Source organism: Nuphar pumila, chromosome 5 (assembly GCF_984573655.1).
Source record: "Nuphar pumila chromosome 5, dmNupPumi1.hap1.1, whole genome shotgun sequence".
In the NCBI taxonomy this organism is placed as follows: Eukaryota; Viridiplantae; Streptophyta; class Magnoliopsida; order Nymphaeales; family Nymphaeaceae; genus Nuphar; species Nuphar pumila.
This window is the reverse complement of record NC_143253.1, coordinates 19,634,227-19,752,277: the sequence shown is the minus strand read 5'-3', so window position 1 is coordinate 19,752,277 and position 118,051 is coordinate 19,634,227. Positions and strand designations below refer to the sequence as shown.

General features: G+C 36.6%; 3 protein-coding genes across 4 annotated transcripts; 2 read left to right on the top strand and 1 right to left on the bottom strand.

Annotated features, from left to right (window-relative positions):
• The first annotated feature begins 8,933 nt into the window (after positions 1-8,933).
• On the top strand, positions 8,934-13,464 carry LOC149837023 (uncharacterized). The gene is made up of 7 exons (XM_090007209.1): positions 8,934-9,073; positions 9,217-9,390; positions 12,031-12,084; positions 12,176-12,256; positions 12,597-12,666; positions 12,741-12,829; positions 13,130-13,464. The coding sequence occupies exons 2-7, from the start codon at positions 9,226-9,228 to the stop codon at positions 13,262-13,264; spliced, it is 594 nt and encodes a 197-aa protein (XP_089863335.1). The 5' UTR covers positions 8,934-9,073; positions 9,217-9,225; the 3' UTR covers positions 13,265-13,464.
• Positions 13,465-46,398: 32,934 nt separating this feature from the next.
• On the top strand, positions 46,399-51,417 carry LOC149837022 (protein PHOSPHATE STARVATION RESPONSE 3-like). 2 transcript variants are annotated; one of them, XM_090005761.1, is made up of 9 exons: positions 46,399-46,602; positions 47,145-47,470; positions 47,577-48,282; positions 48,513-48,726; positions 48,819-48,895; positions 48,991-49,030; positions 50,147-50,219; positions 50,608-50,674; positions 50,903-51,417. In XM_090005761.1, the coding sequence occupies exons 3-9, from the start codon at positions 47,635-47,637 to the stop codon at positions 51,284-51,286; spliced, it is 1,503 nt and encodes a 500-aa protein (XP_089861887.1). In that variant the 5' UTR covers positions 46,399-46,602; positions 47,145-47,470; positions 47,577-47,634; the 3' UTR covers positions 51,287-51,417. The 2 variants fall into 2 exon arrangements, with proteins under 2 accessions (XP_089861887.1, XP_089861886.1); XM_090005760.1 differs by having other exon boundaries at positions 50,605-50,674.
• A 1,544-nt stretch (positions 51,418-52,961) lies between these two features.
• Positions 52,962-92,305, bottom strand: LOC149837021 (vacuolar cation/proton exchanger 2-like). Its single transcript, XM_090007951.1, has 12 exons — positions 92,252-92,305; positions 91,710-91,958; positions 91,270-91,337; positions 91,113-91,141; positions 76,012-76,208; positions 75,676-75,909; positions 74,698-74,832; positions 61,158-61,274; positions 61,035-61,088; positions 54,376-54,492; positions 53,228-53,321; positions 52,962-53,015 (listed from the first exon to the last, which is right to left on the bottom strand). Exons 1-12 carry the CDS (start codon positions 92,303-92,305, stop codon positions 52,993-52,995), a joined length of 1,371 nt encoding a protein of 456 aa, XP_089864077.1. The 3' UTR covers positions 52,962-52,992.
• Positions 92,306-118,051: the final 25,746 nt, after the last annotated feature.

Here is a 118,051-nt window from a genome sequence, read left to right as displayed (position 1 = left end):
GTGTCAGAATTGAACACTTCAAGAGTTGATCTGTATAAAATCAAGTACATAGATCAGATATGTATGGTCAGAATTTATTAAAAAAAAAATGAAAAACCCATTTAGCGCACTCATTTAGCACCTAACGTGTGAAACTCTCTCTCTCTCTCTCTCTCTCTCTCTATATATATATATATATATATATATATATATATATATATATATATATAGGGAGGTTGGGGAGGCTATCAGTTAGTGGAGTCATCTAAAACATGTCCATCGGTAGTAGGAAATGCTTGATTTCGTCCTTAACGAGGGAGGCTAATAGACCCAAGGGGTAGTGTAGTTAGAACGAGACTTTGCTATTAGATGGGCAGCTAGGGTTTGATTCTCGTGGGCATTATTTCTCTTGCGTAAGCTGAAGTCGATGGCTCCCTATGTCAAGGGTTGCATTCGGGTTTGCACCCCTCTAGGGTGGTTTCCCATTCCTATATTCCTATATGAAAAAAAAAGAAGCTAACTATGATTACCTTCAAGGTGTATATGTTGGATCCTGGTACGGATTTAATGTGGCCATTGGGTCTCACACATGAAATCCATGATTTATATGTAAGTTGGATTGAAGTATTTGATCCAAAGTAGGGATCTATGTATTGGATCTAGAGTGTATCATCGGATTCTCAGTATGTTTGGGAATTCAAGAAAACTATTAAGCCTCAGAACCGACTACCTAGGGGAGGCTACTTAACCCAGCTTCTGCCTCTACAGGATAGATGGATGTGAATTAATTTCACCCCCAACGCCAGTTGTTGGGGTTGTTGTATTCCCATTTTGTAGCATATATACCAAATTATCTCGCATGACATGCTGACCTACAACCTGAGCTAGGTTGTTCAATGTATCTATGATGGTCTTGCATCTTATAGCCCACGTCATTTGTGCATATATAAAGTAAACATAAGCACTTATGCCCTATCGTTATGTCCATTTAGTGATTGTTCCTAGAACAATTTCTAGGTTCTCAAATGCACACAAAGTTTTTTATAAAAAAATATCACAAGACATAATTGTCACACATTGAGCTAGGACCTACTTACAAAACGATAATGGATTGATGTGTGTGCCATAACCACTACTTTTATCAAATCTTTAGTCACTCTTTGATACCATATTTGTAACACTGCAAATTCTGGACCCGAAAATCCATAATTATTTTTAAACAAAGTCATTTTCTCCTGAACGCAACAAAAAGCCCCCTAAATCAAGTGGTCATCAGTCTCTGATGATCCCTGTTGTTAGTGATAGATGAATTGAAAGAGAAACCCCACCATGCGGTAGCATCACTGACGGCATCAGGGTTGGAGGAGACCCCTGTGATAGCATTGCTGTCGGAGTTAGAGCTAGACAAAACCCGCCGATCATCTGAGACCAGCAGAGTTGCCAGAGCTCGATAGAAAAAAAAGGTGGAGGAGAACCCCCTTCTGTTTAAGCTGGTCGACGTTGTCGGCCAGTTGATCTGTTTTTATCATCACATTCTGACGTTCTTGTGGCGAAAGCACTGGATTTTTACAGGCCTGGGGTCCTCATGATCATTGCCTTCCTTGACCCTGAAAACCTTAAGGGAGATCTCCAAGCCAGGGCAATTGTCGGGGACTTGCTGCTCTAGGCCACCACCACAGGGATCATCATCCAGCTACTTTCTGCCTGACTCAACGTTGCCACCGTGCAGCACCTCGCCAAGCTTTACAAGGATGAATACCCAGTGGTGATGAGGATCTTGTTGTGGCTCATGGCAAAGGTCAGGCTCATCGAAGCAGATATCAAGGAGGTCATCGGGAGCACCATTGCCATCAAGATCCTTAGCAACGGGTTCCTCCTCCTTTGAGTTGGGGTGCTCATTACTACCATTGATAAGTCGTGGTATGAACTTATCGATAGCCATGACCTGAAGACACAATGTCCATGGTTGGGAATTGATCTTTATCAAAAAGGACATCAAAGCATAACCCCCAGCTGTCGATGAGCGACAGAGGTAGCAGAGCAGCCATAACAACTTTTGAAAATTCTCACTTTCCTGTGAAAGTACTGCCAAACAAACGAAAAGAACTCTAAAGCTTAAAAATGAACCCCGAGTCTGAAAAATGTGTGTTTACTCTATTTTCTTCATTTTATTCATTTAGTTAATTTTATTATTTTAGAGTAGATACTTACACACTTTTTTTTTGCATCATCCACTGTGTGAGTTACAAAATCAAAAGGTGTGCTCCAGCTTTACCTTCCCTATGGCAAAGGGCAATCGAAGTTCGAACAACGTCCCCACATCTTTTAAATGGAATTTTTGCAATTTAAAAGGTAAGTCTCAAAATTTAACAACAGAACTTCAAGTGATTTTAAAGTTAGGTCTTCTCTAAATTCGGCTTGGTTAGATTCTAAAATCACTTTGGTTTCAATATCCATAAATCTATATGTCTTACTATATTGAGAATATCCAATGATGACACATGTTCTTGTTTTTTTATCAAGTTTGGTTAATTTTGGTTTAATAAATTTTACATAAGCAATACAACCCCAAACCTTTAAATAATTTAAAGTTGGTTTTCTACATTTCTAAAGTTCATACGATGTAGTGTTAGACTTAGAATATGAAACTCTATTTAAGATATGACATGAACAAAGTAATGCATCACTTCATAGATTATAATCTATAATAGAACTAATAAACATTGAATTAACCATATCAATCATAGTCTTATTTTTACGTTTAGCAACACCATTATCTTGAGGAGTATATGTACCAATATTTTGTTTATATATTCCATGATTCTCATAAAATTTGATGAACTTATTTTGAAAGATATTCACCACCTCTATTAGATAAAAAAATACTTTATTTTGTAATTATGAAAATTTTCAACCTCAACTTTAAATATCTTATTTTTTTTAAATGATTCATCTTTTATTTTCATAAGATAAATATAAACATATTTTGAAAAATCATCAATAAAAAATATAAAATAATTATTACCCCCATTAGTTGGAGTATTTTTCAAATCACATACATCACTATGTTTTAAGTCTAGTAGTTTGGAAGTTCTTTCGACACTTAAAAAAGGCTTTTTCGTAAACTTTGCTTGAATACAAATATCGCATTTTCTTACATATTCAGTTTTGCATTTAGAAATAAGTCCTAAGTTACCCATGTTTCTCAAAGACTTATAATTAACATGTCCTAATCTGACATATCATAAATTATATGAGTCAAGTATATAAATAAAAGTAAAATCAACTTTATTAATCAAATTGAGCTTGAACAACCCATTGGTGGAATAACCTTTGCCTACAAAGTTATGATTATTCGACAATATAATGTTGACGGATTCTAAAATAACTTTAAAACCATGAGTTGTAAGTAGATAGATAGATATAAGATTCTTCATGACAGTAGGTACATGACACATATTTTAGAGGGTTAAGCATTTTTCAGAGGTAAAATGAAGTTTCACACTCCCTTTTCTATGAACCTTAGCTTCATCTTTATCTCTTATATAAATCGTATAGTCTTTCTCCATGGTTTCATATGTTTTGAACATACTTCTATCATTGCATAAATTGATCATTGATCCTGAATTCACGTACCGCCCTTTATCTGAATTAATCATAAATATCCCACTAACTATAGCCATCAGGTCATCATCGAGTTTACTAGTTTTATTGCTTTTGAATTTCTTCTTGTGTTGGCATTCTCTCGCATAGTGATCGATTTACTGTAAGTATAGCAAAAAACAAATTTCTTTTTAGCAATGAGCTTGGATTTCTTGTTCTTATTCTTAAGTCCAAGTTTAAACTTTGGTTTACGTTCAAGCATATTTACCTTAGCACAAACTTCTTTTGCGTCATCTTTCTTATCTTGAGACCGTGCTTCCTTTTCGATTCTAAGATCTTGAAGAAGTTCTACGGTAAACTCTTTATTCTTATGTTTTAATTTATTTCGATAATCTTTTTAAGATGGTGATAATTTAACAATGATTGCAGTCACCTAAAATTATAAATCAAGATTTATACCCTCAAACTTGATATGATTAGCCAAAATTTACATCTCATGGATTTGAGGTAGCCATGTCGTGTTATTGAAGAATTTAAAACATATATACTTATTAACCAAAAACTTATGATTTCCTACATCTTCCATTTTATACTTGCTTTTAAGGGCTTTTCACAACTTCTTTGTAGTGCTCACTTCTAAGTAGAGTTCAAACAGGGTGTTAAAGAATGCATTCAATATGTGTCTACAACATATAAAGTCATCTTACATTCATTTTTGTCTCTTTTGATTTTTAGCAATGGTTTTGTCCTCTCATTCTTTAGGACATTCCTCCGTGTGCACCACATTTTCTATTATGAGAAAGATGAGCACCTTATGTTGTCATCTTTTAAAATTGGTGTTATCAAATTGAGATAAATTGGACAGCTCCTGGTTTTAAACCTTCACAATCTTCATTTTATAGAACTACCACTTAAAAACTATTGAAAATTATGCCTTAACTTAGTGTGTTAGGCAACTGAGTTTGAACTAGGTATTCTTAGAGGCACACATATGCACGCGCTATCTTTCATGCATTAGTTTCCCCAGTTAGGATTAAGTCCTCGGTGCAATGGGTACTCATTCAACTATTCTCCCAAGATACAATTGAGCTTTCACTTACTCGTGAAAAATCGGTCTACGCCCTGCATTGGGTGAGACTGATAACCTCAACACAAACTACCTTAAACAACTTATTGACTAGGATAGGATGATCTAGGTTTGAATTAGGTATGGATTTGGGGTTCAAATATGATATGTTTCCAGATTGCATGTAGGTATGGATCTAAATAACAACAAGATATGGATTTTAAGAATAGATTCAAAATACAACCAGATCTGGATCTTAGGAATAAATTCAAATTGCAATCGAATTTAGATCTCATGAATCGATCCAAACTACAACCAGATCTGGATCTCAAGAATGAATTCAAACAATAATTGGATCTGGATCTCATAAGGGATCCAAGCTCCTGGGAGAGAGATAACTTGATATATATATATATATATATATATATATATATATATATATATATATAGAGAGAGAGAGAGAGAGAGAGAGAGAGAGAGAGAGAGAGATGAGAGCTTGAGAGAGGGATGAGAGAAATGGAAGAGGGTTTGGGGTTATATAGGCCCCACCCCCCGACCAACATAAAGGGCCTTTAAGAGACCCAAAACGGCTAGCCATTATGGGTCACAACTAGCCATGAATGCCCAAACAGCTAGCCCAAGATGGGCATAAAAAATGGATAGAAACAATCCAGAGAGGTACATTATTGACTTTGATCGAGTCGGTTAAACAAGTCAAGGATAAGAGGCAGCTACTTAATCATTTGGACCTTTAATGCCCATGCAATAAAAAGATTCAAAGAGGATTAATTGCAAAGTCAAAATCAATTAATGAGTTGGTAAAAGCTTGGCTTTAGACTTGAAGATCAAATCCATCCCAAGTACTAAAAAAATCAGTCAAACGCAGGTCCAAAGTCCAAAATCTAAAGACAAAGGTCAACAGTTAAGGGTTAATGGTCAAGATCCAAAGTCTGAGGTCTAAGAATAACGAGATGCACAAACCCAAGATCTAATGCCCTTGAGGGTCTTACCCCTTGAGGCCCAAGGACAAGAGGTTCCCCAAAATCCTTCAATATGGGACAACTTTTGTAGAGAACATAACACCTGAAAAAAAGCAAATGAAGGAAAAAAATGAGGAAAACTTAGGGTAAAAGAAGAAAATTCATAATGAACTTAGGAATAGTTTTGAGACAAAATCCAACAATTCATTGGGAGGTGCCACTGTAAGCACATTTCTGCCAATTTAGAGAATCCCTCGTAAGGTACTTTAGAAGGAAACTCATGCAAAAAAGGAAGTATTACCTAATAAGTACGAATGGGCCAACCACATTCAGGATGAGCTTAATCTTGCATTTGCTTTTCATGAAATGACTAGCTTACCAACTAAACAAATACTAGATTGATTTTAGTCACATATGAGTTGATGAGATCTTGTTTGATTGATGTGGACAAATAGTCTGAAGAACTTCAAAATGAATAAAAGTAGGTCTTGTGTTTATAGCTGTTACCTATCATGATGAAAATTAGTAGTACGATGGTTAAGAGAAATCTTTTCAACGTGGAACTAGCCAAATGAAATTACAATCTTGCATTTTTCAACTTCAGCAGAAGGCAACTTTACTGGTTGGGTTCGTTTATGTTTTCTGGCCAAGTATAACTCATAAACACTTCCATTTTCTACTTATGAAAAGTTATACTTAAAGTCTTTTCCTTCATGGAAATTTGAGAATAATCTCAAATTTAATTCTCCTATTAAATCTTTTTCATATGTGAAAGGGTGCTGGCGCATCTCTTAATTCTATTGGGGGTTCGTAATTTTTTGCATCAATTTCACAAAGAACCTCAAGATAGATTATTGCACTCTCTATTGACATAGCTAGGAAATAATAAAAATAGTCATATGATAGAGGTAATTTGGCAAACTGAGATAAAACTTGTGTTATGATTATGTTTTATATTTGTCTTCTTTTCAATAGACAAAACAATTAAATTTTGAATAGTTCAAACTTTTAAAAAATCACCATGGTTTTCCTTTTCCATTAGAGTAATTAAAAATAAGAAAAGTCATGTGGTTGTGGTTTACATCTTGAGGAGAAGATATAATTACCTTCTATGTTCCTGCATGTATAATACATATCAAAACATCAAGTCATGAAAAAAATTCCTTGACTTCCAAAAACTGCTATTTGAATCAATGGGATATCTTAACTCCCTTGAGAATCTTTTGAAAATCAAATAATCAATTGGTGAACTTGGAACAACTGACTGATTCTTACTATCTAATGCCCTTGAGGTTTTGCAATAGATTTAACATCAAGGTTGCAACCCCATAAGATTTTAGGTATCAAATCTTGATTTTTATCAAGAATACCAAGGGAAGAACCCATATATATATATATATATATATATATATATATATATATATATATATTCATGACTCATATAACGACATGTATATATATTTATATATCCATCTTCTACATCATGTTTTCCTTCATTCCTTCTTTTTCCTTTCCACAAAAATATTACATAAAATTCACTTACACTATTTCATCTCATTTGAATCGAGAGAGAAACCCGTACCTTTATTGAAGTTTGAAATAAGACTGAAAAATATCAGATGATCGAAGAGGAAAAAAAGCTTTCTTCTTCTTATTCTTCTTTTCTTTTTCTCCTTCTCTTTTCTTCTCTTTCCTTCTCTTTCTTTCTCTCCCACGGTTTTTCCGTCTCTCTTTCTTTCTTTCTTTTGTTTTTAAGTTTTTATAATAGAAGAGCCCTCTAGAGGGTGACCCCCTCCCCTCGTTAGACTCCCATATGGGCTAGAAGATGGAGTTTCCCAATAAGGCACTCTATCTCGGGCCCTCATTTCTTAATCACTTTGTTGTCTTTTTTCACTTTTTACTTCTTTCTTTTTTTTAATACGTACCTTTTTTTTTGTTTACTCAACGAAATCAGGTTATTCTATCGACCTCACTATTTGCTAACTACCATATTTAACTAAAATTTAGAATTAATTAATTTTTAATAATTATTTACTTATTATTTATTAATTAAGAAATATCCAAAAAATTCTAGAGGGTGCCTTATTCCTCTAAAAATCTTTTAAGCTTCAAATTTCCTTAATTCAAACATTTATACTGAATTTAAAGCTTTACTTTTGTTGGACCTAAATTTTGGATCTAGATTTAGATTTAAGATCCAAATTCATATGGATCTTGAACTGAATCATATCTTAATTAATATGGTTCTTGGATTGAGTTAAGATCTATATTAACTTGGATCATACAGACCATATTCAGTTTGATCCAACCCAGACCCGATCCCATCGAGATGAGTTTTTTTTTTAAATGTGATTTTCGATCCAACCGTAGCCCGAATTCAAAAAACTAAAATATCATTGAATTCAACATTTTGATGTGCATCTAATGATGTATAACTTGAATATCACCTTCAAATTTCACTCGATTTTAAAGGTTAAAAATAAAAAGTTTTATCATATCTTATTTAGCTTGTTTAGGTCTTGTCGATGAGACGTGGACCAAACTCATTCAATTGACTCCACTTAAAATAGAGCATTTTATTGATTTTTTTATAATAATTAGCCAATTTTTATAAAATCTCAAAACTTAACATAATATAAAAATACGCGATATTACACTCATTGAGCTTTAAAGCTTATATTTCACATGCTAAGGGCTATATATATATAATAAGAAAAAATATGGGCTTATGATGAAATATGACTAGGGCCTTAACTTCTCTTGAGCCACCCATGTCATTGTAGGTTTTCTTGTGATGGGAAGTTGCAGGTTCAAACCCAGTGACACGTTGAATAATAACTGGTGGGGTCTGCCTAACCCAATAAAATGCGAATATTAAATCCAAATAAAATATGTAAGTGATTTCTAAAAAAAAAACACTTTATATATATATATATATATATATATATAATTCACTAAATGGAACATAAAATACTGATTGATTAAGCAAATCCAAATTCGAACCGATACATTCGAATCATGTTTTTAACAATCAGTATCCGAAAATAAAACGTGGGATTAGGATCTAAAGTTCAACTGAACCCGATCCATTTGCAAAGGAAAAGAAGAGGAGAGAGAAGAAAAAGGTCCAAAAAAACCGGGCGAAGCTTCGCGAAGCGGGCATTTTTGACCGGTTGTCTTTCCACTATAAAAGCCCCGTTCCCCACGCCCTACCAAGCGTTTCCCCCTCCACCGACTCTTCTCTCTCTAGACTACCCAACGTAGAACGGACGGTTTCCTTCTCTTCTATTCATTGATTCCTTTTATTTCGTGATTTTCGCTCACGAAATGACGATCTTAGGGGGTCTCTCTTATCGTTAATTTCTTCCCAGATCCCGGATCCTCGCCACCGTACTCTCGATCGGATCTTCTGCGTGTCTCGAGCTTCAAAAATCACCGATTTTAGGTATTCTTTTCTTTCTATCTCTGTTTTTTCCTTCAAATTCGTTTTTTTATTCACTAAGGAGAAGAAATTTGCGTTTTTTGGGGTTTTGCTTGTGATTTACTTTTCATTTTTGTGGGTTTTTTATGATTTTGTGTTATGGGTAGATTGGGATCATGGAGAGTGGAGTTGCAGAGGTATGCAAGCAGTCGTCTTCCTATAGGTATTGGGTTCGGGAAGCCACCGGCGAGGCGGCGCCAATTCCTGTCCCGCACAAGCTCTCCTCCGACGAACTGTCGAAGCAGGCGGCTCCAACGAAGCTGGGTTCTGCTTGGAATCATGTACGCCAGTGTGCTTCCTTAAAAATTCTTCTTCTTTTTTTGTCATTGCGATTGAGTTCTTTCACTTTTCTTTGGATCAAATCCTGCTAATGAGTAATGAGAACATACAAGTATCAAATTCATATAAAAATCTAAGTTATTTTTTATGGATCTGTTGAAACCAAATGAAGTTAAGGATATTTCCAGAATCTTGCGTCGATCTCTTTCTATTCGGTGAAGTAGTTTTTTCAGGTTATTTGGTTACTTTAGTGTGAGAATTTGAGGGAAAAAATTGGTTACGTTGGTATTCAAGTAATTGGGAGGGAGGGAGAGAATGGTGCGAGCCTGCTGGGCATACTTGTAGGTAGTATCTCTACAATTGATTAGAAATTACTTCAAACCCAATACCATATTAAGTACACGTACTCCAATGGTGATATGATATCAAAGTATGAAAGATTTGCAAAATGTAAGAACTAGTGCCCAAGTCATCAACTTCAGTTTCTTATTAACGTAGAACTAACGTTTTGTCACTTATTGCACATTTTTTGATAATTAACATGGAGAAACCGCCACCATAGTTTGGACGTCTTGTTACGGCTGAGAGGTGACCTGTGTCGGTGTCGGCAGTGTAAAACTCTACTGGTCCCATCGGGGATACTTTCCCATTGGCTTTGGCCTTTCAGTGCACCCTGGTATCGAACTCTAGACCTCCTTCGACTTGAAAGCCTTAAGCTGACCCATGTAGCGAGGTGTGCGGAGCCATTGCGGGCACTTATTGCAGCATATTTTTGCTTTTATATAGATATAATATACTTGTTCACATTGAGAATATGGCTGCATACTGTAACTAGGATGATATAGACATGAAGAGAAGTAAAGAATGGTAGCCGTGACCCCTGAAGTTCATCAACGGAGGGGGATGACTCCTAATATTTAGTTTATATGATAATCAACACTAAAACTGGTATAGTACATATGTTGAACAATTAATCTATTATTGCAAGCATGCTGCATTAAGTAAACAAAAGAAATAAAATAGCAGCATACACTATAATACAAGCCACACAGAATTGCATTATGCCCCTATTCATACTTGTTAACGCATATGTGAGAAAGTATTTCTACAGTTTACATGCATATCAATATGATGAAAAAAAACCCATCCATTTTCCAAGCTGGAGACCTGTTCATCTAAGGAAAAAATGCAGCGTAAACTCTGGCATCTGTTGCAAACCAACACGGATGAACTGTTTGAGATATAGAATGTAGTTCTTATTCAAAATTTCCTGTCTCTGTCTTTGTGTTGTTTCAACCAGAGTTACCAGTCGAGGAAGCGGGAGCGGGAAGCGATACGGGAAGCGGGAGCGGGAAGCGAGGCAATTTAAAAAATTTAGGAAGCGGGGAAGCGTGGGACCACTTAGAAGAAAATTCCGAACCGTCTCGGAAACGACCTAGGAAGCGAACCGGAAGCGACCTAGGAAGCGAACCGGAAGCGAGGGGAAGCGAAAAAATGAAAAAAATGGGGAAGCGAGGGGGAAGCGTGGGGGAAGCGTGGGGGAAGCGTGGGGAAGCGCGCTTCCCATTTATGGGAAGCGCGTTTCCCATAAAAGGGGGACGCGCTTCCCATAAAAGGGAAGCGCGCTTCCCAAAAAAGGGGGACGCTTCCCCTCACGCTTCGGAAGCGCGACGTTTTGCGCTTCCGAAGCGCGCTTCGGGGAAGCGCGCTTCCCCTTTTGCCTAGGCGCTTCCGGTAACTCTGGTTTCAACCCCTAGTATTAAATGTTTGAGATGGGCATAATCGTTGTATCATAGCATATGTGGCAAGTGGTTCATTAAAATAGGTCAAGGTCTTTTAGGATGCCAATCGCTGCTAAAATCTAGCCCATTCGGTACACCAATTTGAGGCTGCTAACTATGCATATTATCTCAAACTAAATCTGGATTCAATCTGAGCTGCTCTTAGCCAATTTACCAACCCTGTGGAGTTGGACTGGGCCACAATTATTGTTATGAGCCTAATCTTGGGTCTATCCTGTTTAATAAGCAGCTGGTGCAGATTAGGTCTGACCTGTTTTCTGTTGAGGGTTTTCCTTGTACTCGTTTATTACATGCAGCTCTGACGGTGGGAAATTGTGTGGAGTTAAGATTGAATATACGAAGATAGTTATTTGTGCATAGCAACTACCTTTTTCTTCCCTCTCCTTTTTCCCCTTGTGAATGGGTAGTCGTGGTACACGCATGTATGACTATATGATTGATGATATTAACATAGTATTTTTTTGTGACATAAGCATTTCTGAAGTACTTATTCAGAACTTCAGTTATTTTTTATCTGGTCTCTCATTCTACTGGTTTTCTTGACTTGTTTTATGCCTAGCATGTTTGTATAACTTCCACAAATGGTGGCTTCTTTCTTATATGCATGTTTAATCTACCACTAACTAATTCCTCTTGGGATTTTCCTAATGTGGTTTATTATATAAATCTGAATTCATGAAATCTCATCATAAATTGATTCACTAGCATGATTCTAACACTTTCAGTCAATTTTTTTCATGCTCTTGTGAAGTTTCAATTTCATTCTTCTTGGGAGTCGATGCCTCTTTTTATGTTTGCACTTCACTTGTTACATAGATGAACCATTGAAATTGTTTGCAGGCAGGAACTTGGGAAGAGAGAAATCTTAACGCATGGGCAACTGACAGGATAAAGGTTTTTATGCATAGAAAACTTCAAGCAACTTGTAGGCTAAGAATTTCTTTGATTAGGACATCTTGTTTCAGCTTTTGCTTTCTTATTGCAGGAGTTGCTTACCACATTGCACTCATTAGAGTTTTCAGGGGGCAACGCAGGCATCTCTGAAGTGTCAAAGTGCACTGGAGATGTAAGTCTTGCTTCTACATCTATTTCATTTCATGCTGGATTGTTTGCAACTTTGTATCATGCAAGTGAATATGGTATTTTGTTCTTTTTAGCATGTCATAATTTGGAGGTGCAGGCTTACTAGTCTCACTTTAAAAGTCATGCTCGTCTGCTATTCTTTTGTTAATCAATGGATATTTGACATTCATTTGGCAGTCAAATTCATTTTCTATTTTATATTCTGAGAAAGAAAAATTTTCAGGTTATCACCAATTTCTGTTGATAACTGTTCCTTTGGTCTTCTGCCTATTAGTTTTTCTCAGCTTGCTTCAAACTAAAAGTTGTAACTTGACATGTTTCAGGCATTTTTGGTGACTGTGAGAAATAAAAAACGGGTTGGTTATACCTATGAGATAACACTTAAGTTTAAAGGTAAGTTATTTTTTGTCTAAATGTTCTATGTATTTGTTGTTTTGCATGTTTCTTAACTACATGTAATAAAACAGGGGAATGGTTGGTTAAAGGGGAAAAGAAAGATATCAAGGGATACATAGATATCCATGAATTCTCCTTTGGTGAACTTGATGACTTGCAGGTATGCATTCTAAAGCTGGTGAACTTTCTGAAAAATGTTGAGTAATTTATTATTGTTGTAAGAGAAGGAAAAAGGTTATTCCAAGTGATGAGAATGTTTTTTTCCCAAGTATTTCTGTACATCGTTATCTCTGTCATATAATTGTTTGCAACTTTCTAAAGTTGATTTTTCACAAAAGATTGGTGTTCCTTCACAACGGTACAGATGCATGATCTACTCTTGCATTAATCTCAATGCCGACATACGTTGCATAAATTCCATTTAGAGCACTGTGATCTAAATATAGGGTTTTGATTGCAGATTGAAGTTAAACTAGAGGAGGAGAAAGGTCTAGGTGAAGAAGACAAGCATAGAATTTTGAAGGACATTAGATTGTTCTTGCCACACATCTGCAACAAACTATCAAAATTTGAAGAGGAGCTCAAGGACAGATGAGAAAGCCTAATTTGTCCAGCTCAAAGATTAGACGAGAAAAAGCTTAATTTATCTCTTTGGAGCCAATGTCTCTTCCTGTCATTTGCCGATATAGTGATGTATTTTGTATTTCTTATCCCAGTGATGTTAGATGACTGACTGACATCTAAATTTTAATTCGGTTGAAGGCAAAACCAAAGTGCATCAAGCGATTTCATGTTCCCTCTGCTATAATATGTTCTCGACGCGGTTAATCTTTTTCATCCCTGAAGTCACAGAATGTTTAAGCCATTTAATTGAATGTGCCTCCGATGCATGCATAAGGCGCCGGACATAATGAACTTACTAGTAATTTTTGCCTTTAAAGTGAGATTGCTATTCTTTAGAATGATCCAGTATAGTGAGATTGTCTCTTATATTATGTCCTGACTTTGTTTGATGGGAAGACAATAGTTTCCCATGTGAGCGATTCTATTGTTCTCATGGTTATGTGTAGGGCTGCAAAGGGGGATTGGATATAGTCGGATATCCAATCCAAGTCCAGCGTGTTTTTTGGGGATATGGACTCTTTAAGTAAAAGCCAAATGTGGATTCAGATAGGATTTGGATATGTTCAATCGGATCACTTTTAGATTCAGATTGGATTTGGATCAGCATTTTAAGTTGGATCTGGAGTAATGCATTTTTTGCATGTAAATATCTTGTTTTTTTTTTTTTTTTTTTCAGATTTAGTATTATCACATGTATTTCAGATTAGGATTCAATCTAACTTTCTTGGATCTTATTGGATTTTGATTTGGATCTGGTAGGATCTATCCCGAATCCAACCTGTTGCGCCCCTAGTTGTGGGTATGGTTGACTTTTATGATTTCCTATCATTCATATTTTCACATGCTCTCCTTTGTGAAAACTTCTTTTCACCCATGAAAAATGCTATTTTTTTCTCTTTTATGTATATTTTTTAAATTCTTGTTTAAAATTTTATTTTCATATATTTTTATGAGGCCCCGTACCCTTAGATTAGTTTTGGCTTGTTTATTTGTAAAACAAACAAGGGGGTGTTTGTTACTCCCCCACCCAAACGAAGCTGCTTTTCCTTGAAAGAGATGTCTTAGAGGGAAAGTTCTTTCTCACGGGGGAAGGTTTGAACCCATTTTAAGTGCCTCCTAAAAAAGAAATTCAGATGAAAAGGAAAAACTACATATGATATTATTTTCACGTTGAACAATATTCCCATGAGAAAAGTGATGCAAAACGTTCTCCCCTGAGGGGGCATTTGTTACACGCAGAGGGAGGATATCCCAGTTTGCGTTGCGATATTGAGCTCCATGTGGGAAGTTTGGTTTCATGCGAAGCCCATCGTTTTGTGTGGAATTCAGCCGGCCCCACCAAAGGTCAACAGAGGGTCTTTCACTTTAGCCCCCGCGGGAAAGAACATGGGGAGGACAAGGATAGTGTATTCTGTCCTGTCTGCAGACAGCCGGACATGTAGACACTTTTTTTGCCTGGTGTCCACATTGTCCTGTCCTCCCTGTTCCAGGGAGAGGGCACGGAGCAGCAAATCACTGTTTGTGGGATGCTCTGTCCCGCTTGTCCATGCTTCCCGTGTTTGGGTGCACGAGTGTGTGTAGGCCCCCAGAGAGCCCTGTTCCGTGAATCAAATGCTTGACGCAGCGGACATGCATCCACCGCATTCCAGGAGCGGTTTTCGTCGTCCCCCCTGTTCCAGGCGGTGGAACAAGGTGAACGGAATGGTGGTACTACTGCTTAAAAAAAATCAGACGGAGGGAAGGGGGATACTCTCTCTCTCTCTCTCTCTCTCTCTCTCTCTCTATATATATATATATATATATATATATATATATAGTGTGCGGCGACACCAAGTGCTCTCTCTCTCTCATTAGGGCTTCAAATTAGGACTTTTTGAATTATTGTTTGAATTAAATATAAAAAATAAGAATTTTCTTTTATTAGGGCTTTGAATCAAATTTTTTTAATTGGGATTTTTTTATGTTTAATTTGACTAAGGCTTTATAAATTTTCTTTAATTAGGGTTTGTGTTAGGGTTATTTATTTAATTTTATGGTTTGTTTTTTTAGCTTAGGGCTTTTAGGTTTATTTATGATTTATTTTCTTGCAATTTAAGGTATATTTATGTTTTATTTTATTACAGTTTATTTATTATCAATTAAAAAAAATATGATTTCTTATTTGAGTAAAAAAAATGCTGGACTAAGAACAATTGTTACATAACAGACAGAACATGTGTTTTGTCTGTTCTGTTCTACTGTTCTGTCCAATCTTGGACAAACAATCAAACACTCCCTAAAGGATTTCAATGAAAGCGGGTTAGATCTTGACTGAAGCCAACAAACATCGTGTATCAATAGGGTTTGGGTGAGAATACACGCCGTGAGCACTGCTCGGACCAACACCTCTAGGTTATAAAATTGATTCAGACCATGATCACTATCAGATAAAAGTATGCCTTATTGAACGTGTTGGCCAGCCCATAGCTGCATCTGTTTGTTTGACAATATAGAAAATGAGTTAGATCTTAGAATGACCCATATACGATTTTCATGTACTTGATGATGTTACTCTATCTTATCTAGGGCTGTTAACGGGTTTGGTGTCCGACCTATCAGAGTGTACCCAAAACCGCCCAAGTCTAGTTGTGAGATTTAGGTTCTGTTTTGGTTTTTTTTTTTGGTCAAGAAAATGAAATCTCATAACCGGATCCATATGATTTAAGGAGCTTATTTCATTAAATATACAAAAAAAGCTTGGGTCAAGCCAAGTTGGATATCAAACAAAAATCATAACCCAAACTTGACCTGCATTTTACCCGGGTCTCGCTTGTGTCAACCTGAATAATACTTGTTAGCATTTTTTATGCCCATACCCAGCTATCAGATGGGTCAAGTAGGGTCAGGTCAGGTACCTGATATACAAATCCAATCCAATAACAGCTCTGTGTCCATCAATCCTCTCCACTAAGATTTTTTTAATTGGGTCTTCAAGTTTCGTTTTGGTCCTTGGGTATGCTCCAGACCGACCTATTGAAAGTCCAATTGTAATTAACTTATAGAAAGCTTAATCCTTAGGTTTTAGAAATATCCAAAAAAAAAAAACTATGAAAAATAACTGTATTGTCCTTGCAAAATAGCCTCCTCTCCAAAATGCTAGTCAATTTGACAAAATCCCCCATGCATATTCAAAATCATGGATTCTCAACTATTTTAAAATATTTTTGCCCTTTACCCATGCAAACCTGTTGGGGTTCCTACGCTATAGGAAGTTTGCAATCTGTCAATAAAAAAAAATAATTTGTGAACATCCTCAAATGCAGTATGACATTCCCAAATGTAACTTTGAGGCTACACTTCAAAAGCACCACTAAATGGTATTTTTATTCAGAAAACGTGGTGAGTGTCCATCACGGCCGTGCATTTTCATTTAGTATTGAGGAGATAACGCAGCTACCACTTTATATATATATATATATATATATGTATATATATATATATGTATATATATATATATATATATATATATATATATATATATATATATATAGAGAGAGAGAGAGAGAGAGAGAGAGACTTGATGGTTGGGAGTCTAGGAATGGGTCCCACTGTCATCAGCTCTGTTTGGCATAAAATGGCCCCGCAGGCTGATTAGAGCAGGGTAATCACGGACTTAGTTCTGAATTATGGTCCTCTTTGTCAAATAAGATGCTCAGCGTATAACATTTTTGCGTGAGTGTGCTTCGTAAGTTTTTACATTGCAAGTCTGAAAGTTTCTAGTGAAAGAAGAGTACGACAAACATATCACATTGCAAAGGGAGGGTGTTGTGTGTTCTCCCCCCCCCCCCCAAGATGCACCCCCTCGAAGATGCACTGTTTGCTATAGTGTCTGTCTCGGGTCTCAATGAGTGCCACATATATAAGCACGTGGGGTTCATATTCCTGTGTATGTTAGCATCACTTAGCATCGGAGTCCGGTGCGGTTGCAAAGACTTAAGTACCTTTTTTTTATTCTCGCCATGAAATGACGGTTCAAGAAAATGACAAAAATGTCTTTCATTCAAAAAAAAGAAAAACAACGATTCGAGGAAATGACAAAAATGTCTTTCATCCAGAAAGTCGAGGATGATGTTAACTCTTCAAAGTCCAAACGTTTCATTTTTGCCCTAAGCAGTAAACTTTTGCACCATCTGCTGTAACAAGAGCTCCCTTTGACGATGCACCTTTACCGTGGTTTGCTGCTGTCGGAGCAGCCTTTGTCGTCGTCTCGAGTCCAGATTTTTGCCTTGGTTTTTAGCTTGTGTTACAACACATTGTCGCCTTCTTGTTTCTGCCTTGTGTTACAAAACATTCCAGGGTTCACGATCGACTGGTTCGATCATTGGTGGGCGTCATAGGGGCATTTGTCAGCCATCTCTTTTTACAGTCTTCTCTTCTTTTTCATTGTCATTAGGCAGTATAAAAGAAAGCAATAGTGCACAAACATTCCAACAAGTGCCATTAAGGCGTCGTGAGTACCTTTTCATGTCATCATGCTATTGTTGAAGAATGTATGTCGTTATGAGTGCCATTAAAGCTTTGTTTTGTTATTGCAGGTGGATCTTGTTCTTTTGACGGTTGAAAACTTAACAATATTTGTAGTACGCTGGGACTTGTTGACAATAATGCTTGTTTACAGATGCGAAGAAGGGCCTCTACCCCATTTGGTATCATCCATTCACTCAGTATATGCAATGTATCACAAATCACGATTATAAACATACTACTGATTTGTGAGATATTGTTTTGTTTGTTAATATTGATTTGTAAGCTATTATGCTAAATTTTCGTATCGATTTGTAATATATTATGAATTTTATAGTGTCAATTTGTAAGCTATTATGCTGAATTGTCGTATCGATTTGTAATATATTATGCGATATATATATATATATATCAATTTGTAAGATATTATGTGTTTTCTAGTATCGATTTGTAAGATATTTGTCGAAAAAATTTTAAAAGATGTAAGTGCGAAAATACATTGTTGTGTGCTTGCAGTGGCGATTTTCGTATTCAAATCACTGCTCATTTAACAATTTCTATTGAAATCGCTTTACAGTGTCGTAGATATAATTAAATCGCTGTCACGTGAATTGCTATCATCAACACACATATATGATATATTGTTTCTTTTATTGGCATGGTAAATAACAACTCGATGCATAGTATAAGCAAATAACAAATCATAGTTGCTTTTATACTGTGATTCATTTAATCATTTCTTTGACTTGCTTAACCTTATCGGTATCCGTTGTTATATGCATCTTGAATAAATCATAGTAAATGTATGCGCTGGCTAACACAAATTGATATCTTGCTTATAACAGTGGTGTGCTTATCATCTGATTGTAATGAAGATGATCTATCTCAATCATTGAAAAGTTATGGAGAAGTGAACATTTGTACTAATGACGCACCTGAAGAAGTGAACATGTGCACTAATGATGCACATGATAAGAAGGGTGCATGCATTGGATTCACTCTTGACTTGAATGTTCCAGCAGAAGAAATGCAATTCGATAATGAGGTAGACGATCATGACAATACACTTGATAAAGGTGCATGCATTGAAAATGTACATGATAGTACACCTGACTCTGTTCTCGTAGAAAGAATACAATTTAATAATGAGGATGCTACATATAAATTTTACAATGATTATGCCTTAAAATTTGGCTTCAGTGTTAAAAGGTATTCTTGGTTAAAAAATGCACAGGGTGTCATGGTGAGAAAGACATATGTTTGTTCTAAGGAAGGTTGAAAGAAGTCAAGTAGAAATCCAACAAGAAGCAAGCCAAATTCAAGATATGGACGTCCAACGAGAATGGTGTTAAGAAGACTTCCGAATGAGAAATATTAATTTGTACTTTAATCAGTGATCATAACCATGATTTATCTGCTTCATTTATAACTCCTATGTTAAGGTCACATCGTAAAGTAACTGAAGCGCATGCTACAATTGCTGAAATAGCTGATAGCACCGACATTGCACCAAGGAAGACATACAATTTGTGCGCGCACATAGATGGTGGTCGCAAGAATGCGTCATTCACACCTATGAATCTAAGAAACCACTTGAGAAGGAAAATGACAGATAACATGAAGAATGAAGAAATATGTTCTTTGGTTGATTACTTATAGAAGAAATCAAGCATTGACTCTGATTTCTTTAGTGCAATGCAACTGGATGAAGATAGATATGTTGTTAATATGTTTTGGGCAGATTCAAAGTCAAGAGTAGATTATGAATGCTTCAATGATGTGCCTATTTTTTATATGACAGTAAAGATTAATATTGAACAGTGACTATTTGCGCAGTTTGTCGGAGTGAACTATTACTCACAGAGTTGTATATTAGGTGACGCCTTTTTGTACGATCAGACCAAGGAAAGCTTTGAGTGGTTGTTCAGAGTATTTATACATGCAATGAATGGGAAGCAACCTGAAGCTATACTTATAGATGGTGATCACGTAATTACAGTTGTAGTGTCTCATGTGTGGCCAGATGCATATCATCGCCTATGTTTATGTCATATCTTTTAAAATGCAACAAAGAATATAGGACACATATTTAATCAGAAGACAGAGTTTGACAAAAAGTTTACAAGGTGTGTACTTGAGAGCGTAGACGAGGTCACCTTTATGTCTGTTTGGAAGGAAATGATTCAGATGTACGACCTTGAAGACTGTCTGTGGTTACAAAATTTATATGCAGAAAAAGAGAAGTGAGCATTGACATATGGAAGACAATACTTTTGTGCAGGTATGATAAGCACACAAAGAGCTGAATCTATGCATGCCACACTGAAGAAAACCATATATTCATGTTTAACAATGTTTCGCTTTATGGAACAATATGAATTATTTATAGATGGTCTTAGACAGAATGAGCTTGAACAAGATGTGAAATGCTTTAATACATGCCCTGTAACTTTGAGCATAAATATATTGATGTGACTTGCAAATCTGTATACACTAACTGTATTTGAATAGATTAAGAATGAGGTTATACAAGTCATTAATTACAACATAGAAGAATGCGTGCAAATCGAGAATATGCACAAATACCATATTGTATGAGAGGACAAAGAGCATCAGAAAAGACAAGAAACACATGTCACGTATAATGTTGACAATAGAACAATTGAATGTACATGCAAAAAGTATGAACTCAAAGGTATTTTATGTCATCATGCATTAAAGACACTTAATCAAGAGAAGATACAAGAAATACCTGAGTCATATTTAATGCGAAGACGGAGGAGACAAACAAAGATTGAACTGCTGGATACAGATAATGTCAGTCAATCTGGTGTTGATGAGAAGTGCTATATAGCCTCCTGTTACCAACAATTGTGTAGGTCATTTATGCATGTTGCAGATTTGGTATCGAAAAACAAAGAAGCCTATGTGTGCATGAGAAAAGCGTCATGGGAGTTACTTGAAAACGTGTAGTTAATTCACTACCAGTCTGTTGCAGCTCATAAAGACCAGTCCAAGAAAATGAGAGCGAACAACAAAGGTAAAAATCATGCTTCCCTAGACACTCATGAGAAGTTGCGCCGAAGCGTAAACATCATCTTCAACAAGTCAAGAGTGAACATTGTAGATTATGATAAAAAAATTCACCTAGCGAAGGGTATCAAAAGAAAATATGCTTCTGATCGCAGTCGTCGGAGGACAATGGGTGCACTAAAATTGGTTGACAAGAAAAGGTCTAAAAAACAACCAACCTCTAAGCAAAAGCAACTAAACCCTTCGCATGAACAAGTATGTAATATATTATATTGCTTCTCATGTAAATTGCATTATGTGCAGCTTATCAATATCTAACTTGTGTAATTTCCAACATGCAGCAATACCCTACCGACGTAATTTCCAATGTTGTAACCTTCAATCCTCCCGACCAATTTTTTCTAGAATGATAACTTCAGTTTTACAAGTCTTTTGGTATGTAATCAATGTTGGAAGAATGCTTGCATTTCTTATGAAACTTAATGTAGTGTCTTATATTGTTCTATTTCATGACAGACTCAGATCAATTCAAAAGCGAGCTATGAAACACAGGAATCATGTGTGAATTTTGTTTAAGTCTTACCATAAAGTTAGTTGTCATGCCTCTTTGCATGACCCAATTTTCATATTGTCAAATTTGTTAAGAGTTTAACAAAACAGAAGGTGAATATGCTTATACACTGGATGGTCTTATTAAGAAAGTTTTTGGATGAAGTCATTTTCATGAATTGTGAGCCACAAAATTTGAATTGTTAATAATTTTGTGGATCACCGTTCATGAAAATGACTTCATCCAAAAAAGCTATGGAACAAAGGAATTGTGTGTGAACTCTGTTTAATAATGTATTTTTCACATGTATAAATTGTTGAATATGTATCATTCACATGTATAAATTGTTGTCTCATCTAGCCTACAGAGCTACAATTTTGATATCGTAGGTAAATCGTCGTTGCTCAGTGCTTATACAATTAGTGAAAATTGTTGTCTCATCTAGCCTTCACATATACAAATCATTATACATATACTATATTGTCCATATTATATGGGAGAGCCTCTACACCATCCAGTATTGTCCATTCACTCAGTATATGCAATGTATCGTAAATCGCTGTTGTAGTAACATAATACCGATTTGTGAGATATTGTTTTGTTTGTTAATATCATTTTTTAAGTTATTATGTTGCATTTTTGTATCAATTTTTGTAATATATTATGCCATGTGTATAACGATTTGTACAACTGGATGAAAATCACAATGTGCATGAGTGCAAATCACGATAAAAGTGCACAGACAAATCATTGTATCATCTTAAAATCGACGTAAAATTCAACGAAAAAAATTACGGTAAATTCGAAGTGATTTACAACATGATACCAATTTACATTTTATACAGAAACAATATTGTAGTAACAGTTGCAAATCGATGAGTAAATCAAGATATTATATATCGATATCGTTCACAAAGACAAACAAAAATATATCGTTGTCGCGGTAGCTTCTTACATATTAGTATCTATTTACAATACATCATGACCAATGGCTGAAATGATTGATTAATAAATGGACATAAAGAAAAATAATAAGCAAAGCCGCACGATGTATAGACTTAGTAAAGAACAAATCGAGAATAATTCAACGATACAATTCGAGGTAACTTTATAAATACAAATCGATTTCGTTCAAAAAGACTAACAAAGATATATCGTTGTCGCAGTAACTTCATAAATGCAAATCGATTTTGTTCACAAAGACTAACAAAGACATATCGTTGTTGTTGTAACTTTAAAACTATAAATCAATGTGATTTACAACCGCAATCATTTATGAAAAAAACTAATCTTTTTTACCTGACCACAATGGTTTGGCTTAGATAAAATATATGACCATCATCATAAAAAAAATAGATATCATTACCAATAGGTAATTAACAAGACGTCCAATTGTATTTATGAAGTAACTGTGACAATGATATGTCTTTGTTTGTCTATGTGAACAATATCGATATATAATATAACGATTTACTCATAACATTTTGCAACTGTTACTTAAATCGATTTGTACTTTACTAAGTCTAAACAAACATCATGTCGATTTTTGTACATGTGCGTAAAACCCTGCAAAATGTAAGTCTAAACAAACATCATGTCGATTTTTGTACATGTGCGTAAAACCCTGCAAAATGTAAGATCCTAATATAGATCTATATATAAAACCCTACCTGACCCGTTGTCCACGTCTAAAACCCTAATCTATTTAACCTCTCTTTCTCTTTCTTTTCTATGGCAATGCAACTTCTTCTTCTTCTTTTTTCTCCTCCACCTTCGTCATCTTCTTCTTCTTCTTTCTTGTATTTTTCTTTCTTATTTGTTCTTCTATGTTCCTTCTACCTGTGCTTGATAGATGGGGTTTGATGCTGATAACGTAGTAGTTTCACGCTGTGAGAAAAGATTTGTATAATCTTCGATGATGATTATGATGGTTATTTGCATGATAGACAGGGGGGTGATGCTGATGTCCATCTATTTGATCTATTCTTACTGCCGGACCCTCCATTGTTTGCAAACCATACTTCACAGTTGAAAAAATATCTGCCTAATATTCGATATACTTCACGACAAATACGTAAAAGCGATTTATCACGTAGCCCCTTGGCTCCTTCAAGGAGACAGTGCCTGGGCTTAAGTTGTGAAGCTTATTGTCAAGAGCGCACCAATACTAGAGTCTCTAAGAATCGACCTCAGTCCGAGAAAAATGGTGCAGTGGGCTGCCATTACTAATGAGCTTGTTTTCATGAAGAGAATGTATCCTCAACTGCACATAGAATCGCTTTGGATCATAGAAGGACGCAACGATGAACGATACCGATGTTTTGGTGATCTCTTCTGTAAAAATGAGAGTCTCTAAAAGATAGATATGCGTTTGACGAAAATGTCCTCGCATAGATATTATAACTAAATACTAATATTTTGTTATATGAATATGGTTGTAAATCATGTAAATCATATAAATCATGTAGATTTGTAGTTACGAAGTTACAACGAGAATGATATGTCTTTGTTTGTATTTGCGAACGAAATTGATTTGTATTTAAGAATTTAACTCGTTTTGTATCATTGACGTAAAACCCAAAATCCTTAAACCTTCAACCCCAATCGCTTGTAAAAGTGATTAGGAAATATCGTTGACATAGACATAGCCCGTAAAAGCAAATCACGATATTACGTAGCCTTCATACGTCATTGTATAAATCATGATGGTATAACGATTTACACAATGACGTCTATGTCGGCCACAACTAGATGAAAATTGCACTGTGCATGAGTACAAATCGTGCTAAAAGTGCACGGTCAATGTTTGTGCAAATCGTGATCACCGTTTAAGAATGTTTGTGCAAGTCATGATCACCATTTATGAATGTTTATGCAAATCGTTTCAGCCTTATATAAACGCTTGTTCGATTTAATTTACGAAAGCCGATCATTACAACGATTTGTTCAGTGACATTTGTGTACTACACTGATTAAAATAGATTTATACCCTTATAGAATGTCATGTTAAAGAAAATAGCTCATTTCCACTATACACAACGGTAATCGCTTTTACAATTTTCATTTACGAAGGGCGAATATAACAACAATTTGCCTTTACTACACATAGGAGTCCAACTTATTGGCGTGTTTAGTAAAATTGATATTTTTTATTTGTTTCAACCAAGAGAGATTTACATAATTTGTAAGCACAATCTTACAAATTTTTTATAAAAAATCTGGTTGTACAGTCTATAAAATATGTTAGAAGTCGATGTACATCATATTACTTCTGGGGGGTCGCATCGTTCTTTGCCTTCTAGGTATTCTTACCGACTGAGTTTTTTTCTCTTCCAAAATTAGAAACTCCATCAATTTTCTGCATAGTTCTGTGCGGAATATAGGTATATCATCCTGCAACACAAATGTAATGTGACATTAATATATAAATTGAGTCCCCAATAATAGAGGATAATAAAGAACATACAATGTCGAAATCAGGTTCTCGTCTATTGTATATTGCTTCAATATACTTTTTTACAAATACGCTATAATCAACACCATTATTTTATAAATGAGTATCATGTGCTCAGCGAAACCTCCACTCGCCAATGTCGACACCCAAAACATCTTTAATGAATCCTACCTGTGGTTAATGCAAAAGAAAGTAAATTTCTAGCCACCATACATGATACGATACCGTTATAGATGAAAACTTACCAAATGTAAAATGTCACAATGTACACCACTGTGTAAGTCCAACGAATTGTAGCACCATATTAGTTTTTTCTGTAAATCCATCACGTATAAAACTCAATGCTTATAAGTTTGCCAGAGTGTTGAAATCAATATCTGCAAATCGATAGTACAAATCATGTTAGGACTGTTATGCCTGAACCTTGGACAAAAGGTTTATTCACTTACCTTTTCACTTGACCAAAAGTCTCTGCAATGATCATTACCCCAATATGGTAGTCCATCTTGAAATCCAATGGAGTATGGCAATCGACGGACGATACTTTGTTGAACAAAACAATGATAATAGTAATGTTAAAACACGAAGCAACAAGAGTAAATAAAAAAACAAAATAAACATATAAGAGAACTGATATACCATGAAATAAGAGCTGACAATGCGTCTAGTATTGGTTGTTGCGTTGCTTTGAATATACTTGACGAAATCGGATATAGTCTGTTTGCAACAAATATAAACTTGTTAACATACATACCCATGTCATATATAAATATATAACTGATAGTGGTTTCATACATACAAAATTATTGATAGTGTTCCTTTCTGCAAATTTGTTTTGCATCCGTTTGATGTTATCTTGGAGCTCTTTGCTGAGTTTTCGAGCACCGCCTTTTGTTGATGTTCCACTGACATTAGCAAAATATTCAAAAAATGATATTGAAATTCTGTTCTATAGTACACAACACAAATCGAATATATGCCATAAAAGAGACAAATTTTGAAGAAAATCGATACGAGGTTTAGATAATATACGCCTGATTCACCATCGTTGGTCGTGTAGCTGTGGTCGTCTTCTTCCTCGATATCGATACCCCCTTGTGACGAAGCAGGTTATATGTTTGATTCGCGACCACGTCATTTTTAAAGGAACTGTCAGTTTGTTTGTTCCTTATTCACAAAACAAAGCGAAACGAAGTGACACTGTCCTGAACTTATGCGACGTGTCATTCATATATAAAAGAAGCATCATTTCATAGACCGTCCTGAATTAGTCAACGTGATAGAACGTATCAATCAAATCACGATAGCATGTCTCGTGTCGATTTATTTTTCATCTTCTTTTTCGTCTTTTATCTGTCATTGTGTAAATCACAATAGGAAAATTGTTAACTTAGACAAAGTTCGTCAAAGGAAATTGCGATAGGACAAATCGTTGCAGCGAAATCGATTTGCAACTGTGACTTAAATCAATATCAAGTTGTAAATCAATTTGTATTTAAGAAGTAACCTCGATTTTTACTTTATCTATTCTGAACATCGTCTCGATTTTTTTATTATTTTCGTTTTCCGCCTTTTATTAATAAGTCATCGTGTAAATTACGATAGAATATATCGTTCACATAGACAAAGCTCATCACCCTAAACCCAAATCCCTAAACCAAAAACCCATAATCCTAAAAGACAAAGTGCATCAATCGCGATATTATATATCGATATCGTTTACAAAGACAAACAAAGCTATATTGTTGTCGCGATAACTTCTTAAATCCTAAAACCCTAAACACTAAACCCTACACCCTACACCCTAAATCCTAATCCCTTAATCCCTAAACCCTACAACCTAAACCCTAAATCCTAAAACCTAAACCCTAACCCCTAAACCCTAAAACCCTACAACCTAATCCCCAAAACCCTAAACCATACACCCTAAACCCTAAACAACCTAAACCCTACAACCTAAACCCTAAATCCTAAAACCCTAAACCTAAATCCTAAATCCTAAAACCTAACCCTAAACCCTACTACCTAAACCCTAAACCCTAAAACCTAAATCACGTCGATTTGTAGTTATGAAGTTACCATGACCTCTAACGTTGTGACCTAATAACAATGAAATCGATTTGCAACTGTTATTAAACCAGTATCAAGTTGTAAATCAATTTGTAGTTTACCAATAAACATCGTGTTGATTTGTTTTTCCTTCATCTTTTTCGTCTTTTATTAGTCATTCTGTAAATCACTATATAATATATCGTTGACATAAACAAATCCCCTAAAAGCAAATCACGATAGGACAAAAGTGTTTCAGCCTTTTATCAATGTTTGTGCAAATCGTTTCAGCCTTTTATTAGTCATTGTGTAAATCGTGATGGTACAAATCATTTCGCACATAAGAATAATAATAAAAAAGTAGGATAAGAAAACAAAACAACATAAGAAAAATAAGAAATGAGGTATATGTGCGTAATATAAGAAAAAAGGTACGACATAATGTTTGTGCAAATCGTGACAGGAAGACCATAAAAGCAATCGTGAACATTGCAACAATTTTTTCACTGGACACAACGCTAATCGCTTTTAGGATTGTCATTTGCGAAGGGCGAACATTACAATGATTTGTTCACTATATACAACGCTAATCGCTTTTACGATTTTCATTTACGAAGGGCGAACATTACAATGCTTTGTTCACTGTAAACAACGGTAATCACTTTTACGATTTTTATTTACAAAGGGTGAACATTACAATGATTTGTTACTAATACACAACGCTAATCGCTTTTACGATTTTCATTAACGAAGGGTGAATAATACATTGATTTGTTGACCGTACACATCGCTAATCCCTTTTAGGATTTTCATTTATGAAGGGTGAACATTACAATGATTTGTTCACATAGACAAAGTTCGCAAAAGCAAATCATGATAGGAGAAATACTATTTGCAAAATGACGTCTATGTCGGAGACAACAATTTTCCTTTGCTAAAAATTAAGAGTCCAACTTATTCGCGTGTTTAGTAGAATTGAAATTTTTTTAACCCAGAGAGATTTACATAATTTGTATATAGTCTTACAAAATTTGGTATACACAGTCTATAAAATCTGTTTGAAATCTCTGTACATCATATTACTTCTGGGGGGGTGGCGTTGTTCGTTGCCTTGTAAGTATTCTTGCCGACTGAGTTTTTTTCTCTTCTGCAATTAGAAACTCAGTCAATTTTTGGCATAGTATCATGCGAAATCTAGGTATATCATCCTAAAAAAAAAGTAATGTCACACTAATAGATAAATTGAGTCCCCAACAATAGAGGATAATAAAACATGCTTAAGTATAGAGCATACAACGTCGAAATCAGGTTCTCGTCCATTGTATATTGCTTCAATATACTTTATTACAAATACGTCATAATCAACGCCATAATTTTGTAAAGGATCATGGTCTGCACAACGCAAGCTCTACTCGCCAATGTCGACACCCAAAACGTCTTTGAGGAATCCCTCTTGTGGTTAATGCAGAATCAAGTAAAATTCGAGCCACCGTATAATATACGATACACTTATAGATAGAAACTTACCAAATGCATAATGTCACGCTGTACACCAGTGTGAAAGTCCAATGAGTTATAGCATCATACTTGTTTTTCCCATAAATCCATCACGTATAAGACTCAATGCTCAGCAGTTTGTCAGAGTATAGGAATCAATATATGCAAATCAATACAATATCTTACAAATCGATAGTACAAATCATGTTAAGACTGTTAGGCCTGAACCTTGGACAAGTCGTTTCTTCACTTACCTTTAAGTGGTGGCGATGCGTCTAGTATTGCTTATTGCATTGCTTTTAATATACATGACAAAATCAGATATAGTCTGTTTGCAACCAATATGAACTTGTTAACATACATACCCATGGCATACGTAAATATATAACTGATAGTGGTTTCATACGTACAAAATTATTGATAGTGTTCCCTTATGCAAATTCATCTTGCAGTTGATTGATGTTGTAACACTCCAAATATTTAACTTGAAAATTTTGGATTTTTTTTTTCTAAACAACAGCGGAGAAACTTTATTAAATCCTTAGTCAAATTATTTGGGCGGGTTACAAGTAATAGCACAGAGTCCAGGCATTAAGTAAAATAAACTCTTGCATTGATATACCACAAGTTTTAAATTACAACTTAATGAATTGTTACAAGTCAGAATTCCTCAGGACATCTGAAGAAGATATGGTCACATGGCACTGTCCGCAGCGACGACCGCAATTGCTCGCCATTCTGTTTCCTGAAAAAATATTAATCCAAAAGGAGTCAGACTACCACGTCTGAGTAAGAAGCATAATATCCATATGAATGTGCACATTATCATGTGTATAAGTATATGTGCAACATGTTTAGATAAAACTAATAACCATTTAACAATTGATAAATGTACAAGTCACTAAAGTCAAGCATTTCATGATATATTCCATCAACATCAAAGCACGATCCATCATATGCATAAACCATATTCATATAAGTAATAACAACTTTGGAACTAATGTGTATGTACACCTGACTTAACTAAAGCATTTCATGTAAGGTGTGCATAAAGCACACACACCAAACACATCGTTCATAAGTTATCACAATTTTCGTGTAAAGGAAAACCGTTTTGAATCATGCTCTACAGGAGTCACGGCTTACTCCAACAATTTCAACATCGAGCAGTGTGCATCTACTTAAAGATCTCTCTTAATGCACTAACTTTATGTTTTATCTTGTTAATTACCTTGTGGGTACGCACAAACATTCGACATCATAGCAGACCGAGACCACATGGGGGTCTATTATTTTATAACCCGTGTGACTAGCCATACGGATATCCAAAGGGGACGATTCATGACCGAGAGAGTACTCCCCAATTGCTAGAACTAGAATTAGGATGCATCTTATACTTCTGCAGAAGACTTGGATCTACCACCTAGGACGAATCGGTAGTCCTGCCCCCCTAACTCCGAGGATTGGGGACCGGGTGAGACGCCTCTCTATCACAAAAACTAAAATGTCCCACGGAGTTTGTACCATCTACCCTCTCCAAGGTAGACCATGGGTCCAGTAACATACACCATTTTTCGGGTGTACCCAGAGCCCTGGGAAACCAGTAACATATACCGTTGTCAGGTATACCCAGTATCCCGGGAAACCAGTAACATTTACCATCTTTCAGGTATACCCAGAATCCCTTTTATTATTATTTTATATATATAAGTTTCATTCTTGTTTGTTCGGGTCCAGTAACATATATCATCTTTCAAGTTTACCCAGAATCCCAAAAGAAACTGGTACCATATGCCGTCTTTCAGGTATACCCAGAATCTAAAATTTTCATTATGTCATCATATATTAATTTAGCTTTTGTTTTTGGTGCTAGGGTATACATATCGTACACCATTAGTTGTGCCGCAACATGGCATAACCTAACTTTAACAATTTATAAGTGCTTGTATGGCACTATCAGCTTTCTGCGAAGCTGAAGCTCGATTTTAAGCTCTCATATGATCATGGCATGAAAATGTCCTTTATTATGTAAGCTTTTGCAGAACACACTAGCACGTAAACCTGTTATAACATGAAATCATAATTCAAATATATGCAATTCACATAGCATCATGGGTGCCCATATGGCATCACAAGGATTTGACATGTTCAGTTTAAATTTGTACTATTGTGCCCTTTGTAGTCTTTTTTTTTCTTTTTTTCTTTTATTGGTGCCATTATAATATGTATTTAACCACAGACAATTCATGCATCACAACTTTCATATGAAAATTACATGTGTAAACCATGTTTAACATGAATATGTCATGAATATCTTATTCATATGTTACATACTCTCTTTTCACAGGCATATGATAAATTCATCATGCTATTTAAACATGTGCGCTAAAGTGAGCCTTTGCCCTAACCAATGTATGTGCGCATTGGTGCATTTCAAGACTACTCTAATCATGTGTATAATAGTGAATCTCAAATGTAGCATACATTTCATATATATGGATAATAACGAGTATGTATACGCTTGATGTTTTCAGAACTCAAGAATTTTATCATTTGTAAGATTGCACTGATCCTTTAGTCGCACATAATATTGTATCATATATATATTCTTTATACCAAAATCGAGCTGCTCTGAGTCATAGACAAATCGATGGTCGGTGGCATATTCATGTTCAACGCCTCCCATGTATGCTGCCATGCAACTAAAGTGATTTCAATATTATGCTTCAATGGATTGGATAGGTTTGCATAAGTGGTAGTGTGCTGGTCAATCAGAGGTTTGTATCTCTAGCCACTTGGCATACGCTGCCGGTTGGAGTCACGAACTCGATGGAAGCCCCATACCTATAGACGATCTACTCACGTGGCAGCATAGCTGGCCTGACTTCAATAGCAGCTCGTTTTACTAATGGATAAATCTAACTACAACCTAACTCTGCTATATGCAACGATCGTGATGGAATCCAGATGACTTTACACATGTTTCCCAAAACATTCACAAGTGATAGCCCATGGATCGAAAATCTCCAGATCCACCCTAAACTCGTACTGTAGGCATCTTATTTGTGGTCTGCACTATTTTGCCGTTGATTCAACAATGTGCATTTGGATTGCGTGATCTGATCTGCACCATCACGAGTTCCACCACCTAACACCTCGCGTAATTGGGTTATTCACGTGCTGACTTAAGAAGATTCTCCCCCCCCCCCTTTTTTTTTGAAAGTTCAGATGGGTTGTGGCAAACCCCAATTAAGACAATTATGTAATGTGACCAGGTCTGCAACATCCAGCCAGCATGTCCTACCTTGGTGGTGCGTGAGCGACAATGCAGTCCACAATCGTTGTAGGGTCAATAGACCCTGTTAGGTCAGCCAGGATGACCCGACCTGGCTGGCGCGTCAATCTAACCCCCAATAAGGATAGTTGTGAACTGGAGTTCATGCATATGGAACAACATTTTCAAAATCCAGTGGGTACAGCACATACAATTTCAAGTAACAGGAACCATCATGTTGAACAATAGGAACACATTGTGCCTATTATGAATAGGAAAACTAACGTGTTGTGTGGTGACATCACGTTATATATATTTCTTAAATAAGAACTATTATTTTGACTAATAAAATCATGTTGTACTTGGTACCAACATAAAATTTTACATGTTTTTTTTTGTAAATAGATCTTAGTGTTCATCCTAATATGAATAACAGACATATGAAATATGATGTCCAGCATCACTAGTCTGTTCAACCCTCAAAACCTTGTCATGTGAACAAAGTTCGTAGGCAGGACGTCCAGCTCACGATAATACACAAATAAAATGTGTGCTATTGATCTGGGATTCAAGGATTAGATGATGAAGTTCAAATTAGATGTTGATATCATTCTGGAAAAAATAAAGCTGAAGATAATACCTAAAGCTCCTTTTTTTTTGACAGTCTAGTTATCAAGTAAACAACGATGTCACATTTAGAACCCAACATTAATTCTAATCTAGAATCTGACGTTCTATTTTCTTTAAAGATACTAACATTAACAAATGACATTACCCAACTTTTTGTTGAAAACAAAACGTGTATAATCTCTGGTGTCTTTAAGAGAAGAAAGACATCATACAAAATAATATACTTAAGGGTAACAACTTGAAATTTTTAACCATGTACTGTGCCTACACAGGTTCTTACTGTATTTCACAAAAAACGAATACACTAAAACTAAATCATCCACCATGCTATAATATAAGTGATCATCATAAGCTTAACTATCCAACCTCCAACAATCTATTTTATGTGATTTTGTATATGCAGATTTGAAAAAAATAAAAACAAATATAGATTGTATCACATAGTAGATCGGTAATGAGCATATTGGACTATGCCCAAAAGATGCTGAAACACTAAGGTTCACCTGAATATGGATTTAGATTTTCATCTACAGAAAAATATATAGATTCAATTATTTTTTTTGTAGCTACTTGCTGAAATATATATATCATCAAAGGCGTAGCTAGGGGGGGGCGCAAGACTGGGTTGTAGCCCAGTCCTGCCTCCCGAAACAGTAAATTTTTTTTTTTTTTAAAGCCCAGTCCTAGCCCAGCTCTGACTGCAGCAAATAGTTTGATTTGTCCATATGAAATAGATTTTTATTAATAATTGTAGCCATTTTTTATTTTATCTCAAAAAAAATTTTCGGGGGCGCTGCCCCCGAATCCCCAACTATCACACAAATCATTTTTTTTTTACTACACCCCTGTTCCCCCCCCCCTCACATGAATCCTAGCTACGCCCCTGTATATCATAGTACATGTATTCGCATGGCCAATGCATATACGTGCCCCACGACACTGTGCACATGCATAGAGAAGTTATGCTCTTATTTTGTTGAAGATCGAATTCTGATTGAAAGGGTTTCCAATGGATTCCCACAACCTCTTGATTGGCTCTTTTCGGAGGTAGCAAGAGCAACTTGGTTCACGTCTCTAATGGAGGAGGATTTCTTGACATGAAGAAAATGTTGAGAGAGAAAAGTTGGGATAGGAAATGGGAGGAGCCTTCAAGGCACCTCATTTTTGTAAAGTCTAAAAAAAACAATTTTTTTCTATTATGCCTTCATTCCAGCCCTCCCAAAATGGCTGCCCATTAATACCTATTCTTGAAACTCCCTTCCATTTCAAAAAATGGAAGGGAGGCTTCCTCATGCTGGACGGTTGGGTTTCCCCTTTCTTTTAAAAAAAATGTGTTTTTCTATTAAAGTCGCCTTAATGAGGAGTTACTAAAAAAAATCGTTGGTTATAAAATATTTCCGCAAAAAGTGTCCATGACGCACTGAGGGATTTGAACTGAGGTTCTCCTCCCTATGGGGTAATGAGCCCCTCCAGTGCACCAATAGTTATTTCGTTACAGATTTTTGAATTAAAATTGTATTTATCCTCTTTTAAACGTCTGGTGGATTCTTTCAAAAATGACGTCTTGTATTTATTTCTTTGTTCTTAGCCACCATCCTCCTTAATTGAGGTCTTGTAACTCCCACTGACTTCGGAAACTGTGAGAGGCTTTATTACCTCCTTAAAGTCTTCCCCTTCCCATTCAAAAATCGTGGGAAAGGGGGTCCTTCCCATTTTGGCTGTTGGGTTTCTCATCAAGGCCATCCGTTCAGCCCCCTTCTCTTGGAAAAATGTGTTTCTCCATTTAAATCCTTAAATGAACATTAAGAGAATCTCGAATTTCAAACATTTTCTTCAAACTTTCTTTGGCAAAAATGCAATGGCGCACATGGGGATTTGAATTGGGATTCTCTTCCTTAAGGGGTAACGACAGTGCGCCAGAATTGATTTCGTTGCAAATCCTTGCAACATAATTGTCTTTAACCTCGTTATGGTGGAATGACTTTTATTGATAAAACATTTTCTTTTAGCAAAAACATTCTGACGCCCAAGGGATTTGAACCTGAGTTCTTCTCCCAGAGAGTCAACCATCCTGACCACTACATCAATTCCTCTTTAGTTGCACCTTCTTGCAACTATAAATTTTTTATCCTCTTTTGACGCAATTTACAAAATAGCGGTTTTAACAAAATTTATGGCGTACACGAGGGATTTGACTCACGTTCTCTTCTTGCTGAGGCAACCAACCATACCAGTGCGCCAACTCTTACTTGGTTGCACTTTTTTGCGGCTAAAACTACTTCAATGATGAGCGACGTTCGAAATCGCGTAAGTAAGACGTATAAAGTGGCGTGAGTACTATTTATGAGGAATCAGGTCCTAAGAATTATAAATCAAAGTCATAATACATATGACTAGTAAATCCCCGAATTTGGGACCCAAACAAAAAAAAAACTTGTTATTTTATGTGAATTACTAGAAAGCGTATATCAATCGGATATGGTCATAACAAGGGCGATATTCGCAAGAAATGAAACTTTAGAAAAGTGCTTTGCGAATTTAGTTGTAATTGAAAACAAAAATTTGGATTTTAATTGGATTTCAGATCCATCCAAGATCTGAATCCATACATCGTGTCCGAATCCAAAATTCTAGATCCATTTGATCCAGTTTGGATACAAGATCTATTTGGATCGACTCTATATCACTTTATCGTATTTATTTCCAAGAATGGTAATATTTATTTATTTTGATAATTATTAAAATTTTGCGGGTTTTACAGATGTTCTCTTTGAGATCTTTGCAGAGTTTTCGGGTACCTTTTTGTGGATGTTTCACTGACATGAGCAAAATATTCAATAAACGACATTGAAATTTCTTTCTACAGTACATAATAAAAATTGAATATACACCATAAAAGAGGCAAATATTGAAAAAACTCGTCACGAGGTTTAGACAATATATGTCTGAATTGCCATCGCTGGTCGTGTAGCTGTGGTTGTCTCCTTCGTTGCTATCACTGGCCGTGTAGTTGTCTTCGTCTTCTTTCTCAACATTGTTGGTCGTGTAGTTGTCGTCGTCTTCTTCCTCGACATCGATACCCCTTTGGCGATGAAGCATGTTATATGTTTGTTTCATGAACATGTTATTTTTAAAGGAAACACCAATTCGTTTGTTCCTTAATCATGAAGCAAAGCGAAGTGACACCTTCCTGAACTTGTGCATCATGTCATTCATATATAAAGGAAACGCCGTTTCACCTACCACCCATTTTAAAAAATCATGCACAAATTAATTGCATTGCACATTAATTAAATGAAAAAACATTGTTTCATCTGCCTTTTACAAAACTAGTCAACGTGATAGGAGGTATCAAGCAAATCACGATAGCACTTATCGTTACAGTGAAATCGATTTGCAACTAAGTCTCTATTTATAGTTTACTAAGTCTAAACATCGTATCAATTTGTTTATTATTTTTCTTTTCTAAATTTTATGAATCTGTAATTATGTAAATTGTGATAGGATAAATCGTTCACATAGACAAAGCTCGTCAACGCAAATCGTGATGGCATAAATCGATTTGCAACTCTTAAATCAATATTAAGTTATAAAATGATTTGTATTTATGAAGTTATCTCGATTTTACTTTATCTAGTCTGAACATCATCTCGATTTGTTTATTGTTTTTCTTTTCTGCCATTTATGAATCAGTCATTGTGTAAATCGTGATAGGACATATCATTCACATTGACAAAGCTCGTAACAGCAAATTGCAATAGGACAAATATTGTTAAATCATGAAACTTAAAGTATTTTGGTTGTAAGTCGATTTGTATTTATTAAGTTACCTAGATTTATAGTTTACCAATAAACATCATGGTGATTTGTAAATAAATTTGTATTTATGAAGTTACCTTAATTTTTACTTTATCTAGTCTGAACAATGTCTCGATTTGTGTGATGGGTTTAGGTGGGGGAGTGACTTGACCTGACCCGTTGTCTAGGTCTAAAACCCTAATCTATTTAACCTCTCTTCCTCTTTCTTTTTTACAGCAGAGCAACTTCTTCTTCTTCTTCTTTTTCTCCTCCGCCTTCGTCGTCTTCTTCTTCTTTTCCTTCTTCTTCTTTCTTGTATTTTTCTTTCTTCTTTGTTCTTCTGTGTTCCTTCTACCTGTGCTTGATGGATGGGGTTTGATGCTTATACTGTAGTTGTTTCATGCCGTGAGGAAAGATCTGTATAATCTTTGATGATGATTATAGTGGTTATCTTCTGTGGATACATAGATATATTCATGACATATACGATTGTAGTGTATTTATCGTGAAATATATCGAAGTTTACGCAAAATATAATAACCATAATAATCCTCAATCTTTGCTGCCATACCGGAGAAAGCACAATATTATATATGATAGACATGGGGATACTAATGACCATCTATTTGATCTATTCATACTGTCGGACCCTCAATCGTTCGCAAACCATACTTTGCAGTTGAAAAAATATCTGCCTAATCTTCGATATACTTCATGACAAATATGCTAGTCGTGTGGGCTGCATCTTCTCTGCCTGTTGGGATCCATACTTTTATCTGCTGCCAATAGACTTCATAAAAAAAACTTGCAAACAGATGAAGACCTCCATTGGTAGATAGATTTGTCTTCTATCGTTCCCAGTGACTAGCGAAGGCCACTCAGTAAACTGAAGGTGCTGATGATTATGATAATGTTGATGATGTATGTTTCGAAGCACATCACTATTTGGATATGGGGTTGATGCTGATGCTGATGTCTGTTTTCTTTGATGATGATGGTCATATATTGTATCTAAGCCAAACCATTGGTCATGATATATTGTAACTAAATACTCATGTAAATGAATGTGGTTGTAATGTATCGTTGAAGTTAACTCGATTTGTATTTATCAAGTTACCTAGATTTAAATTTCACCAATAAACATCATGTCAATTTGTTTTTTCTTTCTACTTTTCGCTTTTTGTCAATTATTATGTAAATCGTGATAAGACAAATCATTGTACATGTATTGTATCTGAATCATTATACCAGATATTGTCTCAGAGCGATATACACAATGATGTCTGTATCAGTGAAGTTAACTTGATTTGTTCTTTACTAAGTCTAAACATCGTGTCGATTTGTTTATTTTTTCTTTTTCACCATTTTCGAATGTCATTGTGTAAACCGTGATGGAACGTATCGTTCCCTAGGACAAAGCTCGTGAAGGAAAATCACAATAGGATATTCAAACAGATTTGGTTTGATTAATTGATGGGTTTAGGTGGGATGACTGTACAAATCATGATAGAACACCTTCTATAAAAAATAAATTGTGATCTCTTATATACAACTGGTTGCAAGCCAATCACGATCTCTTATAAAAAACAAATGTGATCACTTTTATTTATGAAGGCTGAACATTATAACAATCTGTTCAGTGGCACTTGTGTGTTACACTTATTAAAAAAAGAATTAAATAATTAAATAATATCACGTTACAAAAAATAAATATAGAATTACAATAAAGAATTATAGAATTACAATAAATAATTATCGAGATAAAAAGAATCACTATCGTTTATTCAGTGACACTTGGCGACTCAGATGGATTATGACGACATACAAATCGTCTCTTTCTTTTTCTTGTTGGACTCTTTATCCTCGGTGGCCTCTTGATTTCCTCGATCTTATTATAAACACTGGTCATCATCTCTACCAGTGACCGCATTTGTCTCTCTAAATTCTTCACTTGCTTTCATAAGTCCTTATTCTCCCTCTCCAACATCTCGAACATTGTGCTAGAGACTGCCTTCTCTTTTGTAAGCTGTGTTCGCTCCTCATCGTGCATTGTTACTGAGGTAATCATTGTTGTAGCCGGAGAGAGATGATGGACGCGTTTTCTATGCTGGGATGCAACATGATAGGGGACATGAGGGAGGCATGGGTTCCCAATATTCTCAATCTCCAAATTTAGACGCATGGGTTCTTAATATTTTTGGAAATAATTGGAATCATATTGACGTTCTTTATAATCATACGCTATGGCACGAACACCTTATTTGTTCCAGCTATCCAATTGTTCCATGTAGCGTTCGTGTCAATTCACGTTTGTGGCCCCACCACTATTCATCTTCTTTCTCACTTCCACAGGCTTCTTTGAGATAGACTGTCCCAAGCAAGAATGTAGGAGAACTCGACTACCATGCTGCAACTCAGCTTCATAATTACTAAACAGCCAAATATTACGGTCAGACAGTCTCACACCCTCAGCAACAAGCTCTTGGTCCTCGTCCTCCCCATCTTCATATGGTCTCCACACAACCTGTACATTGGAGATTATGGTTTAGGTATAGACAATTATTCATGCTAATGAATGCTAAATATTAAAATTATTTATAATAATGAGTGCTAAATATATTACAACGACTGTTACTAAGAATGCTAACGACTACAACGACTTACACTAACGAAAGTTAAATGCTCAAGGGATAATGATTTATACTAAGGAATATAAAATCCTGCAATGATCATTACTTAAGAATGCAAACGATTACAATGATTTATAGTACTGAAAGTTAAATGCTTAAGCTATAACGATTTGTACTATGAAATACAAAATTCTGTAATGATCATTACTTAAGAATGCAAATGATTACAACGATTTACAATATTGAAAGCTAAATGCTAAAGCGATACCGATTTGTACTAACGAAGACAAAATCTAACAACGATGATTACTTAAGAATGCTAAACATTTCAACAATTTATACTAATGAATGATACATGTTGAAATGATTGTAAATGAATTTAAGTCATTTACCTTATTTAATTGCAGACCATCTAAAATGAACTTAGCATTATCCGCCTTGACATTTATTCTAGCTCACCGACCGATCTTTGAAAAACCATAAATCGCAGGCACACATTGAGGATGCAACGCAACGATATACTCCCACGCCCAGGCCTACAAAAATAATATATTAGTAACACTACAATCTTCAACGAGCTTAGTCTACAAGTACTAAATATGTAATAAACAAATACCTGAACAAATGACCAAAACCCCGTGACGGTTTTCGCACCTTTACTCGCACGGTAAAGTTGTCTATACAAGTGTGTGAGCATAGCAACACCCCATGCCCAGTTGTTTACTTCATCTAAGTCTTCCACGAACTCCAGCCATAAGTAACTTATTCTCGAACAAGAATAATCGGAAAATAAAGTAAGTCCAAAAAAATAAAAAAGGAAGCCACACAACTCTTGGTCAGCTCTTTCAGATGCACATATAGCGGACCGGTCTTCCTATTTATTACGAAAAGAAGAAACTTTCATCGATGTGAAATTGCTTCCACCAGAAATACATTGACTCTAGTCGTCCATCGACATTCATAGAAGGGCCATACACTTTTTCCTTGTGTTATAGTTTGAATTCCGTAATAGGACAACACTTCCATGGCACTTAAGGCGAGTAATCTGCGCCATATCTTCTAGGGTCATGGTGATCTCAAAAGAATCAAATTGGAATGTGTTCGTCTGATGATTTCACTTATTTATCAGGTGGGTCATGGTGTTCCGGCATGTTTCAAAAATAATGCTGGTCCAGAAGATCGTCGAAGTACATATTTCGTAATCGATCCTTTTGATATGCACTCAGGTGACCATACTATGACAGAACTACAGGCCACTGACACCGCTCTTCGAGTTTTTCACCTGGTGCTCTACTTCTCTTCTAACCTTCCTGTAACACAAAATAACATATTAATCGTATCAATTATAAATTAGTCTCATTTGTACTTCTACACGTTATTGTACACAATAATCACACTAAATAATAATCATTACATACACGCTATCACAATAATTGCTATCACAGTAATCGCTATGCATAGTAATCGCTATCACAGTAATCGCTATCACATTAATCTTTATACATAGTAATCGCTATCACAGTAAATCGTTACAGACATGATCAATTTACGTACCTTAGTCACACTTTTCTCCTCTTCATCCCCTCCCTCCATTCTCTACCTTTCTTGTTGCTCTGCCGCCTCCCTCTACTTTTTTACTTTTTTCTTTCTTCGCTTATTCGTCTCTCTTCTCTGCTTTTTAATTTCTTTCTTCCTTTCCCTTTCCTTCTCTTCCTCCTCCTGCTTTTTCCTTTCCCTTTCCTTCTCTTCCTCCTCTTGCTTCTTCCTTTCTCTTTCCTTATCTTCCTCGTCCTCCTTCTCCTTCCTTTGCCTTTCCCTGTCTTTCTTGTTCTCCTTCTTCTTTCTTTGCCTTTCCTTCTCTTCTTCATCCTGATGCTTCTTCCTTTGTCTTTTCTCTTCCATCTTCATCATTTACCTTTTCTTCTCTTCCTCATCTTCATTCTTCTTCAATTGCTTTTTCCTCTCCTCCTCCTTCTCCTTATTCTTTTTTTTTTGCCTTTTCCTCAACTCCGCCTCCTTTTTCATTTGCCTTATCCACCTTTGCTTTTTAAAATATTCTTGCTTCATCATTTGCCTTTCATTCTCTTCTTCCTTCTTCTTTTTATTCAATTTCCTTTCCCTCTCCTCCTCTTTCTTATTCTTTTTTTTGTCTTTCCCTCTCCTCCTCCTCTTTTTTTTGCTTTTCATTCTCCTCCTCCTTCCTTTGCCTTTCTTTCTCCTCTGTCTTCTTCCTTTGCCTTTGCTTTTCATTCTCCTCCTCCTTCTTCCTTTGTTTTTTCTTCTCTTCGTCATCCTTCTTCTTCATCTTCATCTTTAGTTCTTCCTTATTCTTTCTTTGCTCTTCAGCCTCAATATCCGATGGATAATCCTTCCCATAATACAATTTCAATGTTTTGTCCATGTTTTTCTCATTCTCAATCTTTATTATATTTTGGTACCTTTTATAGTGCTCATATAGATGGGACTGACAGATAACTTCTCTAATAGTCATCACATAGAACAGAAGGGGATTTCTTGTCTGACGAGCTTTAGACATTGCTAACCTGCACAATACATAAATTTAACCGCATCATTATATGTTACAACCGCCGCCCCAAGTATATAATAATACAAATTGTCTTATTCGTTAAACAATTACCAACATTACAAATCGTCGCAATATTTGGCTTCATAAGTAAACATCATTGTAAGATTTAGCAAACTTAAGTACAAATCGAGGTAACTTCATAAATACACATCGCTAGTGCTTTAAATATATAAATCGTTGTTGCTTTAAAGTTACAAATCATTGTATAAATCACAACCTTCATAAGTACATATCGTTGTAACGTTTGACTTCATATATAAACATTGTTGTATGATTTATTAAACTTAAGTATAAATCATGGTAGTTTCATTAAGTCGTTACTGTTTCAATTGTATAAATCGCTATTGATTTAAATATATAAATCGTTCATGCTTCAAACATACAAATCGTTGTAGAAATTTAGCCTTCATAAGTACATATCGTTGAAATGTTTGGCCTTCATAAGAACAAATCATGCTAACTATTTTCCGATGCCCAAAAGGTTGATAGGTACAAATCAATTTCTTTTAGTATGAAAATAGGTGTTATTTAGCATGAACACGGTCACCCAGTTGCAAGATTTACCATTCAGATTTACAAATCGATTTGTTTGCATAACGAAACCTTGATAATCAGACAGTGAAGGAGAAACACCCAGAAGGTAGACGCAACCGATGCTGCCACTGCGCAGACAACGACAAAGGGTGATCCGGCAGCAGCAAACGACAACAAAGGGTGCTCCGACGCAGACGATGACAAAAGATGCTTCGGCAGCAGCAGACGACGACAAAGGAGGGTCCAGTGGCAGTAGACGACGACAAAGGGTGCATCGTCAAAGAGAGCTTCTGTTACAACAGATGATGCAAAAGTTTACTGCTTAGGGCGAAAACAGACCGTTTGGACTTTGAAGAGTTAACATCATTCTCGAACCAGCGTTTCACTTTTCTAGATGGAGGATCTCGAACCATTGTTTCCTTTTTTTGAATAGAGGACATTTTTGTTCTTTTCTTGAACCATCGTTTCATGGCAAAAATGGCTCGAACTGACATTTCACTTTTCTAGATAGAGGATCTTGCACTGTCGTTTCAATTTTTTAGATGGAGAATATTTTTGTCCTTTTCTTGAACCATCGTTTCATGGCAAGAATGACAGAAAAAGGTACTTAAGTCTTTGCAACCGCACCAGATTTCGATGCTAAGTGATGCTGACAGACACGGGTATTTTTATGCAGAAAACGTGGTGAGTGTCTATCTCGGCCGTGCATTTTCATTTAGTATTGAGGAGATAATGCAGCTACCACTTTATATATATATATATATATATATATATATATATATATATATATAGAGAGAGAGAGAGAGAGAGAGAGAGAGAGAGACTTGATGGTTGGGAGTCTAGGAATGGGTCCCACTGTCACCAGCTCTGTTTGGCCTAAAATGGCCCCGCAGGCTGATTAGAGTAGGGTAATCATGGACTTAGTCCTGAATTATGGTCCTCTTTGTCAAATAAGATGGTCAGCGTATAACATTTTTGCATGAGTGTGCTTCGTAAGTTTTTACATTGCAAGGCAGAAAGTTTCTAGTGAAAAAAGAGTACGACAAAACATATCACTGTGCCACCTTTTGCATGATTACGACAATGGGCGCCCTTATTCCACATCACCATAATTTTCGCTACAAGCCTGGAAAGGTAGATATTTATCACGGGCAGGTCAGGACATCAAAATCAGGTGTGCTCTTGTATTCATCTCTTCTCATTTTTGTTGGGGAGTTGGGGCATTTGGATTGCAGCCCTAAATGCAAACCAATCTTGGGAATCTTTTTTCCCTCATGAGACGCTATGATTGTGCAACTTTTCATTCTCCCAGCTTGAGCCCTTCACCAACTAGCTTGAGTATCAACTCCTGTAAAAACTTGGCCAAATACTGAAACAGTAATTGAATTGAATGAGCCTGATCAAGCCCTAGCTGATTCCCAAGTTTGGATCTAGCTTTAAGTGCAGGGCAGGGTAATTCTGAGCCAGTAGTTTGCCAGTTCAAATGTCACGGTGATACTTCAGGGGGCATTTGGTCCCGCAGACAACGCTGTCTGTGGGACACCTGCAACGTGGGGCCCATGATCCCGCAGACAAATAAGAATAGGTGAGATTTCAATATGCCATTGCTACAATGGGAGTGCTCTCACTTTATCTTTTCTTGGTGCAAATTGCAATGATGTGATGTGCTATTTGTGACATCATATTCTTATATTCTTAATTATTTGCCTGTTAGGACCAGCCATGCAGCTAACTGATGCACACTCTATTTGTCCAAGTTCTCAACCTAACTTTTACGTTAGAGTAGAATATGCAAGTATGGGTCCTATGCACATTATAAATCTAAGCAGTCACATTAGAGAAACATGCCAATCAACAGAAAATGGGGAATCTTTATCTTCTAATTGCTGTGCCTACTTTAGTGTGGAGAAAAAAAAGAAAAAAAAATGAATATTGAGATCATCTTTCAGCTGACAAAACATAGGGGCCACAATGACATTCTCTCATGGGATTGGTTTCATAGGTGATTGGGTGATTGCTGCGATCAACTGCAAAAAGGTGATCTGGGGTGTCAATAGATTGGGTTTGACTCACCTGTACCAAATCTTATAGGGTCAGGGTTTGGTGATAAACAAGGAGGTCTGATTAGAATCCAGATGAGAATCAAAGAATCCCTTTAATATATGGAGCAGGGTATGGTTTGTGAAATTTCATACAAGACCGGGCCTGAACCCACAATTTTCAATGTAAAAATGATAAAAAATAATTATTTTACTGGGTATGGTTCGGGTATAATTCATGTATTCCTTATAGGATCCAGGTATGGTTTCTCATATAGTGGGTCCGATTGAACCCAAGCCAGGACCCAGTACCAGCATCTCAAATCAGATCTAGGTTTGGTTCTACCTGAGTTTGAACTAAACCTGACCCGTTGACACCCCTAGAGACCATCATACCCTCCCAAGTCCAACTCACATTTGGGTGTCCATCTCTATACTTTTATGTGACAAAACTTGAGAAGCCTTGGATCTTAATGCAAGGCTTGCACCACATCAACATTTTTTCACGCCAGCTCAAATCATTAGATCTCATATATGAAGTTCTCAAACACCCAGGGAGTTTGTATACCTTAAATTATTCTTAATTTAAATTAAGTTATTATGATAAGAAGGACTTACAACGTTAATCTCCATATCTAAAATCTAAAGAGTTTGTATGAATCCCATTAAAATGTTGATATTTTTTAGCTACTTGGGGATATCTTTTAATGAAAAAAAAAAGTTATCCAAGGTTTGCTATACTTGGCTGGCAGACCAGCATCCGTGTGATCTATTTCAATATCCATCAAAAGGCCTCCTGATAAAACTTTTGTTTGGGTTAATAACCATTATTTAACCAGGACCTAAATAAAAATGATGAAAAATGACTGCACTGTCCTTATAAAATGGTGCAATTTTGAAAATGCCTTACACAATTTTGCTGACATTCTCCTCATGCTCAAAATTTTAATTCTCAAATTTTTAAGACATTTTTACCTTTTATGAACCTCTTGACATTCGTACTAATATGTTGTGAACCTCCCGATGTTCGCATGCAAATCTCTTAATATTTGCACAAATACGTTGTGAACTTCTTGAGATTTGCATAGATATATTGTGAACCTCCTGACGTCTTTTTAAATATTTTTGCAGACCACCTATGTTGATACAAATATGTTGTAAACCTCCGAATATAGTTAAAAATCATCGAAGAGATTTGCAACATATGTATGAGAACGTTAAGAAATTTGCAACATATTTGTGTGAACGTCAAGAGGTTCGCAACATATTTGTTCAAATATGTATTCATCACGAACTACTTAAGATATACATAAATGACATAATACTACATAAATATGTTGCAAATCTCTTCGGTAATTTAACTATATTCGGAGGTTCACAACATATTTGTATGAATATCAAGTGCAAATATATCTCGCAATATATTTGTGTGAGCATAAGAAGGTTCACACAAATATTTATGCAAACATTAAGAAGTTCACAATATATTTGTGCAAATGTCAAGAAGTTCACAACATATAACATTGCAAACATTAGGGGGTTCACAATATATTTGTGCAAACTTCAGGTGGTTCGCAACATATCTGTCTGAGTGTTAGGAGCTTCACAATATATGTGTGAACATCAAAAGGTTCGCAAAGGGTTAAAAATATCCTCAAATGTCGGAATCAAAATTTTTGGCATGAAAATGATTTCAGCAAATTGTGAGGCATTTCTTAAATCTTATCATTTTACAAGGATGGTACAATCATTTTTAGTAAAACTGAATCAATTATTGTTACACCTCAACCAAAAAAATAATTTTGCACATACTAAAAAATGAGATAAAGAACTGAATCTTTTATCCTGAATACAACTTTTTGGATGACTCCGCCATCTTTGTGTTGATTTGATATATGAGGAGTGGTAACTCTTAATTTACAGAGCAGCATGAACAAACGCCTAGGAGTTGTACAGTTTTTCAAGAGAGAGGCTTTCCAAATAGGGGAATCCGTTATTGGGCAAGTAGCCACTACATCTACACGCTCAAGTACATTTTGGTGGCAAACCAAACGAGCCTAATAGCCAATTTGCATCACTATTTCAAATCAAAACCCCACTTTTAGTACCACAAAACCAGAAGACACCTGGGAGGTGCTTGGATTGAAGAAAAACTTTCCTCCTTGAGAAAAATGGACAGAGGATTAGTGGAGATGGATTCCAATTCCATTGAATTCCATGGAACATTGGAAACCAAACAAGGGACAAAGGAACTTGACAAGAAGCATCGAGGCATTTTGGTAAATTTCCAACATATGATTCCGACACGCTGTACCGTTGAATCTAGGAAGTGAATGAGGATGACATATAATATAAGATAAGAATATAATATAATTGCAATTATTTAGTTAATCAATCAGCAGCCAATTACAGATTCACTCATTGTGTTGTTCTGGGTACGAGGGTGCGTGCGTGCGTCTCCGACTCCTCATTTCACCAATATATATATATATATATATATATATATATATATATATATATATATATAGAGAGAGAGAGAGAGAGAGAGAGAGAGAGAGAGAGAGAGACGTCTCATATTCTTCCTTCCAGTAAGTTTTTGGTGCTAGATTTCTCTTTTCACAGTTTCATGGGCTTCTTGAAAATTTGGGATTTTTCTTCCACACCATGAAATTTTGCTTTGTGTTGGGATTTTATGTTGGGTTTTGATGACAGTTCATCTATTTTTTCGGTGGTAAGTTGTTTTGTTGTTGTGGTGTTTATGATGCGTAGTCTATGGATGATTGGCTGTTAACTTGATGGGGTTTTTTGTTTCTTCCTTCAGATACAGAACTTTGTTTTTGGTATCCTTAGTTGAAGGTTTTAGGCATTCTTCACATGAACAATATTGCTTGATGGAACAGAATTCTTTGATGCTAGTATTCGTTTTTAGGTTGTGAAATGGATTTTAGTTGGCATATGTTTTTGCTCTGCTCTCTCTCTCTCTCTCAGAAAGGTTTCTAGTCTTTCTTTTATCTTTTTTTCGGTATACTAGATCACGTTATCCTTTAAATGTTTCTGTTTTCCTTGGTGATGAAGTACCACTCCGAGCCTTTTGGCTTTAATTGTTCAATCGATATGTTTTCAAGGAAAACTACCCTAGTCTAGATGAGATGATGGTTAATACTGTGGTTGTTCGTCCTTTTTTGGTTATGCTGCTTTTGCAGTGATTTACAACCGTTGCCTGTTTGCTGATGGGTTGACTGACTAAGCCATTCTATTACTTGAATTTTTCAGGTCAGTTTCCTCTCCACCATCCATATAAGTGGAGGCTCATACTGTGGATTGCATTTAGGCACCAATAACTAGTGTTCAGTTCAAGGCTCTACTGCTACGCATATAGGAGCTTATGTGTGGGTGTGGGGATAGGCCTACATGCTCAAAGTTCTTAACATAAGGAGACCTAAAATTATCACACCACTGTATCTCCTGGACAGGTTCTCCCTCAGCTGGAAAAGAAAGCAGAAAGGTTCTCATTTCCTTCTCCATGGTAGATCTAGTATGCACATAAACATTATGACCTCGTAAACTGTAGGAAATCGACAGATCCATCTCTGAAATTGGTAAAGAATTAATTTTCAGAATCTTACATTATCTCAAAATCTAGATTTCGTTTTTCTTTATTAAATTGGTAGCATATATTTAAGAGTTATTTTTTGGTGGACATAGAATTGAAACCAAGATCACTTGGTTGACAGTCAGTACAGTTAAGATCAGTCCTAAATTTATGTATGTAGAGACCATGGAGAGTCACAGTGTTGAAGCTTTAAAAAGAAGTGATTCACCTATAGGAGCTACACAACCATTTTATGCTGGTCCTATAGCTTTTCATGATCTAGCTGACACTGGGTCAGATGGTGAGAATGTTTTAGTGGACAGCTTTACATCATCTTCGCCGCCAGATATACAACCAGTCTGCCCATCTCCAGCCATAACCCATCAGAAACTTTTAATTTGTCGCAAGGATATGAACATACACCATGACCCAGCTGGTCCTACTTCGGATTCTTACTCGAAGAATCTCAACACATATTCTCCATCTTCCACCTTCTGTACCAGTTTATACTTGTCAACTTCATTCAGCTCCGAGAACTATTGGCAGCTTGGAAACCTGCCTTTCCTTCCCAATCCTACATCCCCTTCACCAGCTTCTGTGCTCCATTCTTCAAACCCTTTGGTGGCCGAGGTCAAAGTAGGAGATGATTGCATCAAGACTGACTGCTTTGAGGACACGAACAATTACCTTAATTTGCATGGGGTTGGCCCAGAGAATTTCGTGAACAACGTTGCATATGCAGAGCAGCTGGAATGGGATTTTCTCTCAGATGAGCTTGACTTAGCAATCACTGACAATGGGAAAAATCCTGGCTTGGATGTAAGTGTATTTCAACATTCACTTTTTTACTTTGATATTGAGAACCAAATCTTGTGAATATGCTTTGCTAGAAAAAGAAATTCTGTATTTTCTTATTTAACTGCATTGATATCTTTTCAATAACATGAATATTTGACAAGTAAAATTTTTCTTGGTGTTATTATGTGCATGCAGTTCCTTTAAGCATTACATAAATTTTCCATGATGAGCATAATTTTCTATATGTTCAGGAAATATACATAGAACCTCAAGCATTATCCATCAAAATAGTTGGGTCTGAATGCAACGACATGCATCAGCATCCTGCCTCTACAGTAAGTAGCCAAATTCAATCTAGCCCCTCCAGTTCTCGAACTGGGGGTATGAATAAGCCAAGATTGAGGTGGACACCAGAGCTCCATGAGCGTTTCATGGAAGCTATCAACAAGCTTGAGGGGGCTGACAGTAAGGCTTCATTTAAACAAAAATGGTCATTGGATTTTTTTCTTTTTGCAATAAAAATTTTCATATTTTAAGTGGCTGATTGTTATATGCAGAGGCTACTCCAAAGGGTATATTGAATCTCATGAATGTTGAGGGTCTGACAATCTATCATGTGAAAAGCCACCTGCAGGTGCCTACTGGGTGCTTCTTTTGGTAGTTCTGATAGTTTTATCATTTTAAATAGACCCAAAGTTCTTACATTTAGAAATGATCTTAAATATGCAGAAATACCGTTGGGCAAAATACCTGCCACAAACGAACGAAGGTAAGATTATAGGTGCAGAATGACATATATTACAATGGAAGTTGCTTATGATCCACAGCTATATTTGGCAGTATGTGAATGTGTTTGAGTTAGCAAAAATAAAACTTTTGTTGCTTATTGTTTAGAATTTTATATACATACCATTTGTTTCTAACCTTCCCCTGCCCCCTCGGAATTACTCAAGGGAGTTCCTGTCTACTTCTTTCCTTCCTTACTCCGCTTGCCCTAACAGGCTCGAGGGGCATTGTAAGGAACAAATGAGTGACTGACCAAAGGGAAGGAATGAATGACTGACTCACCGAAGGGCAAGAGTGAACGAGTGACTGACCACAGAGAAGGAATGAGGGAATGACTTATTGCCTGCACTCACCCTACTGGGCTCGGTGTCATCGCTCAGCTCGGGGCACCCTTTACCACTGCCGTCCCATTCTTGAGTGAGCTGAAGCACAGCACATTTTAAGGGCTCCTTAGTCAGAGTTCTGAACCTTCTTTTCCTTCTTCGTTCCATTTTCAATACATCACCAAATATTGTCAAATTTCTACTCATTACTTCAACTGTCTACAAGTAAAGAGAGACACTCTTTTTGTTGGCCATTGCTGCTTGCATTAGTTTTCATCCTTGCTTTCCAATATTTCCTAATATTTTCTATCCATTACCTCAACTGTGTTTATAAGTTAAGAGACACTCTCTTTGTTGGTTATCACTGCCTACATTAATTGTCATCCTTGCTTTCTGATATTTCCTAATGTGCATGTCTAAATTTTCAGGCTCCAATCATGCTCCTAAAACAACACAATCATACCTTCTGCATGCTCTTTTTTGTTCAGTAGAAAATTTAAGTTATTGCATATATGAACTGAGAGGGGGGAAGAAAGTGATGTTCCATTTAATAATATGTTTCTACCACACAACGGGCATGCACTAAAAGTAATCAGCCAGAGAATTACTGAGTAGATTAATTTTTGAAAAAGGACTACTCTGAAGTACATGCTTTATAAGCTATATTTGGAGGTTGAGTGGATCTTCTGTAGTTTATTTATGAATGTATCCCCCCTTTGATCAGTTGCTCAGTAAAGTGAGAAAACAACTGATCACTTCTTTATTTTCTTGTTAAGACAAAAAGTCAACAAGCTCAGAAGACAAGAAGAAGGCTTCAACTAGCGCAAAGGGAGAACTGGCCATCAAAAGGTATATTTCAATATCCTTCCTTTTTTCTGTTCTTAAGTCACTTAAATAAACAGCTAAATTCCAAGTTTTAGAGATAAATGCATATGAAAATCCTGTTCTTTGTTGAAGTGCTGTTTGTTTGCATTTGCCTACTGTATTGTCAACTTATGAGCTCGTAGCTATTGTTTCTTCTTCTTCTCTTAAGTTTGAAGGCACTTGAGGAATGTTATACCTCGCTCTGATTCTTCTTTCAACAAGAGGTTTATTCATTAAGTTTGTTACGTGATCCTGATCTACTGCTATTTCAATATGCAAACCACTTTTGGTTTTCTAAAATAAGTTACTCTGTCTTCCTTATTCTCATTTTAAGCACTCACTTCCTTTTGTTTCTAAACTTTTGGTACAGAAGCATGCAAGTCACAGAGGCCCTACGGATGCAAATGGAGGTTCAGAAACAGCTTCATGAACAGCTCGAGGTGCATCACTTTTTCTTTTATATTCATCATTTCATTTTATTCTTTGTTCACGCTTTTTTGTTTACTGGTTTCAAAATTGCGATTTTATCTCCTGAATTTCTGTCACTTCATTCTTGTTCAGTTGTATTGTTAAGCTTTTCTTTCGCTATTCTATATTTTTATTAGGTTCAAAGGGCTTTTTCAGTTGTATTGTTAAGCTTTTCTTTTGCTATTCTATATTTTTATTAGGTTCAAAGGGCCCTTCAGTTGAGGATAGAAGAACATGCCCAGTACTTGCAGAAGATATTGGAACAACAACAAAAAGCAGGCAACACATTTCTCTCTGCTTGCAACTTTCAACAACTCTCTGGTTCAACTGGTGAGCAACTAACAAATTCAACCCTGCAAGATGGTCATGAAGCTGACTCCAACTTGTCTCCATCAACTGTTAGTGCTCAGCCTGATGTTTCTACATCACCCAAGGGGGGAAAGGAAAAGTGTTTGGATGCAAATGAGCCAGAATCAAGGATCCAATATGAATCAGCAGCTTGTGCTAAACGGATCCGACTGGAGACCAAGTTGGAAGATGGTTGTGATGATCCAATTGTTGAAGATTCGGATCCATTGTACTGAAAGCTTCTGCACATGAACCGTCTAAATTGTCTCCTTTTAGCAATTTAAGTCATCTGATTTGTAGCAAATCTTGTAATAAATTGCTTTATCAAATGGGCATGGTGCAAATATTTTGCACTGTCTTGGCTCAATATCTCAGGTTGAAATACAGATTGAAAAAAAGGATAAGTATGGAAGGTAGCAAATATGAAGATCATTCATAAATATTTACTAATACATGTTTTTTGAAAAAAGAAAAAAGAAGCTCCAGCTTGTATGCCTGGAAGCCCATGTTGGTCACGGGCATACAATTACAATTCATAAAGCAGCTGTGTTAGAAGTTGATTCCCTCTAGAATTTCCATTCTGTTAAAACTCAGTATTACTTTCCTCTGCTCTCAAGGAAAATTGATGGCTTCTGCATACTTTTACAGAAACATTTTCCCCCAAAAATTACATTGAAGTACAAATAATGGCTTCTGCATAATTTTGCAGAAATATTTTGCCCAAAAATTTACATTGAAATGAATAAGAAATATGTACAATACTGCATCTGAGCCTTCATTGCATAAGAAAGAACTGTGGTCTAGCTTGTGTTTTGCCTGTAGCAAGACATCTTGATAATCAGATAACCATGTTACTATAAAACAAAAGCAGTATAAGAGATTCATGCTCTCTCTCTTTTGCAGCATGCATAGGCACCTAGCGTCACTGTATGCAAATTCACATCCTTCTTTTCCAATGCAGATGTTAAACAAAATGCTAAGAGACTAGAGTAACCAAGAGATGTATCAAATTTTGCTTAAAAACCAATACTAGATAATGATTATCAACAAAGTGTTTGCAATTTTGTTCTTCACGGTGTTTTAATGAGACTGGTTAGCGCAATTGGTCCAATTGCGAAACATTATATATATATAATTGAATAAAATGGATGAACCCTTTTTATACTAGGGATTGCACCTCAGTTTGTGTCATTTCAATGTAAAAACATGTTTTCTCGAGTCAATATTCTAGTGCATTGTGAGCTGTTACAATCGACCTTAAAACCATACAGTGATTTTCATTGTTCTCATCAGTCACAGATATTGATGATATTTTCAAAATATCACAGTATTATCGCTATAAAATAAAAAAACTTTTTTAAACACAAAATCTCACAACATTTTTGAAAATATCAGATATTTAAATTTATCACAATAATATTAGGATAATATTGGGCATTTATATTCATGTTTTATTGTTTCTTTGCTTAACATATATTTTTTATTGTTTATATTTACAATCATGTTTTCTTGTTTCTTTCTTCAACATATATATTTTCTTATTTCTTTGAACTTTTTTCCAAATTTTTATTTTCCGAGATTTTCCTGATATTTATAAAAAAAAACTATTATATCCTGAGATTTTTCATCACCGAAATATAGCCAAGACCAAATTTGTGTTATTGTTTTAAGGTGCTTAAATTTTTAGTCACACTATCTTAACCAAGGTGTCAGGTTTGAATCCCATCAGGGACTAATCCTAGATTGAATATAACAAAAGGGTGTGCTCTTAAATCTTTTATTTATTTCCGACCAGAGCAAGAAATCACATGCATTAGCAGCAGAAACATATTAAATGATAAACTTACATATAAGAAATAATGTAAATGCAAATAAATAGCTTATGGTTTCCAAATTTTCATAGAATACTTGCCGCGATGCTCCAGGGCTTCCACAAGCTCAATCAACCTCCATGAGACCTAGGACCTAAAAGTATTTCCCAAGACATGAGAACAGATATTAAAAAGAAACATTATAAAAGGATACTGCAGACACATAGTAAAGAGTAGATCATCAAACATCTGTATCACTGCAAGCATGAAAAAGTATTCCCAACATTTCAAGGATAACTTTCTAAATTCTAAATTGAGAGCATCATATTTATAACAGGTGACTTAGCTAGTCCCTAAAGAACTCACCGGGAGTAGGATCAACATGAAAAAAGAAGCTTGCAGACACTATAAAATAGCTTAGGAGAAGCATCAATCCCTTGAAATAGTTAGATGTGCCCTCCTACAATAAAATCATGATAAATAATAACCAACATAGCAAATAAATCATAGAGTAACTCAATATCAGGACCTAGTAATCATTTCATTTGATGAAACATTTAGAAACTATCAGTACATTGATTCAGTATACTGTGCATAGTAAGGGAAGGTAAGAAATTGATTTTGATAGTTATCGACAGCAAAAACTTAGAAACAGGCATACACAGAGTAAAATACTGCATATTTTTCCATGACCGGTTGAATCAACAAAATTGTATTGAAGAACTGAAAACCAGGAGAATATAAACTCTTTTATGAATTCTTAGAAAAACAGAAAGAATTATTCAAATGTGCTTGGGATGGCTCGGCTCGGCTTGTTAGGGAAAACATGTTCAAGCTCGGCTCAAGCTGAGCATGAACAACCACTGTCCGTGCTTGGCTCGAGTCGAGTTATGCTCGGCTCGACTCAAGCCAACTATTTTTAATTAATTTTTTTTTAGAAATCAGTGTAAAAGGATTTTGGAAACCAAAGGATTTGAACCACTCACCTCCATTAGAAAGGGCCAACGACTTACCCATCAGGGTAAGACCTCTTTTTGGCTTATTTTCTTATCAGCCAAGCTTAATTGGGCCTATCGAGCTTGTCCGAGCTCCACTACTTGTATCCGAGCCTAAACCCATGCTCAAGCTCGGCTCATTTACTTTCTCGAACAAGTTCGAGCTGAACTTAAATGGGTTGAGCCCGAGCCGAGATTGAGCTAGCTCGGCTCGTTGTGCAGCCCTATTCATGTATACATTTGTGCAAAGGTTTAAAGCACATTTAAATTTCTGTAGAAAAGGATGAAATTAGTTGCAATCCATTGACACTGAAATACCAGATAAATCATTGGCTACTTATGTTTCTCTCAATTGCAAAAATGAACCTTTTATTAGTCAAGTGTAGTTTTGTTTCTTGTAAGCTATTGATCATGTTTATTTGATATTGAACAAAACATTTGTTTGATAATTGGGAATGAAGCTTCTGCTATAAAAATTTAGTTTTTCATTTTTTGACTTATATTTTCTTTTAAACAAACCTGAAGCATGAATGCGACCACTAGAACAGTCATAAAAAGTGTAGCAGTCTCAAACAGTTGGAAATTTAAGTCCATTGGCTGTCCCATGCACCACCCGATAACTACACAGAAAGGAATCTGCAACAAAAGTAACCATATTAATAATGAAAACACATATCAATATGCAAAACCTATGTCACATAGGTGCGGGTGCGGATGTGGCACTTTAAAAAAACTTGGGTGCGGGGGTGCAGGGAGGATATATATATATAATTTTTTTCAGTTTTAAGTTAACACTAAGTGTATTTGTGTGCATTTATGTATATATATAATATTAGATAAAAATGGACTTGATTAGTGTTAACTGAATCTACTTTTGGATAGAAATGGACCTCAATGTGGTTGACTTCACCTAACACAAAGGAAGTTGTGTCCAAGTGTCGCACCCGCCTGGGTGCGGGTGCAGTGCCATGTTAGAAGAGTCCATGTGACATAGCGCAAAACCTATGTCACATGGGTGCGGGTGCAGGGGGGTGCAGCAAGGGCAAAAATGTAAAATATATATATATATATATATATATATATAGAGAGAGAGAGAGAGAAGGGGGGTCCAGGGGTTCCCCCGACGCGGGTCCCGCTGCGCGATAAGAGGACGGGGGTCAGGGGGGGCCGCCCCTGGCGGGGGGGGGGGGGGGTTATAGGGGGGCAGCCCCTCCCCTCCCTCCCCAAGAATTTTTTTTTAAAATTCCGCAGCCCATTTCATAGCGCAAATTTAAAAAAAAATCCAAACAATAGACCAAAATGATCCTGGGTGCAGTCAACGCACCCAGGGTCGAGTTGACCGCACCCGGTGTCGCACCCGCATGGACGCGAGTGTGGCACCCTGCTAGCCGAATCCCTGTTACATAGCGCAAAACAAATAAATCAAACAAGAATACCACAATTCTAGCTGGTCTAAGTCCTTGACTAAAATCTACTGCAAAAGAAACTTAAGAAATAGCTTAAAGATCATGATGATTGGAAATTTCAACCCACATATATGTTCAGGAGTTCCCAACACAAGTTCATGGAAGAAAACAATTATAAGTTGATTAAAAATGGATATCTAACTGACACCAATTATTTAAAACCATGTTCAATAGCTATAAAGTGGTGACCAATTATTTAAAACCATGTTCAATAGCTATAAAGTGGTGATTGTTAGAGCACTGACATCAGGAAATAACCGGTACAAAGATATGTGCCTGCCCCCAGGTCCCCCTTCCCTCCAGGGAGTACACCCAACTTCAGTCTCGCAGCAAGGGCTTCTACTCATCTGGTAGGGATGACTCGTGAACTTCACCAAGGTGAAGGGATGTCATGAGTTCAAAACCCATGGGTGTGCCTCCCTCGCTGTGAGGCAGAAGCTGGGTGTACTGCCTGGTGGGCAATGGGACCTGTGGTTTTTACACCAGTTTGCGAGTGAGTGAGGTGGTTTCCCGGGTTATCCAGAGAAAATATTAAACACTTTTCCAAAAGGTCATATATGCTGATGTTTTCCACAAATATACTACCATCTATGTCTAAGCATTCCGGGAAAATGTGATGTTTGTTTGCCTAATGTAAAAAACATGTCGGCAGTGTTGTGAAAAGCGTTGAGGCGTAGCGAGGTGCTACACCAAAATCTGAGGCAAGGCGTAAGCCTCAAAAAAAATTTGAAAACTTAAAAAAAACTATAAAAAATATATAAAATTACAAATAAATAAACAATGCTTTATTGATGAAGCAACAACCAACAAAAAATAAAAAATCTCAAATAAATACTAAAAAATATGAGATTAACATGTAAAAGTAACATTAATGCAACAATTTTGTTTTCTACTATGTAACCTGCAATACACAGATTTGAAACTCAATCTAATTTTGTTTTCTACTATGTGACATGCAAAATACAAGCAGTGGTCTGATCATGCATATATTTTACATTTTATTAATCATTATTTATGCATGATCCATGGTAAAATTGCCTTAAAAACCATTTTTATCGTTAGTTTTGAGAAACTGCATTGAATTGAATTTTATCAGAAAATCGTGTTTTTCAAAGCTTTCCCTGCATTTTTAGTGTTTTTATTAGATTTAGAATTTCTTAATTGTAGTTTAGTTAGCTTAGGTTTGTATTAGCTAATTTTTAATTAGTTTAGGAAGATTGATTTTCAGAAAATAAAACATGTTTTTCTAAATAGGGTCTTTTTGGAAATTATTGAAAACTTTTGGACTTGTTTTGAAAAATCTGTTTTAACCTAATATTATATTATAAATAGTATAGTCAGCAAAGAGGAGACATTTTTCCCGCCTAGGGAAACACGCCCCCTCCATCTTGCCTCTCTCTGAAAGTCGATTTCTCCTTCTCCTTTCTTCTCCCTCCTTTTCATCAAGCTTTGGATCCTCTCTTCATCGGCAGCCTCTTCTTCTTCATCGGGATCATGTGCACGTAGTTGGAATCACCACCCTCTTCTTCCCAATCCCTCTATCGGAAGCAAATCACGTTTTTTTCTCCTCTTCTCTCCATCGTAGCTAGATTGCATTGCATTCCATCATCATATTTTTTTTTTGCAACTCGCATATTGCATCTGGATCTGCATGTTAAGAGAAAAAAAGATATGTTGTTTTGATAGTTTAGCCGATTAGCAAGTTGAATAGCGTCTTCTCGTTTTTATTGCTTTATTGATTGTAGAACAGCGTTTTAATTTCTTTTTATTAGTCAAGTTTATATTCGGCATAGTATAGATGATTCATGTTTTATTAGTCAATGTTCGTTTTAGATTAATTTAAGAAATAGTTTTTAGCCGATGTGCCTGCATTGATCTCATTATCATTTTTTTTTCTAGAATAACCTAGATTTCATTCTGTGTAGTTTCTGTTATCAGTCACGTAGTTAATTTCTTTTGTTCAAAATTTTTTCCGTCAGTAGATTAAACGATAGGCATATTATTTCTAGAATTAGTTGTTTGCACTTAATTCAAATCGTTGAGTCATTTTTTTTCTGTTTTCAGCATACAACGTCTTTTTCATTCACTGCATTTTAAATTTTGTTTAGTCGGTTGACCTTTAGCCAAGCTGCATGTTATTCTTTGTATCTGTTTTCCTTCCAGTTGGTTCATCCTGTTTCTTTTTAATCTTTAGTGATAATGATGTTGTTGGGTATACATTAGTTGGGTTGTTTTTGTTTATTGTATTGACGTAGCTGCATTAATTAGTCATTGTTTAAATGTTGCATCAGTTGTTTAGTAGATTCATTATATTGATTCATCATCCAATTAGTTCCTTAGTAGTTAATGGCATTAGTATTTATTAGTTACATTGCTTCATCCTGTTGTATTAGACGTTAATATGATCAGTTACTAGCTATTTCATTTATTTCATTAGACGTTTGGTTATTTTATTAGTTGCTGATTGTCTTAGTTGTTTATTTCATTAATTATAAGCTTGAGTTATTTTAGTTCATTAGTCATAAGCTATGTCACAGGGATTCGGCTAACAGGGTGTCGCACCCGCATCGACGCGACTCGACGCGGGTGCGGGTGCGGCACCGGGTGCGGTCAACCCGATCCTGGGTGTGTTGACCGCACCCAGGATCATTTAGGTCCATTTTTTTTGATTTTTTTTTTTTAAAATTTGCCCTATGCTGCGATTTTTTTTTTTAAAAAAAATCTGTTGACAGCAGCTGTCAGCTGCTCGATTTTTTTTTTAAAAGCAACTCTGTCAGCTGGTTGACAGCAGCTGTCAGCTGCTCAAATTTTTTTTTAAAAAGCAGCTCTGTCAGCTGGCTGACAGCAGCAACTGTCAGCTGCTCGATTTTTTTTAAAAGCAGTTGTCTGTCAGCTGCTGACAGACTGCTGCTTTTTTAAAAAAAAATCGAGCAGGTCAGCTGATCTTTTTTCGTAAGGGAGGGGAACCCCGACCCCCTATATATATATATATATATATATATATATATATATATATATTGACATTTTTGCCCCTACCGCACCCCCGCACCCGGGTTTTTTGGAAGTGCCGAATCCCCGCACCCATGTGACATAGGTCATAAGCCATATAGTTTAATTTAGAATAGTCACATAGCCTACGTAGTGTATGCACATCTTTTCTTAATTACCATTAGATTACTTGTAAATTTAGTATTAGTATTTTATAGTTAGTTATGCCTTTATTTCAATCTGTTGTGATTTTTCTTCATATTTTTGTTAATTTTCTTGTAGATTTCTCGTTTTTGCTGCGTGTTGTTTTTGTGTTTTGCAGGGAAGCGTTTGGATGTGCGGGAGAACCCTTTTCGTGCTCTCAAAGTACCCTTTGAGGTCCCCTTAAGCCCTCAGAAGTATCCTCAGGGAGCCCTCAGAGGGACTACAAAGTGATATGCAAATAAGAAAAGCAAAAGAAGGGAACACACGGGAACAAGGACTCAAGCACTGAAGACACCTTTCTTTTAATTTTTAGATTAGGTTTTCATTTTTAATTCAATTCAATTATTGGGTCTGTAATAAAACCATTTATTTATTTTGTTTAAGCCCTCTGCATAGGGCTGTACTCCCTTAGTGAATTATTGAATTAATTCTTTTTATTTTGGCAATAAAGAGTAGCTTAGCTTGTGTTTGAATACAAGTATTTCCCGTTCCCTGAGATCGACCCGGACTCCACCACTCGTGTGAGCCGGTTTTTATTATTTGGTGTTTGGCTTTCACTTAGTTTTCATTAAAAATATTGTTTTAAAAATTATTTTTCAAAACTCACACCATGGTCTTTGAGTAAAGAGGCATAAATACCATGGCTTGAAGATGAGTAACATTAAAGCCACAATCAAAATTATAAGAAAATAAGGTGAAGTAGAGTAGAACTCAATCGAACTGCAGATTGCTATTTCACACAGAAAAATAACAGAAAAGAAAAATATATACAAATTTCTTTCATATCTAAATGATAAAAAAATAACAGAAAAGAAATTTTGCAAATGAAGAGGGGAAGGAGCATTACCTAAATGAAGAAGCTTGCATGGCCGAGAGAGAGACTGTGTATGAGAGATGAGAGAGAGATAATGAGTTGTGGAGCCTGATTCAGGGTTTTTGCCCTTGCAATAAGGGGGTCTAGGGGCTCCCCCCCCCCCCCCCGGCGCAGGTCCCGCTGCGTGTTCAACGGGCGGGGGTCCAAGGGGGCAGCGCCCCCCAAAAGACTTTTTTTTTGGGGCTTATGTTTGAGATCCAGTGTCTTATGGATCAGACCCGATTTGTTTAGGTTTAGGGCAATCGCCCTTGCTTTGTATAAATTCTTTCTTTTCTTTCTCTCTTGTATCTGTCGAGAAAGAGCAATAAAGTTTTTTCCTCTGGGCGGCTGTGGTTTTTTCTCCCTCTCGGATTTGAGGGGAGGTTTTTCCACGTAAATCTGTGTGTTCTTGCTGTGTTTTGTTTCCTTCGATTGTTTTTTGCTTGCGGTTTTCGTAACAAGAGAGAGAGAGACTGCATCTGAGAGAGACTGTGTGTGAGACATGAGAGAGAGACTTCGTGAGAAAAATACGAGAGAGAGAGAGACTGCGTGAAAACATATATAGGGTTGGGGACCCTTTTTTTAAACCCTGTTTTTTGGTCAAATGAGGGCTTTGACCCCTGATTTGACCAAAATTTCAAGGCGTGCGCGCCTCACCCCGAGGCGTGCGCCTCAAGGCGTATGAGGCGCACGCCTCGGGGCTTTTGCGCTTTATACATGTGCCTCAAGGCATGAAGGCCCTCGTCTTGAGGTGAGGCGCGCTTTTTGCGCCTTGAGGCATGTTTTTAATAACACTGCATGTCGGGCACTGGCATTTGCTTTCATGTCTATGCAACAGCAACAAATAAATTCGTAATGCAAACAAATATTTCTGATGAGCATATAAGTTGATAAAGCCACATAGATGGAAAATGAAAGTACAAATTGGTTCCAAATGTATAAAAATGAGATACATCCAAAATTAGCAATCAAGAAGTTTGAAATCCATGTGCAATGCTTCTTTCCAAGAACATAACTTATGCTTTTGGTTCACTTGACATGAATGTCAAGACTGCTCAAAATTCAATATTCTTGACATGGTTCCTTTTTATGGAAAGCTACGTTAGATATTCACATATAATTGCCAGAATTTCTTTATTCCTGAGTAATAAGATAAATATGAAACAGCTCATACCATGCAGTATAATTAGGCATTCGAAAATTGGGAGGATGGTTTTATTACATCTTTTGTTATTTCCATCGAAGGCTCAATGAAAAAATACTCACTTTCTTGATCGTAGATCAACTAGATGACAGGCTGAAACTTTCATGTCAATGGGACACATAAATTTGGTGCAAGATTTTAAAATACTAAAGGCATTTAGCAGAGTTGGTTAATACACTGTGATCAGAAGCCTCTACCCAAGAAAATAAAATAAAATAAGACACATAGGAAAATGACATTGTGGTTGGTTGGTTATGGTTATTCTAATCTAAACTATAGTTAGAAAATACTATTAGGTATGCAGGTCTAGCAAGGAGTACCAAAATAAACAAATTTTATTAACAGATCAGTTTATGATTTAATTACTCCATTAACAACAAAGAGAACCACTGGCACAAAAATATTGAATCACAGGAAAAAATGACTGCTAGAAAGAAGGATGAGCCAAATGTTGGATACTTACCACAAACATTGATATCTGCGTAGATGATCCAATTGCAACTCCCAAAGAAATATCCTACATTAAAAAACAAGAACATGCCATCAGCCATACCTCAAAAAAATTGGGAGAACCACATAAACTTACAAGTTTGTCTTTTATAGCAAACATAATGGCACTTGTATGCTCTGCAGCATTCCCTACAATAGGCAGCAGAATAACACTAATAAAAGAGACCGGCATTTTCAATATCTCGGAAGCTCCCTGATAAGTATTAAAATTATTAGTCTTAACATTTAGCTTTTCATATATCATATGTCAAAAGATTCATAATAAAAAATCAGGATAAACTTTGTTGCCAAATGAAAATAAATAAAGCTTGTGCACTAGTGAGGAACACACGCCATTACAGTTACTGTTGATAGGAAGAAGCATAATCTCATTCTCTGTTACCTGGACACTGATAATGGGTATGCATTGCGAAACATGAGTATGAAGTGTTGGACATGCTGAGACTTAGGATTAATAGTAACATGGACACAAACAAACACTGATCCGCACCAAAAAAACATCTTTAAATTGACTATAGATGACAGTAAATCACCATGATGCTTGTATCAAGCCAAAGGAGAAAACGAAAAGGAAGATGCAATCTTAAGATTAGAATCAAATAATCACTATTATAGCATCCTTCTTGAAAAAGAGGCAAGTCTGATAATGTCAATATGTATCTAGAAAGAGAAGGCATAAATAGAGGACAATAAAGGGACAACATGGCTGCGTAAAGCACTTGTCTAGCCATGCCACTCTCGATACTTGTCCAGCCAAGTCCAACACAGACACTTGAAGGCTTTGGCTCCAAGAACCACAGAAAAGCATAAGAGGTTCCTGCTCCAAGAACCACAAAAAAGCTGACTTTGGCTCTTTGTCAGAGCCAGTCTCTAACTCGAACTATTTATTGAAATTTTCTTTCATGAAATAACCCTTTTTGCTTTGACTAATGGAAGAATGTAGCGAGATTTTCAAAAAATGAACCTAACTTTTAGGCATGATCCAAAAATATGCCCAATGTTTTGCTTGATTCAGAAAGGAAGCTTTGGGCATAATTTCATCAGTTTGGGTATACTTGCCTTCACTTTGCACACCTGCTGATGCATCTCCAAAAGACTCACCCACGCCTCAGGCATGAGCCGCCCCCTCACACGGTTCAAATTGGGTGCCTTGGCCAATAGGCCATGATTTTTGGATTTATTAGATATTTTATTATTTAGATTTAATTGCCATTTATTTTACCTGTTTTATGGATTTGGATTTGATGTTGGAGTGGGATCCGAGGCCCAACCTGTGGTGACCGGGATCCGAATAGGAAAGTCTCTCTCTCTCTCTCTCTCTCTCTCTCTCTCTCTCTATATATATATATATATATATATATATATATATATATATAGGCCTTGAGAGAGCTCAAATCATGCATGGGAAATAAAGTAGATTTTTAGTAAGTAGCGCTCTCTCCCCTTCGACATCTCCTCCCTTCCCTCTCTCTTTCCCTCTCTCACCATCTAGATTGTGGTTGTTTTGCTCTTATGTTTCTCTTTTGTCTCTCCCATCTAATATTCTGCTGGATGTATTTTGGTAATGTTGAATGGTGAATGTTCTCTCTTTCCCTCTCTCATTCTTTCCTTTTTCACCTCTCTCTCTCTTTCTCCCTTTCACGCCCATCTCTTCCTCACACCTCCCTCACCCCCCCCCCCCTCCTAGTTGCAGCTCCCATAAGAGTTCCCAGGGGTAGAATGGAGGCGGTACTGCCCTCTCGAAGTGGCAGTAAGTCTCTGGAGGCTCCGTAGCCCACTTCGAGTGAAATGTAGCCACTGCAACCCCCATTCATCGATAGGAAGGCCAGATCTGTCCCGGTAATGTGTGAGAGCCTTCCACACCTCGTAGCAGACATCCAAGGGCAAATCTGAATTCCTAGCAAACCCCTAAGGGCCGGATTGGATTGTTTGAGGTCTTGACACTCTATTAGAGAAATAGTAAGCCTCTCGGGGTTCCGTCGTGTGCGTTGAACGTACCAAAAGCACGTTCTCCCTTGTTATTTCTTCTGTTGTGGGTGACATCTAGAGGTCACCCCTATGCTTTGAGACCCTCCATACTGTTTGAGAGGCTTCGGGACCCGAATGTGCAGTGGATGTCCCGCCGCAAGCGCCGAGTTCAACCCCAGGTGACTCGATCGCGCAAATACATGTCGGATTTTGACGTAGAGAGCGTGGGCTGCACCAGCAAGAGGTGCTCGGCACCCTCGCAGCCTGCCAAGGTAGTCCCTCCCCCGATTTAGGTGTCCTTATGCATGCGTTGGAGGAAATGCGCATAACTATGGAACAACGCTTCTACTGGCAAGAGCAACACACCATGGATCTCGAAAGATCGCGTGTGCAGCATGAGAAGAGGCCGCAGAACGACCACATGGGGGTCATACCTACCCCTACCCATCCGGTGTTCGAAGAGAGGCCCAAACAAGGAGACGCCAGCTCCCAATGGCGCCCGAAGTCGTCCCGAACCGCGATTCTTGGGGCGGTTCCACAAGGCCTTGTTGGGGCTTTTCATGGACGATCAGACATCCCCACATGGTCTGGGTTGCGCTGATATACCCTTCTGTCAGGCTGAGACACACTTTCGAGGCCATGACATACCTGGCCACAGCTCGTTCGTCTAAACCGCTTTACCCAAGAGGGTATGTACGCGGGCAGTCCTGCCCAAATTTGTGAGCAGAGGTATAATTTTCCTAAACTCAATGGTGTGGATGTTTATGATTGGTTGTTTAAGGCCCAAAACTTTTTCACAGGTCAATCAGTACCCGAGGAGTATCAAATAGAGTGGGTGATTATGAACGTCGAAAGTGAGGCTTCCTGGTGGTTGCATTGGCAAATCCAAGTGCACGGAAAGCTCACATGGAATGAGTTCATGGAGCTGGTTGTGCAGAGGTTTGGTCCAACTCCTAATGACAACTTTGATGTGAAGTTGAAGCAATTGAGGAAGCGAGGGTCCATGAAAGAATTCCAAGCAAACTCAAAGATTTGACAAGTATGGTGCACGGTTGGCCGGAGCAAGCACTCATGGGTGCCTACGTAGGTACACTTAAGGAAGATATACAAGTTGAATTATTGTTCCAAAACTCCCATACACTTAGTGAGTGCTTCACCCTCTCTCTATGCATCGAGGAGAGGAATAATCAACTCACGACTTTGTGAAAGCCTGTTAGACCCCCTGACACCTCCGTAGAGCCTTTCCCTTGCGTTTGAGCTGGGCTACCATGGAGGAAAAGAGGCAAAAGAGGTTTCGTTTCACATGTGACGAGAAGTGGGAGTTGGGGCACAAGTGCAAGACCATGCACATGTTCATGGTCGTTGATAAAGAGGAAGAAGAGGAGACTGATAAGGGCAATGAGGAGACCGAATTCAAGGGGATTGAAGATTCAAATTAGAGGATCTCCCACCATACCTTATCTGGTGCGACAACCCCATATTCCATGAGGCTTGACGGGGTTATGAACGGGCAACGTATCAACATACTCATAAATACAGGTTTAACTCATAACTTCATTCGTGATGAGTTGGTGCACATATTGGGTTGCCGGGTGAAGGAGCACCCAATTTTTTAATGTGAAGACTAATTTGAAGTGTGGTGAGGTGTGCCATAATATCATGATGAGGCTCCAAGGGGCTGAATTCGAAGTGGACTTGTATGTGCTTCGAATACAGGGGTGCATACGTAGTTCTTGGCATGTGTTGGCTTAGTTCCTTGATAAAGATGACTTGGGATTTTAGCAAAATGCACATGTTTTTAAGGGGGCAATTCCACGGTCACTTTAAGGGCTCATAATCTGCCTACTACAAGAGAGGTTCTAGCCAGAGTTGCCAGTCTGGAAAGGAGCAGGAAGCGAGAAGCACGAAACAAGGCAATTCCAAAATTTTAGGAAACGAAAAGCGTGGGACGACTTAGAAGCTAACCATGAACCGTCTTGTAAGCGAGAAGAGAAGTGAACCGGAAGTGACCTAGGTAACAAACCAAAAATGACTTAGGAAGAGAGGTGAAAGCGAGGGAGAAGCAAAAAAAATGAAAAAGAAAGAAAGAAAAAGAAAAAGAAAAAGAAGAGAAAGTGCGCTTTCCAATTAATTTTAGCGCTTCTCAGCATATTTCGAAAGTGCCACGTTTCGTGCTTCCGAAATATGCTTCGGGGAAGCGCACTTCCCGGGTCCTATGGTGTTTTAGGTAACCCTGGTTCCAGCCAAGGGGGGCCTTAAGTTATTCAAGGGGTCAGGTGAGGCCGCTTCGGTGTTGATGCATGCAGTTGACCAAACCAGTCGAGGTGTGCATGAGGAGTCGGTTGGACCCGAACTCCAATCCGTGTTGGACCACTTTGTTGATGTGTTTAGTGAGCCACAGGGGCTGCCACCTTGTGTAGGACCACCATGTGGTGTTGATATTAAAATTATACATGTATAATTATGTATTATATATATACATATATATGTATATATTTTATTTTTATATTTAGTTATTTCGGGGACATATTTGGACTTAGGCCTTCTCAGTTTTCAACTATGTCACACAGACTCGGTTAGGGAGGCACCGCACCCGAGTCGACACGCCCCGGCACGGGTGCGGCTTCAGACACGGCCCGAACTCGGTCAACGTTGAGTCAGACTCGGTCAACGAGTCAAAGCCGAGTCTATCATTGTTTTGGACTTGGTCAACGTTGACTGAGTCCAAAAATATTCATTTTTAGGGCAAAAAATGATCTTTTTATATATTTTTAAAATATATATATATAGCATGAGTCTCAAACATAAGCCCCTAGAAAAAAATATATCTATATATAGCCGAGTCCCCGTGTCCAAAATTTTTAAAATTGCGCCGCACCCGTGTCGCACCCGCACCCATGTGACATAGGTTTTCAGCCCCCAACAGATAAAAATCTAGCCGTTGAGAATATGACTGCTCTCTTTTCTTTTTTGTCTTTTTTCCTCTAACTCCCCTGCATAATGTGTATTATAATGTATGTTTTGGCATAATCTCTCCATTGAATAAAATATACATTTTTATATTGTCGTTTGTATATCCCCTATATGGGGTTTGTGAGTGTGTTCTTTTAGAATATTTTGTGGTTTTCTTTGTGGGTGTTGAAAGTGTGTTCCTTAGATAACACTTTTGTTGTCTACACAAGTTGAAGATTGGTGGAATTTTGGTTAGTAATTGAAGTCTCCTTAAATCTTTACATAGTATCAGAGCTTGAAAGTATTAAAGCTCATTTGAAGACCCTTCTTCAAAGTGTTGGTGATCTTGCAAGTATTCAAGTGATTGTGTGAATCATTGTTGGAGGAGTGCTTGTGTTCATTCTCTCCTTTCTCCTCCTCTTCACTCTTCTCTCTATCTTTCTCTTTCTTTTCTCCTCTCTTAGTCCTTATAAAAATGGATGACAATGATAATGTCACCATTAAACCCATAAAATTCAATAATTTCAATTATGTAACATGAGCTTCTATTATGAAACACCTTATTTGGGAAAAAGGGTTGTGAGGACTAATAGATGGATCTGATCCAGAACTCAAGCTAGTTCTCACTAAGGTAGAGGGTGAAAAAGAGGTACCTCTAACCGAAAATGAGAAAACTAAGGCTATAACCACTTATGAGAAGAAGTTAAAGGAATAGATGATGGAACGTGCCAAAATCATGTCTTGGCTTATTAGCAGTGTGGATGTGAAAATTGTTCAAGCCTTACTAAATTTGAGCATACTGACAAGGCTTGAGATTATCTTAAGAGAATGTATTCTCTTAAAAATATTGCGCATACATGCAATGTGTAAGATAAAGTTCAGACAATGGTTCAAGGAAATAAAACTATTGGAGAATACTATAATGACATATCCAAACTTTGAAAAGAATTGACTTTTTAGAGTCAAAATGGCATTGTCCCAAAGATATTGAACTCCGCCAAAAACAAATAGATGCAAAGCACTTTTACCAATTTATTAACAATCTAAGACCAGAATTTGAATCTACAAAGTCTATTCTTTTTCATAAAAGAAAAGTTCTCTCTATTGAAGATACTATAGAAGAGTTGAGTATGGAAGAAAATAGATTGAAAAAGCATGTAAGCAAAAGTGAAGATGACTCAATTTTAGCCATTTTTAGACTGAAAAAACTATGTTCGTACATATAGGTCACCTCACTATAGAAGACAAGAAAATGATTATGAGAGAAAGAAAATCATTTGTCATAAACCGGGTCACACTAAGCTCTAATGTCCTAAACTAAAAGAGACATTTGAAAAGAAGGTTGCTTCGGTTGACTCTCAAGAGTCAAAAGGCAAGGACATTATCACTTCTCAATCATCTATTGGAAGCATGTCTCTAACTCAATTAGTTAAAGCTCTTCAACCTCTTCTTAAAGGATCATCTTCCTCAGCTGGGGTTGTGATATCATCTTATTCAAACCCAGGTAAGATCCCTTGGCTTCTTGATTCTAGTGCATCTTTTCACATGATCCCAAATAGTGATATTTTATCTGAATGTTATAGCAACTCAACTATGTCAAAAGTTTTTACGATCGATGGTACACCTCTTGAAACCAAAGGAATAGAAAGTTTTGAAAAGGATCTTTCAAACTCTAAAAAATTTCTTGTTTCAAAAATTAGATATGTTCCTAAATTAAATTTAAATATCTTATTCGTGTCTCAAATATCAAATTATTATTGTAATATCTTCTTTTCTTCAAATGAATGTTTGATGCATGATCGCCAATCAGGGAAGTTGACTAGGCAAGGTCATAAAGAGGGAGGTCTCTACTATATGGATTCTTTAGAGATACTGAAAGATTTTTTTTGTTGTGATGTCCAAAAAATGAATTTAAAATTATGGCATAGAGGATTAGGACATCCTAATGTATCAAAAATTCAATATTTTTCAAGTTTGAATTTTTTTTGTAATATTAATGATTTTACTTGTGAAGAATGTGTTCTTGGAAAAATAAAAAGATTGTCATTTAAAGATAAAACTTTTGTTTCATCTAGACCATTTAAGTTGGTTCATTCGGATGTTTGGGGTTCAACACTTGTTGTGTCTAAAGGTGGATATGTATATTATATTATTTTTGTAGATGACTTTACTAGATATACTTCGATTTACTTCTTTAAGCATAAATCTGAAGTATTTTTTTATTTTTAAAGTTGTCATAAGATGGTCAAAAATAGATTTGAAAATGATATTTTCATATATCATGCTGATTCAGGGGAAGAATTTTTATACACATCACAACAAAATAGCTTAGCTAAGAGAAAACATAGGCACCTTATTGAAACTTCATGGACTTTACTTTTTGCTAGCTATATGCCTAAGGTTTTTTATACAGAAGTTATCCTGACTGTTGTTTATCTTATAAACAAAATGTCATCTTCTTCTTTACACAATATTTCATCAGTTAAAAAACTCTTTAAACTCAACCTTGCTTATTCAAGATTATGAACTTTTGGTTGCAAATATTTTATTTTCACCAATAAGAATGACAAATTTTCTCCTCGAGCTATTGCTTGTGCCTTTTTTTGTTATGCCGATAACGAAAAAAGGATATAAGTGTTATGATTTTAAAAATAAGAAATTATATATCTCTCGAAATGTAACCTTCTTGGAAAAAAAATCTTTGATAAGGATCAATCAGAGGAAGTAATCGAGTACTCTTTTCTGTTTGATCTTGTTTCAAAACAACTTCGATTGCGAGCATGATTTGGAGAATGTTATTGAATCTTTCAACTTTGAATCAATTGATGAATTGTCTCACAATGATCAAACTTGTATTCAATATTCTAGGCAGAGAAATCAAACCTCTGGATGTGCACTTGAAAAGTTTTCTAACCTTAATAAAGATGAACCGCAAATTAGGAAATCATCTAGAGTATCAAACCCCCCATCAAAATATGTATCTTATGATTCTTTTTCTTCAAAATACCAAGCGTGCATAGCCCTAATTCACTCATATGTAGAACCCCCATCTTACGCTCAAGCCAATGAAAAACCTGAATGGGTTAAAGCTACGAGGGTAGAACTTAAGCTTTGAAAAAAGCTCAAACTTGGTCTATGAAGAAACCCATAGGTTGTAGATGGGTACATAAAATAAAAACTAAGACTGATAGAACCTTGAGCGATATAAAGCTAGGCTAGTTGTAAAGGAATATTTGCAGGAACATAGCATTGATTATGAAGAAACTTTTGAACCGATAACCTGCATAACCACGATTAGAACTCTTATTGCAGTAGCTTCAATTAAGAAATGATCTATATACCAAATGGATATTAAAAATGTCTTTTTAAATGAAAATCTTATGGAAGAAGTGTACATGGAGACGCCCCTGGTATGAGTCTTCCTCAAGAAAAGACTCTTCGCCTACAAAAGGCATTATATAGATTGAAACAAATACCTAAAGCCTAGTATGATAGATTCAACAAAATTATGTTTGATATTGGTTTTAGATCTTACTTGATTGACACTGCCTTGTTTGTTAAGGATTCTAATGCAGTTACTGTTATTTTGTTGCTTTATATAGATGATATGATAATCACTTGAGGCGACAAATAGGGAGTTCAAAATATTAAAAGGATTCTTAAAACTAATTTTGAAATGATTGGCTTGGGTTTTTTACGATATTTTTTAGGCATAGAAGTCACTTATTCCCTTAGAGGATACCTATTATCTCAATCTAAATTTGTATCTGGTATTATTCTCAGGTCTGGAATCATGGATAACAAGAAGGTTGACACTCTAATAATGACAAATGTCAAGATGAAGATCGATGATAGAGAGCCTCTGGATGATCAAATCCCTTATTGATAACTTATTGGAGTTCTTTCTTATCTATTACGAGACCTGATATAACACATGTTATTCACACAGCTAGTCAGTTTCATCACGCTCTCACATCTGTTCAGATGGGAGTTGTTTTGTGTATTATTAGATATCTTACTAATTTTATTTCTATAGGCCTTTTTATGTCATCTACGTCTGCACTAACCTTGCTTGCATATACCGATGCAGATTGGAGAGGAGATCCCAATAATAGACACTCAACCATGGTTTTCTGTGTTTTTTTAGGTGAATCGTTAATCTTGTAGAGTTGCAAAAAGTAGCAGAAGGTCTCTCTTTCTTCAGCTGAAGTTGAATATCGGGCTATGACCACAACCATAATAGAGGTGGTTTGGTTAAGAAGACTATTTGCTAACATGAGAGTCACTATACTAGGAGCGTCAAAGATGTGTTGCGACAACAAGAGCACTATATAAATTATCATCAACAACACTTTTCATGAAAGAACAAAGCACATCGAGATGGATTGTTATTATGTGCAAGAGGAATACCTTCAAGGGATCATTGATTTGCCTTATATCAAATTAGAGTACCAATTGGCAGACTTCACCAAACCTCGCTTTGCTCCTAGATTTCACTTCCTTCTACACAAACTTTCAGTTATCCTACAATAAGTTTGAGGGGGAGTGTTAAAATTGTACATGTATAATTATGTACTATATATATACAAGAATATGTATATATTTTATTTTTATATTTAATTATTTTTTGGGACATATTTGGACTTGTCAAACTAAGTTTGACTAAGCCTTCTCAGCTCCCAACAGTTAGATTTCTAGCCATTGGGCTCTCCCAACAGTTAGAAAGCTAGTCATTGGGAATGGGCCTGCTCTTTTCCTTTTTTTTCTTGCCTCTAACTCCCCTTAATAATGCATATATATGGGGATCTACGCCTCCTTGTAATGTATGCTTTTGCACAATCTCTCCATTGAATTTTTTTTATATTGTCATTTGTATATCCCCTATGTGGGGTTTGTGAGTTTGTTCTTTTAGAAAACTTTGTGGTTCCCTTTATGGGTGTTGAAAGTATGTTCCTTAGAGAACATTTTTGTTGTCTACTCAAGTTGAATATTGGTGGGCTTTTGGTTCGTGATTGAAGTCTCCTTAAATCTTTACAAACTTGTCGGGGGAGATGCTACAAGACGTCATCATTCACCCTAACTCTAGCCCCTTCTCCTCACTGGTGCCTCTTATGAAGAAGGATGGAACGTGGTGATTTTGTGTTGATTATCGAGCACTCAACTCAATTACAGTTAAGGATAAGCATCTTGTACTAGTGATCGACGAGTTGCTAGATGAGCTTTATGGTGCCACCATATTCACCAAGTTGGATCTATGTGCCCGGTACCATCAAATCCGGATGGCAGGCCATGATGTGGAGAAGACGATCTTTCGCATATATGACAACCACTTTGACTTTCTTGTCATGCCCTTTGGCTTGACCAATGCCCCCGCTACATTCCAACACCTTATGAATGATCTCTTCTGACCGGTCCTACGTAAATTTGTGCTTGTATTCTTCAATGATATCTTGGGGTATTCTAGGAGCTTAGAAGATCACATGGGGCATGTGTCTTATGTACTTGGGGTGTTGAGGGACAAAAATTTGTATGCCAAATGGTCAAAATGCAATTTCGGGCAAGGGCGTGTATCATATTTGGGTCATATTATAAATCGGGAAGGTCTCTCTACCGATCCCGATAAGGTGGGAGTCATGTTGGGGTGGCCCAAGCCACAATCGATTAGGTCCCTTAAGGAGTTCTTGGGGCTTATGAGATATTATAAGAGGTTTGTAAGGTCCCGTGGTTGTATTGCAGGCCCCCTTACCGCCATGTTGAAGAAGGGATCTTTCGCTTGTACCCCCAAGCTGAACGAGCTTTCGAATAGCTAAATCGGGTCATGTGCGAGGCCCCCGTCCTTGCTTTGTCGGACTTCTCTAAGGAGTTCGAGGTTGAAACAAACACATGTGATGCTGGTATTGAGGTTGTACTCAGTCAAGAGGACCACCCTATTGCCTTTATGAGTAAGGTCATCCCAAGCACGAGGAAGGGTTTGTTCACTTACGACAAAGAGATGATGGCTATTGTGCACACTATTGAGAAATAATGGCTCTACCTCTTGGGAGGTTACTTTGTGGTCAAGACGGACCATAGGAGCCTCAAGTACTTGTTGGAACAATATATATCGACCCCCATGCAGCAAAAGTGGTTGGCCAAGTTACTCAGTTATGATTTTGAGCTCCACTACAAGAAGGGCAAGGAGAACGTGCTAGCCAATGCTCTTTCTCTGTACCACGAGGCAGATGGATTTTTGTTTTCCATTTTTTTATTTCTTCGAATGTAATGCATAAGGCATGAACAAGGAAATAGTGAAATAATGGAAGAGAGAAAGGGCCTTAGAAGAGGACCTAGCTGGCACCCGCACCATTAGGTGTGCAAGGAGACCTTGTTCTCCATAAGATGTAAGTATTTAGAGAATGTACCTCACTCTCATGGGGAGAAAGATATACTACAACTCGGCCAATCATCCCTAAACGATGGTCACCAACCGCACGTTGGAAACATACTTGTGGTGCTATGCTAGTAAGCACCCCAACAAATGGAGCAAGTATTTGGCTTGGGCGCACTATGCCTACAACATGAGTCACCACTCCACTCTTGTTGTGTCCACGTATGAAGCTCTCTATGGGTAGCCGGCCCTAGTTGGCTCACCTACGAGCATGAGAGTGTTACGATCAATGTACTCTTATGTGTGTGTGTATATATATATATATTATTTATTATAAATATATATAGAAAACTAAGTCAAACAAGTTGACTTAGTCCCAACGGCCAAAATTCTAGCCATTGGGAGGTCTCTCCCTTTGGTTATTTGATAGGGCTTCCTCCCTCTCTTCCTCTAATTTTTCTCCTTCTATATAAAGAGGGATGTGTGTGCATGTGTAAGGGTGAGAGAGTGATGGGTAGTATTAGGTTTGTGTGTTTAGTGTATTTGTAGTGAGGTTTATATGTATTTTTTCCTTTTTAATTTTAGTGTCCATTATGACTAGAGTTATTCATTCACCAATATAATTTTTCGTTGTACTTTTAATGTCCATTATGAATAGAGTTATCCATTTACTTTTTCATGTATCATTTTAGTTCTTATATTTTTATCCAAATGTATTATGTTCTTGGAGTCCATTATAGAGTATATTGGTATGTGTGCCATTTCGTGATATGATATCAGAGCCTTGGCATCATGGTCTTAGAAAGGATTCATATTTATAAATGATATGGACTCAAAGATTTTGCATTCCGTTATGTATCTTTATCTTTCTACCTTTATATGTATGGTAGGTGGTTATTCTAAATGGGATATGTTAATATTACATGTTTTTTTTTTAAATTAAAACGCGTAGAAATTGTTATCTTTTGATATATGAAATATATGTTTTTGAATATATAGTGAAAAACTATATTTTTGCAAAGATATGCGATTTCTTAAAATCCTATATGTGTTCATGTTTTGCAAAATATTAAATTTCATGTTTGAATGTTCCTTAATGTATATGTATACAATGACTATCTTGGAATTGTTAATATATTATGATGTTTCTTTAGGTTATTTTTAATTATGAGACCAAAATATTATGCTCCTATGAGGTCTTTTCTATCATCATATGAATGTGTTATTTCATGTACGTGTGAATGATATGGCTCTATCATTATACAACTTATTAAGTAAGATTATTTTCAAATTAATGACTTGTGAAATCTCTTGGTATATGCCTCAAGTAATTTTTATGAGTATTAAGCATGACTTATTATCATATACTCTAATGCATATTTTAAAATATTAAATGTGTTTCTATATTGTGGGTTGTATCCTTCTCTTAGGTGGATTATTGTGTTTATGCTTCCTCTTGAGCATTGTTAAAACTTATTTTTTCCTTTATACTTATCATTTAGTACTTAGTGGCTTTATGTGTTTTTGTCCAATGGTGATTTATTGATTCGGGTACTTGTGCACTGTTGCAACTCCTAGTGGTTTCTCTCTTATGCTTTGATATTTTATATCATGCTTCTTAGAAATTTCATATTTGTTGTATGACATATGCGGGTTCATGATTAGAGTTCATTATATTTACGAATTTCTACATGTTTGCTTTCAATTGTCTCATAGTAGACTTATGATTTAGCTCTAACCTTTTATCATATGTGCTATTATCTTTTTAATGAGACTTATTAACCTTTGTATGTGATGTACTTATTGCACTTGTTTTTTGTTGGTAGATTTATGATCTTTTCCCTATGTAGAGTGCCTATATTGGGCATGACTCGTTCAAAATACAGATGAGCCACCTAAGCTTCTTGGACAAACCAAATTTAAGAATGCTTTAACCCAACTGCCTAGATAAGGTTTGAATCACATACTAGGGGCAGACCCTTAACTTGGATTCAAAAGAAAAAATGTAGACAAGACAATAATTAGCTTTGTAACATCAAATAATTAATTTAAAGTATCTAGAGGATGCAATATACTTCGAAATTGATGAAATACTCGTATAAAACATTCATGGGATATGTTCTTTAATTTCACAAGAGAAGCAAAAATGAATTTGATTAACATGAAAAGGTGCCCATAATGTCATCGTTGAAAATAGCCACCTCAAAGCCAGTTATTAAATCTGGCCCATTCCAAGTTTCACAATTCACTGAAGAGTACCAATAGCACAATTGTGAAAAAATGCATCAATGCCACCAAGAAAAGGAAACTTGTAGCGTGATGGACTTACCTCTATGGCATCAACAAGGTATCCTGAGAGGAAAGAAACCCAAACAGTCAAAATTGCGAGCCAAATGAGAGCTTCAGTTTGTGATATCTCTGGAACTTCTTCCTCATCCGATCCTCCTTCACTTTGACTTCCACCCTAAGATTTGCAGTCACAAAAAACTTATAAATCACAACAAATCTAATGTAAAAAAACTTACATTTTTAAATGTTAATCAAATAAATATAACAAACAATGCAAGTATCTTTTTCCACAAAGCTTGAATGTGAAAAGGTGTTTGTATTCTACTTTGAAAAAGGAGTAAGATTGCAATTTCTTCATATTATTTGTATGGTGAAAATGACTTCTAAAAGGGGGCTCTCTTCATAAACTGCACATGGCTCTTGGTCCATTTATGGAAGAAGATTTTAAAGAGATTTCGAGCATCCACACCAGTATTTAACTTTATCGAAAGGAGTAAGATTGCAATTTCTTCATATTATTTGTATGGAGAAAATGACTTCTAAAAGGGGTCTCTCTTTATAAACAGTAGCACATGGCTCTTGGTCCATTTATGGAAGAAGATTTTAAAGAGATTTCGAGCATCCACACCAGCTTTTAACTTTATCGAAGCAGATTTAGTTACAACTCCCACAAATTTATGATCCATAAAAACAAAAATAACAGAATAACCACTAAAGCTTATTGTATACTGGGTAGACAAATAACGTTCTAATAGTCCTATTTATGTGCTTCTAATCTTTCACATAAAAACATGTTTAACGCTAAAAAGGGAAAAGTTGCATAAATAAAAACATGTTACAGGATAACGTGGATCCCCATCAGCTTTGTGGTGCTAACCACAAGGAGAATGCTTATATGGAGACTGGGGAAATGTAATAAGCATGTAATTCAGTTTGAACATGAACCTGCTTGAATGGGTTATATCAATAATGGAAAAGAAGGTTCAGAAAACCAAATTTCTGCAGAAATGTGGAAGACAGAAAAATGAAAGATATTTACCTCATCGACAGGAGCATAAAGATTCTTGTGACTCTTAAGCTGAAAAACGAGATTGCAAGCATATGCCAAAAGCATAATGCAGCTACTAAACCTTGAAAGAGCCATCTCTGACTTCCCGAACTGCAACTCGGTGCGAGTAGAATGAAGAACTGCTGGGAAAAGTAGACCCATTACAGCCATCAGCAGCAATGCTGAGTTCACTAAAGCAGCTGCCTGATATTCAAGGAACATACACAAAATCATGGTAAAAATGTATGTGATAAAAGGCAACCACATCAAAATTCAGGAGAAGATTCCAAAGGCTATATGATCCACCTTGTTAAAAACCTGATCCTTCTTAAAGTGAAATATCCCACCACAGAAGAAAGCACAGCCAAGCACCAGCAACATATTTGATAAGATAGAACCAAGTAGTGACTGTTGAACAACACGTACCATTCCATGTTCTAATGCATATATTGATATTATCATCTCCGTCGCATTGCCGAATGTGGCATTTAAAAGGCCACCAACTGACAATGTAGGTCCACAACCCAAAAGCGTGTACATGTAGTTAAAATCATCGATTTATAAGCACAAATTAATTGATAAATAATTATCTACAGGTAACTATGAGACTGTTTCCTTGTAAAACAGAATACAGTTCTTGTTTGCAGAAATAACTCAACATATTGGGACAGACAAGCCAATGTAACAGTTTCTTTTCTATTTAAAAGGTAAAAGTTGCAAACAATATAGGTCCTATAGGAAAAAAGACATGGAAATAAGAAGCAACTTCTTAAAAGGGGAAACAAAAGACAAAAACGGCAGCCATGAAACTGCAGTGAAAATAGTCAAATGACAACACAAATTGAATCCACATACATAGACCAAAGCCTACTACAAGTTGATCAGGATGGTTTTCCAATTGAACAACATAAGACGATGTTTGGGTAATTGGAGTTTGAATTTTTAATGATTAGCTGTGGTATTTTGACAGCTTCCCCATTGTTCAATCAAATCAAGATCTGGATCCTCCAGATAGGCAAGATGGAGGGAATCCCTCTGCCTCTCCCTCCTTCCCTCCCTTCTAGACCCAACCACTGTTAAATATTGGCATGTACCTATATATATGTGTGTGTGTGTGTGTGTGTATTATTTATAATGTAAAATACATTTTATTGTATTTACTTTTTTATTACTTTTGGGAACTAGCTGTTAGGCAAGCCTAACGGCTAGTTGTTTTCCACTTGTTCTCCCTTCTTTGTGTGTGTGTGTGTGTTGGGGGGGGGGGGGGGGGGGTATCTTGTCCATTGTGATGTATGCTTGTTAAGAGCATTGTATTAATAAAAATTATATTTTTTATGTGCTCTCTCTTGTGGCTGTTAACCTGGTGTTTTAATGCTTTTGTGTGCCCTTAGTGTCTTGTAGTATTGCTCTTAGTGCCTTTGTATTTGGCTTAGTGCTTTTGTGATCTCTTGTGCCTTTTGAAGGTCATTTCATTACATGGCATCAAAGTCATAGGCTCTTTGATCCTATTGTGCTATTTCCAATTCGTGGTGGTGCTGTTATTCTTGCTTGTGGTTCATGATTGTAGAACATACTGCATCTTTGTTTGTGGTTCAAGTTTTCCTTCTTCATCATGACCGAGAAATAATCCATGTCTGTTATCTCCTTAAAGCTCAATGACTCCAATTATCTAATGTGGGGTACTATCATGAAAAATCACCTCTAGGGCAAAAAGCTTTGGGGTCATATTAGTGGTACCATTATGGAACGGCAACTAAAGCTCACAAAGAAAGATGGAGATCAAGTGAAATCACTTGACGATAATAAAAGGGAGAAGGTCTTTCAAGAATATCAAAGCAAGATGGAGGGTTGGTAGCCAAAAAATACCCAAATATTATTTTGGTTTATGAATAGCATGGAATTCAAGATTGCCATCAACATTGTCAAATTCAAAAAGGCTTGTGACACATAGGTCTTTCTCAAAGGGATGTATGTTCAAAGGGACTTGGCACAACAATATTTCCTATAAATGAAATTCGCACCACCAAACAAGGAGACAAGAGTGTGAAAGATTATTATTATGGCACTCTATCCCCTTTGCAGGATGAGTTGGCACTTCTCGAACCTAAGTGAGAAGGTTCGGCCATTGAAATGAATCAATAACAAATGGAGATGTACCCTCTTTAAGTTGTACATATGTTTATTGTTGAGGGTTATTTCTGTAGGCATTACAGTCAACTATTTTTGTCTTCTTGTGTAACCCTAAATCCCCTTTTACGTTGTAGCCTCTCATTCTTTTGACACTAATGAAGTTTTTCATCCTATTCTTGCTTCTTGAGTTCATCTTGCTGAATATGGTATCAGAGCTATACAAGCAAGCAAGGGGTTTCAGCATGCTGGTGTGAGGAAGAAGAAGGCTTCATCTAGGGTCAAACACGGTCATTGCTATCCATTGGGTGTCAACCTGTATGGTCAGCTAAGATTTCTGAGGTTTGATTTGGGGATTCATAACCTTATATATTTAGAAGATTAGTGAATAAAAAAACTTGGCAATCGGATGCATGTGATTTTCTATAATTTTTATTGTATTTTCTGGATGTGAAGAATAGTAGTGTACAGTTTTGAAAAATCTGTTTGGTATGATTGCATTGGGGGTTTTTGGGACCTCTTATGAGGTGTATTTTGGTCATTTTTGTGTAAGAATTTGATTAGATGTGTTGTTAGTAGTGGATATTGGGTTTTGATGGAGTTTTGATAGCTCTTTTGTATTAGAATATGGATCAGATATGGATCCAATAGAAGATCCATATCCCATAGCCATTCACGTGTTTTATATGTTTTATATTCTAACGTAATATGTATTACTAATACAGGGCATTTTCGTCCATGTAAAAAGTATTATAACCCTATTAAGTTTAATGATGGATTACCGCAGCCCATTAAGAAAATACAGAGGCTGCTGATTCCCAAGAAGGCTCTATCCTCCTTCCCTAAGTCACAGGGACTCGGCAAAACAGGTGCCGCACCCGCGTCGACGCGACGCGACGCGGGTGCGCGTGCGGCACCGGGTGCGGTCAACACGACCCTGGGTGCGGTCAACGCACCTAGGGTCATTTTTGTCCACTTTTTGGCGTTAAAAAAAATTCCCCGATGAAAAGGAGGATTAGGGCAAAAAAAAATTGCCCCTAATCTCTCCTCTCCTCTCCCCCTGAGCTCGAGCTCTCTCCTACTGACGCCCCAGCTCCACCTCCCAGGCTCCTCCTCTCCTTTCACAGGTACGTACACTCTCTCACTCTCTTCTTGTGTCGGCAGGGGAGGGGTCGAGCCCCCCCTGCACCCTCTCGCTCTCTTGTTGGGTCAGTAGGGGAGGGGCCGAGCCCCCCCTCTCGCTCCCTCTGTTTTCAACAGGTGAGGGGCATCTCCGCCACCGCCCTCATCAACCTCGGCCAGCCCCTCAAGATCCCCCTCCCCTGCGCCTGCTTCAACTCCTCCGATAACGGCCTCCTCGCCATCTACCTGTCCTATATCATCCAGCCTCCCGACACCCTCCCGGCCATCGCTGCCAGGTACAACACCACCCTCTCCAACCTCATGGCTGTCAATGCCATGGGCTCCCCCGCCATCGTCCCCGGAGACATCCTCGTCGTCCCCTTGGCAGGTTCCAGTCGCTCTCGTTTTGTTTTCCTTGATTTCTTTCTCGTTTTTCCTGAGAGAGTATAGTCCTTTCTGTGTATTCTCTCGGTGAAAATTTTGGGGTTTGGATTGAATGTAGCTTGTACTTCTAGATTTCTGAGATACGCTTCCGACGCCGGATTGATCGTCACGAACGGGAGCTACGCCATTACTGCTAGCCATTGCGTTCAATGCAGTTGCGGACCTGCCACTATGAAGTAAAAACTCATCCCCTTCCCTCCCCCCTCCTCCTCTTTTAGTATGTTCTTTCTTTGATTGTTTAATATTCAAGCTTTATGCTTAGCTCTTTTATGAATGTGGGGTGCATGTGGTGATTTGCTGGTTATATTATGGGATGTTGAATTTGTTTAGAGTTTTGACCGCTTTGTTTATTTGTTCCGTTGAGCTATTTTTGGTAATCGGCTTATAGTAATGTGTTTATTTGTTGCATTGAGAACTATATCTGGTATTCGGCTTATAGGATATGTTTATTTGTTCCATTCAGCTATATTTGGTATTCGCTTTATGGGGTCTGTTTATTTGTTCCATTGAAGCTATATTTGGTATTCGGCTTGCAGGATCAACGTGAGCAAAAAATGAGGAAAACAGAGGTGGGAGCATTTACTTATTTGATTGATAATTTGATATTCAGGTTGATATACTGCATGCATGATGAATGATATTATGACAATGTTAACTGTTAAATGTTAAACTGTTAAAACTTCTAAATTATATATATATATATAATTTTTTATATATATTTTTGCCCCTGCCGCACCCCCGCACCCGGTTTTTTTGGAAGTGCCGCATCCTCGCACCCGCACCCATGTGGCATAGCTCCTTCCTTATTCTTTCTTGATTTCTTCAACAAAACACATCAACACAACAACAATTTTATCATGGTATCAGAGCAGTCAATACCCTGATCGATTGGGATTCTTTGTTTTTCGCCAGCCGCATAGCTCGGCCTTCTTCATCAACCTGTGTTTGTTCTGACACCCAACTTCTGTTCTGAATCGGGATACAACCTTTGCACAACTGCTTTTGTGTTGTGTGCAGACGTCTCTACACTACATCTTTGTTGTGTGCAGCTTATCGCTTCTGCTTCCACTCTCATCTCAACAACAACAAGGATCGTCCAAGGTTGTTGTTTCTCTTATGTTCCAGACTTCCTACATCCTCTTCTACGGTATAGAAAACTTTGTTCTGCAGCTGATATTCCTCTAGAGCGTTTGTGGCTTATGTTGCAAAGCAGACTACACATCTGCGTATTCCCTAGACCGTCTCGTCCAGATTCAGTTCCATCCTCATGCTGACAAGGTTTGGAGTCGTCTATCAAGTCGATCTGTAGGCGAGTTTATTTGTGTCTTTCAGTTTCCTTCTTCCTGTTTCTTTTCAACCTATCCTTGTCGTCAACAGCTCATGTGAATATGCTCAAGGCTCACCATTCATATCGCAGATCTGAACGCATTCAGATCTATTGTGTGTCTTCAACTGATCTGAAACAAAATTCAGATCAACTGTCGTTCTCCTCTTCACTGTTTTCCCTTTTAAACCCTGTCGTGACCTCCTCTATTTTCTCTTTAAGCCCTAAAATAAACTTTATATCTCTGCATCTTTTAAATCCTCTGTCCACCATCTCCACAGATTTCTACTTTTCTTCGAACTGAGCCCTACAATCAGCAACTGATTTTCTGTTCTTGTTCTTGATTCTTCTTAATATCAAAAAAAAAAATCCAAGATCTGTAAATGGATACTTCAGCCAACTCTGGTCTTTCTTCCAATTTCCTGGGGCAGCTAGTTTCTGAAAAACTAAATACAAATAACTATCTAACTTGGAAAAGGCAGATTACTCATTTCATTCGAAGTCAAGATCTTTCAGGTCACTTGGATAGCTCAACTCCAACGCCTCCAGAGTTTATCACACAAGACGCAAAAGAGGAAGGCTGATTGCCAAACATCATTCGCAACCCTGCATTTGTTGCTTGGATGAAGCGCGATCAGGCCCTCGTCGCGTACATCACTTTCACATTGTCACAAGAAGTACTAGTTTTTATTCCTGATGATTGCACAACTAAAGTATTGTGGGAGACTCTAGCTCAGACCTACTCTCAGATATCAGAGGCTAAGGTGTTATTTCTCAAGCATGAATTACAGCTTTTAAAAAAGGGGGCAATAACTATTATTGAATTTTTAAATTAAGTCAAAAGCATTACAAATCAATTAGCTATTGTCGGTTACCCAGTGTCAGACAAAAAAAAAGTGCAGCAGACGCTGAGTGCCCTAAGATCAGAGTATCATGTTCTTGTCACTTCTTTATTATGCTTGCCTACGTTACCCAGTTTTGAGGATTTACGTGCTAAACTGTTCCAGTACGAGATGTCTTTGAAAAGCATGTTTGGTGCTTCAGCAAGGCAATCATCTACGCATGATGCTCTTGCCACAAGCATGACTGTTGATCGTGCACAAAGAGATCCCTCCTTTAGAAGGAGGCATGAGAGAGGCAGAGGAGCACAAATCCAGGGTGGACGTGGGTTGCTACCTATGCCAAATTTCATTGTCGGCCTTTCGAAGAGTGCTCCCACATGCTACCAGTGCAACAAACGTGGTCACATCAAAGCTAACTGCTGGTTTAACCCACAAAATCGTAACAGAATGCAAAACCATAGAAACATTGCTACATCGGGAACTGCAAGTACCTTTCGGGTCAGTGATGATGCTAAGGATCTTCTCCTGTCTGCAATGGCCAACTTGAACTTGAAACAAAATGATGATGGAATATGGTATGTAGACTCTGGGGCAGCAGTTCATGTCACTGGCAATGCAGGTAAGTTCTCTACTTTGATCCCATATTTTGGTAAATCTAATATTGTAACTGGATATGGGACTCACCACCCTATTTCAAACGTAGGCAATGTCCTCATTTCTTTGTCTGAGTCTTCATCCATTCCTTTATCTAATGTTGTTCATGCACCAAATATAAAGAAAAACATTGTCTCTGTTTCTAAGCTTGTTGACTCTACCAATTCATCTGTGGAATTTACTCCTACTGTTTTTGTCAAGGATCTTCAAACGAAAGAGACGTTCGCTAAAGGAGAGCGATATGAAAACATGTATATCTTCAATGAAGATCCAGCCTCCAGTGTCCTGAAGCCAAAGTCCGATTATGTATCTAAAAGCGTTCTAAGTATATCCAAATGTAATAAGCCAGATGTTTGGCATTCTCGTCTTGGTCATTGTAGTAGAGTCTTTATTGAAAAATTAGTGTTCAATGGTTTTCTTTCAGAGTCTATTTCATCTTCCTTACTGAAGGACAAAATGTGTCCCAGTTGCCAGGTCTGCAAAAGTCATGTACTTCCTTTTCATCAAATAAATAAGAGAGCTTCCATGCCTTTTGAAATAATATGTTCTGATGTTTGGGGCCCAGCCCCCAATCCTTCCTCTTCTGGAAGTAAATACTATGTATCTTTTATTGACAGTTTATCTCGCTTCACTTGGATATTCTTCATGAAACCTAAATCAGAAGTTTATCTTATTTTCCGTCACTTTCATGCCTACGTTAAAACTCAATTCTCCCAAAATATTCAAAGTCTCCAATGTGATGGAGGTGGTGAGTATTCCTCCAAAGAATTTTTAGATTTCCTCCAAGATAATGGGATACATCGTAGAGTTTCTTGCTCGTACACTCCACAACAAAATGGAATTGCCGAACGTAAACATAGACATATTGTGAAAAGCGCAATGAGTATGATGCATGGTTGTAACTTGCCTATCAATCTTTGGATAGAAGCTTTTCATACTGCTACTCATGTGATAAATCGTCTTTCTATGCCTATTCTTGAAAATCAGTCCCCCTATTATGTTCTCTTTGGTGTGCATCCTGATTATGATGAGTTACGAGTTTTTGGATGCACATGTTATGTATATATCGATAAATCCACGAGAACTAAATTTCAGGACAAAGCCTCCATATGCCAATTTGTAGGCTATGCGGATGAACACAAGGGTTACAGGTGCTATAATCCTACCAATAAGAAGATTAGAATCTCCAAAAATGTTGTTTTTGATGAAAATAGTTTTCTGGGAAATAAAGCAGACCACAATCATGAACATACCAACGCAGTTGCTAATTGGTATGATCCATGGCTTAGTGTTAAACTTATTTCACATGCCGAAAAACATACTACTTTGGCTCCTGAAAGCATACATGGTGAGACGGTTTCAGATGAGGCATCACAAACAGAATGTCTGAGATACAAAGGAAATGTCTATACCAGGAGACCCAGAGAGCAAACAGATGTACCTGCTAGAGAACACGAGGCATTGTCTAATAACAGAGAGGCACCAAGAAGATCAGGCAGGATAAGGCACCCTATTGAAAAATGTGTTAGTTATGATAACTTTTCTATGGATTTTCAGTTTTTTCTATCCAAAATTGAAAAACACAAGGAACCACTTGGTTTTTGTCAAGCTATTCAATCTAACAAATGGATTGAAACGATGAATGAGGAGATCGAGGCACTTCATGAGTGTCAAACATGAGAGATAGTTGGTTGTCCTCTAGATAAAAATATTGTTGGTTCAAAGTGGGTATATAAGATTAAATATAAACCGGATGATAGCATTGAACGGTACAAGGCACGACTTGTTGCCAAAGGTTTCACTCAAGAATACGGTTAAGATTATGATGAGACATTCAGCCCAGTGGTGAAAATGGGAACCATTCGCATTATACTTGGCCGGGCAATTGAACATGGGTGGACCCTTAGTCAGTTTGATGTTAAAAATGCATTTCTTCATGGGGATTTAAAGAAAGAGGTCTACATGGAGCAACCTCAAGGTTATGCAAAGAGAGATCCAAAAGAATATGTATGCAAATTAACCAGAGCTTTGTATGGTTTGAAGCAAGCCTCCAGGTCATGGTTTGAAAGCTTCTCCTTAGAGATTCAGAACCACGGTTTCTTTCGTTCCCAACTAGATCATTCTCTGTTTATATACAGGGACAATACTACTATGGTTTTCTTACTTATATATGTTGATGATATTGTGATCACTGGTAATGCTTGAGACCACATTCAACTAATTAAAGTTCTATTAAGTGTGCGATTCAAAATGAAAGATCATGCGGAATTGAGATATTTTCTTCGTGTAGAGGTAGACAGACAGGATGGAAAAATGTCATTAACTCAGCACAAATACACTCTTGATCTTCTGGCCAAAGCAGGAATGACATATTGCAAACCTCTGCCTACCCCCAGTGTTGTCAATCAAAAGCTCAATATTTGTGATGGTGAGTTATATCCTGATGCAAGCAAGTATCACAGTTTAGTGGGCATGTTGCAGTACCTTACTTTTACTAGACCAGACATTGTATATTTTGTTAATCAAGTATCCCAGTTCATGCATGAACCGAAGACTGGTCACATGAATGTCGTCAAACGTATTCTCTGTTATCTAAAAGGCACGGTGGGCGATGGACTCACATATATACAATCTTCGTGGGGAACACCAAAACATAACATATTGGCCTATATAAATGTCGACTGGGCAGGGAATCTAGATGAGAGAAGGTCTGTTTCAAGATACTGTGTTTTTATTGGGAGAAATCTTGTCTTATGGAGTAGCAGAAAACAGAAGGTTGTGGCAAGATCTAGCACAGAGACAAAGTATAGATCTATGGCAGCTGCCACAACAGAAGTGACCTGGATCAGGCATCTACTTACAGAGATGGGAGAGAATATCTCAAGTTTGACACTTATGTGTGATAATAGAAGTGATGTACAAATTGCGTTCAATACTAAGCATATTGAGATCGACCAACATTTCATCAGGCAAAAGATAACACAAAGAGATTGAACCGATTTATGTGTCTTCAGAAGACCAAGCACAAAGAGATTGAACCGATTTATGTGTCTTCAGAAGACCAAGTTGCTGATATGTTCACAAAAGGTCTCACAAGTAACCGTTTTTGGTATCTGAAGAACAAGTTGCACATGGTTCAATCCCATGCACAGCTTGAGGGAGGGTATTAGAATATGGATCGGATATGGATCCAATAGAAGATCCATATCCCATAGTCATTCACGTGTTTTATATGTTTTATATTCTAACGTAATATGTATTACTAATACAAGACATTTTCGTCCATGTAAAAAGTATTGTAACCTTATTAAGTTTAATGATGGATTACCGCAGCCCATTAAGAAAATACAGAGGCTGCCGATTCCCAAGAAGGCTCTATCCTCCTTATTCTTTCTTGATTTCTTCAACAAAACACGTCAACACAACAGCAGTTTTATCATTTTGGGGTGTTATTGGTGGCAGTAACTTGTATTTTGGTTATTGTGGCTATTGGCACGCTGGTTTATATATGTTTTGCCAAGATTTAGTGTTAAGTATTTTGAATGCTTGGTCGGTAGCATGTTTAGTGTGCACTTGTTCAAATTTGATGCTAGTTTGCATGTGAATCAAGCATCCATAGATTGAGGTTGCTTTTGTTTGCTGGTTCAGCTAGTTTTGTTTTGGTTGGGCTTTATACTGCATACTTGTGACTTTGTACAGCATATTGTGGTTCTTTTTGCTGTATTTTGCTGGTTTGTGTAGCCGTCCAAAGGTGTAGTTTGGGGTTTAAAGTAAGAATTGAGAAGAGAGATCATATTCAGTTAACTCCATTAAAAATCGATTGGATTAACTATGCATTTTGGTACATTTTCAAAAGTATTAGTAATTTAAGACACAAACAACTAGAGTAAGATCGGTTCTTCAATTTTCTAAATGGACTTGGACTCGAATTTGAACAAATTTGGTCCTCCCTTCTCTCCGCCTTCACATCTCTGTCAATTGAAGATGTAATCACTAAACTAAGTGGTGAGGAGACCCGTATGGGGATTAGTAAGAGTAATCCTAGCATTCTTGCTACCTCTTCTACTCAAGAAGATTGTGAAGGGGTAAATGTCATGTCAAGACTGGAGAATAATGTGAAAGCCTACAAACCTCCTCATTTCAAGAATCAAGGTCAAGGAGGAAATGATCGATATGGCAAAAGAGGCTATAGCAAATTAAATTATCATTTTTGTAAAGAATCGGGGCATATCAAACCCATTTGCCCTAAATGAAAAAAATTACTTGCAATGGCTATGACACCCCAACCGGAGGAACGACCATCTTCATCAAATGGGTCGTTTTCCCTTCAACAAATCGTGGAAGCTTTACAATCTCTTCTCAAGGGAGGCATTTCCGGAGCCGCCATGTCATCTTCTTCACCTCTCGGTAAGACATCTTGGCTTTTAGATTCCGGTGCATCTTTCCACATGACCCCAAGTGTTTGTTCTCTTTTCGATTTTTCTAAAAATACTCTTCCATCTTTTGTCTCAATGGCGGATGAAACACCTCTTGAAATTAAAGGAATAGGCAATTTTGAAAAACAAGATTTTTTTGTTCCAAAAATTTGTCTTATACCAAAACTTAATTTAAATTTTCGGTCTCACAACTCTCGGACCATGGTTGCGATATAAAATTCTCTTCTAATAAATGTTGGATACAGGATCGCCGGTCCAGGAGGTTGATTGGGGAAGGCTCTGAGAGAGGAGACCTCTACTACGTTGATTTTCTCTAAGTTCCCAAGAATCAATTTTGTAATGAGACCTCTACTTTATTAAACATAAACATGAAGTTTTTTCAACAAGTAAAACCTTTCATATGATGGTTTTAAATCAATTCAATGGAAATTTAAAAATTCTTAAGTCCGACTCTGGAGACCTTTCAAACGAATTCAAGAGTTATCTTGAAAGTTTTGGTATTCTCCATCAAAAATCTTGTCCAAAAACCCCTCAACAAAATGGGTTAGTTGAACGAAAGCATAGGCATATCATTGAAACGATTAGAACCTAGCTTATTTCGCAAAATATTCTAAAGAAACTCTAGGCTGAGGCAGCTCTTACTTTAGTCTATCTCATAAATAGACTTCCATCAAAAAATTTAAACAAGATTTTCCCATTTGAAAAATTATACGAGAAAGAACCTGATTATAGCAGATTAAGGGGTTTTGGATGTTTGTCCTTACTGATAAGAATGACAAACTTTCTCCAAAGGCCATTCCTTGTGTCTTTCTTGATTATTCTGAAACCCAAAAGGGTTTTCAATGTTATGATGTTAAAAATGACAAATTGTATGTTTCCAGAAATGTGAGTTTTTTGGAAAATCTTAGTGGTTTCGAAAGTCTTGAATCTCATGATGAGAATGTAGATTATTCCTTTCTATTTGATCTTCTGGCTAAAGACGATGATTCTAGTGATGATGAGTCAAATCAGAATGACTCAAGTGATATTGAAATCGAGGAAATCACTCCTCTGCTCTCCCCATCTCATCCACATATTAATGTAGTACCACCTAGAGATCCCATCACCTATACTCATAGAGATAGAAACACCTTTACAAGTGCTCCTGAAAGATATGACGATGCTAGTAGGATTGTTCCTCAAAGTGAGGAGAACCTTTGTAGAACCAAAAGACATAGAAAAACTCCATCTAGGTTCATCTCATATGATTCTTTTTCACCTAAATATAGAGCATGTCTTAGTGTCATTCATTCTTACATAGAACCTAGAAACTTTGAGGAACCACGAAAGTGTCCTGAATGGATAGTAGCAATGGAAAATGAACTCGAAGCTCTGAAAAGAGCCAAGACGTGAGAATTTCAAGACCTTCCTAAGGGTAAGAAAACAATAGGGTGCAGATGGGTCTTTAAGGTTAAAACTAAGAGTGATGGATCTCTTGAGAGATATAAGGCTCGGTTGGTAGAAAAGGGGTATAGTAAGGAATATGAGATTGACTATGAGGAAACCTTTGCTCCTGTAGCTCGAATGGTTAGTGTTTGATGTCTGATAACTGTTGTCTCAATCAACAAGTGGAACATCTATCAAATGAATGTTAAAAATGTTTTTCTAAATGGCGATCTAAATGAAGAAGTCTATATGGATGCTCCACCAGGAATGGAGACTCCCAAAGGGAAAGTGCTTCGCCTTCGAAAAGCACATTATGGTTTAAAACAAGCCCCCAAGACTTGGTATGATAGGTTTAATTCTGTAATGTTAGAAAATGGCTTTTCTTCCTGTTTTACTGACAATGCTTTGTTTGTTAGAAAATTCAATGCATGAATTGTGATCTTGCTATTATATGTGGATGATATGTTCATAACGGTTAGTGATTCTAACAGAGTTAAGAGCATAAAAATATTTTTGAAAGATAAGTTCGAAATGTCTGGTTTGAGTTTTCTAACTTATTTTTTGGGCATTGAAGTAGCATTCTCTCATAGAGGGTATTTCTTATCGCAAACTAAGCTTGCTTCTGAGATCATTGACAGGTCAGGTATTACAGATGAAAAGGTTTATGAAACTCCAGTTATAGTAGGAGCTAAAATGAAGATTGATGATGGTGTTTTTCTTTCAGATCTTACTCCCTACAGACAGCCTGTAGGATCATTGATGTATCTAAGTATTACCAGACCAGATATCTCGCATGCAGTGCATACTGCAAGCCAGTTTCAGCATGCACCAACATCAGTCCACATGAGTGTCATCTTGTGAGTCGTAAGATACATAAAGGGTACTCTAAATAAGAGAGTTTTTGTCCTCTTCTTCTAATTTAAAATTAATTGCTTATACTGACTCTGATTGGGGAGGTGACCCAAATAACCGTCACTCCACCACTGGCTTTTGTGTGTTTTTAGGAGATTCGTTGATCTCATAGAGATGTAAGAAGCAACAAAAAGTGTCTATATCCTCGATTGAAGTTGAATATCGTGTCATGGCAACTACTACCATAGAAATTGTATGGATCCATCAGTTGTTAGAAGACATGGGGATCACAGTAGAAGGGCCCACCAAGCTGTGTTGTGACAACAAGAGCGCAATCTATATTGCTAAAAATCACACTTTTCATGAGCGGACTAAACACATCGAGATAGAATGTCATTATGTTCGTGAAGCGTATCTAAAAGGAGTAATAGATATTCCATATGTAACGTCAGAATATCAGTTGGCAGACATTTTCACTAAAGCGTTGTGCGCTCTGCGATTCAACTTCCTCCTTGGCAAACTATCGGCCATCTTGCCCTAAGTTTGAGGGGGGGTGTTAAATTATGTAATCAATCATGTAAACCAATATATATTATATATATGTGTATCTACTTATTATATATATATATATATAATATATATTTTCTAATAGTAGTCATAGGGGTAGCTTAGTCTTTTTACGCATATTCAATTTCTTGAATATGATTGTAATTTATTTTTGCAATTTCTTTTTTTCTTAAATCTTTTTTTTTATTATTAATTTGTACAATGTACCTTACCTTGGGGGGCCAACACACTAGTCGTTGGACCCCCTCCAACAGTCACAAATATGTGTGGAGCCCCTCCCAAGGCTCTCTCTTGCCCTATAAATAAGGACCTCTCCCCTTGTATTTTTTTCATGGCTTTGGGTCAAAGCCCAAGCATTCAATAAAGCTATTTATTCTTTTAGTGCATTTGTGAGATTGATTTGTGATTTTGTGCACAAGTGTTCTAAGTGTTCTTATTGTGCATGTTTTTTATATGAAGAATATTAAGGTTTTGATCATAGTATCTTGTTGAAGATACTTTCACAGTTTTATCCAATAATGTTGAGCCTATGTGCGAACTTCAATGTTACTCTCGATGCAATATTGAAAATCCTCCATGTGCCCTGGACAAATATATACAAAATTAAGTGGTAGAAGAACCTATCATTAGAAGATCCAAATGCATCTCTAGACCACCAAGTAGATTTGTTTCCTATGAATCCTTCTCACTAAGCTATAGAGGTTGCCTTAAATCTATCAATTCTTTTCATGAACCCACATCTTATATTGAAGCCAAAGATATACTAGAAAGGGTTGAAGCCATGAATGTAGAATTAGAAGCCCTTCACAAAGCCAAAAGTTGGGATGTTCAAATTTTGCATATAGATAAAAAGACGATTGGATGTTGGTGGGTGTTTAAATTTGAGACAAAAAGTGATGGATCATTAGAAAAATATAAAGTCATGTTAGTTGCTAAATGATATTCTCAGGAATATATATATATATATATATATATATATATATATATATATATATATATATATATACACACTTTAGTATGTGTATGCAATGCATATATGTATATATATGCTTTGTATACATATATAAATATATATATTATCTATAATGTAAGATATTAAATGTACTTTGTTGTATTTATTTTATTATTATTTTTGAACTAGTTGTTGAGCTAACCATTAGGCAAGCCTAACGGCTAGTTATTTTCCTCTTGTTCTCTCTTCTTTGTGTGTGTGTGTGTATATAAGTATATATGAGGGCATCTTGGCCATTGTGATATATGCTTGTTAAGAACACTGTATTAATAAAAAATATATTTTTTATGTGCTCTCTCTTGTGGCTGTCAGACTTGTGCTCTAGTGCTTTTGTGTGCCCTCAGTGACTTGGTATTTGGCTTAATACGTGTCAAGGTATTTATTGTCTCCAACTGCCCATTCTCTGGGTTGAATAAGATATCTGAACTGGTTAGAATTGCAGTATCTTAACCATGGGATCTCGCCTTTAAATCCCATCTGGTGCTTTCCCTCAGATTGACTATCAGAAAGAAAGTGTCCATTATCCTAAAACTGTTGAAAATAAAACCTAGATCTTAAAAAATATCAAATTATCCAACATAGATCTATCAAATAAGATGTACCTGTGGGTCCAGTGAAGAATGCAAGTTGCCTGCATTAAAAAATCATTCTTACAAATTAGACAGCATAATTGTTTGATAAGAAACCAATCTGAATAAGTTCAATGAAATTATATATGCAACTGCAAAGGAAATTTCATAAATATTTAAAACTTCTTACTCTGTAGCATAACCCAAACGCTCAGCCAAAGGAATTATGCCTAACAAACTGAAAAAGAAGACCCATCCCTGTAACATCAGAATGCGTACTTTAGTCAGTTACATGAGAAAGAGATGCTTAGGAAAAATTAGAAGAAAAGAATAATTAAATAGATATAAAGGATTCATGAAGAAATAAGAGGATCCCACACCATAGAATAGAAGCTTAAAAAGATACCCAAGACCAAGCAAGGATTTAATTCTGTCCAAGGTTTTGTTTGAAAAAAAAAAGATTCCCCTAAACCAAGCATACTGAAATTTGGATTTGTTCTACCAAAAAAAACAAGCATTACTCGAAGTTCAAGAATTAGGAAACATAATAATATAAACAACAATAACAATTATGGTGATCATGACAATGATGCCAACAATAAGAACAGTAATAGAAAGAAATTGACTTACATTGTGTTGGGTTAAGTCATGGACCAAGACAGCAATTGGGCCAAAAAGCAAGAGTATGTTGAGTTTTGACTGAAATATCATAATACGTATGCTATTGAATACTCCATTGCTCGTTTGCCCATGTGTAGCACTTGAAAATGATCCACTAGGACCTGTATCTAAATCATGTATCTTTCTAGAAACTGCTGCAGGGCTAACAAGACTCTCATCTTCAAACTCAAGGTCTGATCTGTCATCTAATGGACCCATCTACATCATCAAAAAGTATGATAAACCATCAGCAAATATCAGCTTTATAAAAAACAACAACGAACAAGTAATAATAATCACAATAGTAATAAAATTCAACTCAAACATTCATGTGCTAAAATGCAACTGTGGACAGTGCTATGGCTCAAAATCTCACCTCGAGGATAATATATTCTAGGATTGCATTGTAATGATATCAAAGAAGAATTTGCTACATTACTTCTTAGGACAAGTTGCTAATCATGTTTTAATTCAAAAGAGGGAAGGAAAAAAGTTCTCACAGAGTAACTCACTTCTATATGAGGAAGACCTACAACCATTTGGGGCTTGTCATCAAGCTGGTCCATCTGCTCTGCCAGAATCGTAAGCAACCCATTCCAAGCAATGCAACCTCACTACAACTGGGCATTAATTTTTTTCCAAATCAGGACAAACAAAGATACAAAATAACAAAAATTGTTGTTTGATGCAGCAAAGGAAATTGGTGTCGTTTCAATAAATACTACAAACTTCCCCCAGCACAAAAACACCTGAAAAACATATGAACTGTAAACATTGACGTTGTTTCACTCTTACACATGACAAACAGAGTCATTTTAACCCAAATGAACTTCCAATCAGCATGTCCCTTCAATGTCTCCCTGTTGTGCACAATGAAGACACCATCTTTCATAAACAAATCTTTTTGTTTTGAGTTTTCAAAAATCCAATGATGAAGACACTTTTTTCATAAGAAGATCCATGTATTTCAACCATTCGACATAGAATTCATGACAAGAAACCCTTTGCTATCGCCACAATAAATAATCACAAAGGAAGCATAAAGCAGACATTCACTGCGCTGAGCATTATAATAGAAAGAAAGGAAGAACAGAAAAATAAATAGAAGCAAAAAGGAAATCATTAAAGCAATAGTTCATCTTCGTTTCAATAATATACTCTGTTTGATGGTATTAGCGATGATGATATGAATTTCAAGTTAATCCTACTCACAAACAACAACGAAAATATATAATTCAAACCGAAACATGACACTCGATAAAATTACAAACCACCGGGTGCTAAATTTCCAATGAAATTACCCTTTGGTTTGTAATTTTTTGTCTCAAGACAATTTCACCATATATATATATATATATATATATATATATATATATCGAATGCAGAAAGACTCATAAACAAAGCAAGACAAGGGCTATTAAAATTCGATAAAATCCTGAAAAAAATCATGTATTGTTAAAATTCTGGTCCAACCGACCACAAAAATTCCATGATTTACATAAAAAAACACAAAAAAAACCTAAATCAGATAAATTTCGACTAAAACAACCCTGAAAACCCACGAAAACCAATAGAAAGTCGAATCAATTTCGAAAAAAAAAACACCAGGAAAAAAACAAAATTATGAGTACAGAAAGCCGCATTAATAAATCAAGACGTGCCCTTAGAATTCGATAAAAAAAATCATACATCATGAAAAATCTAATCCAACTGACCACAAAATCCTATAAATTAACGAAAACCCCCCAAAAAAACCCTAAACTAGATTAATGTCGACAAAATCAACTCTGAAAACCCATGAAAACCAAGAGAACAGCGCACGCAACGGATTTTCGATTTCATACCGAGTAATTACGCAAAGGACCCATCCTCCGAACCACGGATCGCATTATCTCAGAGTCAGAAGCCGCGATGACGGATCAGAGATACCGAATCGCTTCGATTTGAAACCGTAGAAGGAACGCGAGAGAGAGAAGATTTAGAGGATTTTGCTTCTCCGGCAAGAATGAAGAGATATATTCCGAAATTTTAGGGTTTCTGATGAGGAAGATTGAATTGCTCTGGTTTTGTAAGGGAAAGAAGTTAGAGGAGCAACGGTTTCCTCTCCGACGGTCGCGGATGGCAAAATCCTTTCCGGAATTCATGGGTGGTTTTCAAACTCCCGCCAAAACCCTTCCTTTTTTTCTCTGTCTTAAATACGCGCGCGAGTTTTCACATTTTGCGAACTTTCTCTGACATGCGAACTTTCTTCTCAAATGTCTAAATACTTGAATTTTCAACAAAATGCACAAATTTTACTTCACACATACGTTTGCTAATGGCTTCCTGCCTTTGCTTCTTATATGATTTCTAGATAAAGGAGTTTGTTGGGAAAAATGATGCTTTAAAAGCCCAATGTGCATTTATCAGTGTTTCAAAAGCAACACTAAAGCCTTTAATGATACTTCAAAAGTGCAATTGGCATTTAGTGACACTTAAAAAACATAAATAAAGCTTTTACTGATGCTTCCAAAGTGTGATGGGTCTTTAGCAACACTTCAAAAGCACCACTAAAGCCTTTAATGTCTCTTCAAAAATGCGTATTGGGAAAAATCGCAAAATACAGTACGTTATGTGCCATTCCGCAGAACAGCAGAGGGCCAACACACACGAGAAGAAATTTATAGTGCATGGATAGGACAGGACAATACGTCATGTTCTGTCTGTGAGCATTACAAGATAAGATGTGTTGTCCTATACAATATATGATTCAAACACCCCTTACCCATTTGATTGGGGGAAGACACTATTTTTTGTCTCCAAAAATCATAGGGCCCATGCACCCATGCAAAAACTAAACGCGTGGGACAGTGGAACAGAGTGTCTCGCATATCCAGCGTGGATGCTTAGGCAGTGTCCATACGCGTTTTGCCTTTTCTCATGGAGCAAGATGTTTGAACGATGATGGACAACCCGTAAGAACAACAAAGGGCAGGGGGGCGGTGATACCTCCTTCTCATCTCGCCCCCTATCACCACTACACACCTCTACGATGTGGCATCCTCATCGGCACCATTGAGGGTGCTCTCTCTCTATTGTTAAGTGAACCAGGGTTTGCTAGATCCATTTTTTTATATTCTTTATATTTTAAGGCTTTTGTATTTTAATCGTTATTTTTGCAATTTATCAAATTAATGATGCTACTTTATTTATTTTTAACATAAATCTTAATTTTTTTAGATATGTTCAGATTTTAAGGTTTTGTATTTTAATATATATTATTATAATTTATTGAGTGAATGATGTTAAATCTTTTTTTTATGCTTTAGATTTTAGAAGTTTTATATTTTAATCCCTATTTTTTCTATTTATTGAGTGAATGATGCTAAATTGGATTTTTTAGTTATATTTTGAATTTTAGGGGATTCATATTTTTAATCCTTATTTTTGTAATTTATTGAGTAAATGATGCTAACTCTATTTTTTTTATATGCTCTAGAGTTTAAAGGATTTGTATTTTAATCCTTAATTTTGCAATTTATTGGATGAATGGTGATAGATCTGATTTTTTATCAAATATGCTTTAGATTTTAAGGGTTTTGTATTTTAATTTTAATTTTTACAATTTATTGAGTGAATGATGCTAAATTCAATTTTTTATATCTTTTATATTTTACTATTTTCATATGTGCTTTAGATTTTTGAATTGCATGCTAAATCTAAATTTTTTATGTGTATAATATAATTTTTTATCAAAATACATAAGTTTTAAAATTTGTGTCCAAGTTGTCCACGATGATGAATCAAACGCAGGACACATGGGCAGCAATGTTCTAATGTGGTCGATGCAAACACTAGACAAATTCACCCATCTAATTGCTCCAGGATCAAAACAGAACTCGGCAGAATATAGTGTCATTGTCCAGTCTACGAATCAAACACTCCCTAAGAGTCGCTCTACATATGCACTTAGAAAGTTGTCGCTCAGCTTGTCCAGGCACGGTAAACATTCTCTCAATCAAACTCCACACATCTGTACCCACACACAGAGGCGGAGCTGGGGGGGTACAGCCCAGTCCTGCCTCCCGAAACAGTTAAAATGGGCTGTAGCCCAGTCCTGCCTCCCGAAACAGTTAAAAAAATTATTTTTTTTTAAAAGCCCATTCCTAGCCCAGCTCTGATTCCATATGAAATAGATTTTTATCCATTTTTTTAGCCCAGTACAGTCCTAGCCCAGCCCTGACTGCAGCAAATAGTTTGAGTTGTCCATATGAAATAGATTTTTATTAATAATTGTAGCCATTTTTTATTTTATCTAAAAAAAAAAATCGGGAGTGCTGCCCCCGAACCCCCGACTATCACACCAAATTTTTTTTTTTTTTGCTACACCCCTGTTTGCCCCTCCCTCACATGAATCCTAGCTACGCCACTGCCCACACACAGGGAGACCACCCCATACCCATGCACCTGGAAGAAAGCTTACCACAAAAAAGGAGTGGAGCAAGTATGTACATGTTTGCATTGTTGCGGTGAGTCTTTTTTTCCTTTTGAAAAAATTTCAAATACCCCCAAAATGATGCACACCAAACGTTTCAGAGTTTGCAAATGCCCATCAAAATTTTTAACTAGGTTAATCAAATCACCCCAAATTTAATTACCTCTAATAAATTTTGTTTTCAAATGTATTAAAATGACCATGCTACCCACATGCCTTTACCACACGAGGAGGCATGGTTTTTAGAAAACTTTTCTCTTTTTTTTCATTGTGATTTTGCATCTCTCTCTCACATAAGAGGAGGCCTTGTTTTTAGGTAACAGACTGTACCTGCTTACTAATCTTGCACAACATTCACAAGACAAGTTGGACAACATCTGTCCAAATCATTTAACCTACAAGGACAAGGAGGACCTTCTATGCTTTGGCTAACAACCTGACCTGTCAAATATAGTAACTGTCAACCCAACTAATAGGTGTTGTGTGACCTATCAATTCATGAGCTTAATGTGAGATGTGGTTCCATAGTTTACAACATATTGTATAGTATGAATAGCTGCATTTTGGCATTTTAATCTGAAAGTTGTCAAATATTTGTTTTGGGTTTAGTGACTTATTGCAGTTTAAAATTAATTATATAATTTTTTTCTAAAAATTGCCAACAACAAGTGTAGTGGTTAGTGTTGTTTCTTTTTAGGGAGGTCAAGAGTTTCTAGTAGCATTGTAGTTAGATAAACCTTTTATATTAAATAAATTTCGTTGACAATCCTATACATCTACTATCAAACTTATTTTATTTATACTTTTAGAATAAGGGCAAACTAGTTATTTTATTTTTTCAATTATAACAGTAAAGTGATAGCTTCAAAACATGAGTTAGTATTAACCCAAGAATAATCCATCGTTAGTTTAAGATTGAGGTAATTTGATTAAATAATAATAAAAATTTAATGGGCATTTGCAAACTCTCGAGTTTTTGCTTACTCAAACACTTTTTGTGAGGTATTTGAAAATTTTCCTTTTATTTTTCATGCATTTTCCTAAAATGCTCAAATTTTCTGCACACACAAATAGATCTCTAGATTCATTCAGTGCTTGCCATATGATGGTGATCGGCGGTCATGATGATTGGCCCCTTGCACGGAGGAAGAATGTTGTCAAAATAGTATCGGCTATCAAATCGTTTGGCGATACCGATTCTCAAGTGAATCGTTTTGAATCAGCTAAAAAACAATTAAAAAATATTCCGTGTCAATCAGAATATGACACTAGTTAAAATAATTAAAATAATAGTAAAAATTTTATTTTAAGCATTTTTTTATATTTATTAAAAAATAACCGATTCAGGTTAGCATTATATCTATTTTTAGTCATACGATACAAATCAGCCTGATTCGCACCGACAATGACAATATTGGGAGGACTTTAAATATGATGAAGGTGGTGATGTAAAATACTAGAATGACAGAGGTGATGATGGTGATGGTAATGAAGGAATGTTTCGTGTACTTGGAGTTGTCATGTGTGCAATAGATCGCATCCGGATCAGATCGTGGCTGATCCAAATACGAATCTACGTCTCCCTGTTGTCTAGCAAGTCTAGACACAAATAGATCTAACGGAGTATATTTAATTACCAATCCCAATTTTTATATGGTTAGGCCTGTTTACTGGTCCGAACTCAACTCTATTCGAGCCTGTATAGGATTCAGAAGGATCTGGGTTCAGTAATTATGAAATGGGTCTTATTAACTATTCAGATAGGCTCACAAGGTCCAAATAGTATATGGATCCAGGTATGGTTTATAAACTTTCATACCACGAAATTGATGTATGCAATTTTTCAATATAAAGATATGCAAAAAATTTAAAAAAAAAAATTAGGGTCTGGCTTTTATTGTCCATATATAAACCTGAGCATGGCTTTGCATATGCTAGGACTGGCTGCACCTGAACCCAGGCCCCATACCAGTACTCTATAGTCAGATCTGGATATCTGGGTATGGTGCAGGTCTGATCCGTTGAAAGCCCTATCATGGTAGCTTCTAATCTGGACCAGCACTCTATAGTTAGGCCCAGGTCTGGTTTAGGCCGTCTGACCCGTTGACAGCCCTACATGGTATCATCTAATCAGGTAATCAGGTAAAAATTGGTTGAAGACATTTATACTGGATCACGCTTGATCTGGATAGTTCCAACATAAAATATTTGGTCCGAATCCAAATTCAAATATGAAAATATTCCAGTCACGTATGTCCAAATTGAACAAAATAACTATTTGAAACTCCATTTTAGGATCATAACAGAAAACAAATCCTCAAATCCGGATCAGAGGTTTGATAGTATTTGATCCATTTGCTTTGAACAAGGCCTGGGTGATGAGTCTGGAAAACCCAGCCTATGTAATAGAAAAAAAAAATGATCTAAACAATGAAAGGTTTAGGTACCAGGCCAGGCCCACCTTCTAACCAAAGGTTCAACTATGTCATATACATGGACACGATATTTAGGCCCCCGTGTCCAGGTGACATACACAACATGTGGACACACCATGCATGTGACACGTCATGATATGTTTTACACCATACTAAAATAGTATTTTATTAATATTTTGATACTTTAATAATGTTGTAAAATGGGTTGGGTTTACCCTGACTCGATCAGAACCAAACCCTATGGGGTCTGGTATGGTGATAAATAAGAAGACCCGATTAAAACCTGGGTCTGGACCTGAAGGTCCGATTAATACATGGACCTGGGTATAATTTGTGAAATTTTATAGCAGACCCAGGCCTGACCGAGTTTCGATTAAGCCCCGTACGTAATTTTTTAATATAAAAATGCTAAAAAAATATGATTTTACCATGTATGGACAGGTCTGGTTCATTTGTTCATGTAGTTCTTAACGGGTTTGTGTATGGTTTCTCTTATGATAGGTTCAATTAAACCCAGGTCCAGACCCGATATCATACCCAAAATTTGGGGTCAGGTCTGGTTTCACCTGGGTCCAAACCAAACCCGACCTGTTGACACCCCTACTTTCTACTAGTGATGGATATTCCTGCACAATAAATAAAGGATAAAAGCAGCAACTTTCAAGACACGGCATGCGTCGTGTTCATTACTAGCAACCATTTGGAGGGTTTGGTTTTCCTTAGACAAGCGACCGTGAGTACGACAGGCAGAGCCAGCGCGGCTAGGTCTCTGATCCTGAGGGTGGTTTTTCGCTATAAATATAAAAATACAAGTGTGGACAAGCAGCCACAATTCATGAGATGCTGTCAATGCATCTTATTCATATGAGAAAAGTCCAGTGGCATGTGATGTGATGACATTTGTCCTCATTGTCCATAAATGGGGTTATTGGACTCACATTGACATGAACAGTAACAATAGGGATGGCAGTGGACCGGGGCAGGTGGGGAACAAGGTCTCCACCCCCATCCTGTCTCAAAATCAGGACCTTCATCCCCGCCTCAATCCCCATACGGGTTTGGATTTTAACCTTCATTCGCGCCTCCATCCCCGTTTCATATCCTCCATCCTTGGCCCAAACGAGGGGAGGTGTGCGGGACCTGTTTCCTCTCGGTCTATTGCCATCCCTAAAGAAGGATTGGGGACAGGATGGGGCGGGGCAAGGTGGAGATCGGGACGGGGATGGGTGGGGCAGGGGAAAGCATAAGTTCATCCCCGCATGTGGGCAAGGGTTTTGATTTTAACCTCCATCACCATTTCATGTCCTCCATCCCCCGGTCCAAACAGGATGAGGCGGGGCGGGTCGGGGCGGGACCCCTTTTTTTCTCGGTCTACTGTCATCCCTAAGTAGCAAGTAATCTTATGAATTACAACTTTTCAATTACTTCTGAACTGTAATGACCAAGATTGCAGATGATTCTTAAATAAACTTAATAGTACCGGCATCCTGGTTAAGCATAGAAATGGACTGCAGGTAAAGATCGGTCATAGAAGAAAACCAATTAACAATAACACATTTCATTTGACTATTTAGTTGTGTATGAACATGTAAGCATGCAATGTTGATAATTTTCTGACTAAAAATGTAAATGGGTTGGATTCTAGCTGGAATTAATCAATGCTAAACCAACTAACTCAGTGATGGTTAATTGAATTCAGAGTTGGATTGGATACATTAAAAGAAAAGAAAAGCTTGATGACACCGATTTCTTGTTTCCCTATTTATCATAATACACCGTATTGGTTTAAAGTTGGTGACATTTTTTAAAATTATTAACATTAGGGGCAGATTAAGTCATTTGTTTTGGAGGAAAAAAAAGTCCAAATGAAAATTTCAAAAAGTAGTAAAGATTAATAATTTTAGCTTATTAGAATACAAGTGACTTTTTTCTACTTTAGAAAAAAACTATTATAAAATTAAAAAATAACCGTACTAATCGACAAAAATGACACATTTTTTGAAATGCCTTAAAATTTTTGAAATCCACCATATGCCCCAAATCACAAATATCTGATTTAAAATAACCTTTTTACCCTTTCATACGACCAGACCTCCTGAGGCTTGCATAATAGATTTGTTTGCTCGTCGACTATTGCAAACACTCACTTAAATGTAGATTAACATTTTTTTTACCTCACGAAGTCTGCATAACCAAAATTGTGAACCTCCTATTAAACTTAAACTTTGAAAATTCGCAAATATTGTACTAAATTTGCATGTCTCCTCATAAATATGCAAATTTTCTTTCAAATATATGATTTTCTCTCAAATATGCTATTTTTTCTCCAAAATATGTAAAAAAAAATTCTCCTAAATATGAAAATTTTCTCCTAAATATGTGATTTTCTTTCAAAATATACAAATTTATTCCTAAATATGTGATTTTTCTCTCCAACAAGCGCAAATTAAAAAATACAATAGTAACTGATCATTAAGAATATATGCAAATATATAGCGATATGTGTAAATTTTTAGCATGCGAACCTACATAACTTCATTGTTTAATCATATATAGTCATTTGCGTTCATTTTGTTTTCTTTTCTCTTTTGATTATGGAAAGAACCATAGTCTATTTTACTTTATAACCATAAATATTTTTTGTTCACTTACGGTGAGTCCTTTGATTTTTTTTTTTTTTGCATTCTGATGAGGTTGTGGTATCTTCATTATTATTGACTTTCCCGGTTAGGTCGAAAGGTGAGTTTTATACGAACAATATATATATATATATATATATATATATATATATATATATATATATATATATAGTTTTATTTTGTTTCAATTTTTTTAGATACGAGTATTTAATAGCCAAATGCATATTTGTGTTTGGTTGTTGCTATGAATATTTTTTTTTATGTTTTCATTATTTTATTTAATATTTGCTACCAAATTTATTGTTTAGGGTTTACTACATACATATATATATATATATATGTGTGTGTGTGTTGTAGATGATTTATATTTGTTTGCTTGTCTTTTAGTTAATATTTGGTATTTTTGTTTTGTTGTAACAAGACTAGGGTTGATTGTGCATAAACATTGAATAGGGATTAAGGGATTATCGTGGGTAGTTGGTTTTAATAGTGGTTGTTATAAGTAGTTTTGTTAATTGAATATATGAAATATATATAAATAGTTTCTTATATGTTGTTTTCATTAAATGAATGATATGTCGTATCGTTAGTTTAGGCGGTTAATGATGACTTATAAAAGTGTTAAAATATACTACTATAACATTGATTACTCCTACTTGAACATTTATAATGGTCTCTAATAACAACAACTATAAGAAATGTGTAACTTTGATGTCTCATAAAATCATATATATGAAAGAGTTAATGATCCTCTATTATAGTTTTTCAAAATTAGATAGGGCATAGACGATGATGATGTAAAATTCATGTTATTTAGTGATGATATTTACTTAGTTGCTCGCAAAGTTAAAGAAAAAGTTATTGCTTTTTATCCTAGACATCATTTATCGAGCTTAGTCATTTGGTTATCATTCAGCTGTCTCAAACAACAAACGATATTAATGTCCCAAACATTGAGCTTTGGCATGCGAAAGGCATACAGTTGTCCAAACCGATTAGGGATATAGATGTTTGATGTGGAGGCAATTCAAAACTTTCATGAGCAATTAATGTTGTAAATAATCAAAGGATCATTGCAGAGGATATGAAACCACAAGGGCAAACCAATGCCAGTGATCTTCATCGCAGTAATTTGGATGACATGTGGCATTCTCGAACACATGACAAAGCTTGGTACACGTCAAACTTTGTAATTTATGCTTGAGATGTAGGTTTGATGATGAATATGATATTTTTATGGTTAATCTTGAATGTTTAAAATTCAAGAATGTTGCATACATGGAAGCAAATGAAGCGATCAATATGATAAAGTTTGATTTAGTTTGTGCAATCAAATTGTCAATTAGTAGTAGCTACAATCACGTTAATATAGAAAAATTTATATGATATCGATGATAATGAGTATATTGTGTCGATAGAAGAGGACAAAGACAGTGATGACATGGGACAAATAATGACGGGTGAAAACAATACATGAATAACATTTGAGAAATCAAACCCTTGGTATGTTATATAAGTTATATGAACATTTATTGGGCAGAATAATTGTTTTATATTTTTATATTAATGAGACAAAGTTGAATATGTTCTTATTCAATAGATTATCATACAATGAAGAATAATTGAAAATCATTGAAGCAGAGACATCTCATTTGTATGACGAGTAGCGTAACCAAAAACTTAATGATTATGAATCATTCCAATGGCTAACAACAAGTTCAAACGATCAAGAAATTATTTTCTGCAAAAGGTTTAATGATTTTTAGCATTGTCACAAGTTTTTTAAAGTTCATATGATAAAAACACTACAAAAAACTTGTGGATTAGCGATGACCTAAATCCATTGCTAATCCGTCGCTAAAATGTTTAGCGACGAATTAGCATCGGATAACTTTCATCATGAAATTTTCGACGCTAAGTAGTGCCAGAACTTATTCGCCACTAATTTCGTCGCTAATTTGCGACGGATAATATCCATCGCTAATCCATCATTAAATTTAAAAAAAAAAATTTTACTCGCTGCCAGCGCGTTTTCCGCCAGGGAGCAATTTTTTTTTTCACAGAACCAGCGCATTCCAGCGTTGGGACGCTCTTCCGCAGCGAACCAGTCACGGCGGGAGAAGGGGTCGTAGTGGAGACGGGATCCAGCGAGGGAGAGGCAGGACGCGCGGTGGAGACTGCTGAGGGGCACCGTCGGGAGGAGCGGTCATGGCAGATAGCCAGGGTTGACAGGGGAGAACTTGCAGGAGGCGTCGGACTGGATGACGATGCGGAGGATGGAGGTGTCGTTGGTGCCCGAGCAGTCTCCACCGAGAGGTGCCTGAGAATGAAGGATGGGGGTGTCGTCGGGCTGAACGACGAGATAGGGACTGAGGGATCGTTGCAGAGCGACTGCAGAAGTTGTGCGTGGTGCGAGAGGTGCCTGAGAAGGTCGACCTCCGTGGTGCGAGAGGTCGCTGCGCGTCGTCAGAGGAAGGTGGGGATGGTTTAAATAGAACGGGGGAGGGAAAAACAGAGGGAGGAAAAATTTCAAACGAGGGGGAGGGAAAATTTCGCGCCTCAGGCGGGACGGTTTAAATCGAAAATTAGCGACGAAATTTTCCATCCCTAATCCATCGCTAATTAGCGATGGATTAGGGACGAAAAAATTCACTCATTAATTCCATCGTTAATTAACATTTTTTTGCAGTGTTTTGGCAATGAAAAAATTTTGTCGCTAATCTATCACTAATTAGCGACATAAATATTTCCGTCGCTAATTTTACAAATATTTCAAATGTTAGCCACAATTAGTTTTCGCTCGCTGATCTGTCACAAATTTGCGACAAAAAAAAATCGTCGCAAATTTCCTTCGCTAATTAACATTTTTCTTGTAGTGAAAATAATTATATGAGAAAGAACCCATATATGGTTTGTTGCCCTTAAAAGATCTATTGCATAAAGATACGTAGAGCATGGTTCTTTCAAGTGAAGAAAAATGAAAGCGAGCATAAATGTGGTGAATAATTGGGGAACCTCATAGTAAAAAAATGTCTTTCAATTGGATTTCAAGTGTTATTAACAAATGCATGCACGATAACCCAAAGATGACTCCAAGAGAAATCATGAATAAGATTAATAACGAGAAATGTGTTAAAGTTACTTACAAACAAGCATGGTGTGGACAAGAACAAACTAGGGAGTCATTATATGGTTTATTCAAAGAGTCATTTCGCATGGTACTTACCTATTTAGATAATTTGATGAAGGCTAATCATGGATCACTAAGGTATATTTATTATTATCTTTCTATCCATGCATCGATAGGTTTTTTAAAGGATATCTTTCAGTTCTTATGGTAGATAATACATTTTTAAAAGAAAGATACATGAGTATATTGTGGTCGACTTATAGTCTTGATCATTATGGTGAGATGTTTTCAATAATATTTACAGTTGTAGATAAGGAGTCACAAAATTCATGGGCATGATTTTTGAAGCATCTAAAAGAAGAATTCATACGCTTTGATGAGTTTAGAGAGAGATGAGTATTGACACTTATCTTAGATAAGCATGAATGTCTAAAGTATATTGTCATGTACACATGGCCTATATATATCATGTTGGATATTGCATCAAGCATTTGATGAATAAATTTTTTAAGAATTTTGGTTCATCACTCAGTCACTTTGGTGAAGTGCAGCTCGAGCAATCATGAGACAACAACATAATTATTTTTTTCCAAAAAATTTGGTAGCAACACTTAGCTGCATACAATTATGTTATCATAGATGTGAAACCAGAATATTAGGCTAGTAGTCACTTTTCAACAAAAAGTTATATGTGCTTAACATCTAACATAATAGAGAGCTTTAACTGGTGACAATCTTTAAATTCCTTTTATTGAAAGACTTTGTCTCATGTTGATTAAACTTTTTGAGAAAAAAAAGAATATCGGGTAACATATGTCAAATATTGTGGTGTTGCAGATAAAAGAAAAGCTAAAGGAACTGAAGAGAAAGACACAACAAACAAAGCAATATGAGTGATTAATGTCTAATATAACAAAGCGCTTCAACGGATGACAAGCCTCTAATTCCTATTATTGAAGACTTTGTCTCTATGATGATTAAATTATTTGAGAAAATAAATAATACCTGATAGCATATGTCAGGCATTATGGTGCCGAAGGCAAAAGAAAAGCTAGAGGAAGTGAAGAGAAATATATAACAATTACATGTGCAAGTAGTGCATTGCCACATACGCCAATATATAGTTACAATGCTGATCTTCATAAGTAATTATGCTCTTGTGAAGAGTGTCAAGTTAACAGGATTTCATGCGAATATGTTATCACATGCATTTTGTATGAGGGCATGCTGCCAAAGGATTATTATGATATCTTCTTCACTGTTGAATCATATCGACATGTATATAATACATATTCATTCATTTCAATGGTAGATAATGTCCCACGCATCACTCCACCAACTCTTATACTTATCTATCTACCAAAAAAGGTTTGTAAAACAGGGGGACCTAAGGTCAAGAGACAAAAAGCAAAACACAAGGATGTTATGTCATACAACTGTAGTGTATGTGGTGAGGTTGACCATAAAAGGCATAAGCATGAATATTAGTATGTTTGATGTTTTGCAATATATATATATATATATATATATATATATATATATATATATATATATATTTTTTTAAGAGTTATTTTAATGAATTATTTTTGTACATATATATATATATATATTTATCAAGTATTTTTGAATAAATTGATTTAATTTTTTATGTCTTAAAGAAAAATGTGATAGCAGAGATGAAACCAAGCCCTCGCCCCCAAGCAAGAACCTAGTTATGGTACCCAAGGTGTAATCAATGTCTTGAGTCATATGTATATAGAATTAGTGGTATAATTTTATATATGTGTTTATATTCATTTTTAATTGGTGGTGATAAAAATATGTTATTGACATAGTAAGTAAAGGAAAGAAGCCACCAGAATTGAAAGAACTTAAAATTTATGATAAAACTTTGTTACCAAGTGATGTAAGTGTTATATTTGCATGTGTATTTATTTATTCCTTTATTATGTTTGTATGTACGTTCATTTAAATATAAAAAGAATGTATCACATATTGCTCTTATCTAACGTATAAAAGGATTAATAGAAAGACTTGAAGTGACACATAAGAAGGACATGACAGACTAAAAGGAACGACTAACAACCATTTATCTTACCTCTTACCTTTGTGTGAATCTCAAAAGCAAGGCATAACTAAAGAATCTATATGAGATCCCACAACAATAAATGGTGGCTTTGGTTCTGAACCAAGTTGGGCTCCCAAGCCCGGTAGCCCACTACTTGGTCAAACAAGTGTTTGTACTTTTGAATACATACGGCATAAATTTCACGGCCAAGCTTTTGACTTTTTGACCTAAAGTTTGGTGGCTTTCAATGCAGTTCTCAATCTATGAGGCTTCCCTTGAAATCAATGAGACCCTGCAACATTTCACATTTAATGCTATGGATTTAGCAATTATTTCACAAATAAATGTGCATACCAACCATGGCTTGGCTTTACTTGGACAACAATGGTGGACCAAATATGGGTCACATAATGTCCAAGCAATGGTGGTACTTCGCTTAATTAATAGTTACTTTTTAACTGCTACAGTCACAAATTATACATGAAATGTGAAAATCCTCCATATAAACACAACGAAATCAATTATCGCCTATTTTGAATATATCGCACATGTAACACGATTTTATGGCTTTATTTTATCTTTTAAATTATTAGTGTAGAAACATATGCCTGTCTCAAGTGGTGCTTGAGCCTGACCCTTTTTAGCTGAGTCAAATCCAAGTTTTGACCTGGTCATGTTTCATGATTCCATGCATTGGGGTCCAATAAGATGGCTGGATTGGTTAGATTAGGATACACTAATAGAGGGGTCTCTGGTTCGAACCCCCATCGAGACTAAACCCCTGCTTGACTAAGTTTCAGGGTGAATGATTTTAAAACGGGTTCCTCCTGCTATTAGGTAGAGAAGATCACCAATATTTCATAATCTACTGGCAAATGCTGAACTTGTTCTTAAATTAAATGATAGTTAGAATTTGTAGTACCTCATTTGGGATGCCTACGAAAAAGAATCAAGTAATCCAAAAAATATATTTAAAAAAAGAAAGGAAAAAAGGTTGGTCAGGCAGTTGGCGATTTGGCCGAGTTAGGCGAGTTTTTTGAATAATTAAGTAGCTTAATTTTTGGATGCTAAAGAGAACAATTGAAAGAAAAAGGTATTAGTTTATGGGGCCTGCACATCTTCTCCATCTTTATGCTCCAAATTTGGAACACCAACCCCATCATACATTCAATCCTAGCCATCCAGTAGAACCATCTAACCATTGATTGCATGGCTAGAATTGAATGTATGATGGAACCCATCCTATTTCAAATGATGTGATCAGTGTTCCAAATTTTGGGGTCACAAAAAAAAAATTGTGTCTCATATCATTCCTATTAGGCCAAATTACTTGTGCTACAAGGGAATCTCATTTGCATGATGCCATGTGCCATGGTTGGTCTCACCTACCTATCGTGCAATACAGGTGGTTCCACCAAGTTGGTGTGGGTCCATACTATGGGACCCACCTTAAATCTCATGACAAAACTTACTCATTCCTGGTTAGCTTTCAAGAAATTACACACCACAATTCAATGGAAGACGTTGCCATAAAGTTGGCCATGCATTCCTCTCTAGCTACTTTAAAGGATATTCTTCACAATAATGAAAGGCTAGAAGCACTAACTTCCAAGATGTGGCTTGTCTCATCATGGATCTTTGTTTGTTCATAAATTGCAACCATTGGAAAGGTTTGGTTTTCCTTTTTGAAAGTGTGAACAAGCAGCCACAAATCATGAGATCTTTGTGCTTTTCATTGATAGCTAGGAGATATAGGACATTGAGAATCAGAAAGTTTAGGGCGTGTTTGGGTTTCAAGTGAAAAAGACCAAGATTGTGGTTTTGAGGTGCACTTGTACAATTGTTGGTGCCCGGATTTTTTCACGCTCTTTACATGGAGTCGTCAACGGGTTGTATGTGATTCGACATCCAACTTGAATCCAAATCCGGTAGCCAAATTCGGATCAGAATTAGGTATCGAGTTTTGAATCTGAATCTGAATCTGAATCCATCAAAATCCAAATCCGATTATGTGCAAATATCGGATTTTAAGCTAGTTGATCTGGATTTAGTTTTGTCTGATCCCATCACACTCCAAATCAGACCCATTTACATCCCTAGTCATGTGGACTTAAAATGTGATTTTCATAGGCAGTATAGAGGTAGTTAGATGAGTTTCACATTCATACATGTGCACCTAATGTATGACAAATTTATGTTTAGTCACCTCAAGTTTCAATACTCTAGCTGTTTTCTTTTGGATAATTCAAGGGGAATGCCACCTATCACTGACTGGCAACCACACATTGGCTGTCCTTCAAATGGTGAAACCCCTGAGGTCCCCCCCTGCTCACTGGAGAGTACACTCAGCTTCAACCTTGCGGCAAGGGACATCACCCATGGGTTTTGAACTTGTAACATCCTGTCAACTTGGTAACATTCACAAGTCGCCCCTCCTTGATAAGTGCAGCCATTATGGGCTACTCTAACTTTAAGAAAATTTAACTTTTTTATTTTTAAATCACTGAGTCACTTTTTTTCTAGCTATACTTAAAGTAAGTAACTGGTCATCTGATTATATCTTAATTGACTATACTTAAAGGTAAATACTGCTGTTGGACTCGCAAATATTGACATGAACACTAACAGCTAATCTTATGTCATCCCAATGCGCCTACAGCAAAAGGTTCTGAGAGGCTTGAAATCAAAACTTTCATTACATAGTACCTTTCATACCTAGCCTGGGAGTTTTACGCTGCCGGCACGACGACTGTATGTATGGCAGGCTGAGCGCGATCAGGTCTTCATGTTGGGTGCGGTTTCTTCGGGTTATAAATTAAAAAAAAAGGTTGCAGATGTAGATAATCAATTTAGTAAACATGTTCAACAACCATTAGATAGAGACACCTGGCAACGCGGCGAATTGTTATAATAAAAAAAAAAAGGCCTACCCATGAGGTTGGCATGCTACCCAGCATCAGGAGACTTTGAATTGGAATTTGGACTGCACATAAGAAATTCAATTTGCAATAACACAATTTATTTGACAATTTTATTAGTAATAAATGAACATGGAATGCAAATGGGTGGGATTTGTGTTTGGACGTAATCTTTACTAAACCTGGGTAACCTGATGCAGACTCATCATATTCAGGGTTGGATTTTGATACAAATGAAAATGAATGATGGGAAGGGGTAAGTGTCGATCGCTCCATTGAAATTATGATGTTTGCAGTGCTTGTTGTGTCCTGAACGGGGTCATATTCTGCCGGTTTGTCTTCGATCTATCAATTTAAAGAAGTGAAAAAGGCTAAAGATTAAGCTTTTCCCACTTCTTTAAATTGATGGATCCACAAACACACAGTTTTATTAGTGATACTCTGAAAATGTCGCTCAACTACACGAATTTATTAAGAGAATATATATATATATATATATATATATATATATATATATATATATATATATATATATATATATATATATATATATATATATATATATATATATATATATATATATATATATATATGGAAGGGAGACCGTCCAATCAAAGGAAGGTCGAAAATCTACAATTGATGATAATCGATGAAATTTCTTCTCAAATGATTGAGTTTTTCAACCATTAAACTTTAAATGGATTTTTTATGATTCATTTAGTGAGTGACATGTTTTGGATTATGAATTTTCAATGTTTAGATGTGCTTTGGAAAGCGCTAAAAAACAATGGCTTACAATACTTTGTATTGTAAAGTTTTAAATGCTTTGTGAGAAGCTGTCAAATTTTCACATTAAAAAAAATGTCTTTATGTCTAAAGTCTTTGTGTAAAGCATATTTCTTGCTAAATAAATTGCAAACAAGAAACACATGAGGTCCTACCGATCAAATGCTCAAGCATTGAAGAAGGAAAGTCATCCAAACATTACTGGTTGTAGATTTTGAACCTTTCTTTTGTTGGATGGTAAAGTTTCTAAATTTTGTAGATCAAATGTTATGGATGTGATCTAAGGGTCAAAAAATCAATATCCCTTAATGCACCAAAATTTCATAACTCAAAAGTATCTTTATATCAAAAAGGCACAATCCATGACTTGTTCCTTAACAAACAAGCCATGTTGAACACATCTATGTTGTTAGATTAAGTCAATATATTTTTCTCACATATATATATATATATATATATATATATATATATATATATAAAGAGAGAGAGAGAGAGAGAGAGAGAGATTTGTATGTACAATCTAGTTGAAATTTCATGATGCAAATTCTTTTGATTCAATAATATAGATTTGTTCAACATGCATGATTTTTTGAGAAATAAACTCAATATATATATATATATATATATATATATATATATATATATATATATATATATATATATATATATATATAGAGAGAGAGAGAGAGAGAGAGAGAGAGAGATGAGTAGCTCCTAACAGTTTTCTAAATTGTCTTGAAAGATTTTAAAGAACAAACTTTCAGGTATTTGCTTATTGTAAATGTGTAGACCTATTTTTTATAGTTTACTTGGAAAAAATCATAGCCTAGATTAGGCACTCTTCATGTTAGATGTATACAAGGTGAGATTGATTCCCATGGGTGTCGCCTCTCTACGCTAGCTAACCGAATAGGCCCTGGGGCAGGGTTCCTAACCTTGGAGTTTTATGTTGGCCTCTAGCGGCCAAGCCCCCACCGCACTACTTCAAACCCCCTTGAGGCGGTATGCAACTATTTATTCGCAGTGTTTGGGATAATTTAGGAGCCTTGAAAATTTACAAATGAAGTATCTACTTGTTGGGGTTAATTTTTTCCTACCCTCGTGGGTAAGGAATTCTCTAGTGAAAAAATATAATAAATTTAATGTTTTCAATTTTTTTTAAGCATTTGAACCTCCAAATGTGATCTACATATCAAGTTTAGTATAAACTGACATTTTGATCATGTTTTTTTCTAGTATATGTCAGATTTTATAAAGGTTAAAAAATCAAGGCTTACAATATACCGATTTTTCAAACCTCAAAAAACATGTTTTTATGTCCAAAAGTATGATGCAAGAGTTGATTCCAACTATTTTGACCATGTTGAACACATTTCATATTTTGTTAAAACAACCTCCCTCTATGAATTCTAACCAGGGGGTTCCCTACTCACGAGATAGCAAACAGTATCCCTACTTATTGAATGTAATTTTTTTTTGTATGGGAATGTGGGTATTCATACATAGTGCCCCGTATCTAGATTCGGATTCAAATCTATCACGACCCCAGCTTATAATCAATTGCTTTCACCCTCAAATATATATGACCTGGAACCCTCATTAATAGGGGTGGGCATTGGCCCGACTTGGTTCTTAACAGATTCAGGTTTGAAGAGCAGCCCATGACCTTGGCCCAATGAGCCAATGTGAAGCGGGTCCTGCTCGGGCCAAACCCAACTAATTAGTGCAATTAATTAGGTAAATAAAAAATAATTAACAGATTCCCATGTACCCAACTAATTATCTTTCTAGCTTTCATAAAATTAATGCAATTAATTAGTTAAATAATAATAGTTACCAATTTAAAATATAATTAATTATTTTTAAATTTATATATTAATAATAATTAATAAATATCTCAGGCCCGTTGAGCCTGCCGAGTAGCTCCCGGGCCAACATGAACCCGGTCCGCGTATATAATGGTCAAGGTTTTTGCCCGATAACTGAAGGGCTCAGGCCTAAAGACATGACCCAAACCCAGCCCATGGCAGGCTGGGTCGGGTTGGCCCATCCGGCCGCCCGTTTCATTGCCCACCCCTACTCATTAGTATTGTTAACCAATTTCTAGCCTATACTGAATCCATTAGGGTCAGGATTGGTAGCAGAGTAAGAGATTTGATTCACTATCCACGTTTTGATATGTGAGATCCGATATGGTTTATGACATTTGTCATGGACCCAAGTTCGGATTACGATCAGGAAAATATAACAAAATATTATTTTACTGGGTATGATTGGGTTTGATTTACATAATTCGTATCGGATCTGGCCATGGTTTTTCTATGTACCAGCACCTCTCCGTGCCCGAACCACTCATTTCTGGCTAGGGTTGCAAACGGTTCAGATTCAGGATGGGGGCTTTTGCAAATTTTAGATGTTTCGGATCCGAATCTCCAGTGTATTTTCTTATCCGAATCGTTTGCATCCCCTAATTTTGTTCGATGTTGATCGCATGTCGGTAGTGACACAGAAGACACGTGGATGCGGGCACTGACAATATTATAAAATTATGTTAAGGTTTTATTATAATAAAAATACATTTTAACATTAAAATATCAACAAATTAATTTTTTCTTGATTAAAAAACCAAATTTTGGTTTCCTCGTGTCTTATTTTTCAAAAAAAAAGAAGAAAGAATCGAACATGCGAATCGAACCCACAAGACACGTCTTCGTGTCAACGTGTCTTTGTGACGTACATCGAATGACACCCCGACCGGTTAGCACCTATAACCCCTCCGCCAGCTGTAATCAGCAATCATGTGAGTCGTGAGACACATCCCCTTAAGGGTGAATTGGTCATTTACGTAAATAATTGGCGCAGAAACGTCACTTTGTCTAGGGTCGCATACGCTTCTGACGTGCATGGCTGCGGCCAGCCCATTAGGCTGTTTTGAGGGTGACGCGTGGGCCCCACGGTAATGTCGCCACGTCGGACGGTGCCATTGACAGTCTTAACGCAGGGCACCATGCCGAACGTGGGAGCGGGGACCATCTTCGGTGACGTGGCCGAGAAAACTGACGGTTTACGTGGCTAGAATGTCATTAGAAGGTCAAATCCCCTTGCTCCATTTTGACCTTTGACTTTCGAAGTACCGAAATTGCCCTTTTATGTTGGACGATGTTGGTGAAAATTTCGTCTATACAATCGACGCGTATTTTTTGCCGCCAACTTTGTACCCTTAATTTGAAAAACAGTCCCATTTTTTTGAATTTGCTGATATGGGCAACTGGCTTCTGAAAACTGCCAGATAGGGAGACCTTAGTGTAAGTGTTTAGCCTTGGGAAACGTTTTTCTACAATTTTCATATATTTCCCTCGGATTCGAAAGATACAAAAGAAAATGGAAAGTAGTTTAGTAATTTGAGAGTCTGTTGTAGTGGGATGGGGCTCGGACCACTAGACCGGTGGTCATGGCTAGGTTCACATGGACATTTTGTAAAGTATAAAAACAAATCAAATCTGGAACCTTACTAGCAATCCGGGTACAGGAACCAAATCCATCCCGGTTTCAGGACCGTAATATCCAACCAGAGGTTAAATCCAGAAACTTAAATCCTCAAATCATGCCCCTTGAAATCCCAGAGAGTTCATCCAAATTCAACGACCACCGTTCATTCCTTAGGCCTTACAGAGTTTTGGGAGACGCCTATGCTCTAGAAGAACGAGATCTAGACCATAACTGATGGACGGTTGAGATGAAGCCAAAATCACGGCAGCTTAGATGCCGTTCATCGCATGGATGAACCGCATCGGAGGACCCTGGGCAACATTAAATATACGCCTCCCTCCACAGACCACAGTGATGGCTTACAAGTTAAACCACTATAAAGCATGGCTAATTTTGTAATTGTACTGCATTGAGAACATTTTGGACAGTTGTTGAAAACGAGGGGGCAAAGGGCTTGGTCGAGCGCGATTCAAGGGAACGAGCAGCGCCGTCGACGCGCTCACCGGCGATTAATTTCGCCGAGGAAATGAAATGGCTCATGACCTCACTGAATGATCGGATCTATGGTTGCAAACGGGTTAGATCTCAGACCCGGTTTCCGACTAAATCCGGCCCATATTATCGGATCCAGATGTTACTTGTCAGAATCTGCATTAGGTTTGAAACAGTTATGGTCGGGGATATCTGGGTTTAGGTCAGGATTGGATATGTTCATAACTGGTCCAAAACCCGGGCCAAGTATAAAGTTTGAAAGCTCATCCACGTGATGAAAGTTGGAATAAAGATTTCAAAGTGAAAAGGCCAAGATGGAATAAAGAGGAAGTCATCTTATCACAAGCAGTGACTGTCAACCTATATATATGTGGTAGAGTACATGATGTAAATTATGCCATTCCCAAACCCTTAATGTTCCATGGATAATCTTCATTAGAGACAAAAAAAAAAGTGGTGGGACTCTTCTTTGCTGCGGTGGACAAACCAATCTCTGTAACCACCTGGGAGTCATAGGTACAAATATCGGGTTGCAATGCTTCCTCGGGTTTTTGACCCGTACCAAACCCTGTAGGTTGATAAATAAGGAGACTTGATTAAGACCCAGGTCTGAACACAAAGGCCCGATCAATACATGGACCCAGGAATAGTTGGTGAAATTTTATACCAAACCTGGCCTGAACAGAGTTTCGCTTAAGACTTGTAATTTTTTAATATAAAAATGATTAGAAATATTGTTTTACTGATTATGGCCTAGGTCTGGTTCATTAGTTCTTATGAGGTCTGGATATGATTTTTCTTATGGTGGGTCCTATTAAACACGAGTCCGGACTCCATACCATACCCGAAAATCAGGGGCAGGTTTGGTTCCACTAGGTCCGAACCAAACCCGACCAGTTTACACCCCTACGTGCAGTGGGATGGGCGAGGACAGAAGAGAAAGAGAAAGGCTGGCAGGGGTAGGGTTGCAGTATTTCACCATGTGCTGCAGAAGGGGCTCCAACTGCTGACTGAGTCAGGTGTTGCAGAAGGTGCTCCAACCCATTGATCAACATGGGTTCGCTCATCTAAAAATGATTTTCTCCTCATGTCCGCCTCCACTGTGTCCATCACACCTCCCATGGTTTACAGGTTCATCATTGCTCCAGGCTGCTTCCAAGCTTAGGCTGACTGCTCCATCAATGGTTGCTTGGCGTTGCCTGACAGAGCTGCGGTACGAGTTCTTTTGCAACATGGACATCATCGAAATCCAATGATGGTTGTTGGGTTCTCTTCCTACCAAGGCCCATCAGATTGTTGGATCCTGGTACAAATCCAATGTGACTAAATGGGTCTCACTTGAAATCCAATAACCCACTTCTCAAGTTGGCATTGAGATATGTACTACCTGGATTATGGTGGGCCATTTCCACATTGGATTCTCAACAGCTATCCAGGGAGGTTAAATTATCAGCTCCTGCCTCTGTAGCAGATCACTGAAGAGGTCTCGATATTCCCAGCGAGGATCCCCCCTGATGCAGACCGTTAATCACTTCTAACTACTTTTCTCCTCAAGACTTCTCGACACACACCCTGATCCTATATCTCACAATGGTATCAGAGCCAGGTTTTTCTTGGTGTGTGCAGTGGTGCCAGAGTGTATCATCTCTGCCATAGAAGTCTAGCGATGAGGCTCTTGTTGTCACCTGCGCATCTCATTGGCGCTGACCACCATACCCCTTATGTTCTACTGTTTCTCTCTGTCAGATGATTGTGACCAACCACAATGGGCCTGTCGTTCAACTGGCGATGATGGAGTTCATTGTGATGCTCTTCAATAGGAGATGATGGAGTTCCTCTGCTGGTCGACGACAACTGAAGGGTGGCGACACTATCGTAGGGTGAAGGAGATTCCCCAGGAGGTCGACGGTTGTCGAATCTTCTGGCGAGGACGATGGTCGTTGCCCTCATCCGCCCCTTTTAGTTTCTCTCTTGTTTCCCCTTTCGTAAAAGGGGGAAACCCTAAGAGTCCCCCTTTTATGAAAATGGTGAAAAAAGGGGTTTTGAGAAGGGGAATCAGCTGCCCTCTTCCCTCTAGTAAAAAAGGAAAACTCGTAAGGGGTGGTTACCTTTTTTTTTGAGTAATTTCATGGAACTGACCCTCATTTTTTAATTTATACTGGTTTTATCTCTCTGTTTTTCAAAATAGGGGCTCTGCTTTCAGGGTAATTTCAGAAACAAACTTTTCTCTATATATTATCCAAGACCTGGTTGTTGCGTTCATTTTTCCAAAATAGGCTCAATTTTTATAAAATTACTGAAAACCACCTAAGTTTTCTGTTTTAACTTAGAAAGTTTCAAAGTTTTATTTTAATATCCTTATTTGTTGTTGTTATCCAAAAATATTTTTGACTTTTCTGTTTTCGCAGAAAAGTAGTTCTGGTTAGCGGAATACCTCATACAGGTTTGGATCTGGATTGGATCAAGCTCTTCAAGTAGCTTCTTAAAGACCTTGGTTGGATCGAGTAAAACCTTCTAGACCCAGTTATGATTTGGTTTATATCTTTACTCTAGTATTTTTTGGATCTAGAAATATTATGTGTGTATATGGTTTTGTTATATATATTAATATTCTGTTCATGTTAATATTTGGATCCAGTATAGCTTGATCTAATTTTTATATAGATCAAGTTTATTTGTAAGATCTATTAAATATAATGTTTGGGTTAATATTTGATCTGATCGGTATTAGATAAGTTGTTTGGATATCGTAAGGTGACACAAACCTTGATTTGATCCAGTAAGATATTATGGATATGGTTAACTATGTATGAATAGGGATAAATCAAAATGAGAATAAGAAAAATCTGATTGAATATTGATCCAATAGAATGATTTTAGATCCAAGCCATGTTATTGGATCTTGTTGAACTTGAACGGATCTAGTATTGGGTTCAGATTCCCGAATATGAGATATGGATCTAGTTTGATCTAGTTTTTGTGATTGGATCTGGATGACTGTTATGCTCAGGTATGAGATATGGATCCAGAATTGATCTATATCTCTATATATATTATATAGATTCAGATTGGATCCAAGTTTTATGTTGAATTTGGATAGTAACAGGCCAGATGTTTGGATCTAATAATAATATATATTTTGTATGTATCCAGGATTGACACAGTTAGATCCAGATAAGTAGAATACTAGATGTGTAATATGGATTCATTGGCATTTGAAATATATGATTTTGGATTATGGTAAAATCCTGAGTGATCTATGGATTTATTTAAGCTTGTATGGAGATCCATTTTAATATTCATCATCTTAGACTTGATAGATAACATCTCAAGTCGGATTTGGATATAGAATCCTATGAATCCAATAAATTTAGATATATACATATATATTAGTGGATCTGGTAAAGGATTTGAACTTAAAAGTTTAAGCTTTTGGTTTGATTAAAGCCTTGTAATTGACTTATCATATTTGACATATACAAATGATAATAAGATAACTCTTATTGGATATGTATTTGGAGTATATCCAAATTAAATTTGGATAATGCTTAACTTTATGATTAAAAATCAACCTAGTATGTGAGTATCCTCATCATGAAGAAAAAGTCCAGCTAGTGCATGAAAAATCATATGATATTGTGGGTTAATGCAAATATTGCTTAAATACATTGTATTGAAAAAATGAGAGCTAAATTATAATATTACACATGCATGTGAGGACATTTATCTGTAATAATGATGAATAATCAACAATGCTCCCCATGGTATGCTAGTATAAATGCAAGAAGGGATATTTTGTTTTCATGCATAAAATGCTAAATGATGTTAATGAGTCACATTTATAACTATTTGGGTCTGAATATACTGATCTAAAATGATAA

What these genes read in the sequence shown, in the direction of transcription:
- LOC149837021 (XM_090007951.1), bottom strand. Translation starts at nt 92,305, where the DNA reads ATGGACCAGCTTGATGACAAGCCCCAAATGGTTGTAGGTCTTCCTCAT. An exon ending in CGTTTGGGTTATGCTACAGA is followed by an intron (nt 91,142 to 91,269) that starts GTAAGAAGTTTT and finishes TTTTTAATGCAG; the next exon opens with GCAACTTGCATTCTTCACTG. An exon ending in CGCAGATATCAATGTTTGTG is followed by an intron (nt 54,493 to 61,034) that starts GTAAGTATCCAA and finishes CTTTTGTTGCAG; the next exon opens with ATTCCTTTCTGTGTAGTTAT.
- LOC149837022 (XM_090005760.1), top strand. Translation starts at nt 47,635, where the DNA reads ATGTATGTAGAGACCATGGAGAGTCACAGTGTTGAAGCTTTAAAAAGA. An exon ending in GGAAAAATCCTGGCTTGGAT is followed by an intron (nt 48,283 to 48,512) that starts GTAAGTGTATTT and finishes CTATATGTTCAG; the next exon opens with GAAATATACATAGAACCTCA. An exon ending in AGCTTCATGAACAGCTCGAG is followed by an intron (nt 50,675 to 50,902) that starts GTGCATCACTTT and finishes TATTTTTATTAG; the next exon opens with GTTCAAAGGGCCCTTCAGTT.
- LOC149837023 (XM_090007209.1), top strand. Translation starts at nt 9,226, where the DNA reads ATGGAGAGTGGAGTTGCAGAGGTATGCAAGCAGTCGTCTTCCTATAGG. An exon ending in TGTCAAAGTGCACTGGAGAT is followed by an intron (nt 12,257 to 12,596) that starts GTAAGTCTTGCT and finishes GACATGTTTCAG; the next exon opens with GCATTTTTGGTGACTGTGAG. An exon ending in GTGAACTTGATGACTTGCAG is followed by an intron (nt 12,830 to 13,129) that starts GTATGCATTCTA and finishes TTTTGATTGCAG; the next exon opens with ATTGAAGTTAAACTAGAGGA.